The 144,179-nt window shown below is 35.9% G+C and overlaps 3 protein-coding genes, 2 long non-coding RNA genes and 4 pseudogenes across 7 annotated transcripts; 3 read left to right on the top strand and 6 right to left on the bottom strand.

Moving 5' to 3' along the window:
- Positions 1-26,400: 26,400 nt before the first annotated feature.
- On the bottom strand, positions 26,401-34,505 carry LOC146922483 (oxysterol-binding protein-related protein 1C-like). The gene is made up of 10 exons (XM_085715388.1): positions 33,894-34,505; positions 32,760-33,116; positions 31,637-31,736; positions 31,039-31,469; positions 30,781-30,936; positions 30,019-30,186; positions 29,787-29,927; positions 29,432-29,662; positions 28,237-28,350; positions 26,401-26,775 (listed from the first exon to the last, which is right to left on the bottom strand). Exons 1-10 carry the CDS (start codon positions 34,347-34,349, stop codon positions 26,590-26,592), a joined length of 2,340 nt encoding a protein of 779 aa, XP_085571514.1. The 5' UTR covers positions 34,350-34,505; the 3' UTR covers positions 26,401-26,589.
- A 3,327-nt stretch (positions 34,506-37,832) lies between these two features.
- On the bottom strand, positions 37,833-43,386 carry LOC146922482 (serine/threonine-protein kinase MPS1-like; annotated as a pseudogene). Its single transcript, XR_015012481.1, has 6 exons — positions 43,236-43,386; positions 43,003-43,152; positions 40,886-41,903; positions 40,267-40,467; positions 39,427-39,587; positions 37,833-38,663 (listed from the first exon to the last, which is right to left on the bottom strand). The product of XR_015012481.1 is annotated as a serine/threonine-protein kinase MPS1-like (transcript).
- Positions 43,387-48,216: 4,830 nt separating this feature from the next.
- On the bottom strand, positions 48,217-57,035 carry LOC146922481 (O-fucosyltransferase 10-like; annotated as a pseudogene). The gene is made up of 10 exons (XR_015012480.1): positions 56,249-57,035; positions 55,612-55,696; positions 55,092-55,159; positions 54,906-54,994; positions 53,726-53,923; positions 53,370-53,574; positions 53,084-53,251; positions 52,601-52,768; positions 51,831-52,020; positions 48,217-49,179 (listed from the first exon to the last, which is right to left on the bottom strand). The product of XR_015012480.1 is annotated as an O-fucosyltransferase 10-like (transcript).
- Positions 57,036-67,873: 10,838 nt separating this feature from the next.
- On the top strand, positions 67,874-68,440 carry LOC146922480 (uncharacterized; annotated as a pseudogene).
- Positions 68,441-83,309: 14,869 nt separating this feature from the next.
- Positions 83,310-84,003, bottom strand: LOC146922479 (acidic endochitinase-like; annotated as a pseudogene).
- A 1,212-nt stretch (positions 84,004-85,215) lies between these two features.
- On the bottom strand, positions 85,216-88,282 carry CCP2 (ubiquitin-fold modifier). Its single transcript, XM_085715387.1, has 4 exons — positions 88,190-88,282; positions 87,989-88,086; positions 85,930-85,962; positions 85,216-85,532 (listed from the first exon to the last, which is right to left on the bottom strand). The coding sequence occupies exons 1-4, from the start codon at positions 88,258-88,260 to the stop codon at positions 85,447-85,449; spliced, it is 288 nt and encodes a 95-aa protein (XP_085571513.1). The 5' UTR covers positions 88,261-88,282; the 3' UTR covers positions 85,216-85,446.
- A 3,370-nt stretch (positions 88,283-91,652) lies between these two features.
- On the bottom strand, positions 91,653-93,029 carry LOC146922477 (Pathogenesis-related thaumatin superfamily protein). The gene is given in 4 exon segments (XM_085715386.1): positions 91,653-91,991; positions 92,129-92,541; positions 92,543-92,793; positions 92,886-93,029. Coding segments are annotated over 4 exon segments (915 nt in total). The 5' UTR covers positions 93,013-93,029; the 3' UTR covers positions 91,653-91,867.
- Positions 93,030-120,355: 27,326 nt separating this feature from the next.
- LOC146922476 (uncharacterized) lies at positions 120,356-121,056 on the top strand. The gene is made up of 2 exons (XR_015010854.1): positions 120,356-120,655; positions 120,762-121,056. It is a non-coding gene; the product is annotated as an uncharacterized LOC146922476 (long non-coding RNA).
- Positions 121,057-141,497: 20,441 nt separating this feature from the next.
- On the top strand, positions 141,498-142,138 carry LOC146922475 (uncharacterized). The gene is made up of 2 exons (XR_015012479.1): positions 141,498-141,762; positions 141,870-142,138. It is a non-coding gene; the product is annotated as an uncharacterized LOC146922475 (long non-coding RNA).
- Positions 142,139-144,179: the final 2,041 nt, after the last annotated feature.

Below are 144,179 nucleotides of genomic sequence, written 5' to 3'. Positions count from 1 at the left end.
ACGGCCTCTGTTCGGCGGCAACGACGGCGGCAACGGGGTCCCCGACCCAAACCTTCCTTTCCACCAATACCAATGCGGTATGGTGAGCCTGCTCCCAACTCTACCGGCCAAGGGACACCGTGTCACTAGACCGGCGCAGCCTCCGCCTAATCCATTGCCTCCCGGGTTCCGACAGATCCTAACATGTGAATTCCATCGGGGTGCTCGGGGCCATGATGTTGAGGGTTGCCTTGCTCTGAAATATATTGTGAAAGACCTAATAGAAAAGGGACGGTTGACTTTTGAGAATAGTGCTCCTCATGTTCTTGACAATCCACTCCCAAACCATGCCGTCGTTAATATGATTGAGGCTTTTGAGAGGGTCCCCGTTCCTCAAGAGGATCCCATGTTGGATGTCCACAATGTTGTTACTCCCTTGGTGCCATTACATGTCAAACTTTGCCGAGCTTCTCTGTTCAAACATGATCATACTTCTTGTTCGGAATGTCTTCGGAATCCTATGGGCTGTTGTGTTGTGCGGGATGATATCCAGAGTCCGATGGATGACAAACGCTTGACCGTCGGTGATGTATGTGTGATTGTGCCGGTGCTTCGGGATTCTCCGGTGTCAAGAAGGGCAAGCCGCCACCTTGGGGCAAAGTAATTCGAGATCTTGGAAAACAAGCGTAAAGAGGGTCTTGGATTCTCCCCAACCTCTCGGTGTTTCAAAGGGAACTTTCTACGATCTTTGGGTTCATCAATGCCATTACCGAAGGTGCTCTTGGGAGTAGTCACGTGCCCACTTTTGTTGTACCAGAGGCACCGTGAGAAATTGGGAGGCCATTGATGTTCCTTTAGTCATGCATGCTTCCATGTAATGTGTCTTGTTGCTCATGTCTTTTGTTTTCAAAATAACAATCCTTTCACTCTGCCCAACGTGAAAGTGATATCATTGTAAGGGCATGTTTGTTTCGGCATTGCCGTTATCAATAAAAATTGTCGTCTTTCTCACGACTCTTTGTTTTTTACTTTTTAGTGCCTTTTTTCTTGGAAATAATGGTAATGCCGTAGAAAAAACCAAAACATCCGTATTTTCTTATTAATTTCAAAAATCCGCATAGAAAACATTTTTCTAAAATCATCCCAATCATATTATGCAGATTGAACCATAATAAACCCGTTGAACACGGTGACCCTATGTTTCCTCCAAATTTTGAATTCCCTGTATATGAAGTCAAGATGAGGATGATGATAATGAAGAGATACCGTATGAGATCACTCGACTGCTTGAGCAAGAAAGAAAAGCCATTCAGCCTCACCAGGAAGAAATTGAACTTATCAACACTGGTGTACCGAAGAGAACAAGCGAGAGATCAAGATTGGTGCCGCACTTGAGCCGAAGTGAAAAAGAAGATCACTCGGCTTCTTCATGATTATCCAGATGTCTTTGCCTGGTCCTATGAAGATATGCCGGGTCTAGATCCCAAGATTGTGGAACATCGGATACCGACAAGACCTGAATGTCCTCTGTCAAACGAAATTGAGAAGGTCTCGTCCAGACATGGCTCTTAAGATCAAGGCTGAAGTACGTAAGCAAATTGATGCGGGTTTCCTCATGACAACTGAATATCCCGAGTGGATTGCCAACATTGTGCCGGTACCAAAGAAAGATGGGAAAGTTCGAATGTGTGTTGATTACGAGAGATCCGAACAAAGCCGATCCAAAAGATAACTTCCCATTGCCTCATATTGATGTGCTTGTTGACGCATCGCTCAATCCAAAGTGTTCTCCTTCATGGATGGTTTCTCTAGTTATAATCGGATACGAATGTCTCTGAAGATAGAGAAAAGACGTCCTTCATCACTCCGTGGGGAACGTTCTGTTACAAAGTGATGCCGTTCGGCTTGATAAACGCCGGTGCTACCTATCAAAGGGGTATGACCACTCGTTTCATGACATGATTCACAAAGAGAATGAAGTATATGTTGATGATATGATTGTGAAGTCAAGTGATGAAGAGCAGCATGTTGTGTATTTGAAAAAGATGTTTGAAAGACTCGAGAAAGTACAAGCTGCGGTTGAATCCTAACAAGTGCACATTCGGTGTACGATCCGGAAAGTTGCTAGGCTTCATTGTCGACGAGAGAGGCATCGAAGTTGATCCCGATAAAGTCCGAGCCATCGAGAGAGATGCCGGCCCCTCAAACCGAGAAGCAAGTCGAGAGGTTTCCTCGGACGTCTGAATTATATTTCAAGATTCATATCTCACATGACTACTACTTGTGGTCCCATTTTCAAATTGCTCGAAAGAATCGGCCGTCGTATGGAATGATGAATGTCGGGAAGCTTTTGATAGCATTAAAGAATACCTGTTGGAACCACCTATCCTTGTCCCACCAGTGGAAGGAAGGCCTTTGATTATGTATCCTGTCGGTGTTAGATGATTCGGTGGGTTGTGTTCTCGGTCAACAAGACGAGACCGGTAAGAAAGAGCATGCCATCTACTATCCGAGCAAGAAGTTCACCGACCGTGAGACTCGGTATACAATGCTTGAAAAGACTTGTTGTGCTTTAGCTTGGGCTGCCAAACGCCCTGCGTCATTATATGGTGAATCATACAACTTGGTTAATATCCCGAATGGATCCAATCAAGTACATCTTTGAAAAGCACAACATTCTTGGGAAGATTGCACGTTGGCAAATGTTATTGTCCTGAATATGATATTGTGTACAAAGCTCGAGAAAGCAATCAAAGGAAGTGTCCTTGCCGAGCATCTTGCTTGTCAACCTCTTGATGATTACCGGCCAATTAAATTTGATTTCCCCGATGAAGAGATTATGTATTTGAAAGCGAAAGACCGTGAAGAGCCACCGATCAATGAAGGGCCGGACCCCAATAGCAAGTGGGGATTGGTGTTTGATGGTGCCGTTAATGCTTATGGTAAAGGGATTGGAGCCATCATTGTAACTCCGCAGGGGCATCACATCCCTTTCACCGCTCGAATAACTTTTGAATGCACAAACAACATAGCTGAATATGAAGCATGCATCTTGGGCATCGAAGAAGCCCTTGACACGAGAATCAAGCACCTTGACATCTATGGAGATTACGCACTTGTTATTAATCGGATAAAAGGTGAATGGGAGACTCATCATGAGAAGCCGATCCCATACCGTGACTATGCAAGACGTCCGTTGACATACTTTACCAAGGCCGGGAAGCCGCACCATATCCCTCGGGATGAGAATCGAATGGCGAAGCTCTCGCTACTTTGTCTTCCATGTTTCGTGTCAATCACCGGAATGACGTGCACTCGTAATCCAAGTACAGCCGTCTTGATAGACCCGCTCATGTGTTTACTATTGAAAATATGCCAAATCAGTGATGAGGTTGTGAATGATAAAAAGCCTTGGTATTACAACATCAAGCAATTCTTGCGAGAATCGTGAATATCCATCCGGTGCTTCCAACGGGGATAAAAAGACCTTGAGACGATGGGCTAGCAGATTCCTTCCGGACGGAGAAATCCTATACAAGAGGAACTATGACATGGTCTTGTTGAGATGTGTTGACAAACAAGAAGCCGAGAAATTGATGCATGACGTACATGATGGTACTTTCGAGACCCACGCTTCGGGTCACACCATGTCAAGAAAACTGTTCTAGAGCCGGCTATTACCGGATAACTATGGAGCGTATTTGCCACAAACATGCTAAGAGATGTCACAAATGTCAAATTTATGCCGACAAGATTCATGTGCCTCCACACGCTCTCAATGTTATATCTTCCCCATGGCCTTTCTCTATGTGGGGCATTGACATGATCGGAAGAATTGAACCAAAAGCTTCCAATGGACATCGTTTCATTCTAGTGGCAATTGACTATTTCACCAAGTGGGTCGAAGCCGCTTCCTATGCAAATGTGACCAAGCAAGTGGTTGTCAAGTTTATCAAGAATAACATCATCCGTCGATATGGTGTTCCCAACAAGATCATCAACCGACAATGGTTCCAATCCGAACAATAGCATGATGCAAGCTTTATGTGAAGAATTCAAGATTGAACATCACAACTCTTCTCCTTATAGACCTCGGATGAATGGTGCGGTTGAGGCCGCTAACAAGAACATCAAGAAGATTGTTCGAAGATGGTCACTACTTACAAAGACCGGCACGAAATGTTACCATTTGCCTTGCATGGTTACCGTACTACGGTACGCAGTTCAACCGGGCAACTCCTTTCTCTTTGGTATATGGCATGGAAGCGAGTTCTCCCTCTGGAAGTGGAGATTCCATCTCTTCGAGTGATCATGGAAGCAAAGTTAACCGAGGCCGAATGGTGTCAAAGCTCGGTACGATCAATTGAACTTGATTGAAGAGAAGCGTATGGATGCTATGGCTCATGGACAAATTGTATCAAGTGCGAATGAAGAATGCTTTTGACAAGAAAGTCCGACCTCGAGAATTCAAGGAAGGCGAACTTGTATTGAAAAGAAGGATAAGTCGACAACCCGACCCAAGGGGCAAGTGGACACCTAACTATGAAGGTCCTTATGTTGTCAAGAAGGCTTTCTCTGGTGGTGCTTTGATCCTTACACACATGGATGGTGTTGAGCTCCCAAATCCCGTTAATGCCGATATAGTCAAGAAATACTTTGTCTAGAAAGAAAAGAACAAAGCCGTGGTAGGTCGAAAACCCGAAAGGGCGGCCTAGGCAAAAATGCGCTTCCCGGTGGATCGAAAACCCGAAAGGGCGATCCAGCAAAAGTTAGGGACAAAAAAATGAATATGAAAAAGCTCGCCGAGATTGTTCGCAACTCGCAAGAATGAGCGCCTCGATGAGCCGAAAACCCGAAAGGGCGGTTCATGCAAAAAATGAGGTTGACAATAAAAGACAAGTAACTATATCCGGCAAATCACCATCACTCTTGGGGCATCTACAATCGTCAATGATCATCTTCATCGAAGCCGCCGCACTTCGTGAATTCAAAATTTCTATGAAATGTAGCGGTCATCGTGTTCAATGTATCACCAACCAATAAAATTACCATTTTCCAAGCTTTGTAAATCCGTGAAGTCATGCCTTTGGTGACTCTCACTCTTCTACATCAATTTGAGCCTGTGCTATTGTTTGAAACTCTATTTTTCTTCCTACTTTCAATGCTATATGCAAAATATTTTCTTTCTATTTGATAATGTCAATGTCTGAAACAAACATCTTTGAAAATTGAAAAATCTTTTCTGTCTATTTTGAAAGCAAACCTCGAGCAACGGGGTACATTTCAATGAAACATGCATGAATAAATGAATATCAATGTCTATTTCAATACATGTTACAAGCAGTTACTCCCCAGGATGATATGTGGTCAATGGCAAGAATGAAAAAAACGAATGAAAAATGAAAAAATTGAAAAAAATGAAAATGAAAAAGCTCGCTAAGTTGAAAACCCGAAAGGGCGGCTTAGGCAAAAATGAGCACCCCGCCGATCGACAACCTATGAAGGCAAATCGTGCAAAAATGGGGCAATGAAAAGAATATTTATTCCCCGTGAATCGAAAACCCGAAAGGGCGGTTCGAGCAAAAGTGGGATTGAAAAATGAAAAATGAAAAGAATATTTAAAAGCATTGACCACGGATGCGAACATCCAATGTTTACCCGACTGACACGCCTAGCAACGGCGACCTGTATCCAAGAACCTTCCAAGGGTCCCTTCTTTACAAGTTTTACCGCCCTCACCATGGTTTTGATACGTCTCTCAAACGACGGTCTCTCCAAAGAGGTTTTCCCCGTGAATATGCCGCACGAGCCACTACGTGCCCAACCTTCCAATGTCTTGTCTCGCCTTTGTGAAATTTCTCGCCAAATTGCCAACCAATCATGCATTTCAAGCATTCATACATGCATAATCATGCATTTTATGTGCTCATACATCCAATAATCTTGCTATACCATGCATACATGTTGCATATCCAAATGTCAAATGTCAATGTCAATATCAAATGTCAATGCCAAAGTCAATGTCAATGTCAATGTTAATGTCAAATGCCAAAGTCAATGTCAATGTCAATATCCAATGTCAATGTCAATGTCAATGTCAATGTCAATGTTAATGTCAAATGCCAATGTCAATGTCAATGTCAATATCCAATGTCAATGTCAATGTCAAATGTCAATATCCAATGCCAATGTCAATGTCAATGTCAATATCAATGCCAATGCCAATGTCAATGTCAATGTCAATGTCAATATCCAATGTCAATGTCAATGTCAATGTCAATGTCGATGTCAATGTCAACTTTCAATTCAATTCGAATCAATGTCAATTTACTTTTGGGCCAACAAAAATGGTCATGTCTATTTTCAAATCAAGTCAATGACAATTTACCCTCAATTGGTATCTTGTTAAACCAGACTTTCAATTTGTATCTTGTTACCGGTCAAGTGCAAGGTTCAATCCAAAAAGAACCACTTGTACCTCGCTTATATGTCTATGTTTCCGGTCAAACGGCAAGTTCGATCCAAAGAACGGCTTGTATCTACCCTTTGTTTGTATCTCCGATCAAGTGGCAAGTTCGATCCAAAGAACAAATTTTTGTATTCATTTCCCGTTTGTATTTCCTTGGTCAAGTGGCAAGTTCGATCCAAAGAACAGCTTGTACCTATCTTTCGTTTGTATTCTCTCGGTCAAGTGGCAAGTTCGATCCAAAGAACAGCTTGTACCCGTCTCTTGTTTGTATCTCTCGGTCAAGTGGCAAGTTCGATCCAAAGAACGACTTGTACCTGTCTATTTGTTGCCCGTTCTTTCTACCTTGATGTCTATAAATCCCTTGGTGGTGTGACACAGCCCGTAGATTCCGGTTCGATTGTCTTGCATTCATAAATGAAATGTTGCATGGCATTCATGTTTTTGAAAATGCGAAAACGTATTTTTATGTCCAAAAGTAGTGCAAATGTTAATATTTAAGTATCTTCGTCCCGTCAACTCAAAGACTCCGTCTCTTGACTTCCCGGACAAAGAAACTTAAATAGGGGCAGCTGTTATACCCTAATTTTGGACCTAAAAATACTTGTTCAATTCTTCTTTTCTTGCATTATAAGTCATTTGATATGTCTCGATCAATTGCATCCTTCTCTCGCATTTTATTTCAATGTTATTTGCAAAATTCACATAAAAGGGTATTTTAGTCATTTCCTGCATTCGACTCATTTTAATCTTTGAAAATTGTTTGAGTCTTTCCTTGTTTCGATCTCATGTCAAAATTCATTTCAAAAATCGCATTTGAAGTCATTTTGAGTCGGTTTTGCCCCTAGGGGCATTTTAGTCTTTTCATGTGTCAAAACCCTGTTTAAATTCTAAAAATTGTCTCTGAGTCTTTTAATTTGTTTGAATAAGCTCTTGCTTCAATTCCCTGTTAAAAATCATTTTTAAATTTCATCCGAGTCATTTTTAGTCGTTTTAAGCCCACTAGGGGCATTTTGGTCATTTCACATAATATTTCTGTTTCATTTTAATCTGCTTTGTTGTTTTTAATCGTCTCGCTTTACGTTAATTTTCAATTTTACTTTTTCATTTCAATTTTAGTTTTAATTTTCATTTTAGTCCTCGTACTTTTGTTATTTGCATTTTAATCCCTTTTAAGTTTGTTAGAGTCCAAGTGCCATGTGTCCAAATGTTATTGGTTCTTAAGAGTTTGTTAGAGTCCAAGTCTATGTGGCATTTCCTCATTGGTCCAAGCATCCATTTCATCACCTATATAAGTCAAAGTCTTGGTCAATTTTTCACATAATCATTTTCACCAAAAATTCCACAAAAAGTCACAAAAATTTTCTTTCTTTTCCCTCTTCTCTTCTCTCTCACGTAACTAACTTTTTTCTCTCACTTTCCACCACCATAACCACTTTCTCTCTCCACCATAACCACTTTCTCTAACCACCCCTAACCACCCTAACCAACTCTCTCCACCCTCCAAACCACCACAACAACCTCCTTCTTTCACACTCCACCACCACCTCCATCAAAAACCACCGCAAAAACCACCATCTTAACTACCTTTTTCCACCATCAAAAATTCATCAATTCCACACCATATTCAACCACAAACCGTAACCGATTCCAATCCACCGCGTTCAAAGGCGAATTTTCAATCGTACACGCGCAATCACAATCTCCGGAATTCACAACAAGCTCCACAACCGATTCATCTCCTCCAATTCTTTTTCCGCATCGACGAAATCAAATCCATCACGGATTCCACCTCCAAATTCAATCGCAAATCTGGTTGTACAATAACGAATTCGTCCTTCCACAGTTTCACCAAATCGTAAATCGTCGACACCAATTCCGAATCACGTAGCAACGCATCGAACGAGAAGCACAATCGAGCACCACGGCGTCGAGTTCGGATCAAGGTTGAAGTGCGAAAGGGAATCAGCACCGTTCTGAACAAATCCAGAGGAACATTGTACAAGTCACATCAAGTCGAATCCGAAGCTCGGACCGTAACGGAACCAAAACCGAATCAAAGGATTGTTTCGAAATCAATCACGTGAGGAAGAAAGGAGGGAACAAGTAAATCGAACCGTAGCAGAGGGAGAGCGAAGCACACCTCCGTTCGATCAGTTGCGAAGTTTGTCCGATGCGGAACCGAGTCCGATATCAAGAAGGAGCTGAGAACCGAGTCGAACCAAGAAGAAGAAAACGGAATCGGGCGAAAATTGCGAAGCAAAAGGAGCAGAGAGAAGAGGAGCTCGCGAATCGTTCCAGAGTGAAAAAGAGGTAGAATTTCTTCTTGCGTTTTTGATGCCCGTTTGGTAGATCTTTGGAGTTTGAAGCTTTAATTTTAAAACCATAATTTGAGCATGAATCGGTTGAGAGAGAAGAAGAGGCTAGGTAGATACGTTTTTGTTAAATGAAGAAGAAAAGACCCAAATCTAATTCAATTTCACTCATAAACCATGACCCCGACCCGTTTAAGCAAATCCGACCCGTTCTTCCATCTTGGATTGGGCTTGGACACTGGTTTGTTTACAATTTTCGTCTTGGTTGAACTTTCTTGCTATTTCCACGCGGTTTAATACTTTTTACACCTCTCGCTCATGTTCAAAGCCTTTTGAAAATTCCACAAAAAATTCTAGTAGTTTCTCTTGATGCTTTTTGATAATTTTTGATGTATTTTACATGCTAAGTCTTGATCACACCATATAATTTTTATCTTGATTCTTGATTAATACTTTGTATTCATTTTTACTCGAATCTCGATAAAAATTTCTAAGTGCTTTGTGAATGTTGAGGTGATCAATTTTTAGCACTTGATACTTGTTCCTTGGAATGTAATTACGTGTTAAAACCTACTTCGAAAATAATGGGTGTTTGTTTTGTCATTTTTTGCCACTTCTATTCAAAACTTTTGTGAATTTTGTGATGTGATTTTATCCTTGAATTTTGGTGCATAATTGTGGGCATGGGTATGTGTTTTTTAAGTGAGTTTCCCTTTGATTTTGATATATGCTTGCTGTTTTGGTATGGTCTTTTGTGAATTCTTATGTTAGTAAATAATGTGAAAATCTTTTGTGAAATAAAAGTGCATAAAGAGCTTGAAAATCTTATAACTTTTGGCATGTTAATTTTCCTTGGTTCTCATATTTGTTCCCTTGAAATGAATCACTTGAAATGTCTTAATGTTGTGAGAATCTAGGTCTTGAGCTTGCTTTAGGATTATATTGAATTTCAAGTCCTTTTGTCACTTTTTTGCTAAGATTGCTAGTTTACTTTTCTTGCAAATTACAAATAGCCTTACTACGCTTTTTAATACTAGTTTCTATATCATTTGTGCTACTAACTCTTTCATTTCATGTTTCATTCATCCATGAGCATTTCATCTCCCTCTTATATTCTTAGTCCTTACTTTCTTGCAATTTAATTTGTACAAAGATTTAGAATGTAAAACTTAGGAATTTTGTGATATTTTTCTTATGCTTTTTAATTTCTTGGCAAAGAGGCCATAGAATGTATCTAGGGTATGATGTAAAGGACAATGAACTCTAATGATGTACACCGACACAAGCACCTACACATGCACACACATCACTATATAGTTAGAATATGCATGTTTAGATGTATGATTAGGATTGTATGTTTAGATGTATGTTTAGGCTTTAGACTTAGAAAAAATCATTTTCCAAAAAATATAAACAATATCACTCAAGCTTTTTTCTTAATAAACCTTGGGGTCCAAAACCCCATTGAATTTTCCTTTTATTTTCTTAATCAAAAATCCAATGAAAATAATCATATTTGACTTCTTTTGCAAATGACTAATCCAACCCCACTTTTTATAAATCTCATGCCCTTGAGGCCTCTCTCTATTCTTCAAAACTCCATTTTCAAACTTAAAATCAACCAACAAAAACAAAAACATTTTTTGGAAGAGAACTACGGTGGATTTGATCCCTTAAACGGGTACGTAGGCAAGGAACAAAATTCCTTCAATTCAACTAAAATAAAAATCCAAAAAGCATTCTTCTCCCTCCAATTCTTCACTTAGAAAATTCTTAGGTTTAATATCATCTTTCAAAATAGCATTTAAAAATGAGCGCGCGCGTAGAAATTAAAGACGGTTCCTATAGGATACTATAGTCGTTATGGGTGCCTAACACCTTCCCGTAGCGAAAACAACTCCCGGACCTCGATTCTCAAGGGTTTTGCTTACTTTTTCCCTTCCCAAGAAAAAATAAGATATCACCGGTTTAAAAGGTTCAAACGTAATCAATGTTTGACACCCGAAAACCAAGATAAAACACCCGCACGTCACTCAGAGTGCCGTTGGTTATTCCTTAGATAGGTTCCATCGGTTAGATAGGGATTGCGCTCGGGGTTACTCCACTCGGGGCTTTCCGTAAAATGAACTCGGATTATAATTGTTTGTTAAACGCTAACTTAATGAACTTGACTATGCATATTTATTAGACATGTTTATGTTAAGTCATAGAGCCTTGGCGTAGATCGTCAAGAATTAGTATGATAGCAAGTTAGAATACGTTGTTAGATATAACGTAAGTATGCAATAGAGCAATAGAGAAAGTTATGCCGATGACGATCTTAGGTTTCCCTAATCGTCCGGTTTAGAATCGTGTCATGATTATAGTATACTTAGGCCTCGATACGTAGTGCGTATACTTGGCAAAGCGATTTTAGTTTCCCCTTAACCGCCATGACACGTGTAAGATGAGAAGCCTATAACAAGTAAGATAAGCCTATGACAGGTCTAGCATGCACTACCGTCTAGGGAAGCAAGACTCCACACACGTATAATCAACCGTCGGGTTGTATTGTAGACACGTGGCGATGATAGGTTTTCCCCCGAGGTTGCCTATAGCCTAGGGTTAGGTGGAACTCACCGAGACATTATGTCTCATCCCAATACTTATTTGTTTCAGTATATCAGTGATGGTTTGCAAGCTAGTAGCCGAATGGATGCTTTGCGACAAGTGTTGGTTCGTACCCGATGCCGGTTGATGTGGATCTTCAAGGATGTATACATTATGTATTAGGAAAGTTTAAGATGTAATCTCTTGTACGAACGCATGTTGTTGTATAAACATTCATTTAAAGTTTTATTGTTGTAAATTTTAATGTATCCAAGACTAAAGATAACGCACGTCCTAGAATTTCTAGATACGTCTAGTATGGGTGTTACATTTGGTATCGGAAGCAGTCGATTCAGATCGTGCCTTGGGTCATTAAGTTACAACAAAGGTAGTGGGACCATTGGGTTCCGGGTAAATGTTCTAGTTGTTGTTGTTAGTTGAGCTTGATCAACTCAATCTAGCATTCGACGATTAGAACGGATGCCCGAGAGCTGAATAGGACCCTGGAGGGACGAAGTATGTGATGAAGATGCACTGAAAAGTGTAAAATCAGAAGTAAGAACTCGAATGAGTGCTAGTAAGAGGTTTATCGTGTCGAAGGTGGCCGGTGAACTAAGTAGTAGATGTATGGATCCTCCGGGAATGTAGGATAGTGAAGAGAAGGAACGTTACGGTGGCGTTGGTAGAAAGGAATTGTATTCTCGAGATGTAAGCGCAAGGCTTTAAGATAAGGAGAAGTCGACGTATGTTGACAGAGTTAGTAAGCTCTCAAGAAGTGGTTAAGTGATGGAAATTAAGGACTTGTATGCTCAGAGTGGACAAGGTTCTAGTGCTTGGAAGATTGTATTGAGCAACATGCAGAGAGGGAAGCCGCTTGTAGCAGAATAAGTTAAGAATTTAAGCTAGAGTTTTATGTCATCGGTGACTAAGGCATTGATTTCCAATGTGCCGAAAACTGTATCGGAGTAGGTTGATGCTTGCCATGCATAGATGATAGAATATTTTTTTATGATGTTAGGGGTGACTGATGTGCATTGGATTACTTGAGAAATGATAATTGTATGTAAAGTATACCTTTCGGATAATTGAACTAAAGAAACTCGCCAATAGCAAACCCGGAATGAGATTTCATTTTTTCTCCGAAAACCGTTATTTCATCTCCAGGGTTTCTTTGACTATTGGAGGGTTGTTTTCATAATCCTTTTGTGCTACGAAAATCTTTTATGACGTCAAGTAATAAACGCATATCACACTCTAAGGTTTCCAAAAAAAAAAAAGGCATGGGCAACCATTAATGAAATTGATTCGGCTTGAGGTAACCTTGGAAGTTAATGTGTCGGGAGTCAAGAATGAGTTTAGACCAAGAATATAGAGGTTCCGGTAATATGATTGGACGTCACGGATGTGTAGACATGAAGTAAGAAGTTAAGTGGTGAAGGGTTACATGAACGTGCAAGGTTCTCATTTTGTGGAACTAAGAGTATCCCCCGAATCTATGTTTTGTTTAATTGACTTGCTAAGGCTCGTTACGATGTTAAAGCGTAAAGTTTATATGATTTTAGAAAGACATATGCATATGGGTGATAGAAGTTGACATTTTCGAAGTTCAAACGAAAATTTTGTAGGTACCGCATTGTTACGACTCACGAAAAGTGGGCTAAACTCACTAGAACTAAGATTTGATGGCACATATGTGTTATCGACTCGTTCTATGATTTTAGAGTGACGACCGGGACCTAGATTCGCATAAATATTATTTAGCGGAAAATCGTCAACGTCAATGACCCGTGTGCTAGTTTATGAAGTTTTCTTTAAAAGAAAAACCAACGAGCAAGCATATGAACGATTAAGCGAGAATATAGTATGCGAGAATACTAAGATACAAGGTTAAATGTTCGAGGAAGATATGCCGAGAGCAAGAGGAGTCTACCATGGGAAGTCGTGAAGACGACTCATGAGAATAGCAAGTATGTAGTAGCAAGGAGGTACACCAAGAATCAAGATAAGCTCTTTAAGTCGAGGTTGCTCGTAAATAAGTTTCGAATAATGAGTATATCGAAGGTAAAAACAACCGGTAAGAACATAAGGTCTATTCCCAAGAAAAGTATAAGAGTATACGATAAGTTTATCGTGAGTTGGTCTTACCAAAACCAAGTGGTAAAGATTAGGGAAAGGTTACATCATGGAAGATTATGAAATAGCTCAAGAAGATAGAAAGCATGAGGTAAACAGGATTGTGGTGTTTCACTAGTCACAACGGAATAAAATATTGGTTTAAGCTAATCGGTGGGAATCGAGTAGCGCAACGGAAATCAATTGGTAGTCATGGAATGCGGATTTGATAAGAAGAATCTTTGTGAAGAATGTTTGAGATAGTAATGCAAATTCAGTGAGAAGTATCTAGAAATGAGCAAGGAGTTTTCAATATGATAAGGAAGAGTAGAGATATCACTAGTGAAGTAATCGGTTTGTCCACTTAGTAAAGTTGAATGTGTTCAGGAAAAGTATGTACTATGTTAAGAGAAATATGTTTCGCTAAGGAATCAGTTCCGTGTACTCGGAGTAAAGAAATGAGTTATAGTCAAGGATCTTATGTGATTTATGTATTTAGAGAATGTACCCTCTCATACCATACTTGTTAAGTGATAACAATACTTGCTAGAAAAATTTTAAGTCATGATTTCATAGCTTTAAAAGCCGAAATGGGTATTAAGGAACTTGGGAACAATGTTTATTCAAAAATTAAAATATTTCGCATTGTTGAGACCGAGGAGATACGTCGTAAGTGAACAAGCTCACTTAAGACATACGGACTTCAGACCGACTTGTTATAGTCAAGTATGGGGCGAGATGAAAAACTTTTTCCAAATATAAACTCGTCCCGTGGTCTCTGCGGTACTAGTACGTACTCGGTTTCAAAATGAGATTTTATTTCAATCAAGTAATTGTTCGTTCCAAGAACCTATGTACCAAAGTTTAGAATTCTAGAAGCAAAATACTAGAACAAGTATCGTTATTAATTAACAAGGAGCGGTATTAAAAAGGCGTGCAGATGCTATGAAGATGAGATTTTATGAAGGGACGACAACGTTCGTGTGAGGCCATTAGTATTTGGGATGCACGTAACTTTCGCCAAGAGTGTTCAAGTACCCGTGCAAATGGACTTGGCAAGAATTTAAGAGCAAGTGAACCACCAGACCGGTTAGTAGTTTGTCCGATGAATCGGTGTAATTGTTTACATTTCTCCAAGACAAGTTATTGAGTTACCCATGAGTTCGGGTGCAATGAGATTGCAAGTTTTCTTTAAGACTCGAGAAAAGACAAGAGATTTGTAGCATCTTTAAGGTAAGTAACGTAAGTAAGAGGCTTGAGACTCGAAGTACGGTGAGAAAGGTTATGTATGCATGGTAAGATGTGTACATGATAAGATGTTTTGATGCAAAGGAGCACTGCAGGTAGATCCCGAGAGTTTTAGTTAATGAAGGTTATTCAAATTAATGGTATATGCCAAGTAACTAAGTTGTGGATACAAGATGACCAAGTTGCATGCGGTAAAGATGTGGTTCAAACGCGATGTTTTGAGATACCTCGTTGAATTAAGAAAAATAATAAGATTGAGAGATTTTATTCGTTTTAATGCGGATATAGAAAGAAGTTAAGTTACGTGTTCTAACGAAGAAAGTATACTTCGAGATCTTTAGAGTGGGCTTGGTCGAATCGTTATGAGAATTAGTAGGTGGTCTCTAAATTTCGAGGACAAAATTTCTTTAAGGGGGTAGAATGTAATATCCCGCCCGTCGTTGTTTGAACCGTATCGCCGATCGTCCCAGAGAACTTATTTTGAAAGAAAGTTTAATGGAGAATATTTATTACGTAGTATCGGCTTATTACGGAGTAAGTATCGTAGATGGATATAACACGTTTAAGGCAAGGGCAATTTGGTAATTGCACGGGAGGAAGGATATTTATTTGGTGTTTGGCCAAAATATCTTATTCTTCTTATCTCTTTCTCTTTCTAAGTTAGAGAAAGAGTTTTGGCTCTCTCTTCTCCTCCCTCCTCTCCATCGATCTCTTTCTTCCCAACACCAATCCTTTCCAAACTTCTTCCTTCCATGGTAACTTCTAGATTCTTGCTTCTCTTGGTCTCTTCAGTTTATGGAAGCTTGGTTTTGCTTTGGTTTCTCTATTTCCTTACCTAAGAAGAGATTAAGGTTAGGGTTTTGGTCAAGTTGGAATTGAAGCATGATCTTGTGCAAGTCATGGGTTCTTCATGGTTAAGAAATAAAGAGAAAGATGATTGAAGATTGATTGGTGAGCTAAGGCCTTGGATGTTGGTCAATCAAGAATTAGGGTTGTTAAAAGAAGCTTTGGGTTGGATTTGAGATGAGCTAGCAAGGATGAAGAAGCTTAGGATAGCAAGAAAACAACTAGAATGGAATGGTATGATCAAAGAAAGCAATAAGGACCAAAGCTAGGGTTTTGAGGCATGAAGTAAAGTTGATGCTTGGAAGCTTTTGGGAATCAAGTGTAATCTTTTAGGTGAGTTCCTTAGATAGCTTACCACCCTTGGTTTATGTGTTTCATTCATGTAAGGAAACTATATGAATTCTAGGGTTTAAAGTATAAGTTAGTTGCCCCTTTTCTTACCATGCTTGCTATACATGTGCATACTTGTTCCATGACTGTTTTTACAGGTTTCTAATGATCGTAAGGGTCACATAGCACTTGGAGATGCTTGGTTTGAGGTTTTTAAGTCAACAATATCAATTTTGAGGTTGCAGATCGTCACGGCTCGCCACAACGAGCAAATGGCTCGCGAGGCGAGCTAGAGGCCGAACAGGGGGTCCCGCTCGCCCCCAACTCGCCATGGCGAGTAGGAGCTCGCCTCCCGGTAATTCTATTCGCCTAGGCGAGCAACACAGTGGGGAAACCCATTGTTTTGTTCGCCCCAGTCGTTTCGGCGTTTCGCGAGCGGTTTTTCTTGTGCAGTCTTTTTAAGAGAAATAAACCCCTCAAACCAAGATCCTAATTGTTAAAGTTTTAAAAGGAGAATTTCTTATAAATGAAACAAGTATTTGGCAAGTATGGTAAAGCATGGTAAACGAGAGATAGTACAAAAGAATCGGGTAGCAAGATAAGCATTCGGGAAGGGAATGAAAATAGAGCCTTGACATAGCTTGTCAAGAACTAGAATAGTTAGCAAAGAATAGAATGCTAGGAATGAGTAGTATGCTTGATTAGATGCGAAGTGATTTAGAGCATTCTCTTCGTATAGAAACTAGCGTGCCATACGAGTATGACAAGACGTGAATTGATTAGATGTCTCTTCACATAGAAAGTTAAGCAGCATATAGTTTACCTCTAGTGGGATCGTTTGAGGATCCGAGGTAAAAGAAATAATATATATATATATATAGATTTAATATTCATGCTTTCATAGACTAAAGACTTTAATAAAGCCGTGAAGCGATTAGATATCTATTCACATAGAAAGCTTTAGCAAGATGTAGTGGTCGTGTCCCTTGTGGCTCACACTAGGTTGGCTCAGGGGTTTCCACCGGGGTAAATGGGGTTAGCCGTAAGGATCCCGCACGTCACTGCAGGAGTGTCGTTGGTTATTCCTTAGATAGGTTCCATCTGGTTAGATAGGGATTGCGCTCGGGGTTACTCCACTCGGGGCTTTCCATAAAATGAACTCGGTATTATAATTGTTTGTTAAACGCTAACTTAATGAACTTGACTATGCATATTTATTAGACATGTTTATGTTAAGTCATAGAGCCTTGGCGTAGATCGTCAAGAATTAGTATGATAGCAAGTTAGAATACGTTGTTAGACATAACGTAAGTATGCAATAGAGCAATAGAGAAAGTTATGCCGATGACGATCTTAGGTTTCCCTAATCGTCCGGTTTAGAATCGTGTCATGATTATAGTATACTTAGGCCTCGATACGTAGTGCGTATACTTGGCAAAGCGATTTTAGTTTCCCCTTAACCGCCATGACACGTGTAAGATGAGAAGCCTATAACAAGTAAGATAAGCCTATGACGGGTCTAGCATGCACTACCGTCTAGGGAAGCAAGACTCCACACACGTATAATCAACCGTCAAAGTTGTATTGTAGACACGTGGCGACGATAGGTTTTCCCCCGAGGTTGCCTATAGCCTAGGGTTAGGTGGAACTCACCGAGACATTATGTCTCATCCCAATACTTATTTGTTTCGTATATCGGGATGGTTTGCAAGCTAGTAGCCGAATGGATGCCGCGACAAGTGTTGGTTCGTACCCGATGCCGGTTGATGTGGATCTTCAAGGATGTATACATTATGTATTAGGAAAGTTTAAGATGTAATCTCTTGTACGAACGCATGTTGTTGTATAAACATTCATTTAAAGTTTTATTGTTGTAAATTTTAATGTATCCAAGACTAAAGATAACGCATGTGCTAGACTTTCTAGATACGTCTAGTATGGGTGTTACAAATTTAAAATGGAAAGAGGCCTTCGTCAAGGACCGTCTTTCTCCTTTTTTGTTTTTTGTTAGCGGCGAAGGCTTAAATGTGTTGATGCAATCTTAGGTGAAGACAAATTTATTTTCTCTCGGTTATGGTGTAGGGGCGCATAATACAATATCCATATCCCATTTAAAGTTTTCAAACGATACTTTGTTGGTGAAGGATAAAAGTTGGGCTAATGTTAGAGCTTTGAAACATGTTTTAATGTTATTGAAGCGATCTATGGATTAAAAGTGAATTTCCAAAAGAGTATGTTGTTTGATGTTAATGTCTCGATTCATGGTTGCAAGAGGCAACATTGGTTATGAATTATAAACATGGGTGTCTTCGAAGGTGAGAAAAACATAAGAAGGGGTAATTGTGTTGGTTTTTTCAAACTTTTTCTAAGTGTTCACTTATCATAGTCTAAGTCGATGGAGTTCGTTCGAGTTTGAGGTCGGCTTTGGTTAAGCAGCGGATTAAACACACGAGAGAGAGAGAGAGAGAGAGAGAGAGAGAGAGAGAGAGAGAGAAGGCAGACACAAAGCAATTATATTGGTTCCTCCCATAAACCGAAGTAGTTCAGTCTCCTTACATTTTCAAGAGATTTTCACTATAATCACTAAAGATTACAAATGTTCAAGCACACAAGCAAGGGACTTCCAATGCTCAAGCACAAAAGCAATAGACTATCAAATGCTCAATCACAACCGAAATAGACTTCTACAATCTATCTTAATCAAATATAATATTGTTTGGTATTTACACTTGATATACAATTAGAGGTGTAAACAATTACAATATAGAGTAAGACTTTTAAGACTTAGAACTTCTAAGATATAAACTTAGAAATAAATTTTTAAGTGTTTATGCACTTTTGAATTTGACACGAGTAAGGGCACATTCAAAATCCAATGTTGCAAATAGAATTATTTGTTTCATTCCTTTTGTCCTTGAATTTGACTTAACACATGATTCGAAGAAGACAAGTTGTACTATCCGAAAGAGACATTTATAGAAGAACACAAACTCGACATGTCCTTTAGAGTCTTCTATTCTTCGAGTCACAGTGACCTTCGCATGCTAAAACTTCATAGTATGATCTTCATTAGCCTCTCGTATGCAATTCTTCTTCGATCCAAAAGTTGACTTCGGTTGAGCTTTCTTCATATCTTCTATCAAGTCTTTTAGTTTTTCTTGTGCTTTTGATGCTCTCATATATGTTCATACCTTGATAAATTTTAATATATGGTCCCGCACACTTAAACATATATTAGCATATCCAATTGTTCTTTAATACTTGTTATCATCAAAACTTCAGAGGCATTGTACAAATCCAATTTTGTTCAAACATATTTCTTTGTTGTATTTGGGGTTGTCTATTGGTGGTGATCCTCAAAAAATAATTCTTGGACCCCTTTGTTTGATCGTATTAAGAGTAGGTTGTCTCGGTGGAAGTGTAGGAATCTCTCTGAGTTAAAGAATCTCTCTTTTGAAACATATTTTGTATTTTTAATCTCTTTATTTTATTTTTTTAAATGCAAAATTGAAAGTACTAGTATCGAATTAGCTGACAGGACAAACAAAGAGCGTTTGGAGGTTCTTCAAAAACTAACACTCAAAATAAGGATGTTGCTATAGTCTAAAATAACTATTCAAAATGCTTCTTCGAAGACAATCAATGGAGAATTAATGATATTTTGACATCCATTTGATGACAACTTTGTTGACAACTTTGTTTTTCTCACTTCTTATTGGTCAAAAACAATGGAGAGAGAAAAAAGAAGAGAGAGAATAACAACATCATGTGAGTATGAGAGAGAAAGTTGTCCAAAAGTTGTCAAAAAGTGGTTGTCAAAATATTATTTCTCTTCGAAAAAGCATATTTTTGATAGTCCTCGAAGATCTCAAATCATTCAAAATTTGAAGTGACTACCGGATTAGAGGCAAGCAAGAGAAGTTTTTAAAGTGGGTTAATTAAAAGGAATGCAATTAATTATGTTTGTAAAACATCAAAGACTAGGAGACACTTCAAGAAGAAGTTTTTAGGTAGTTAGAAGACACGTGCCATACATGCACGTATAAGTTACTCCTCCGTTCCATATTATTTCGACCTAACGACTCTCGTCACGTATGCCAATGCACAATTTTAAACTTAAATTTCTTTAATAATCTAGTAGAAAAAATTACGAAAATTTGATATTTTGAAAATATTAATCGAAACGAATCTAACAACATCTTATATGCTATATTTTGTTTTTATATATTAGTAGAAAAATAGAGTCAAAGCATGTTACATGAATAGTGTAAATATTCTAAATAGGTCAAGTAATATGGGACGGATGGAGTAATTTCTTCTCTTTTTCAAAAATAGGAGACTCATTTCTCTATACCTAAGTGTTCATTTTCGTTCTATAAATTAGCCTATTAGATAACATATATGCCCAGATAGAATAACACATCTTTCTTTCTTTTTTACTATTTTTCTCACTTTTCTGCACTTTTATGTATGAGTTAAATGCAATTTCGGCCAAAAAAAAAACAAAAAAATAAATAAATGCAATTTCGGCCTCCATATTTTAACAAAACCGCATTTTCTGTCCCCTTGTTTCTAATTGTGCAACTTTGATCCCTTATTATGGCAAAACCTTAATTTTGATTCTTTTATTTTAATTACCCAATTTTGATCCCTTTATTTTGGCAAAACTGCAACGTTGGTCCCCTACATAAAATTTGACAAACCCATAATTTTCACCATCTAATAGGATGATGTGACAATAAATTAGGTGACATGATATTAAAAAATGGACAAGTTAAAGTCACGTCATATTTATATGTTTTTAAAATTTAAAAATAAAACTTTTAATCATATCAATATTTATAACTAAACTTTTTTTACTAACTACTATACATATTTTTGTAACAAAAAAAAACTATACATATTGTTTTGAATGAAGATGTGAGATGATGATTTGAGATTACTGTTCAAAACATTGTTTTGAATTAGGGGTGGAAATAGGCTAGGCCGGGTCGGGCTTTGTAAGGCCTAAGTCCGACCTACTTCAAAAATTATAGGCACAGTCCGCCTATTACCCGTCATAGGCTCATTTTCGGGGCCTGGCTTGGCCTATTTAAAGGCCCGATGAAGCCCGAAAGCCTATTTTACACCAAAGTCAAGCAACACATGTAAGCCTACTACTAAATAGGCCAAAATTTACGAAGGCCTAAAGCACATGAATATATCCGCAACTAAATAATGAAATTTTATGAAGGTATAATCACAACAATATATGTGCTACTAAATAACTAATCTTATGAAGGCTTGAGTTTATGAGAAAAAAACTTCAACGATATCAATAATGGAAGATATATTATACATAAAAAGCTTAATAGGCCGGTCCGACGGGCTTAATAGGCTTTTTGTAAATTTCTACTCGGCCTATTTAATTAAATATGCTTTATAAAAAGCTTGAGCCTCGACCTTGTTAATAAACGAGTGGTGAGCTAGGCTTTAAATAGGCTAGGCCATAGGCCCCCGTCGGACGGCCCGGCCCGTTCCCACCCCTATTTTGAATGAAGATGAAGATTAATTATAGAAAATAAATAAATAACAAATTAAATTAAAACATTTAAATTTTACTTAAATGATTTATAGTAATTGTTTATATTAATTAAAAGTATTTAAAGCTATAAAAGATTGAAATGAATAAAAGTTTTTTATTAAAAATATATAAATATGATATTGCTTTCACTTGTCTAATTTTTAATGCCATGTCACCTGATTTATTGACATATCACCAGATTAGATAGGCAAATTATGGAGTTGTCTAAATTTATGAAATAGGGGACCAAGATTAAGGCTTTATCTAAATGGAGGATCAAAATTGTGCAAATTAAAAATATGGGAATCAAAATTGCACAATTAGAGATAGAGAGACCGAAACTGCACTTTTATCAAAATATGAGAATCAAAACCGTATTTAAACATTTATGTTTATCTGTTCTTTCTTTTTATATCTTTCACAACCTTTTTTCACCATTACATGTTTCTTGCTGTACAACCAAAGATTCTTGACATCCCCTAAAAAAAAAAAACCAAAGACTCTTGACATGTTAAACATATAATAGCCCTTACATATTTAACTTAAGTTCTAGATTGATCATCGTGTTCATTTGTTGAAAGAATATATTTTTCGATCAACATTAATCATAAACAGAAAGTAGGCTTAAGAATAAATTTTACTTAATCCTTATAAATACAAATTAACATTTTTTCCTTCAAAAAAAAAAAACATTTTTAAGGTTAAATGCTCCACGAGAAATTTAATCTCAAGAAATCTTATCGTAGAATCTGGAAACAAATTTTCATAACTATTTTAGTGGTTTTTTTCCTAGTTCCTAGCTTCTAAAAATTCACTAGACATACATTCCCTTCGAAATGGGTAATCCTCCTTAATCCTGTCAAATACAAACGAAAGAAACAAGTCTAGGTCCTTGTCACTAGTATAGATTGCTCGACATAATGTTCTATATCCAGAAACATCATGTTTCAAAAATATATATCATGATATATAGATATTGAGTAAAAATAACGACCAAAGATATATGCAGCATTCATTAATGAAAATGGACAGCAACAGAAGAAGTCGTCGTACAATAAAATTAAGGATGACCACGACAGCATAAACATAACCCACTGAAGCTGCTTGAAACAAACCTTTAGGATAGATACACGCCAAAAAGATAGGATTTTGGAAATTGAAAGCTAGGTCCCATATTGCCTGAGAAAACCCCGACTATATCTTGTGCTAAAAGTTCATCACAACATGAACATTGTGTGGCTAAATAAGTAGTGAATGATATTTAGTATTTTCTACCTTAGCGACCCGATGTTCTGTCACTAATTCTGTTGCTATTTCGACGCTAACAATATTAGCAACCGATTTTCATAACTTAACGACTGAAAATTTGGCCGCTAAAGAAAAAAAACTATTTTTTTTTGCAAATTTTGGTGTGTCTATAGCCACATCGTGCCATGAGCTATCCGCCACCGTTCGTGAGTGATAGAAGCTATCTAAGGTAAAAGTGAGCGTGTATTGATCAATGCCCAAACAGATGTCCTTGAAGGACCATCATTGGATTTATCCTAAATGGTTCAAATCTTCCTCGGGGACCTTGATCCAATGATATTTAGATCGAGTACATGTTATGGTTTGTCTACTTACGTGCTATGAATGGTACCCGTATTCCGCCTAAGAATTAGGTCTTGGCCCAGCCCAAAACAACTATTCTCTAAACTCGTTTTTAATCCAACAATATATTTTTTGAGCATATACATTCTCTCATATTTTTAAAGGAACTGTGAGATCGTTAGACTAAGAGGAGAATTCAGTGATCATCCCCATTAAGTCAAAAGTAACCACACAAATGGTAGAGATATCATACCTTCATCCAATATCTTAAGTCGTTGACTTAATGGATGTCTCGTTCATATATTACTTAACACTCATTTTTTATCCAATGTTAAACTTTTAACTCACACTTGCCACAACATAAACTAACTATAATTTATAACTCATGAACCAAATTAAAGATAGAATAGCAGTTTAGAGACCAAATATATAATTTGTTATTTTTAGAAAGAAAAAACTATGCACGGCCACCACCATAGACAGTAACAGTGGAATAAAGAAAATGACAATATATAGATGCAAATTATATGTCGTGAGACTGTCGGGAGTCACAAGAATTTATCTTGTTACCTTCTCCTACCTTTGCCGACTAGTAAATTATTTATCGAAGGTTACTAGATTCTTGGATTGGACTTATTCATTGCAAGAAGTGTATCTTTTGTAAATTAAATTGTTTTCGGATGATATCTCTTATTAAATTAGAAAAATCCTAATAAACATTATCAGACCTAGTTTTATTTTTGGAAGGTAATGGTGTGTAAGTAACTTGATAGGTTGTCCAAGAGAAATGTTAACAACACACATTATTCCTCTTTAATTGATTCAAATTCACATGAGATCCACCAAATTTATATGAGACTCACATGATTTGGTGGGACCCTTGTGAATTTAACCAATTAAAGAAATTATGTTGAAAAATGTGTGTTACTAACATTTCTCGGTTGTCCTATGCAATTGAAAGGCCATTTTGAGGGTCAACCGGTCGAATTTAGAGAACAGGCTTCAAAAGTTTGTTTTGACCACCTCATTTTGTGAAGACAATTGTCTAATGTCCTTTTGACGTAGGTTCATTCCCTTGGAGGAAATTTTTTTTTACCGCCCCTATGACCAAAAAAATTGATATATCTCGCCCCTAGTTGAAAATTATTGTTGTAAATGCCCTTGTTCTTCTTTTCATTTGGCGAACATGTCATTTTTTTCAACCATCTTCTCGCAAGCTTGCAGTTTTGCAAAGCATTGTCTAAGTGAGCTCTACATTTAATTTGGCGAGCAACATTTTTTTAAGTTTTTTTCCATGTTTGTAAATTCAATTGGCGAGCAAGCTAATTTTTTATCCCTTGCTCCATATATAAAATGGTGAGCATGCCATTTTAGTTCAATTTTTTTGGTCATAGGGGCAGTAAAAAAAAATTTCCCTTGGACTCAACAAAATATTTTTATTTTTTATTTGCATTTTTTTACTTTTGCAAATTTTATAATAAAATTTGCATTAAACCTATATCATGTTGAGCCAGCCCTATGCATTAACTTGTAGGATGGGAGATATCCTTTGTATCGGGAAAAATAGAAAAAGAAAAGAAATATGCCTTTGCTTGATATTACAATGAAATTTCAAGAACCCGTCATCGGATCCATATTTTTTTTATCACATTGTGATAAGCTGGAGCATGACATTTGCAAGAAGCAGCATATTAAGCCACCTTCTGTTTGAATCTTTAATGGATGATGCCTCGAGTTACATAATGTGGGAGAGGTACATAAATAAAGAAGGGGTTTATTTGAACAACTATTTATGAAACGACTTTTGGAACAAGCATAAATTTACAAGGAAAAGTATATATTGGTACGAAAACCAAAATAATAGAGAGATAAAATAAAAACATAATATGAGTATGAAAGATAAAATTGTCATAAAATAATTGCACAAATATCATTTCTCATAAATAAATGAGTTTTTATATTGGACACACCTTATCACAAAATGTTGTATATCATGTGTATGGATGTCTAAAGATTATTTCTCTATAAATCATCCAGTTGGATTTGGGTTGGGTCATATCCATACTAAAATGAAACTTGCTCGATTGACACTTCAATTTCACTTTTGATCGAAACGTAACTTTCGACAAACTTTGAGGTGTGTCCCAAATATATATAAGAACTTAAAAATGAATATAATTTATAATTTTATGTTTAATTTTATACACAAATCAGTATTTATAAACTTTACAAAGATTGAAAACATATTTCACTTTAATCTCTTTAATTTGTTTCCCATTATTTTTAATAGTGGATGCCAGGATGAAATTAGATTTTTCCTAAAAAAAAGGATGAAATTAGATTTGGGGCTTATTATCTATCATCCCTGCTTATTCTTCCTATTATGGAATTGACAAGACTCTGATAGGACAAAAAGAAACACAAGAATCTCATTCCTTTTCAAATTTGTACAATCCCAGTTCCTTTGTGAATCATGCATCCCTAGGAGGAGAATTGGGAACCAAAGCCATAATGGTTGTTGCTTTGATGGGATTGGAATTCAGGTCAGAGGGTTATGTATTGAGATGTCCATATGGCAGAGATTTCATTTGGATTTTGGGAAAAAGTAGATGTCAATTTGAAACATCAAGTCAGGAAGTAGGAAGGAGATACATCATTTCATTTTCTCTTCTTCAGCAACCTGATGATGTGATTCTTACGCACATCATGTACTAGTTTTCGGAAAAACTTCCACCAGACAAAACTCACCAAAATGTAACTGAAAGAGAAAAGGAACCAAAATCTCCTAGATAACTGAAGCTCTACTTTGGTATGTGTTTGCCGTTTATATTTTAGAGAAAGGGAGCTTTCAACTTCTTACCTGCATGCTGTCACCATTATTTAATACTTTCACTATCAGTAGTATATAGGTAAAATACAACGCAGTTAAACAATCACCGTGAGGCTTACACTAGTACCTAACCATATGGCCAGTGGCCACAATTATTATTAGGGTTGTTCAAAACGGTCGATAAAATTGTATATTGAATTCTTCCCTTAAAAAAATGGAATAAAATAAAATAAAAATTGTATATTGAATTGAATCCTAAGATTTGAAAACAACTCAAGTTCCTCTTTTCCTTTTTTCTTTCTTTCTAAGTTCCTCTCTTCCTAATAGCTCTACATTGAAAATACAGAAACGTGATCGGACGCTAAGTAAAACTATTTTACATTGTCTATATGCAAAAATTGAAATAAAATATTAAGCATATAGGTATAGAGATTAACTGTAAAAATTAAAATTAGAAAAACAAATATTTGAAACTAAACTGAGGTAATTTCTAGTTTTGGTGACTAATAACAAAAACGGTATACAGTGAGACTTGAAATGGAAACAAAATCATATTATTACCTGCTCATATTATTTTCAAATTATATACTATCATGAATCTCATTGGGGTAACTTTCAAATTATATACTGATACTATTATGAATCTCATTCGGGTACCTTGACTGCAATCACAGTCGTGACACCCATCAGTAAAAAAATTGGAGGGAAAAAAATTGAAAAACTACAATGTAGTTGAACCTTCGTCTAAAAGATGCTCAGAAGGAATTTGACCAAAAATATTAGGACAAGAATTCCAACTTCCTTGCTGTCGGGCTTCCCAATATCCTCCTACGTAGCGGTAGGTACCGCTAGTTTTATCCCTGGCAAACCATCGTGGTTCCCAACCACTCTCTTGCATCTTCCGAGCCTAAATCCCAATAAAACAAGTGTTTAATCAGTAAGGACCAGAAACATGTGTTAAATATGGTGTAAAAACGTTTTACATAGATATCAAACATCTCATTGTCAAAAAAGAACAAAATCATTTAGATTAATTTTAGATATTTTAGAAGGTAGCATTAGAACAAGACATGGTAGTCAAATATAATTGGGACCTTTGTCTAAAATATACAGTTTGAGTACATAATTATTAAAATTAAATAGGAATATAACATGAAATCCACTAGCATGTTTATCGCTCCAATTTCCCACCTCACAAAGGTACCTTTTGTTTTGTATATTTTCTGATATTATCTACTAGGTAAACAAAGAGCAGATCCTCAACAACGTCGCATCTAGAGATATCAAATGTGCTCAAGGCTAGAGATCAAGGCATTACAGTTAAAACAAAGATATGGTAAAGTGTTCCTCTGTTAAGTTTTGCTCTTAATATTTTCTTCACAAGAGTACTCAGTGTTGATTACTGAACTAAGAAAGTTTTTGTTGTGTTTGCAGTAAATTAAAAAGACCTAATGATGTTTTTAGTAATTCAAAATAGGGTGACTATTGTTATCACCATGCAAAAAATTGTTACTTTGGTTCCTCATTGGGAAAATTATCACAATTTGTCCCTCTCACTCAAAAAAGAGGGACTAAAAGCTGACTAAATTTTTGAGAGACTAGGCAATAATGAACTTATTTTAGTGGACCAAAAAATATTCACATCAGTTAAAAATAAAATGAGATTTCCAGCAGAACAGACAAAGGACATACAATGTTGATTTCTGAATAACATCTTTCATTTCTCATTTCACGTGGATGGTGGAAATACTAGAATTTGAATAAACAATCAAAATAAGAACATTGAGAATCAGGAGAACGTATAAAAAGTTTCAAAAGTTTAAAACTTCTCTAGCCATGTAATAAGCAGCATTTATGGATATTTCCTATTTACTACTTCATAATTTTATGTAGACTTGTATTGCTTGGTCTACAAGGAATTACATGTGAAGTTCATATGTTCTAATGAGTAGATGAGACACCACATTGTGGGCAACTTCATCAAAAATATTTCTGTTAGAAGGTAAGACAATAAGGTCTTGCTTATGGAAAGGGCTCAGTGCTAAATATGTTTCCTAGTCTTTAATTGTATGGCAGTACGATTTAAGGAAATCTAAAATGATATGAATTTTCTAAGTAACTTACCCGCTCAGCTCCCCTCTCTCACATGGAGCTTGGTTCGTGAGCAGAACAGAATCAGATAGAATGAGACTAAAAGGTTTGGTATATTCTTCATTTCTTATCCATATTTATGGAACCAAAGTTATTAAATCTCACGCCTTTTTCATTTGTTTTTTGGCCTTCTAGCATGTTGACCAAACGCACACTTAAGGCTACCCTACAAGTGAAACAAACAAATGAAATGCATAACATAAAATGAAATATCTACCTGCCGTTGTCGCTGCTCTAGCCGTAATTTTTCTGAATTTCCCATCTCATACTCCCCATTTTCCAAATACCTCTGATCTGGTCTTAACCTGGAATCTGTAGGTGGCAGCTTTTCCTATATGCTCAAATAAAATTGATAATCAATGTCCAATTCCAGGTGCACAGGGACGGCCCCACGTCTAGCACATTGAGTGTCAAGGCCCTCACTACTTTTTCAATTTTTTTTAATAACAATACCTATATATACTACACCATTGATGAACAAAGAGATGAATGGCAAAAGGCCTATATTTAATAAACTAAGTCGTCTCTTAACTTAATTTTAGGTAACTTTTTCGTCCATTATCATTTTTGTCTTGATTTAATCCTTTATGTTATAAATTGTTAACATAGTTATCCTTCTTTATGAAAAAAATAATCAAAAACTCCAAAAAAAATCATCAAACTCAAACAAATCCAAATCTTCAATACAAACCTAGAAAATCAGATTTCATTGAAAAAAATCTTATAAATGATAAGGTATTGTCATTTTATAACATAAAGGACTAAATCGGGACCAAAAAAAATGAAGGACGAAAGTGTTACCTCGAAATTAAGGTAAGGGACGAATTATGTAATTTTGCCATAAAGAAAAAACCATATATATCTCAATTCCTAAATTGCAAACTATCCCATTCCACCAGAAAACATGGCAACTTCAACTAATGAAATAGTTTTCTTTGTTATGAGTATTTACAACTGGATGCAAAATTGCATGGAAGATGAATGGTTAAATATTTGTTTGCTTATATTGCAAGAGATATTTTTATTGACATTGAAAATGAGAAAATCATTCCATGTTTGAGGATGAAAAGTCATAAAGAACAATTATGATGTATATTTATGAGTTTAAAAATAAAATTATATATATATATATATATTGCTTCAACAAATTTATATTTCTGAGGCCCACACTACTTAAAATTTATGGGTCCGTCACTGCAGGTACATGCACAATATCTTATACTTTAAAGCTCTGCCATGTTATAGAGATAGTCAAAAGGTTCCTGTCCTAATGCAAGTAACAATTTTCTCATGTGGTAAAAGATGACAGAGAGAAACATAGCAAATTTTTCATTTAAAAAATAAATATAAAAAGTAAAAACTAAACATGCAGATTGGAAACACAAAATAAAGGATCGGTTAAAAGTACAGACCTTTAATCCCGGGGTAAGTTCATTTAATGTGATGGCAAAACGAGTTAAGTTATATCTAGTAGGAAACTTGGGAGGCTTGCTCCGCTTCCATAGCATTTGCGCTTCTGGCAGATATTCATAACCTTTCCCCTTTCCACCATAGTCTCCATTAACATAATACATGCTGTCATTCCACTTTCCCATTAATGTAGCCAATGTTTTCCCATTTCTATCCTGAACAGTACCTTGAACCTGCAAAGACAGACAAACTGCAATTAGAAACTATCATATACAATAAAGGATCACATGTCAAGTACTATATTACACAAAAGTTAAATTGTTGCAAAGACATTATCTGTAAAACATATAAAAGCACCTGGTGAGGATTGCGATCAATCATAGATTGTTCCTTGAATTTCAGTTTACATGAGTATTCTTGGTTTCCCTGAATGCGCATTGTACCATAATGATCCAAATACAGCTTTCCCAAAATGATATTGTATATTGATGTAGTAACCTGAAAGAACAGTTTCAATTTAGAACCAAATCAGGGTATAGCATTTTCTTCGTGGCATTCAGCGCATAATAGTGCAAGAAGTTAAATATACCTTGCTCCACTGGAATATTTCACCATCATCAAATTCTAATGTCAAAATACCAACAGGATCAAGTTGAATTGATCGGCCCCAAAATTTGCTCTTTAAGTTGCTATCTGCCCAAAATTTCCAACCTGTACCCTCACAGTGACATGCAACTATCATAGGGTGGTGACTGACCTGAGAGGAAGCAGAAATAAGTATTTTAAATTCATAATGCAAATAGTGTTTGTAGAAACAATCATATCACTTGTTAAATACAAATCAGGATCTATCGTATTTTATAGAGTTCAATGGAACTCAAGCACACAACCACATAAATTTCTATTCATCAAATTAAGTTGGGTATCTACGATTCTACTTCAGTTCTTTCTCAAAACTGTTTCCGTTTCATCCTGGAGCAAAAAGTTCTAAGGAACTCAAATAAACATAACTACTTATGCATGGGAATTTCAACAAATAAAAACTTAAATACATACATCATATAACAACCACGAATAACACAGTCACATGCTCACACCTTTTCAATTCTGTCTGGTAGTCCATCAATGACAGGTTATTATAAAGTATAATGCTAAAGACATAGTAAGGCTTGTGGCATTACCTATCCCTGAAACATGGCGACCTCCCCTCCCCAAAACAACAATAAGAAACTTTCACTTCTAATGAAATTGTTCTAAGGTGTCAAATAGTACATCGTTAACACATACAATCAACATAATCACAACGAAAGATTGTGTATTAATAATATCATTGTGTAGACTAAGATTAGACCTTCTCTGAGATGAAACGAAAACCTTTATCTGGATATTCAGCCTCATATGTCTCGCCCAGTAATGGATTAAACGGTTTACAATTTCTCCCATCAGTTGAAGCATAGGCAGATACAGCAAAAGCAGCAACATTGAGAATCCTCATAAGGGTATTGCCCTGAACAACATCATCAATGGTTTTAAAAAATTGAAACATTGTTTTCAGCAATACACTGAAGCAATAAACATTGTGAAACTTGGGTACTAAATCCAGACTTACTCTTTTTCCCCATTCATAAGCTCGGTCAAGGAGATATGAGTACTCCATTTCTTCACAGCATCTTTGAAGAGAGGAGAGAGGTTCATTAAAATAAACAGGGAGACATACTTTAGTTAGATCCTTCCCAATATTATCCTTAATCAATGACCAAAGACTGACACCTTTCTCTTTTTCAACAGGTTCAGGCAATTTTTTCCGCCGCTTGACGTGGGGGTAGTTGGTCCCAACAGATCTAATAGAAGGATCTATATCCCCCTCGGATCCAACTACAGATATCCCTTCATCATCTGAAGAAAAGGATGAAGCCCTAACAGAACTGGATGATGATATAAAATCACGGGTGTCAAAAAAGGTGGTATCATCATCATCTGTTTCTTCCTCTACTGCATCATTTCTCTCATTATCATCCTCAGACCCACTTGCACTAACCTCTGGATTAAGAATTGAAAATGGGAACAGTACATAGAAAATCAGAGTATTAAATATAATAGCTGGCATGGAAGTACTTCAAGTTCTTTAAGAAAATGCATAAGCAAAACAAAAAATGAGCAATTAAAAGTTCTTAAATTTATGAATGGCTGAATATTCAACCACTTACCACTAAACTTTTCCTGCCTCATCATGGAAGAAGCCTGTTGGCCATTCCATTGTCTTTGGCTCTCATCAACAACAGTGTTTTCCAGGTCAACCTTCTCTGTCTACAATGATTAAGTACAAATAAATTTTAGTACTACATCAGGAAAACAAAATATTAGCCTTAATCAATATGTCAATAAATATATAGAAGCAACAAAAAAAACTGGATCAAACAAAAACCCACTCCTAGAATTTTAATGACGGAAAACCATTTTTTGCTTAAAAAGAAATATTAAGACAGTAATTGGAAGTGGTCAGCAAGGTAAGGAATTGCATTTGCAAAATACATTAATTCATAATGGGCTATCAACCTAACTATTTATGAAAGCGCAAGAAAATTTTGGATAAAAATAATATATGATAATTCAAATTTAGGTATAGTATTTCAATATTTTGTCAATTGCTGAAAGACTTCTCCGTTAAGATAAACAAACGAAACCCATAAATATATCTCGTCAGTGTCTCTTTTCAGCCTTGTACAAATTTTTAAAAACACAATTAACATTAGTTGTTCATAATAAATTGATGGAATAATTTCCAAATAGTATCTGGCTGCAGTTATGTTAAAAAATTATCATAAGGATTAAACGAAAAAATAAAAAGATACTTTAGACTTTGTATAAACACACTAACTAGAGCTTCATTTTTCTGATTTAAATAAAATTTATATCTTAGAGACACCACAACACCGAAAACCCTATTTGAAGGATCTAATTAGTAAAGAAGTGATTCTGAATACAGGCTATAGGACTAATTGTTTGCTAAAACCAATGGGAAAGTAAAAGGGGAGGAATTGACCAAAGAATACTGAATATTATTAATTAAAGCCATTAGTTTTTGGCTTTTAATTGCGAACATACAAATGTACAGCTCAAAAAATGGGGAAAAACTATAGTTAACAGATGTACAGGCTAATATACTATTCTCTACTTTTAAATGAAAAAAAAAAAAGGCACCCCCCCCCCCCTCCCCTCTCTTGTTGATAATTATATACGGTATTTAAGACCAACATTCCGCGGAGCAGAAATCAAACAAAATTAGCCAGTTTGATTGGCATGAAGTGTTCTACTTTTCATTAAATGTACCTCCAAATGGCGTAAATTGTCGATTAGTGCCAACTGCTTCTGCTTAAGTAGCAAAAGCTGGTTTTGTAGAGCAGCATACTCATTCCTCATAATTTGCTCACTATCCCGAATAGCTTCTTCACTAACACCTTCTTCCATAAGCCGATGCCTTAGCTTTTCAGTTGAAACGGCCGTATTGTCCACTGGAGCCATCAGCTCACTGATGGACATCCGAGGAAACATATCTTTGACCGCATACAAAGCTTCCACCCATGCCACTCGATCATCACGAGTCTCAGCTCTCAAGTGCAGTGTCTTTGTCCCGGTGAAAATGGAAAACCGTTTATCATCGGATCTGCTCTCGCGAATAGTTGAAACCTACAATCAAACCTTTCTTCCCGTAAAATACTACACATAAATATTGATATTATCTTATGAAAATAAAATTTGGATTCCCTAATTTCAGAGCCAGATCAATTATATATCATGCCATATATTAATATCACATCCTCGTATGATTCATTAATAGTTAACTGCATCTTGAAATCAGAACACAGAAGAAGAAAAAAATCAACAACCTAAGATCTATGAAGCACTAACATAGACACGGACACCGGATATGACACAACACCGACACCAGATATGACACAAGACACATTGTAAAAAGTTGAAAGAAAAAAATGAATTAGGTTTGGATTGCCTTATTTGAGCTTTATCAACCAGCATAAGTTTTGCGAGACTGTCTAGGAGAACTTCTGAAAACAGCTTATGACAATTTTTATAAGCTTCTTTCAACTTATTTTCATAAGTTCTCCAACATAACTTATAAAAACAGCTTATAGCATTTACAAAAACAATTTAACTTTATTTAATCTTTTACTATAAACATAGCTTATGTAAGCCTATACATAGGCGCCTGTGCTACAAGCTGCAAATAAGCTGTTTTATCCAAACAGACCCTTAATTGAATGTAATCACATGTATCAGACACCGGACACGCCTTCCATCAAAATTAAAATAACTCATTTATTCAGGTTCAGATACAATTGAAGCTTGATTAATTAATTAATTCAACATTCAAACTCAAATTCCTCTTGCAAACAACAACAGAATTAAAACTAAAAACGAATTAAGAACAACGGTTAATGCATGAACCTTGAGGTGAATTTCTCCGAAAGGCTTACGCCAATTTTGAGAGTGATGAGAATTTCTATTCCGATTGATAATACGCATGGATTCATCACCAATAACCTTGAATCCTTTCTCAGTTTCAGGATTGATTACAATCTTATCAGGTCCATGAATCTTGTAATAAGAAAGAACGCCATCTTGCAACACGAACCATCGATGCCTCCATCCTTTACCATAATTCACCCATTTCTGAAGTATTCCAGATATTCCATTCCCAACGAGGTCGTTGATCCTGACGTCAACCGCCGTATGAGCCACCGCGAGCTGACTTCCGCGGCTGCAATCACATCCTCCGTTAGCGGAGATTGGTACGGAGGAAGATTCGGAGCGAGATGAGGTGGAGGAAGGAAGAGGAGGCATGGAGAGATGAGCGGGAGATTGATGATCGGAGACTGCGGAGATGCAGCAGAAAGGATGCATATAATTGGTTAATGTGGTGAAGGAGTTGCGGTGGTGTTGTGGTGGTGGAATGTGGTGGCGCAACCGTGGATGACGGTGATGATTGAAATGAGGTTCATGTTAAAGAAAGAGAGTATTTAATTGGTGGCGATGGAAATGAGAAGAATTGAATGGAATGGAAAGGAAGTGTCAAGAGAGAAAAGTGTTAATTTGCGTGATGGATCAAAAACGGTTACGTGCTGAAATATTTGACCAAGTAAATAAATAAATAAATTTCATCAAAAATAAAAGTAAAAAATAGAATAAAATATTGAATAAATGGAATTTTTATTTAGGGGAAATGGAATTTTTATTAATTATTTCTTATATATGGATTATATAAAACATTTTCACACATGCTTTAGTCAAATTATGTGACATAAATATTCTATAAACATGACACTCTAAAATGATATGATTAGATGTGTAAAAAAGTTTTATCCAATTAATTGATGGATACATGTTAAATGTTTTTTTTAGAGGAATCTTTATTTTTTTAAGATTCCCCTATTATGCAACAAACTTTTTTTTTTTTAAAATTCATTGCGGTTCTACTCGCTTGAATAATTAGTCTCTCACTACTTTTTTTAAGGATAGTCTCTCACTACTTGTTTGTAGAAGATATTTCATTCACTTCAATGCAGATGGACAATGTTGACTTTGTGATGGATTTTAAAACAATCAATGACATATTTCACTCCAACAAGCCCGATATTTTAGAATTTGTTCATATTTTAGAATTTCTCAAAAGGTGGAGTTCAATACACGACAAACAATGCGTATCTCATGTTTTAGTTGGAGAAGTCGTGTTATAAGTTAGTTCCACTCGTTTATTTTCATTTCTCTCATTGTATTACTAATTTTTTTTTAAAAAAAAAGGCTAAAATGATATATATTCACACAAATCACGACGTCTCTTTAGCACAAGACGTGCCAAAGAAGCGCTTAGGAAACAAACAATCATCAAAGTATAGGCCAAAGAACAAAAGCGTACATTAGTCGATACCCAAACAAAGCAACGGGTTCGACCGCCACCGCCGACAACCATACACAAATGCAAGATTATTAGCACGCAACCACCAATAAGAGTGGAACTTAACCTTTTCCACTAGCTCCTCCAAGGGAGTGATAACATTATTAAAAATTCTATTATTACGTTCTTTCCAGATTAGCCAAACACAGAGAAGCCAAATGAGCCGGAGAAAAGAACGCTAGTCTTCATTCCACCTAAATAATTCGTGAAATGAAAATGAGCTCCAAGATTTTGATGATCAACTCCCCGAAAACCAAGCCATAACCGCACTTGATACCAAATAACACCAAAAAAATTACAATGTAAAACCGATGATCGACCGATTCATCATGACCGCACCCCGACACACAAGAGGTGTCCGCGTCCGTAATAATGCCTCTCGTTGAGAAGATTGATTTTGGTCGGCAACCCGTCCCGAAGCAAACGCCAAGCTAAAATAGACACCTTCAACGGCACCCGAGGATGCCAAATAAGATTATGAGCGGCATCCAAGACATGGTGATCCCTAGTCGTAAGGATCTCGTAACCTCGATCGCACCGAATAGCCCCCTACAAGGTCGAAGCAACCGCCAAGTATCCGTAACATTAGGCCGCAAAAAGACATTAGATATAAAAAGCCCACACTCCGCTAACATCTCATCCTCCACCGCCAAGTATTACTAATATTATTATAATAAAATACTACAAGTATATTTTCTTTAAAAAATTATATTTCGTTCCCAAAAAAAATATAATAATTTAATAATCAGTTAGAAAAGTTAATAAAAAAGGAGTATTTCAAGCAAAAAGTGAAGCCAATTGTATTTGATAGATAGGATTAGCTATCTTGCTCAGACTGGTTATGACTTGTGTTCTAAACTGGAATTTTGTAATTGAGAAATTGTAAGTAAATTCTATTGCAAATTATCAATGAGGTCGGTGGCTAGCATTGACTTTGCATGATGGGTGCTTTGTTAGATATAAATTTCTTATTATGAAAAAAATATGGAGATTAAATGAGAGTGTGTGGGTTTGAAGAAATAATAGATGTTTTTTTTTCAAGTTTATAATTACATTGTCGAGAATATATTTGTAAGGAATGAGTGCATATGTTTGTCATAAGGTTTTTTTGTAAGGAATGAGTGCACATGTTTGTCATAAGGTTTTTTTGAGACGCCATGTTTGAAATAAGGTTGAAAAAGAATTATTTTGGATATAATTGTCAAAAAAATGAAATAATTTATGTAACTTTCAATATTTTCATTAAATTACTCGAAATTAAAAGATGAAAAAGTGGATTTCTGTGATATTTATTTGGTATAAGGTTCGTGTGAAATTTTATTAGATAACAAGTTATTCTTGAGTTTTATTAGATAAACAAGTTATTCTTGAGAATAGTTTTTGAGTAATTGTAACAAACTCCTCCCAATGAAAAGAGAAAAACTTTTGCATTATGATTGAAATTGGAAGTTTACCACCCCATGGGAAAATTTTCGTATAGATATATAATATTTCTAATGAGTTTAAATTTTGGAGAAATTGTTAAATATGTATTTTTAAGAAGGTTAAATATGTTTTGTCAAGAAAAAAAAAAGTTAAATATGTTGTGGATAGTCCTCTAAGGTCCACTTTATAGTTGCAAAGACATTAATATACATGGATTTAGATTTAAATTCGAGATTATCCTTTTCTCCACACTTAATGTGTGTAATTCTAACAACTAGACTACTTAAAAAAAAATGGTGTTGATACTTGTGGAATTACTAATTTTTGTTTTGATCGCTCTAATTTTTCGCTTGGTTTTATTACTTTAATATTTGAAAGTATGTTAACTTTTGTCTCATCACTTAACAATTAATATTGCTTATATGTACGGGAATTGACATCTCGTGTAGGGATTACGAGGGCATCTTTACGTTGACCAAAGCCGTAAGTTTTCCTTGTGTTTACTCGGTTGATGTAGATGAAGCCTTAGGGTTACATAATGCTTTGCATTGGTTGAGTGATATACAGTTTGACGATATTGATTTTAAAATTGACTCCAAGATCGCTCGTGAGGCTTTTCATTCTACCCGTGACAACATTTCGAAATTCGAAGCAAATGTGTCTCAAGCTCATGCGCCCGCAGGGGAGGCCACATTTCTTGCTATTCCCGCGGTTTATTTTAACATACCCAATTGTATTGAGACTATTATTATAAATAAAATGTTTTTTTAAGGAATTATAAATGAAATGATATAAGCATCTTTCTCAACAAAAAAATATTGCTTATGTGTACTCCAAGGAAATTATATTAGGACCAATTACTTTTAACTTATTTTTTAGTGCAAGCAAAAACAAACTTGTACCAATAAGAAAGGTTTTAGTGAGATGAAGAATAAAGGGAAAAAAATATGGATGGATCATGGATGAAACCTCATCCTATGTTGGAAGTAATATTTTTTTGGCATAAATTTTGACAAGATTCCAAATTGATATATACGGAACCTTCAAATTTCAATTAATGATGATTTAATGGCTACACACATTTCAACTCCTCTACATAGCTGGGAATAGACATGAGACGTCATAACCTGAAGTCCTACGAAAAGTAGCCTGATCGAAAACTTCCTTTGCTACTAGTATAATGAAGAAAACAAATTGGATAAAAATTAGAGGAATTTGGAAGAACCACCAATACAAAACCACTACCTTCCTCCATCACCTACTTATTTATTATCTGAATTTGTTAATCGTTCATGCAGCTGAACACAGACTTCTGATATGCGGGACAGCAACTTACACTGTCCGTCTCGCGAACTTGAAGTGTCAGGAGTTATCAAAGAAAAGGGGTCACCAAGCACCTGTTGGAGCTGTCTACAAAGCTGCACTGCTTCTTGGTCACATTTACAGGTTTCGGTAATATATTGCAGCCATTTAAAGGAATGATCTTGGGACAACGAAGGATGAGATGAAACCGGAGGAGCAAGAAAAGGATGTTGGAGTAACTGAGGAATTCTCCACCTTTCATTGCGATCCCATGCAAGACATCTCTTCATAAGATCCACAAGACATGGATTTGAAACTGGTTCATACGTAATTTGATGATTTGGATCAGTTATGACTTTGACTTTCGCCCAAAATGTGTTGTAATCTGAAAAAGGCGTTCTCCCGTATACCATTTGATAAAGGATGCATCCTAAGGACCAGATATCTGATGGCCGACCACACTTTATGATGTTCCCATTCGCATCACTCTCATTGCACATAAAAGCCTCTGGTGACATATAATTTAGAGTACCAACCTACAGCAGTTGAAAGAAAGTTAAGTGAAAATTTACATATTAGGATGCAATTGATCAGCTAATGGTTTTAAGCTTGGGAAAATGACAGTCACCTCACCTGGTAAGATGATTTTAAAAATATTTTTATCTCCAATACAGTCTATGAATTAATTAATTAATTGATTGATAGAAGCAACTGGTTTTGTAATGAATGCGGAAGAATTCCTTTGATTACAGAATAATGGCCTAAATCCAATCCCTATTCTTCAGAACAAGGTTTCGCCGGATTCCTCCCTAAAATCCAAATCCTTGTCTGAAGGATCTTCCCACCTCCAAATGCCAAAAGGGCCTAAATCCCTTAAATAACACAGTGCCCACTCTCCATTCCTTTTTCCCTATTTATAGGCGACATGCCTTTTTTATTTCATTGAACTAACCCAACCTAATTAAATAACTGATCTCTTAACTAACATAACAGACAACAACAAACTGACCGACCACTTAACTAACCGTAATAGACCTATCAATAACAGTTAATAAAATTGTTCTTTTTGTTTTTGGTGTTGCTTAATGATACTGTGTACATCTCTAACATGCACAGCAATAACAATTAACAATGCAAGAGAAACTCTGGTCGAACTTTCCAGATTATTGATAGTTAAATTTAGTGAGTAACGTGGTAAATGGCAGTGAAAGCCCTAACCGGAGTATGAAATGTATTTCAACAATAACATTATAACCAATTGAACAAATAGAGAAAATAAGACATGGAAATAAGCAATACCTGTGAATCCCGCTGGATGTTTGTTGTATCACTCATTATTGCTTTGGCTATACCAAAATCAATCAATTTTAGGGAACCTTGACAAGGAGGAAATTAGCTGGCTTCAAGTCAGAATGCACAATACGTTCCTCATGAATTGTGTTGACAGCTTGAAGAATTTGCTGTGGGTATCAACAAAACAGTCTTAGCTAATTTACTTAGGCAGAGTTGTGGTACTATTTTAATCTATCCAATAAAGAAAAAAAAATGGAGGGGGGAACTCATAATTGATCACTAGTAAATTAATTGAAAGGGATAGTGGATAAAGTTGACAAATTGTTAGAGAAAATTATTTAAAAGATGATTATCAATTAGACTGAATGAATGCGCCTTTTATTTGATGCCATGTAAAAGAGGTTGTTTCCATAGCATGTATGGTTATTTTAAAGTCACGAACTCTATGTACTACTACTTCTGTTTTCTATAAAAAAAAAAAAAAAAAGACCAGACCACCCAAAACATATACATGTACACAACTTCTATAAATAAAAAATCGTACATCCCAGAATGCACGATTTCCTCTAGATTAATAAATTCTTTTCAGGTTACACTAGATAGATTGGTAATTTTGACCCCAAAACTACACTAGACTGGTAAAGGAAAAATAAAACATGAGGAACAGACCAGACCACCCAAAACACATACATGTCCAACTGGAAAGACAAGGATGCTCACATTCTTTTGCATAATTTAAAAAGAAAATCTTCTAACGATTGAACAGACAAGGCAAAATGTAATTCTACAACATGCAGGTCCGAGAAATGATAAAATAACTTTAAGGTTAAATTGTGGACTTGAAACCTGCCAATAAAACCGAAGCCAGTTTTCATCTATGGTTTGGTTGCACCCATCCAGTTCCTTCCACTTCTGAGACAACATATGAGCCAAATCAATTTCCCCATATTCAAGTACCATGTATATAAATCCATCATCCTTGACTCTACCATCCTTATTGTTGAAGGAGCCACTCATGACTCCCTCAAGCAAAGCCTTATCAGTCACCTAATTAATTACAAGAGTGGATAGAATGAATTATACTAGAACAAAAATAAGATAACCTTTACAGACTTGTATCAAATCCATAACAAATACAAAATTGAGAAAACTGTTGTAAATAATGTCTGTTTGTAATTTGTAAATATTAGTAATAATTGTATTCGGCCCATTATATCTTTATTAAGTAGGACTAAGTAGGACATATTATCTTTCATTGATTTTAAATGCAACTAAACACTTTATGCACCCGAGTCTATAAAATGTAACATGTCTTTGTACAAGATGGAACTGAAATTATAATCAGTTCATTCCTTCTTTTCTCTTTTCAGATAGATATTAATAAGAGGGATATATAGCAGCAATATCTAACAAAAATTTATATTGGTTATATTCATAACAGAAATAAGAAGTCGGGAGAGAGTACCTCGTAATCTATAAGCTGTATGATATTACTTTTCCCTTTCAGCCTGTTTAGATATTCAATCTCTTGACAAAATCCATATGCAGTGGCATAGTCACGACCCTTAAGCTTTATCTTTTTAAGTGCATAGATTGTACAGTCAGATGAAATCACTTTGTGTACCTCACTACTTCCACCACTTCCTATTCTGCCAAGCCTTTGATATAGCTTGCCATTAACTTTAAAAATAATCAGGGTCATAGGCCCTTTTCGAGAACCTGATGGTCCTTTGGAACTGGCAGCTTTATCTGGTTTACCTAACTTTGAAGACTCCAACTTTACATCTGAAGATACAGTTGGAGCCTCAGGCTGTGTGATGGTAGCAATTGCAGACTCTTTTCCTTTACTTAACGCATCATCATAATAGGAAGCATTATTTGAAATGATAGTTTCCTTTAATGCGCATCCTTGCTGCTCCTTGCACGAGTTGCTCTCCTTAAACGTCAATTCAGCATCAGTAAGTGAACTACAAGCTTGGACCGCAGTAGTTGCTTGATCAGTTGATAATATATTGGTTTCTTTTACTGAATTATTAGCTGAATTAACAACCCCGTTATTTTTTTGATGAGGATTAAGGTTCCCGCAACGGTTTGCAACCAAATTTGAGGCACTGTTTGGATGGGAATGAGAAGAACCAGTTAAAGAATTCAGCATTGGAGCTGAACTTGAATGGACTGATGTAGTTGTCGCACAAGAGGGACCAACTATAGAAGATTGTGTAGCTGGTCGACTTAAAAAGTTTTTGAATTTGTCTGAATGATCTTGAGAAATTAATGTTCTCCTAGGCAACATAGAAATTTTTCCTCCCTTGGATATCAAGCTTTTTCAGACTCTGCCTGTTGACTAGTTTTGTACTTCGTGTCTTGATTGATTCTAGTTGATGCTTCAGATATGCCGCTTGCCAAATCCATTTCTGTCAATGCAAGTGAACTCAAGTGAGATGATATGTTCTCCAACTCACAGACCTTAACATCACTGAACCCTGCATGTTGAAAGAGAAGAACAGAAATACATGGGAGGGCATAATAACTGTTTTACGAACTGTATTTCGTGAAAAGCCCATTTTATCCTCTTTTTAAAAATAAAAAAATCAATGTGCCTGTCGTGTGTTTCGTTTCGTACATAATAGCAGTACTCGTATATTTTTGTTCATAATAAACAATAGGAACTCAAAAATGTATTGGAGGAGGGTTTTAGAGGGCTTAAAAAAAATTCTTCAAATCATTTCCATCTTCTATAACATTCTCACAGTTAAGCATAAACATTCCATCATCATTCTCTACAAAAGCACGATATATAAGGTGGAAGGTTTCTCCCTCTGTCTTTCCTCCCCTCCCCCAAATTCCCTCCCGTGAACTTTTCTCAAGTTTTCATCCACACCCTTAAATGCCTCTCTCTCCTAGTGTTATTATTAAATCTTGTAATTTAAAAGACCGTGATTCCACCGAACCTCTCCCTCCATTCACCGGAGAGGATCCGGTCCCCACAAAGCCTTAGACCAAGTTTGGGAGTTGGGTTTTGGATGAAAAGGGATATGAAGACTTAATTTCCATTAAAAACATCATAAAATGTTTCTAAAGTCGATTAAAATTGTGGTACGTGACTGACATCATATATTAAGATATAGACTTAGCCATCCAAAACCTTCGACCTCAAAACCCTCTAAAACCCAACTCCCAAACACACCCTTATAGTAGCATTCATGGATTGGATCAATTTTGAGGGAAAAAGAAGTAGATTTCTCATTTTATATTCCAATAAGTTTGGTTCCAAATTTCAATTTAAAACTCAATCCATATTTTCGGCTAAATCATTAAATGCAACACATTGGACTGGCAGTGAATTTGGTAGAATCACAGTACAGTACGCCACTTCGATTTTCAAAAAAGCTGCATTTTAAATCTTCAACAAAATCACAGAACCATTACAATTTCGCCAAACTCAACTTCAATCCAAACATGCACAAAAACACTTGTCCAATGTGAGTGTTTTAAAAACACAACACATACATTTTTAAATTAAATGGTAAAATAGAATAAATAGCTATCAAAGAAATGGTGACAAAAAATGACAAAAATTACCCTCTCCAGCAACAACAACAGCACTCCCCTTTAGCGAATGATTCCCAGATTGATCCAAACTCGTTTGAGAGTCTTCAGATTTGCTCATAGCCTTTGCTTCAGCAACAGCAGAACGTTTCGGTCGAATAATATTCGATTGCAACGCACCACCTGATAAAGAATTCACAAAAATCAACAACAGAAACTGAATGAGGAAGTAGAAACATAAAAGAGTAAGAGAAGAGGAACGATACCGGGATTTCCACGACGTTTAAGAGCTACTTGAAATTGGCGAAGAAGTTCGGAAGAGGAAGGGTTAGGAAGATAAGAAGGGTTAGACTTAGGGTTCCCATCCATGGAAAATTTGGGACATTTTTTAATCCCAAAATGGGAGCATTTTCATTTGTTTTTGAAATTAAACTTAAGTGGTGGTGTTAATAATGTCATCACGGTGTGTGTATAGTATAGTATCGATGTTATGTTTCACATTTCAATGGTGGTGAATGAAGTGGGTGAGAGTGAGAAGAAAACTACTCCTCTGCCTCAAATATAAGAAAAGATTCATTTTTGCGCTCATCAATTAAGCTAACGATTCCGCCTATATCAGAAGAAATACATTAATTATTCAATCTAACCTAAAAAGCGAATTTTTTCTTATATTTGAGACCGAGGGAGTAAGTAGCAGTAACATTTTGAAAAATGAAAATGGCTCCAATTAAGTTCTGCGATTTGACGATTATAAACTGAGTTAGTAATTATTGTCAGCAGTTTTGTGTCAAATTCAATTGGGTGGGATGGATGTGACTTTAAAATGCCCGTTAGGAGTTTTTTCTTTTTTGCTTCTCTATGGATTTGTTTTCGTTAATTTTTTTTTTTTTGCATTTTTGCCAAATTTGAGTGGAACAACAATAATAATTAAGGGCGTTCCTTAAAAAAAAAAAATTAAGGGCGTGTTTGATTGGTTAAAGTACCGGATAGAACAACACGACACAACACAAAGCTGAATAAAACAAGACAAAAGGTTATATTGGTCTTTTAGTGAAGGTCAAAAAGTTTTTGTCTCGGCTCTTGTTTTCGAGGTTGTCATGTTCTTGAAACAGCTTTTACAGATTAAACATCGTACAACTTAATTGTCATGACATGTCATTCATTTTTTAGCAAATCATGAAACAATTTTACAAATGAAACATTGTACACCCGAAGTTGTTATATCATATCCTTCATATTTTAGCAGATCAAATATAATCTAAATATGTTTTTTTAATGAACCCTAAATATGTTTTGTTTCTTACAAAATTTTAACTTTTCGCTTTTACTCCTCGTAATTTTTTATTTTTAGTCCTTCAAAAAACTCACCATCATTTTGTATGTCTGTTTTGAAGTTATTTATGTGTATTATTCGAAATTTTAAAAATTATTTTGCAGACATACTTAATACATTATAGAATTCTCTCTTACAAAAGGTTAAACCTACTTCACAAATGATGAATCAAATATGAATTTTATATTTTTTTATGCTTAGAAATTCATATTCAATCCATGTTTTGTTAAAAGAAATGGATAGATTATTATAATACTTTAAACATTTTTACAAAAATTCATTGAAAAATCTAATAGATAAACATAACCTGATTTAAAAAGCAAAGATCAAAATTGTGGTCGAAAACTTTTTGATGATTAAAAGTTGAAGAATTTTTTTAAAGGAACTAAAATAATAAATTTAAATATTTATAGAGAAAAAATATTTTAATTTTAAAAAAATAAAACAGATTATTTTTTAATACTTTTTAACACTCACACTTTTATTTGACAAAATCAATGTGAATCGTACTCTACAAAATTATGTCTCACATAAAATGATAAGATTTATATAGATTTCATTCAATAAATGAGTGCTCATTCATTGCACTCCTAAGATGCCATCACACCAACATGACATGAAAGCTACAATCTAGGTAGCCAATAATTTCGCTATTTTATTGAGTTTCTTTGGTAATTTTTACATTTCATATGTTAAGAGAGAAAAAATTATCGTAAAAAAGCAGATAAAAAGTTAGTAGTTGAGTAAAAAATAATATGGCAAGATATTTTTTTTACATGAATATGCCAAGATAATTATTGTATATAACAATTACTCCATAAATTATTAAATTGTATAAATGTATTTAATACTAACTTTTTTAAAACAAACTAGTAGAAATATATTTTTAAAAATGATAAAAAAAATGACAAATGGATCTAATAATTTGAAAGAATAGTAATTGTAATATTTAGAGATAATTTTTGTTCCTCAAATAATTGTTATTAATATTTATAAGGATAGCTAGATTACATATTAGATTGATATATCGATATACATTTGAGTAAAAACGAAAATCACTTGACCAAAAAAAAAACGAAAATCACTACATGGTAAACAAAAATCACCTTATTGGATGATGAAAAAACACACAGTTTGGAGATCTAGTTCAGACCTTCTAGCTATACATGAATCATCTCTCAATACATTGAAAATCCAAAGTCACCGTGGAATTCTTTTCACATTTTCTGTTTGGATTGATATATTTTTTATCTTATGCAAAAATGAGTTTTTATGAATTATTCATAAACTTGTCAATATAGTTTATGAAAAAACAACTTATAAATATATAATTTTTGTCGGTGAAAACTTATGAATTAACATAGAATTTTATTTATTTGCATAAACTATTTTTCATAAGCTCAAAAATAAGTCAATCCAAACAGACCATGACAAGCCATTTTCTTTCGTAGCGAGAGAACCATTTATGGCTTTCAAGCTATGAAGCATGAACTTTGACAGAAACACCTAACACGATATTGATACGTACACACTAACACAAAATAATGTAAAAAAATATAGGACACCGACACGACTATATATATTAACTTATTTATAAAACATCCGAACGGAGAATCAAAATACATACACTTAGATCTAACTTGGCAATTTATTTCATTAAAAAGAGTTCTAAAACATGATAGGATAGTATTAAACCTTGAAAATGTTTAAAACTTTGAAATCAACTTTAATGTCTATAAAATCCATTTAGGTTGGTCTGGTGGTATTGGTTTGGGACCCGGGAGTGTGCTCCTCCTCGAGGTCTCGGGTTTGATTCTTCCCAATGCCAATTTAGGTGGACTAGTTTAGCTTATTCAAAAATAATTTTAATGTCTATAATCCATCATTGATCAATATTTCTCAACACATCTTTAATTCTGAGATTTGTTTAAGGAGTGTCTACGGTGAGCTGGAAGCAAAAAAAATGTCTTAATGGTGTCGAACACAAGTTCAAGGAGTGTCGACCTAAAGGAAAAAAACAATTTTATTCGACACTTTTCGAGTTGTCACACGTGTCGTACGAATGTCATATGAGTATCAAACACCGACACATATCCGACATCATGACACGTCTAGTCCAAAAGATATATGTGCTTCATAGTTTCCAATAAGTTATTGTTATGGCAATGGGAGGTATCACGACTCACAATATAATCACCTAAATGGATGGGGATAATGATGTGTGTACTAATACTAAGGCTATACATTTAAGAAAAATTGGGGTAGAGCACCAAGCAAGTTTGGACGAATGAAACCATGTGTGCAAAACTCGGGCCCATTTCCGATCGATTTTGACTTCGATTTTTGCAGTAATGGGTTGCACGGGTCACGGGTTTCTCGGATGGGTATGTTCGGGTATCAACTAGAGAGAGAGAGAGAGAGAGAGAGAGAGAGAGAGAGAGAGAGAGAGAGAGAGAGAGAGAGAGAGAGTGAAGAGACGCATCATATTCAACTTTTAGAAGAAGGAACAAATTCAACCTTTAATCAACAGGAAAAAGATGCAGATGTCCCTTACACACCTTACCTTGCTAAATGCAAGGGGAACTTTTCTAGCCCCTCCAAACGGTCTCATAGGCGTGAACTTTTCTTTCCATGTACTTCAGATCTTCAACTCCCCTTGGTTTGCTAATTTGGGGTGTGGGGGTGGGGAGGTGGGGAGGGGTTCGGTAGGCCAATTCTTGGTTTTTTTAATTGGACAATCACTACCGTCTAGGAAGTCCAAAAAGCAACAAAACGTTTCCTACTCCTCACCGAAGCGGGTATCCGGCCCTAGCCTCGGCTACCGTAAAACTCCAATGGATCTCTTTTCCTCCTACATAATTTGTTACAACGTCCATCTAGGTTGCATGTCGTATATTGTAACAAATGAGTGTGTTACACATTACCGCATATCTTCCATGAACGCACAAAACATCTGGACATAGTTTGTCACTTAGTTCATGAAAAGCTTCAAGTAGGTCTCATGAGATTGATACCAGTTTCCTCTCAGGCTCAAGTTGTTGATGTTTTCACTAAGGCTTCAAACCTTTGTATCTTTCATGATTTTCTTTTCAAGCTTGGAATGATGGACATTTACCACCCTCCAGCTTGCAAAGGGGTATCTAACTTAGATTAACACTAGTTAATTAGCTTACTTGTTCTAAGATAGTTAGTTAGTTATTAGTTACGCTGATTTACCACTTTCTGAGCTGGCATAGTTAGTTCAAAGCTAACTACCTCTTGTTTATAAAGGAGACCCTTGTACGCTTGCTTTCTGATTGATTCATTCAATAAAAGATTTTTATTTTCTTCCTCATGAACTCTGAATCCTTTGAATTTTCAAATAAACCATACGTGACACTTCTCTACTCTAATCATTCTTGCCATCATAACCATCAACACTCCAACTTACATATACTAACTCTTCACACCCGCAGACAATGAATGAGCTCAGTCAACATTGACCCAGCTATCTACTGCATGCAACATACAACTACACGAGTTACGCAGCCCCCCTACATTATATTATGTCTACCTTATGGGGACCAACTCTTGTCATTCCACTGCTCTCCATTGTACCTTCAACCATTCATTAAATTTTAACACCAACTTTAAGCTAGGCCACAAACAGATTCCATGTAATTTCTAGGTCCCATGGCATCTATTACCTAAAGTGACAAATAAGAAACTTCTATCAACGTTGGGGGTCCATTTTCTTTGCATAAACCCAAACTCAAATAATAGTAGCTAGTTTTGTTTCTTTTAAAACTACATTACTAATAAAGAATTTCTGTAATTGTCCACGGATTAAGATTCATTTCATACCATTTCATAACCTGTTTTCCCTTGGATAATTAAGAGTTCAGAAAGTACTTATGATAGAATAGAAGAGAGTATAAAGAAGACATGATATTACCTTTTAAAATGGTGGAAACTGGAAAGGGAGCAAATACAAAGCCATTAGTCAGCTGAACCAAAACTGGGTAAAACAAAGAATACTCGCGACTCTATAGACTAGTTATCTTATTTCTAGCCAAAGAATTTTACACAAGAACTAAAAATGTAAAAAAAATTATGTTAGCACCGCACTCTTTAACACTCTTTTCAACATACACTATTTTATTGATTGAAATTCACATAGATCTCACTAAGTTTATCTACATAATTTAGTGAAATCCATTTGAATTTCAACCAATACGATAATGTGTTTGGAAGTGTGCTAGAAAGTGTGTTACTATCATCTTCAAATGTAAGCGAAGAGTAATAATAGTAGAAAAGACATTGATCAGAAGGATAATAAATTTTATTCCTCTCTTTTGTAAGTCCTGCTCCTGATATATCCTTTCCTGGAAACTACATTGATGTAGTGTTCCCACTCAAACCTTCACACTGGAGGCTAGAAAACTGTCCCGCTAAATGAATTAAGTAATATGCACACAAAATCTTCAAGCAGTTGAAGCTTCCAATTACACAAAAGTCGAAATCTCTACTTGCGTTACAGAACTGGGAAGCCGTCATCTTGACAAGAGAAAACAACTTCAGAAAGCCATGCTACTGGAAGTTGAAACACCAAAGCCATGGAGTTGAAAATAATATAAATCTGATGCAGATATGTTGGAACATATGAATCGTGTCATCTGTTTAAGCTTTTGTTCTGCTGTAGACTGTAGTTATCAGGAATGTCTACATTATGGTCAATTGTTTTATTGACAAGACTCTCCTGTAGGCATCTACATTCTGGTAAAGGGTAAGTGTAGACAGAAGTTTTTCTGTTAATTTTTTTAACTCTAGGGACCATGATTCCTTTGCGGTCACTTTCACTAAGCATGTCATCCATCTGGTCCTTGAGAGCACTCCAACTGCAAAATTTATACACAAATATTGTGTCATCTTGTGTGTTTCAAAGATTGCATAGCCTAAGCTTTCCTATTGAATCCAACCACATGGCAACTATGCTTAAATATAAGATGCAGACAAGGATGGGAAACAAATCCAGTATAAAACTCATTGGCAATTTTAATTCACAGACATAAACAAACAATTAGAGAAAGCACTTGGGACTTGGACTTTGGACACAGATCAGAACAGCTTGTTCTGTCCGGTTCTGATAGGAGAGATGCTGAGGATACATCAAGATTAACAACTTATGGACTTTTATCAAACAATGTTGACCCGTAAATATCTCATTGACATATAAAATGATTTTATATTTACGTAAGAATTTACATAAATGATATAAACAATAATAACTTATCCAACGGTGAGTTTTGTAATACAAGTATCTGAAAGGAAAAAGAAAAAAAAACTATTAAACAGTGCAACAATATCCAAGTATGACACTGGTGTAATTTGATCCCTCCAAATATACATGTATAAATATTAAAGTCTTGTATATTAGAATGAGGCATACAAATTAAGATTGGGTTTACTTAATCACATATTTCTATTTGTAGATTTGCTTATAATATTAAATATTTATTAAATACTAAATTGATTAGCTTCAAAAGTAATTTAAGAAAATTTATTCTAAATGCAAAACAGTAAGTTATAAAATAGCAAAACAAGTCAAGCCCACTTTGCTTATTTATTTAAAAAAAAAAAAGTCAAGGCCACTTTTTTAACAAGTCAAACTCATGTTTCTAGTTAGACTCGTTTAAATAAATAAGTCAAACTTGAGCAACTCTTTTTTTCACAAGCCAAATTCAAATCTTAGATGCTCAGTTCGAATTGCTTACATCTGCTGCAGGCATCACTCGGCCTAGTGTAAGTTGTTATTCGAGTCCCATGATATTAGTGCAGAAAAAAGTGGCGGCTGAGAATCTTTTATGAATTACAGAGCCTCTAGTCTAAACAAAGTTACAATACCCAACAAATCCCCCTTTCTAGTTATAGAGGAATTACTGGACGAGTTAAGGATTCCAAGGTGTTCTTAGTTGGATTTGAAATTCAGCTACCACTGAAGATTGGCATTAGGAGGAGTGGAATTGAATTACTTAAACATGGTTAAAACAAGACGAAAATTGGAGATTTTGGGCTAAAATGAAGATATGAAGAAATCTACACTTTGGAATGCAAAGGAGTTGCTTTGGAGACCTGCACGGAAGTGAAACATTCAGCATAGAAATGCAGATTTATGCGTAAGGTGGTATGTGCCAAGGCATTCCCTTTATGTTCAACGGACATTCAACTATATGGAAGCTCAATTTCAAAGGCTATTTCTCCTTATAATACTCTAGTTCTTGAAAACCCAAAAAACCTAATGACACAAACAAGCTAACATGCTGATAACACGATAACAACGCAGAGAAGTAACAACTGATAGATGACGTGATGGTGACAAGTGACAACTTCAATTGCAATTTCATAATGATTTCGACGAGCAACCTTTGATATTTCTTGATTGATTTCTAAGTCTTTCAAGGTGATTGTAAGGGAACTATTTCTCGGGTTCCAATAGGCTTTGTTCGTGAACCCTTTTCTTTTATATTTTATTTTGATATTTGAGGATATGACATTCTTGCTATTGTTTTTAAGGATATTATTAAGCATTGTTAAGCCCTTTGGATAGGACAACAATGAATCCTAATTTATGAATCATGATTGAATCCTAATATTTGATATGTGTTCTCTTGGTTGTTTAAATTTGTGTTATTTGTTGAGCTTAATATTATTTTAGTTATTGTTTGGCAAAAACCATGTTACAAACAATTGCAAAACTACAAGAAACCAACTGGGGCTACGTCTACAAAGGTATGTCTGGTCTAGCTTTTGGTTTCTAATCGTTAATCATGGTGAGCACCGCCAAGTTAGCAACTCAGGGTACATGATCCTTTCATTTTAGTAACCTTTTCTGGAAGCCATGCTTCAAGTCTATACGAAAACTTGTTTGAGACAGACATACAAAAGCTATGCTTAAATTCGGTCTTCTTAGATCGATTAGTCTTGCAAATTAAAGTAGAGAGGGAACCAAAAGTAGGACCGTCAAGAGGATTACCATTAATAATGATTTAGATCTTTGCTCCTTCACTTTTACTTAATTGGTCACAACTTTCTCAAAACAATTTTGATTTTTCAAGATAAGTAGATAATAAATAGAGTATAACTAGTACTTGTAAATGATCTCGTGAGTTTGGCTGCATCCTATTTTAGTTAAAAGAAGGTATAATAGAAAAAAATTATCTGTTTCTCAATTTTACCTAGTGCATAGCAAAAGGTTCTCATTCATGTCTAGGGGATATTTCAATCAGTTAGCACTCATGTCATAAAACAGGCTGGAAATTATAATATGAATCCTAGATACATATCACCTAAAGTTTTATTATATTTCTAAAAAGACAACGAAAATGATATATGGTATTCCACTAAATCTTATATATATATATATATATATATATATATATATATATATATATAGTGAGAGAGAGGGAGGGAGGAGAGAGAGAGAGAGAGAGAGAGAGAGAGAGAGAGAGAGAGAGAGAGAGAGAGAGAGAGAGAGAGAGAGAGAGAGTACCTGATAGTCGTGTTCTCAAAAAGAACAACAAGTTTGCGTTTATCAGGAATAATGGTTTTGGCATGCCCACCATAGAGAAATCTTCTATGGCCCATTAGAAAATGAGGGAAGTTACCACCTTGGGTTGTAACAAAACCTCACTATACAAGCACACTGTGTAGTCCAATGCTGCCAATTGGGAGGAATAACCCTATAGAAGGATGAAACTAAGCATAAGAGCATATTCGAAAAATCACACAAAATATTAAGGCATACACTTAAAGAAAGAATAACTAAACCTGCCCGTGATTTTATTTTATTTTTTTTTTACATTATACCTCACAGTCACACAGAGAGCAGTAAAGATGTTAACAACTAAACATCATGCCAAATATACTAAGTATTAGAATGAGGGATGAAGAGAGAACCACAATAAAAAGCCAAATACATCATTTATATTTTGGAATTGAAAGTTAACTACATCCTTGATTATTATAAATATTACAATATTCAGGTTTCCTTCCAGTAATGCAATCTTGGTGTTGGAGCATCAGCTATAATTCCAAAAAAATGAACCAATCGAAGTTCAAACTGGTGATCCTCTTTTAAAATGGATGAACTTCGGTTCCTAGGTCCAACTCCAACCCAAATTTAAGAGTTTTAATGAAGGGTTGTTATAAGTTACAACTCCATGCCACTAAGTCCAATTCATTAGTTATAAATTTTATCACAGCAAGGTCATGGAATGGAAGAATGAAATATATATTTTCTTCACCAGTAAAGATTTTTACCATAAAAGGAGCAAGCTCATCTGGTGTTGCAAGAGACTCCTTGGTATAAAGATTGGGAAACATCTTTATTAAAGGAGCCAAATACTTTTCTGCATGATATATTTTCCCAGAAGCTAAATATATTGATGTATTGTTACTGAATCCCATGCCACGTAGCATCATCCCAACCTACATAATTATGGAAATCAACAGGAAATAAACATCAGTCTCTTCCATAATATAATCTCAGTTTTATCACAATTTAAACTTCCATAGACTTGTTTGATTTTCATCTCAATATGTTGCTCTTCTACAAAAATTAATTTAAAACAGTGCACAAAGATGAGGCCATAATCAATTGGAATCAAGAATAAATTAAGGGAAAAAAGAAAAGCAATATCTCATTAAGAAATCAATAACTTCAGGACATGAGACTGGCGAGATTTTTAAATTAAGGGAAAAAATAATTCAAGGTATGAGAAGAATCAGCAAGCGAATAAATACCTCTAGGGGAGTTAGTGGGCATTTTCCATTGACTCGATAGAGGTCAGGTACAACGATACGACCTTTTCTTTTGAACTTTCCTTTCCACCCCTTTTCACGAGCTGAATCCATTTCCAACTTCTCTGCTTTTCCTCCATCATATACACAACAGGAGAATGCTATCATGTCCTGTATGTTAGGATAGTTAGGCAATTATTACATAATACTTCAATTCTGTATACTTTTGACACCTAGAGATGCATATAGCAAAACCTAATTTTCAATATGATAGAATGAGCATCAGTACCTCCTCAAAGCGAAGATGCACAGCAATATATTTTCCATCTGTCCTCGAGCTCTTCTCACTCATTCGATAAACCAGATTCTCAGCTAGTGCAGATATTGAAGAAGAAAACCTCAATGCTTGATAATTAGTAAGACATCTTAGAAATTGTATATGTGGAGGGACACTCATTGCCAAACGATTAGCAAATGGAGCTATTCGAATAACCCTGCATAAGTTTCCCAAAATAAAGTTCCTTTCATCAAATTGTTTGCTTAAAATTGAGTTGTGTCGACTGCCTAATATGGATTCACAGTACAAGCTCACTCCAAAACCAAGACAGAGAATAAGAAATGAGGGCAAAGTGGTCTAATACCTACCCTTCCTTTTGCAAGATAGGATGAACAACTCCAAGGTAATAGCTGACAGGAGCCCAAGCTTCGACTCTAATGCTAGTTATATTAGTCATATTGTAATTATGTCTCTCCATTATTGCCTCAGGAAGTTCTTTAACCACCTTCACATAACCATCAAGTGTGGATATAAAATGATCTTCATCATATATATCCCCAAATTCACTGTACACAAAATAACATTATTTAAAATAGATAGTGAATGCAGAAATGAAATCAGGCATAAAAGTTTAATTAGCCTCGTATTGTTGACTACGGGTATATTTAATAATTAATTATATGTATGGATGGTTCTACGAGAAAATACACACATCAAATGAGGTATGATTTCAGTATCTACTAGTTGAAGACAAACGTTAAACAAGTAATGCTTGATCAACCGCATCATAAACATACCATAAAGTTAGAAGTGCTAACTAATGTAATTCAAAAAAGTATATCGTAGGAGAATCAGCCTCTAGCGTAGGTTTTGTATAGGAAGTAAAATTAATGCACTACTTATAACATAAAAAGCAATGTGATATGGAACTGTTCATGGGAAAAATGATTAAATAAACAACCTATTGAAACATATTTACATCAAATATTTTATGAGTTACATGGTAGGAAAGTTTCTTAAAAACCATTGAATGAAATTCTATTTTCTTCTTTTCTTTTTGGCATGTGATATGAGTTCTCTTAGGAAAGGATTCAAATCCATTATTCCCATTTCATTCCTTATCCCTCCAATTGAATGATAACAACCTAGCAAAAACATTTCCTCTCTTAAATTGAAAATCTTTCTCCATTCGCTATCAATTTTTTCCTGAAGAGTTGTCATTATACAATTCTGATAGATAGAAAAATCGGCCTAACAAAGGCAGCAGTGAGTACCTTGTTTTAGATTTAAAAATATTGTAAATAGCCATTTGATGGAAGACAATTTCAGTTCATAAACAATTGCATCAAAGCACATTATTAGTTTGCATAAACAAGAGTATAAAGCTAACACACACCTACTGTATTAAGCAACGGATAAACTCATTCTCTCCCCAACCACATGTGGTAATATTTTGACAAAAACAGGCCAAACAATGAAACTTAACTAGCAATGTTTGTGTTGAAAATAATTCTCAAGCCAAAGATAATAAATAGGTAAATTGGTCACCTTGGATCTTTCCACACATTGTGAAATTCAAAATGAGGTATAACTAGAATTGCATTCAGGAGTCCAGCAACAGCCACAGCATTACAAATCTACAGAGCCACAATTAAAATCACAACGGTTAAAAATAGTTCATCCGTCGAATAAAAAAATTGCCAAAAGGCAGACAAAGGAAAAACTATGTCATACCGCAGAGCGTTGCTGGTTAAGACCACCATTGGCCTCGACAATCAAAAAACCATTCAGGCCAGGGGACACTGAAATTATAGAAAACATAATATTAGAGAGCATTTTCCATAAATAACTAACTAGCAGCTTATCATATAAGGTTACGATCAAAGTGGAAATGGAGCAAATTCTGCATGAATTCTATATAAACTATTTCTACAACAGAGCTTATGAAAATCAGCTTAAAACAACTTATGATTCATCAGCTATTTTGATAAGAACTTTTAAATAAAGTTGACTATATTACAAAGCAAAATCACACATTAGCAGCAATATTAAACTATGTAGCACCGACATCTTTGATCGAAAGCAAGTCTGACACAACACAATACCAACACATATGATTACATTGAATAATATCGTTTTCTCAAATTATTATCGCTGTCGTTGTCAATATCATATCCAATGTCTGAGTCAAACAGGTAGACATGTGAAACGAAAGCTAAGAGAGAATAGATCATAGAGCTTTAGTATTATATACCAAAATGTTCATGATGCAAATCAGTCAAATTCGAACAAGGCTTCTTCTCTCTCAATTTCCTTTTGTATTTCCACACTGAAGACAACTGCAAAATAAATAAATAAATAAATAAATAAACAATTAAAAATCAACCCTGTTTATTTATCGACAAAAATAATTTCATTATTAATCACGCATCTATAATAAGTAGTTAATAATAAACAACAAAATCAACAAAACAACCAATTTTCAAATAACACCAAAAACAAAATTATTCACCAAACAAGATTTAGTAACGCCAAAATTATTCAACAAACAAGATTCAGTAACACGAATTCAGCAACATAATAATCCAAAATTATTCACCAAACAAGATTTAGTAACGCCAAAATTATTCAACAAACAAGATTCAGTAACACGAATTCAGCAACATAATAATCCAAAATTATTCACCAAACAAGATTTAGTAACGCCAAAATTATTCACCAAACAAGATTCAGTAACAGGAATTCAGCTCCATAATAATCCAAAATTATTCACCAAACAAGATTCAGTGACACGAATTCAGCTCCATCATAAAACTTCATATAGCACCAAATCCATAAACAAAATTATTCACCAAACGCGATTATTGTACATTACGCTTAATCTCACTAACCTCAATGAAAGAGGAATTATCAGAATCAATTTCAGGCCAAAGATGATCGAAAACCTCGTGACTCCGGTAACGAGAACCAGGAAGAGGAGCATGACCAATGAAGAACGTGAACGGAAACGGTCCCACACACATCAACAAACCGGAGAGATAAACCACCGGCAGTAAGAAAAAGTAGCGGAGACTCCACCGTGTCATTATCCCCGCCGACAGTGACTTCGTCCGCCGTAACCGTTTCCGTAAATGTAAAACGCCGGAATGTCGTGGTGGAGATCGCGGTGGACTCGGTGAGCTACTACTTCCACCTCCACCACCGCCTCCGCCACCGCCATTCTCGGCCGCGTAACCGTTTCCGTTATGTGTCTTCGATTTCATAACAAAAAGTAATGAAGTTGTGCAGAGAGAATCAGAGAATGTTGATCTGTGAAGTTAGTGAATTTTTTGAAAATGATGTGAGAGTGTGAATAGTGAGGGTTTTGTAGTGTGGTGTGTTTGTTTGTTTGGATTTTTTTATGAATGAGATATTTTTTTTGTTTGGTATAGTGGAAAATTGAGAGAGAGATTTGGATTGTTGTGATGTGTTGTGATGGTGGAGAAGAGAAGAGAAGAAGGTGGGAGGGACCAGATGTGGAAATGGAAGATAATGAACGGCACTCACTGTGACTGTGAGTGTTGTTACTATCTATGCTTCACTTTGGACATTGTCGGAGAAAGAGAATCTAAGTTTGTTTTTGTGAAATTGGTAAGAACAGAGTAGAAGATGAAAGTTGATCTTGTTGTTCTTTCTGTCAAAAAATAATAAATTTGGTTGTTGTTTTGTTTTGTTGAAGAGTTTTTTTTTTTCTTTTTTCTTCCTCTTGTTGACTTGTTACAGTTGGATTTTAGGGTACCCTTTAAATTTGGTTGTTATAATAGTGATTTTCATTTTTGAATATATAACACGATTGGTTGTTATAATAGTGATTTTCATTTTTGAATATATAACGAATAATCACATTAGTCTATCGATTTTAATATAATTTTTGATTGTGTAATTTATTACCAAAAATAGTTGTTGATATTAAAATGTTTCGTTAATATTGTCGCATAGATCTTCAACATACTTATTTATTGTCATATCAATTTTTTTCTTCGATATACTCATTAGATCTTCGATATACTTATCTTCAATTGTTACTTAACGTCGATTTATCCATATATCAAAAAAGTTGTTGTGGGTATTTATTTTTTTTAGATAAGTTGATGTGGGTATTGATTAGTTATTTTGACATTATGCACTAAATATTTTACTAACCTAGTGTATAATCAATAAATATTTTCTTTCTTCAAAAAAACAATTTTAAAATTTTGATATATTAATTTTGACTATTAAAGAGTTAGAAGTTCTTACATCAATGAAAAAAGTTATCAGTAACTTTTTAGATAGAGATGAGTCAACTTTGTATCAACTAAACTAATTTTATAGATGAATTTTGCTGGTGTTGTTGTTCCTTTATTTTGTTGCCACAAAAAATATAATAGTGATTAAGAAAATTACGGAAATTGCGGACACACTCATGTGCAAGTTATTTCAAGGTGCATTTATACTCTATTCCTGACACACTGCGTGGTAGAAGATGCGATCAATGACAATGCTTGTGTTGTGCTTGCTAAAACTATTCTTTGCTGTCAAAAACTAATTACCCCTCCAACACGTTTCGTAGCCAAACAAACACACTATGATATTACTCTCAATGAATCTTAGTGACCAAACAAACACTCCACTATGATATTATTCTCAATGTTTAAAAATTACTAGATTAAATCGGTACCCACCAATTGTTTCAATGTAAAATGAGTAGGATTCAATTAGAGTTGATCAAACGATCAAGTGTGGTTGAACTAATTAGAGAAATTATATTAGGACAATTAATTTTAAGATAATTTTTGGATATCTCTATCATATTTTTATTGTATTCTTTGCCATCTCTTTTTACTTTATTTTTCCATTACTTTCAACAAATAAAAAATAGAGAAAAAATATTATCACAAAATGATCGCATAAATATCTTTACTCAAACAATTAAATCATGATTGGGTGGTCTAACTACTGGTTCAATCCTTAATTTGAGCTGTCAAAAATTAATTACTTGATTTAAACTGATCCGCTTAGTTCCTTAAAAATTACGGGCTATACCTATGAACTACGGGTAACTAGTAGCCCGCATAAACTTAAAAGTTAAAACTAAAAGTTGGTAGGGAAGTGTCTGTTGAAATAATTGTCAAAATGGTTAGAAGTATATAATACATATATTTTTAAAATCAACAATACAAATTATTGTCTTCGTGAACTTTCAGTTGGTTGGACAACGCATAAAAATATACAAGTTGCTCAAACCCCGCAAAAAAAAAACAATACAAATTATTTAGAAGAAAGAGAATATGAATCAAGAGCATGTTAAATGGAGACCACCAAATGGAGACCACCACATGAGGCAGTCAAATATTTGATTAGGAACTAATTTGATTAGGAACTAGATTTTTTCATGCTACAAAAAGCGAACACAAAACAGGAGGCAGTCTAAATCGACTTTGTTTTATTAAATTTATTGAATAGTTTTCTAAGATTTATATCATTTAGTAGAGATTTGTTTTTATTTTAGACCACTAAACTTAGATTTTCCTATTTAAATCTGAAATCATAGAGGTCCAAAGTCGGAATATGAAACAGAAACTTCGCTAAGATGTAAATGTAACACAAGGTGTTCCTTGTCTTATTGAAAACATTTTTACAGAATTGGACAAAACGAGAATCAAGTCACATAACATAACATAAACTTGATATACTGTCTCTTAACCAATATAATGACAACTTTTTGTTTAATGTGGAAACTTTTTGGAGACTAATTATTCACTTTTTTTATGGACTAAATTATTCACTTTAATATCGGATTTGACACTATTTACATCTATTAAAAAATTTGATTGTATATTATTTTTATTGTGTATGATTATCAATTTTTTTAAGGGGTGTATGATTATTACTAAAACTGTCTTTAGTGTATAATGTATTTAATTTTTTTTATCTCCTAGGATAAATTTTAGTATTAATAAGATATATTTAAAATAAATAAAAATCATAATAATAATAATAAAATCTTTAAAAATTTGTAAAAAGAGTTATATGTAGAGACAAAAAAAATTTAGAAAAGAATTTATAAGAGGAATCAGCTCCACTTAATTAACAGCTTATTATATTTAAAGATTTATTAATCCAACCATTGATTATTGTTATACCATTGTTGTGGTTGATTTTTAATATTTGAATAAGAAATTATCAACAATATCAACCAATAGAATCTTTAATTGATATTTTCAACGAGATTAAAAATAGGGTCTTGGCTAACAAGTGCATTGGTCATAAGGGCAAGACTTGTTAAGGATACAAAAATTGAAATAATTGACAAATTTTAAGTAGAAAATGTTACTTTTTAAAATTTCAAGCGTTGAATGATCATTTCCAAGACAAAATTTCTTATTTAGACTTCTTAACAAGGGTCTGTGTTAGCATTTCCCTTAAAAATAAGCTTCAACAATGCATTTAATATATGTGGAGACTAGTTTAAGGATGGAGGGTAGATTTGTTCAATGTTCAAACAATTCATATCAATTTTATAATGTCGATGCACTTTATCTTTCACTTTGATTCAAGGAAACGTTCCACACACATAAAAAGATCGAAGACATAAACCACCATCATAAGCAGGAAGTGGTACCGGAATATCGAGCTGACAATGCCTTAGTCTGTCGTAATCTCCTCCATAGACTCAAAACTCCGAAATATCGAGGCAGATGCTGCATAACCATTTAAATTGTGTGTCTTATTCATTACAAAGAGTGTGATTTGATGCTAGTTGAATTTTGAAAATGATGTGTTAGTGTTGTAGTGTGCGAAGAGAAATGTGAATAGTGAGGGTTTTGTAGCGTGCTTAGTTTATTTGGCTTCTTTAGTGATGGTGGAGAAGAGAAGAAGGTGGGAGGGACCAGATTGGGAAATGGAAGAAAATGAAGGACACACTCACTATGTCACTATCACTTGTAGTGTGATATTTCTAATATTGCAATTGCAATGGTTGTTGCTATCTATATATGTCGATCAGAGAAATAGAACCTTCTAATAATATTATGTTGTGAAAATTGGTAAGAGCATAGTGGAAGATGAAAATTGCCCTTGTTGGTCTTTCTGTCAAAAACTTAAATCGGTCTGTTTGATAAACCCAAAAAAAAAAGCATTTAGCTCTTAGCTTATAAACTCATTTGACAAAAACTCGTTTGGTAACACTTTTGAATTACGTAGCTTATAAATTATTTCACGAGCTTATAAGCTCATTTTTCGAAGCTTATTCCAAGAATTGCTTGGCTTATAGCTTCTCACCTTTTCTTCCAATTATACCTTTATTATTTCATTTAAATTCCGTTTTTATCCCTTACAATTTTTATAATAAGCTACGTAATAAAGACTATTATCCCTTTGTTCCAATTTTTGTATATATATCAGCTGACTTTTTTTTTGTTTTGAAAAAATATATACCTTCGTTTTTTTTACGAAACAAAATACTATTACTCTATTAGTGTTACTTTTATTTTTTTTATTTTTTTTTGAGGTAGGTGTTATTTTCTTTATTCTCTATTAGTGTTACTTTATTAGTATTACTCTATTAGTGTTACCTTTTTTTTGTTTTTGAGGTAAATGTTATTTTCCTTATAAAGTGGAAACACTTAAATGATAATAAATATAAGATAAAATTTTAGTGAATAAAATTTAATTTAATTTATAATACATAGGATATATTAAATTAATAAATTTAAAGTATTTTTTTAAAGAAAAATTAGTTTACAAAATTACAAATACTTAAATATTAATTGAAATAATTTTTATTATGAATTAAGAATACCCTTTATGTCATTTTACATTTATCGTACTAGTTGAACCGCTATTTTTACCAAACACTTCAATTAGCTTATCACTAAAAGCTATCACTAGCTTATCAACTAAAAGCTATCATTAGCTTATTAGCTATCCACTATTTTTACCAAACAGAGCCATATTTATTTATGTTTTTTAACAGATTCTAACTTTTTTTGGAAAGCCTTTTTTAAGAAGATAAATAAATTTGTACAACATTTACGGTACACTCTTTAATATTGACTTCTAAATAAAATAAATTTTGTTGTTTGTTTTTTTATATTAAATTGTTGCTGTTCTTTCTTTAGTTTGTAGCGACAAAAAATAATTTACACTGTGTTTGGTTGGAGTGAAATAGGGGAGAGAGAAGTTGCTGAGAGATAAATTGCTGAGAGATATCAAATTTCTCCTCTTTGGTAAGCCAAGAAATAAGGAAGAGAGAAAGGGTTATGGTGGGACCCATCACTTTTTACTTTCTTCGCTCAAGTGTGAAGAGATATGGGGGAAGGCTCCTTTTATTTTCACTTTCCACTATATACCCCTGTCCCACCCTTTCCTCACTCTTGTTTATTTCCATCCGTCCTAAATATAAGAAATTTCACTTTTAGGTTCATTCAATTAATGATGTATGCGTTCATATTATGGACCACATACATCATTAATTGAATTGAACGTAAAAAGTCAAATTTGCTTATATTTAGGACCGGAGGGAGTATTTTGCAATTTTTTTTACAACATTTGCAAAATAGCTGTTTCTTCTTACCATGCTTTTGTTCCACGTGCAATGACATTCCTTTTTCACACAGAGATATTTTTTTACGGCAAATATGGTTATTTTAGTAACACACATAAATTCTTTAAAAAAAAAAAAAAAAAGAGTACCACACATAGTTTTTTTTTAAAAGGATTGTAACACAAATTTTATTTCGAATGAAGGAGGGTAACACATGTATATTTAATGAAAGTAAAATAAAAATGTGAGATTTATAGGTTTTTTAATGAAAGGGTATTTTAGTATTTTTAAACATAATTAACACTTCTCTCTCTTCTATTTCTCTTCTCTCTCTTTAAACCAAACAACACCTCAAATCTACTCTATTTCTCACCTATTTATCTCTTATTATATTCTCTCTCACCTATTTCTCTCTTCTCAATTTCTTCTCGTAACCAAACACACCCTTAGTGATAAAAAAAATAAGGGAAACTACAGACACGCACTCATGTGCAAATTATTTCATGGTGCTTTTATCTCTATTGCTGACACAACGTGGTGGAAGATTCGAACAGTGAAAAATGCGAAAGCTTCAATTTCTAAAAATTCTTTATTTGCTGTCAAAAACTAATTACTCAACACATGTCTTTTTCAGCCAAACAAAGCACTAAGATTTTTAATTCTTTAATAAAAGGGGCTATGTACAAGCAAGATGGAATTAATAATTGTAAAGGGGAAAATACTCAGTTCAATGCATGGTTGTTATTTTATGCTGTTGTCACATTACGAATACTAATTGAGAACTTAACCGAAAAACGTTTGATAAAGACAAAAATTATTTTGAGAGTTACGTTTATCTTAAATTCCTATTGATACATAGAAAATGTACAACATCATGCTTGTTCTTAGTCGGATCACATGTCGTTGCCTTTTTATGATATTTTATGGAAGGAAGATTAGGAATTTAAGAGCAAACGTAGCTCTCAAAATAATTTTTGTATTTATCAAACGTTCTCGCTAAATCTTTTGTTAAACTTTTCCTATGCTCAAAGTATGTTTAACTAGAAATCTTCTTTTACTAAAAAATAAGATTTAAATTTTGAGTATAAAAACACGGCTTTAAATCCCTCAAGTTTTAACCCCCGCAATACTAATTAATCCCTCAAAGTCTTCCCCTATCATCTATTTCTTCCACTTACTTCTTTCTTTTTCCAAACATCTCCCGTTCTTCCCCCAAACTCGCAAACAAAGCCTTAGGATAAATTTTAAATTTAAGCAATCCTTAATACAGATAAAAGCATAACCGTAAAGATACGGTTTAATGGCACATTGATATAATATATTGACCGGATCGACCATGGGTTCGGGCCCGCCTCCGCCCGACCGGCCGATCCAAACTCGGGCATTAAAACAATAAGTTATAGATTAAAATATGTTTAACCATTCTTTTGTCACAAACTAGTGTAATGCCTCGTGTCAAGCACGTGTTAGCTCGTAAATTTTAAAGGCTATCATTAAATGCGATCAAAGGAGAGTTGACCTTATCATCGAAGAAACAAAGAACTCGTTCTCAAAGTTTTATCGAAGTTGGACTTGCCGGGAGCACGTGCTTCGGTTCGACAGCGAAATCTATCGAAGGACGATTATTTCGGTATAAGGGCGAGCAACAGATATCTCCAAAAAGACGCGTTCGAAATTCAAATTAGATGGATAAGTTAGTTTTTCTATGGTTATAGGTTTGAATTCGAATGTAGGTAGTTATTTCTACTTGTATAAATAGTAGTTTTTCATAGGAAAAAAGGGTCGCAATTCAATCATACAAAACTTACACTCAAATTATCCGCATGGAAGCGAGAAACGAGTTACAAGTTGCAATGTATGAATACGTGTACCAATTTACTTTCAATCAATGCAATTTAAGTTTTTTTTCTTGAATGTCTTTGCATTTTACTTGTTCGCTTTGAACAATTTCTTTGTTTTTACTTAACAAACTTCGATTGAATTCAATCGGATTGATTGCGATTGCTTTTATTTTCTTCGTTTTATTTAACTTTTAAGAACATTACGATTTTCTAGAAATAACAAAAGCACAAATATGCTCCTAAGATTTACCGGTTGATCTTGCAAGTAACTATGTTTAAACCAACGGTTGTTTACCAAAAATTAGTGTAAACAAATTGGCACGCCTAGTGGGACCTTTTTGTGCCTTTGTAAATAGTTTAACAACGAAATTTGTCCGATTTATATTGTTGGTTTATGTTGTGTATGCTCTTAAGGAGTAGAAAACAACTTTCCCGAAATGGTACGTCCTCCTCCCAATCCGGACACGGCGGCATCGAACGCCGCTAGTTCATCAAAGAACAACAACAACCAACCCGCCCGCATCACCTAATGGTACGCAAGCAATCCCAACAAGTACCATGGTGCCCGTATTAGAGCCGGTCGAATCGACGATGGCCGAGCAAACGAGTCGCCATTCCAAATGCGGTCACATCGGCCGCAAGAACTACTCGGGGTGTTCCAAAGATTTACTTTGGCCGCTCGTACGTCGCAGCCAACCCTAGTACGTCGAACCAAGGGTTCCTTAATACCGGCACAAGTCGTCGATTTATGCAAGACGGCATGCCAAGTTCTTTGATGCAAGGTCTACACACGAATCCATCCTTGTATTCCAAAAATTTGAGTGTACCGATGCCCCAGCCGTTCACTCCCGGGGGTGAGCGTTCCGTTCACAATGCCCCAAAGAATCTTTAACCAATGCATCCATGATGGCTTAAGACGACGGATGGATGAAGTCAATCATGAAATGGCTAATCTGGTGACACGATAGATGGGTGCGGTGATCAATCCTTTGATTCGAGACACGAATAATAGTCACCGGGCATTGTACGCCCGGATGGAGCGAATATCCGATTTCTTTGGCGCTCCCGTTGCACACAGTTCGTAAATCGAAATCCGAATGTTGGATCGGTAGAGAATCCCGCAGCTAATCAAAATAATCAAGTGCCCGAAACTCAAACCCAACCACCAAGGTTACAACAACCGGTTCAGAAGAACCGGAAAGAGTACCAATAGTGGTCAATACGCGGACCAAGTAGTCATGCAAGCCTCGTCGAAACAATTATGAAGGCCATAATAACATAGCGAATGTTGTCGAAACTTTGTTAGCCCAAAATGGCTTTAATATGGGTTTACATAGGCCAAATTTTGTGTCAACTTTATCCGAATATGTTTTAGAGATCGACTTACCAAGGAATTGGAAGGTCCCCAAATTTACTAAGTTTGCCGGGGAAACCAATGAGTCAACAATCGAACATATTGCTCGATATCCGATGGAGGCGGGTGAAATGGCAAACAATGAAAACTTGAAATTAAAATATTTCCCAAGTTCTTTGACGAAAAATGCTTTTACTTGGTTCACTACGTTGCCTCCCCATTCCATTTATAGTTGGAATCAATTAGAAAAGGCCTTTCATGAACAATTTTACATGGGCCGGTCTAAAATCGGTTGAAGGAATTGGCCAAGCATCCGTCTGGGAACGCATGAATCAATCGATGATTATTTGAATAGATTCCGTCTTCTCAAGGCCGTATGTTTTACTTTGGTACCCGAACATGAATTGGTCGAAATGGCCGTTGGTGGTCTCGATTACTCGTTCGAAAGAAATTGGACACCCAATATTTTAGAGACATGGCGCAATTAGCGGATAGAGTTCGACAGTCGAAAGGCTTAAGGCCGAAAAAGCCCGACGAACAGATTCCCTAAAAGGAAAAAGTTGCCTATGTAGATGCGGGAGATAGTGATCCCGAATTCGATTGGGGATCGATATCGTCGAAGAAAACGAGATTAACTCCGGCGTAACTAAAAGATGGGCCACCTTATACATGTAAATTGTTAAGGCCATCAAATGGAAAGAATCCGAGAAGAACCTAAAAATGACAAATACCCGCCTAAAACATATACTTTTGATGTTTCTAGATGTGAAGAGATTTTTGATCTCTTAGTTGCGTATGGTATAATTTTAGTGCCAAAAAATATGAAACTTCCTCCTTTAGAACAAAGGAAGAAGCGGGGTTTTTGTAAATTTCATGGTTTTCTAGGCCATAACTTATTTCGTTGTACTCGTTTCGTGACTCGGTGCAAAAAGCTCTCGACGAGGGAAGGCCGAAATTTGGAGATAAAACCAAACATCCAATGCAAATAGATGCGTATCCTATGAAGAAAGCGGACTCAATGTACGCCGATGTGGTCGCCATAAACATGATGGATATCTCGTAGGAGTTTGGCACCGAATCCTTTTCCTTGAACCCGGTTTCGAATGAAAGTTCAAAAACCGGAAAGGAGATGGTTGCCGAAGACCATCGATCGGAAGATGCAATGGTTACCGAAGACCGGTTGCCGAAAAAATGAAAGTGGCATATCCTAAGGCCGAGGAAGATTTGATTGATTTCCTCAACAGTGCAAAATTTCCAACGCACACGCCATGCTTTGCCCAAGATGCATGGCAGCTTTTCGATAAAGAAGCCGCAAAATCCGTTGAAGGATTTCGACCCCAAATTAAACGTAAAGGGGGTTGGGTTGACAACCGGCAAAAATTTGGTTTCAACAAACGAGGGTCCCCTATAAAATGAACCCTTTAGAGAAAAATCCAAGCAAAAGTCACGGTATGACTTTCACTCCTTCGCAAAGGCTCCTACAGATACTTGGGTCTTTTATGGAGGCAAAAATCCGGTTACTCGCTCCACCAACAAAATGGGTGAAAAGAGTGGCCACAACGTCTCATCAACAAGAGACATCGAATTCCAACAAGTATGCCTACAACAATAATTATAAAGGTAAGAACCCCATGACAAAAACACAATGGCGAAGGTATCAACGCCGTAAAAGGCAAGTGCTTCGAAAGGCGTTACTAATGTTGAGAAAAGAGAATAGAAACAGAAACTCGTTTTCGAGATGGTCAAAAGACCAACATCGAAAGAATATTTCCCCTTTGTCAACTTTGAAAGAAGACCTTCCAAAGGAGGATGAGGAAATGACTTCAAATTTCTCTCGAAACCGACCCAAGTCTCGATATAGTATGTAATGTCGTGTCAAGGTGCTACCGAATATGATGTACCTTCGAGGTAAATGAAGTGGAAAATGATTTCACCGAAGAAATGGCTATTCACAAACCATTGTGCTATTATGTTATGAACAATGGTTGTGTTGAGGATCAACATGCAAGGTTCGAAAGGCCTCGATATCTCGATGATGCATCACCTTAAACCTTTATTTATCCAAGCCAAAGTAAATGGTGTGGGAGTGAATTAAGTATTGGTGGATGGAGGTGCTACAATGAACTTGATACCCCAATCCTTTTTAAGGAAAATTGGTCTTGTTGATTCGATTTAAAACCACATAACATAGTTCTCACTAACTATGAAGGAACAACCGGCAATTCCCTGGCCGTCGAAGTTGATTTGATAGTTGGAAGTGTGAAAAGAACAACTACATTTATGGTAGTCCCGTCTAAGGCTAACTTCAATGTGTTGTTAGGAAGGGAATGGATCCATGGTGTGGGGGCGTACCTTCTACCGTACATCAAAGGATTTCTATCTGGAGGGAAGATGGTTTGGTAGAAAATGTCGAAGCCGATCAAAGTTATTTTTTGGCTGAAGTGAATACTATCATCAAGAAGAATTTCGACAAACAAATCTTGCCAATATTTCTCCAAATCCTTTCTTTGGGTCCCAAATATTTGGTGTCGAAGATGAAATATACACCATGAAACCGCACCCCGATGGTTTTGTATGGGAAAGAGAACTCATTGATCATGATTACATAATGGTGGATCATAAGGAAGTTCCCCTAGGGGAAGAAAACTTGCTCGTAACAAGAGCCTCAAAGCATACAAGAAGGTCACCGATGACCTCACTCCAGGTCGACGAGTATGCTATCTCACCAACCGGGTGGGACATTGAAAAATAATTTATGGTTAAGCCCAATTTTTGGGATAAAATTACGGCCTATGTGGCCGAAACTCGATTAAATACGGCTAAAGAAGCCGAAATCTTGCAGAAAAAGTGATCGAAACCCCAATGGAAGATGCTACCGATGATCTTCTTGATGATCAAAAACCGGATTGTATTTATGACGATGAACCTTTGGGTTTCGAAGAAGATCCTATGGATTAATTCTACCATTAAAATGAAGGCGCAAGATCCTCTCGAAGAAGTAGATTTGGGAGATGGCTCCGTCAAAAGACCAACTTATGTGAGCACCAAGATTCCCAAAGAGTTCAAGGATCGAATAGTGGAACTTCTAAAAGAATACAAAGATTGTTTTGCTTGGGATTACAATGAAATGCCCGGTTTAGATCGAAAAGTGGTAGAGCTAAAGGTTCCAATTCGACTAGATAAAAAACCGGTAAAGCAAATTACTAGGAGGTTCGCGCCACAAATCTTACCAAAGATTAAAGAAGAGATCGAAAGACTCTTGAAATGCGGTTTCATCGTACCAGCGGTATGTAGATTGGCTAGCAAATGTAGTGCCTGTTAAAAAGAAAATGGGACGATAAGAGTCCGCATTGACTTTAGAGATTTAAATCTCTCTACTCCGAAAGATGAATATCTCATGCCCGTAGCGTAAATGCTAGTAGATTCAAGCAGCGGGATTCGAATATCTAAGTATGCTTGATGGTTATTCAGCTACAATCAAATTTTTATTGCGAAGAGGATATTTCTAAAACGGCGTTTCGATGCCCGGGGGCATTAGGTTGTTATGAATGGATAGTAATGCCATTCGGCCTCGAAAAAAGCCGGTGCTACATATCAAAGAGCAATGAATTCGATGTTTCATGACTTCATAGAAGACTTTATGCAAGTCTACATCGATGATATAGTAGTCAAATCCTCATCAGAGGATAGACATTTAGAACACCTGCGCCAGTCATTTGAAAGGATGCGGCAATATGGATTAAAAATGAATCCGTTAAAATGTGCATTTGGTGTTTGTGCAGTGATTTTTTAGGTTTTGTTGTCCACAAAAAGGGGATTGAAATCAATCAAAACAAAACCAAGGCAATAATGGAGACTAAAACCACTTCGACCAAGAAAGAGTTACAATCTTTGTTGGGAAAAATCAACTTTCTTAGAAGGTTCATATCAAACCTAAGTGGTAGAACACAAGCATTTACATCATCGCTTTGCTGAAGAAGGAAGATGTGTTCAAATGGGAATCAGAGCACTAGAAGGTTTCTTTTGATGAGATCAAATCTTATTTGATGAACCCTCCCGTTTTGTCGCCTCTTTTAAAAGATAAAAAGATGAAATTGTATATAGCAACTTCTGAAGATACTATGGGTAGTATGTTATCACAAGAGGATGAAAATGGCGTAGAAAGAGCCATTTATTATCTTAGTAGGGTTTTGAATGATGCCGAAACAAGATATCACCCAAGTGAAAAATTATGTCTTTGTTTGTATTTCTCATGTACAAAACTTAAGCATTATATAAAGCCTTTTGATGTTTGTGTTTATTCTCATTTCGATATAATTAAATACATGTTGACAAAACCTATTTTGCATAGAAAACCAAGGCTTGGAAGTTGTATTTCGATGGTTCTAGTAATAAAAATGGTATCGGAATTGGGACGATGATTGTTTCGTCGTACAATACTATAACTAAGTATAAATTTCGTATTAATCAATTTTGTTCCAATAATGAGGCTGAATATGAGGCCTTAATTATCGGTTTAGAGATCTTACTCGAACCGGGGGCAAAAAATATTGAAATAAATGGAGATTCGTAACTAGTGTTGAGACAATTGACCAAAGAATATAAATATGTCAAGGAAGGCTTAATTCTATACCTCACCATAGCAAATGCGTTGCTCAAACGTTTTGTTCATGTTAAAATAAAACACATTCCGCGAATGGAGAATCAAGAGGCGAATGACCTTGCTTAAACGACTTCCGGATATAAAGTTTCAAAAGATCAAGAGCTGGAACCAATCGAGATTAGGAATAAGCATAGTTCGACGTAATCTCTCCCCAATAAATTGTCAACACCAAAACTTGGGGGCATGGAAGCATCTCATAGACAAATACGAGGTACAAACTTGATTGAAATTTTGGTTGTTAACAATTTATCTGATGATGATTGGCGAAAGCCCATTGTTAATTATCTGGAAAATCCCGATGGTACAACTTGTCGAAAAATAAAATATAAAGCCTTGAGTTATGTGATTGTGGGGAACGATTTGTTCAAAAAGACTCCGAAGGAGTTTTACTTAAATGTCTTGGAGAAACGAAGGCATATATGGCCGTTTCCAATACTCATAGTGGAGCATGTGGTACGCATCAAGCAGCCACAAGATGAAGTGGCTTTTATTTCGACAAGGATTATATTGGCCAACCATGTTAAAAGATTGCATAGAATTTGCCAAAGGTTGCCAAGGGTGCCAAGAACACGCCGGAATCCAACGTGTGCCGGCAAGTGAACTACACTCGATAGTTAAACCTTGGCCATTCGTAGGTTGGGCTTTGGATGTAATTGGGGAAATAAAACCTAAATCATCGAAAGGCCACAAATATATTTTAGTAGGGATAGATTACTTTACCAAGTGGATAGAGGCAATCCCACTAAAAGATGTTACACAGATGAAGTGATAAGTTTCATTCAAAAACACATCATATACAGGTTTGACATTCCCGAAACTATCACTACGGATCAAGGATCCGTGTTTACCGGTCGAAAGATGGTGACATTTGCTAAAACAACAAGTTTCAAACTATTAACTTCGACACCATATTATGCCCAGGCAAATGGTCAAGTTGAAGCAGCAAATAAAAATATTATTTCTATAGTTAAAAGGAAAGCCAAGCGTAAACCCCAAAATTGGCATGAATTTCTCGGTGAAGCTTTATGGGCATGTCGAACTTCTCCCAAAGAATCGACAAATACCACACCCTATAGGATTACGTTCGGCCATGAAGTCGTTTTACCGGTCGAAATTTTGCTTCAATCAACTAGAGTCCAAAGACAATTTGAGATTCCAACGAATCATTATTGGAACATGATTACGGACGAATTAGTGGATCTAGATGAAGAAAGATTAATGGCACTAGAAGTTCTCACAAAGGAAAAGGAAGAAATAGCTAAGGCTTATAATAAAAAAGTTAAGTCGAAACTTTTTGCTCAAGGAGATTTGGTTTGGAAAGTTATTCTACCAATAGACAAGAAAAGTTGAATGTTGGGGAAATGGTCTCCTAGTTGGGAAGGACCATGGGAAATTCGAAGAGTTTTTTCGAATAATGCGTATGAAATCAAAGAATTAAATGATGATCAAAGAGTTATGCGCATAAACGGAAACTATTTGAAAAAATATAAGCCGATGTTGCAAGAAATTAAATTTGCACGAGAGTAGTTCGAAATAAAACGAGACATGGCATTAAAAGATAGTGCCAACTAACGGGCAATTTACATCATAAGTCCCAAAATGGATAAACCGACCATTACAAAATGTGCAAATAAAGTAAAGCTAAGTTGAAATAACTAAAGCTATAAATACTCTAAGCATAACGATCAAAGCCAAAGGCGTCCATCATCCACTTGATTTCTCGTATCGAGGCGGCGGCGGATGCAATAGCCCCGATAAGAATAACCTTCATCACTATCGGTAGAAATCCTCGATAACCTCCCATCCATCCGTCTCCAAGGCGGTTGTGCCGATTATAGCAAAAAGCGGCCATACCATTCCAAGAGGAAGTCGCCGGTGATACTCGTCACAACGAAATCGATAAGGGGTGCCAAAACCCGAATATCATGACGGTATTGAAATATCTTTCTAGTCATTAGGAGATTCTCAAAATCCTTGTACACTTGTTGGTAGTCGGGGAAAAGGATCGCTTGTGGCTCTAATTAATACGTCGAAGTATTTGACGCCGTTGGAACCAAGAACCAAGGCATTTTCAAGCAATTTCTTTACCACATTTAGCTTTGGATATGGATGAATCGGTAGTTGGGTACATCGGACAATGCGTAAAGTAGGATGGCTAGCATTCCACAAACGCCGTAACCTTAAAGTATCACAAGTAAGGTCAAGTTCAATAAGCAACTTGACACGGCGAACGTGGAGAACTCTTAGAACTTCATGGGTTCGGCAGAGAGAGCAATGTCGTTTGCTAGTTCTCATGAAGTAGCAAAAAGAAGGTGCATCATCAACAACAACCCTCTTAGCAATGTTGATGAGAAGATCATCGCTCAAAAAATCCATTTTTTGAAAGAGAGAAAACTTGAAAGAAAGTTTGAAAAGAAATGGGAAGAAGATGATAGAACTTTCAAGAGAAGGTTAATATTTATAATGAAGATAGAAGTTAGAGGGAGTTACTTTTTACGGTTTTTAAAACCGGTTCGTGTGCATACACATGGCTTTAGCAAATGCAGATTGCCTTGGAAAAAGAGGGAAGTTGTAAAGTTTAATTATTTACTTTTATTTATTTTCCTTTAGAAACATAATTGACAAGAAAGTCGTTACATTTTTCGAGGCTAGTTTAACTTGTTTGGTTAAACAAAAGAAACTTTTAGTTTCTCATGATTACTTTTTCTTGAAACTTGTTCCCAAATAGTATTTTGGTAATATTTTAAAGATGATTAAATTTGGCAAAGTAAAATTTCTAAGAAATAAAGATTGCTAATGACATCAAAACGGTAAAGATACCGTCATGAAATACAAAGTAAAAATAAGAAGGAACAAAGTGTTTCAAAAGGAAAATTATTACAAAATATTTGTACTAAATGTCAAATTCGTACAAAAGTTTGTCTAGTTGGCTCTTAAATTCGAAAGCTTTCCATCGAGAGCATTACAATTTTCAAGTAAGTGGTTTGAATTTGCCGTCGAGATCGTTGTGATTCCCTCGGCCTTTTGAAGAGCGGCTTGAGCCTCTTGTTTCATAAGTGTTTCTTTGTCCAAGAGGTTGGTCTTTTGGGTTTCCAATGCTTGGATTTCAGCCTTATATTTTGCAATGGTAGCATCGATTTCTTCCACCTCCTATTGAATGGTTGGAGTCTCTTGTCGAAATGCTTCAAACTTGACATTAAAGGCGGAGACATCTCGCTAAAAGCCGATCGCAGCCGTTGCGTTTGCTCTTTAAGTTGGGCTTGATAAGTCTTCTTTTCTTGAAAACTTCGATTGATGTTATCAAGTAGAGGCCCTAGCGCTTGAGAAAGGTTCTCGAAATTTAGAGCCGAAGAAAGCTCACAAAATTTGTGAAGCAATCCTTTTACTTCACCAATGATGCTCTCATCTTGCTCGATAGCTTCCAATAGATTGACTTTCAAGACTTTGTCTCGGAATTCCGCTAAGAGATTTTCTTTTGATGTCTCTGACGGAGCATCGCTGGAAACGTTCGAAGATTTACCACTACTCTTCGAGAAGAGTGTATCTTTCTTCATCAAGAAAGCAAAGGCGTCCAAAGGATTATCTTGTTCAAGACGATCAAATTCCTCTTGGTGTATGGTGACATCCGCCAAGTTTAAATTTGCCGTAGACACAACTTTCTTCGATGAAGGCTCGATATGATCGTAGGCGTTTTTCTCAAGAACTAGCCTTTCCTCCTCAATCAACTTGTCAAGATCTAAACCCTCATCATGTGTTTTCGATGGTTGGTTGGGAGAAGTAACAACAACATCAGAGAACTAGTTTCAACGCCTTCCTCTTCTTCAACAATAGAAGTTGGAATTTCCTTATCGCCTGAGAAAAGTTGACCTCGTTGAGAGGTATCAACAATACCATGTTCGATACCCCGAAAGCCAAAATAAATATCGTAAGGTGTTTATCCACATAAACATGAAATAGAACATGTTAAGTATGGCATTAGATCGATAAATTACCTACGAAACATTGTCACCTACACAAGATTGAGCGCCGTTAGGATTTGAGTTCTTGTGTCCGTGCTTCCTCCTTTTTAGGCTCGATTCGACCGGAGATCCCCGCATGCGTGGTCTCAACAAGAATCTCTTGGGCTTTATGCTTCCTTTTCTTTCGCCTTTCTTTGGTTTTTGGCATTTCGAAGTTGTAGTGACTTCGATAGCCCCGAAGTGGAATCGAAATTTGCCGAAAAAGACATTAACAAATAAGAGATTGTCATGTAAAGTAATACTTGAAGGTAAATCAAGATAAATGAGACTTACATGACCTTCAGACCAAGATCTTCGGCCTCCTTGGGAGATGGTTCAGAGAGGATACAATTTGTTTCTTCTCTCGATTTCGATGATTTTTCTTCTTTGATGACTTTCCCGATTTAGACCTCGAAGGTTTTGGAACATCTTCATCATCACTTCCATCTCTGGAATCCAAGGAAACAAATCGCAAGACAGATACAAGATAAGTGACAATAGCTTTTCTTTTTAAAATTTGCTTGTTTTTTGCCTAAAAATTGATTGGTAATTTCATTACCTATTCCTATTGGAGAAGTGATTCGAATATGAGCAAGGTCTAAACCAAGATGACCTCTAAAAGTGTATAGGTTCAATTTCGATGCAATCACTTGATCCTCATCTTTCTTTATTAATTGTTGTTTCATTCCCGGTGAAGAAATACAAGGTAACCATTTTGGATATGGTGGCCTAAAAGCTAATGCCGCCATCGGTTGGCAATGGTGGGAATATCGTTTTAAGGTGCAGTGCAAAAAGGTATTTATTGGAGGTAAAAGGCGGAAACTTCATCGAAGAAAGTTTATCATAAATTTTATCTCTTAAAGTTTGGGCGGCATAATTGATCGTCCTTTTTAAGTGTAAAGGATCATATACAGTTTGAAAGTATTTTTGAAAAGCCCGAATTAATCGAATATGCGTACCTTTGGTCTTCTTAGTCTTGCTCGCACAATGTTAAAAGCAAGGATTAGTTGAGGAAGTATTTGATCAGGATTCACTCGATTGGTCCGGTGTTCATAATAATCCCGCCACCATCGAAAGAATGCTTCAAAGTGCATGATGTAGATAAAACAAATGGAATAGGCTTGAAAACAAGTTTTTGTTTTTCACTTTACGTAAATTTGACCTCCAAAGGTGTTCTATCATTGGCTGCCTCGTGTCATCTACACTTTAGTACAAAGAAGTGGGCTTAGGCTGAACTAACCCAAATTGTCTAGCAACATGATTTGGTTGGTAACCATATAACCCATAAGGACCACCGGTGGTGAGCCTCGCTAGAAAAAGTGTGGGAGTCAAATAAGCTTCCCAAATGGCATTGATTTCTCGCCTCATCTTCGACGAAGTGGCCGGAAGTCCGACAATAATGCACTCTAAAGTGAAATGGAGCCATAGCAGAGTAAAAGTATCACACTCTAAAAGAGTATTAAAAGCAATAGAGAATAGGTCTTGAGAAGTCCTATTGCCATATTGTAGCATGGCCAAACCAATACCTTCGATAGAGATATCTTCATAAGCTTTCTTAAGACGAGTAGGAAGTATGACAACCGAGCTTGTCCTAAAAGTGGCCAAGAGCCACAATTGAAATAACCGGATAGGACCAGAATGATCAAACTTCCTCGAGATGAATAGTCTTTAATATTGACCACTCGCTTGGTTTAGATTTTCATACAAGGATCCTAAAATAAGTTTGCTTAGGCAAATGTCTCGCCTTCATGCAATTGTATGGCTAAAGTTGTTAATTTTTTAGGGATCCGGATTGACCTTGAGCAAAAAATAAACCTAGATAACCAACAAGTTAAAAAGGCAATGTGTTATGTGTCGAGACTTCGGTAGTCGAAGTGTCATGATAGTCCATGGCAAAATAACCATAAGCGAGGCCTAGTAAAGTCAAAAGAAAATTCGACCGATGGTTTTCGGGATCGAAAGTTTGGCCGGCAGGTTTCGAGGCCGCTATACCGCGACATCGCGAGTAGGCGTAAGCATGCCACATTTTAAATGAAGACTGTTTGTTGAAGGGTTCCAAAAGTGTAGGGCAGCAATTATCACTCATTGTGGTACTTAGGTCCTTGCCTAGACAGTTGGATAAGGTCAAAGATTCCTATATCTTTCCAAAATTGACCTTTTTTCTTTCTCGGGTTCCGTTCGAACTTAGATTTCAAAAAACTTAAGTCATATGGGCCCTTAGTGAAGACTAAAGGTGGTTGTTCTTCTGAACAAGGAAAAACAAGACTAAGACCTTTTGGGGTTTCTTTTTCTATGGGAAGCGGCCCTAAGAATGCATATTGTGATTTAGGGCAAGAGATAATTACTCGGGATTTCCGTATTTTCTCTTCGGCTTCCTTGATATCAGTTCCTCTATGAACACAGGAGCGCCAATAGAAAACTCCTTAGAGAAATTAATGGGTTCATCGCGTTTTGTAGTTCCGTAGGAAGAACCTTGTGCATTCGTCATAGTATGATTGTTTGATGATTGGGAATAACGAATGGAATGGTGTAATTTTTTTTGGAAAAGATGAAGTTTTGAAAAAGGGTTTTTCGGTCTTTGTTTTGAAGAAGAAGAATGAACAGTAGAAAAGGAAAGTTTGGAAAGTGAGAAGGTAAAGGTAAAACCTTTATGTTTTATAGCCTTTTGATCTAGACATGTGTCAACATCTTGTGTTGACAGCTTTTTACAAAGTGGTAGTTCCCAATGGAACGTGGCCCACTAACTATAGCGGGGACACCAAAATCTTTCTTTTTGAATTGTTTCTCTAGATGAATGACGTCATTTGAGTCCAAACATCGATCAAGCCGAAGTATAAGCATCGGGGTCGAAACATCATTCTCTCCCTATCAATGAGATGAGTCGACAATGACGTTTCGGGGGCAATTTATTAGCCTCGTAAATTTTAAAGGCTATCATTAAATGCAACAAAGGAGAGTTGACCTTATCATCGAAGAAACAAAGAATCGTTCTCAAAGTTTTATCGAAGTTGGACTTGCCGGGAGCACGTGCTTCGGTTCGACAGCGAAATCTATCGAAGGACGATTATTTCGTATAAGGGCGAGCAACGATATCTCCAAAAAGGCGCGTTCGAAATTCAAATTAGATGGATAAGTTAGTTTTTCTATGGTTATATGTTTGAATTCGAATGTAGGTAGTTATTTCTACTTGTATAAATAGTAGTTTTTCATAGGAAAAAAGGGTCGCAATTCAATCATACAAAACTTACACTCAAATTATCCGTATGGAAGCGAGAAACGAGTTACAAGTTGCAATGTATGAATTCGTGTACCAATTTACTTTCAATCAATGCAATTTAAGTTTTTTTTTTCTTGAATGTCTTTGCATTTTACTTGTTCGCTTTGAACAATTTTTTTGTTTTTACTTAACAAACTTCGATTGAATTCAACCGGGTTGATTTCGATTGCTTTTATTTTTTTCGTTTTATTTAACTTTTAAGAACATTACGATTTCCTAGAAATAACAAAAGCACAAATATGCTCCTAAGATTTACTTGGTTGATCTTGCAAGTAACTATGTTTAAACCGGCGGTTGTTTACCAAAAATCGTGTAAACAAGACGGGATACATTTTATTTAATTTTTTTTAACATAGTATTCGTTTTGTGACAACACCAAAAAATACAGGCTAACTAAAAAATGTTTGATAAAGACAGCAACCAATTTAAAATATTAATAAAATTGAGAATAATTTAAGAGTAGTTTATAATAAAAAAGAAGTACTAAGAAAATTACTAGAAAAGAGACGTGGATTCGGGTTAGAGAGAAGAGAGTGAAAAGATGATACTTCAAAGAAAGCAAATGGAAGGTGCGAGAAGAAAGTTAATTGCGCTTTCAGTCACTTTATTGGCTTTTCTTTTGTAATAATAATTAACAGGTTTGTTAAAGCAAATGGAAGGTGCGAGAAGAAAATTAACAGGTTTGTTTAATGAATAATTTCGTTGGTGTTGGTAAAAGCTTTTTTATTTTAGCCTTGTAATCTAGTGGTTAGAGTTTAAACATCTTAAATATGTGGAGAAGTGGGGCGTTTGGAGTTCGAACCCCGACTCGCATATATTATGTAATGTGTCTATCGACCGAACTAAGTTCACGGGGACGGTGTGGGTAAAAGTTTTACTAAAAATATTTTAAAAGTATATTTTATAAGAGTTTTTCTATCATGTGCAAATTTGCACATATTAAGAAATTTAAAATAGAAATTTTGTATTGAAGTTTGTACATTTAATATTAAATATAAATTTTTTGAATAAATAATTGTTGTTTTCCAATAAAAAGATACAACTATTAGTTGTTTTAACATATGAATGATGCACATGTTAGACATATCCATTTTATAGTACCGGTGTGTATTTGTAATTTAGAGGTTTGTATATGAAAAATGTGTTATAAAGTTGGACATAAATATGATCAATTCTTTAGATTCAATATAATTTGATATAGAAACAAATTCTTACATAGATCTAGGTTATATGATCGAGTTTTTTGGTTCAATTTGGTTTTATCATAAATTTTGTCAATTAAAAAACTTGCAGATGAAGCATTAAAAAATTGAGGGATAAGATTGCAACATTCCTTGGAAAAGAATAGGACCACTTACAATGGTTCTGGTACGTAAGGAATAAAAGAATCGAATTAACTTCACCTTGATCTTCAATTCCAGATGAAAATAGAAAGAAGAATTGGTCCATTTTATTGAACCATAGTGGGATATATGAATTTGAAACTTGTAATAGCTTTGATAATGACTATGACTAATCATATTATATGCTTCGAATGCTTGTCTCCAACGGCATAGAAAGCTATAAGAAGAGTATAAAGTTGATAGGAATATGATTCTTTTTTTTAGAGAAGGAATATGATTCTATGAAGATTCCATATATATCCAAACATTGACGTGTTTTTGATGTAATCCTGCAAGGTCAACCAAGTGCACTGCACTACATACAATATCCGTCACTATTACAAGAAAATATATGATCTTTATTTTAGACAACATACATTATTTATTGAATAAAAAACTAAAATTTAAATTTTTGTTTATATTAATAATCGGAGGGTGTAATACATCGCAGGTGGATAATTAAATTGGTCGAGTTAAGAGTTTAAAAAAGATAAGTAAAAGTTTGGGGTTTGAATACATGTTACTAACCTAACAATTTACCACATTCGTCCCATATTAGATGACCTAGTTGACTCAAACACACATACCAATGCATATTTTTGATCTTTAATATATTTAATTATCTATTTGAAAAAATTATGAAAATTTAATATTTTGAAATTTTGAAAATATTAATCGAGACGAATCCAACAACATTTTATATGATATTATTTATCTTTGTATATTAGTAGAAAAATATAGTCAAAGTATGTCATATCAAAAGTCTAAATTGTCAAACAAGTCATCTAACAAGGACGAAGAGAGTAAGTCTTAACCAAAATCTTGACGCTTTTCAACAAAAAGTCGTCATAACCACGATAATAACTTGACTATTTCCAACAAAAAAAATTAGAGTAAAAAACTTTTGTATTTGAGTCATAACCGCGATAATAACCTGAAGCATTCCAACAAAAAGTTAGAGTTAAAAACTTTCCTAGAACAGAGTTCCTTATGTTCGAAATTGATCAAACACAAGAAACAAATCGTCAAATTTACGAGCATGATCAACAATTACATTAGCCATGACACTCTGAAATCCTAGACAACCCAATAAATAAAGAATGTCAATCTTGCTAAAGAAATTAATTTAAAAGAAAATAAAGATTGCTTTTTGTGGAAGTAAATTATTTTTTGGGTGAATGGTAGTAGTGTTTAAAGGTAAAAGAAAAGGGAGCCAAATCGGTCGGTTATACTTTCTCTTAAAAGATGTAGTCAAAGGCAAATGGAAAGCACCATAAGGGGACAAGAACTAGGTCATGTTGGTTGAGATGAATTCTGCAGTTAGGTCCACATCCTTGATCTCTCTTACCTGCAGCTTCCAAAAAAAAGTTTTACACAATTAATACATTAATATTAAATCTTTAATATTACAATTTTTTTATTCAAAAAAAAAACTTGTACTGTAAATTTTAATTGTTGATTGCTGATAAAATAGTTCAAAAGGACAACCATAAAAAAATTCATAATAACCTTGGACCCCTCTACATGAACTCCACCATGTTTACATTTTAAAGATCATAAATTCCTTAGGAAACGACAAACGTTTTATTGTCCCCAAGGCATATTGGTAGGGTTCCTTAGGATTCAATATAATACTACCACACTACCTCCACTTATACGAGTAATTATCTATATTAATTCAAGTTATATAATATCGGTCCTATTTTTTTTGGTCGGAGTTTGAATTGATCTTACATATATTATAGATTGTTTCTTACCAACCGAGTTAAACTCACGAACTATATATCGGTCTTATTTTTTTATTTTTGGAGGGAATATCGGTCTTATTTATTTATTTATAAAACAAAATAAATCATAATTTCTTTTGGCTTCAAATATAATAAATAAAAGTAACTAAATTTAGCTCTATTTAACCAAAACTTCTTTTGGCTTCAAATATAATAAATAAAAGTAACTAAATTTAGCTCTATTTAACCAAAACAATAGCAAGATTCAGTATAGAAGAATCGAGATAAGGGAGGAATGAAGAAGTAGAGCCGTTTAAATACTTTGAAGGTCTTGTTCTAATCTTAAAAGTTGGTATATACGGAAATTTGAGGTCTCTAAACATGATTAATTTAGGGGGTGTATTAGATTAGGATTTTAAAGATTTTGTAGGATTTTAATGACTTTTATGATTTTAAAAGACTATCGGGATTTTCAATTTAGATTTCAATAGATTTACATCATAAGATTTTAAAGGATTTTATGGATTTATAAGATTTCAAAAGATTTTATGAATTTTAAAGACTCATTGAAAAGAAATGATTATAACACACTCTCTATCATAATATTTTCAATACATAATTTTTTATTTTTATGAGAGATAGAGAGGGGGGAAGAGAGGAGAGAGAGAAGGGAGAAAAGAGAGGAGAGAGAGAGGGAGAAGAGAGAGACGAAGAGAGAAGGGAGAAAGGGGGAGAGAGGGGAGAAAAGAGAGGGGAGAGAGAGACGAAGAGAGAAAGGAGAGAGAGAGGAGGGAGAGAAGAGAGGAGAGAGGAGGGATAAGAAAGAGATAGTAGACTTTCAAAGAAAAACAATCTCAAGAAATCTTATGTCTTCATGAAAAACTTTTCTTGTTAAAATTTCACTAGAAAACCCCACAAAATCCATCAAAATCTAATTTATTAAACAATCCTTTGAAATTTGAATGATTGAATGATTTTGAATACCATGAGACTTTTTTTAAATGATGAAAAGTCTTGATTGAATACCTCAAGACTTTTAAAATGATAAAGAATCTTTATTGAATACCACAAGATTTTTTTTTAAATTGCAAAGAGTCTTGATTGAATACCACAATACTTTTTCATAATTAAAAAGTCTTTTAAAATTCCTTAGAATCCTAATCCAATACATCCCTTTAGTCAAGATTGGACGATGACAAAATGCAATTTTAAGATTTTTGAAAGAATTTACATCTTCAAAATATTGAGACCTTCTTGTGTCGTGATGCTTCTTGCACAAGTTAGGGACCGACCTTATAGAGAAAGAGAAGAAAAGAGTATTGCATTATACACCTCAAAATCCCATCCACAAATCACAATGATACATGAATCCTATTTATTGGACACAATTAAGTTACAAGCATACCAAGAGTCAATCACATTTTATCACTAGCTTAAGCATAATAAGGGCACTACTTGGGTGAAGGAAGTTTCCACTTGTTGATGTTATAAGTGACTAATAGCAAATATGAAAAGGGGATTATTAGGAATTGGATATCCACCAGAATATTCTTTAACAGTTGGTTTTTTTTTTCTTTCTATTTTCTAAGATGAATATGAAGTCCCAATACAAATATAATGTAATGATTATTGTGATAAATAATATTTTAGTAAAATCAAAACTATTCAAACAATTTCTTAATATGTGTAAAGTTAAGTAATATTTGTTGGCAAAATTACACTCTCTGTTATGAATATTATAAGTGGATGTCATATAGCAATTATGTTATTAGATCATACTATTAGTTTATTGGGCCATATTGTGCTTGCTCCCTAAGTCATTGATGCTTGTTCCCCAAGTCATTGTATTTATCTATAAATAGAGCTCATATGTAACCTAATTGTACATCACAAGAGGAATAACAGAATCATCTCTCTTCACTTTCTTTCTCTTTCTCTACTTCTCTCTACTTTTCTCTTTCTCTACTTCTCTCTACTTTATTCTTGTTCCTATTTCTTTAGTTTCATAACACTCGGTCTTTTAAATTTGACTCAATTCTCATGTTGATGTTTTATGTTTTTCCTTAAATTGATTCTTTAAGGGTTTGTTTGTGAGTTTGGAGGGGAGGAGAAGGGAAGACTTTTGAGGGTTGGAAATATAGAGGAAAATGGTAAAATCTTTTATATTTTTTGAAAGAATAATTTTTTAGAGAATGATAAACTATAATGTTTATGATTAACATGTTTTTAATTTTAAGAATATTATAGCTACATATATTAAATTTGAAGAATTTATAAAAACCTTTTAAAATTCTCCAAAACCCTCTTCCGATACAATTTTTGAATTCCCCAAATGATGAGGATTTTTTATTTTGAAGAAAAATGAACCTCCAAAGTCTTCCCTCTCGATGTCATCTATTTCTTCCACTTGCTCCTTCCTCTTTTTTCAAACCTCTCCCTTGCCCTCCATTCCCCTCCAAACCAAGAAACAAAGCCTAAGTCTCCAAAAATGCACTTCATATTTTTTTTAGTGAATTACACTTTCTTTCTTTAAGAGAAGTTTGAAATACACTCTCCTCCTCTCTTATATTATAATGTACTATCAACTCCATTGAAAATAAAAATTTAAAATAAATTATACTTCCTTCTCTCGAAGAGATGCTTAAATTACAACCACATCCTCTATGAATTATTGATGTATTACATTTTAATCCATTTTTACATAAATAAATTTTCTTTATGATATTACAAATTTTAATAATGAGATTGTATCCTATACTCTCTTCATTCTGCAAACTTTCATCAAAGATTTTGATAATAACTTTTAGAAAAACAGCAACAATTGATGATCCAATACTCATAGAATCTGAATCTTAATGCATATCGATTTTAATTAAACATGAAATTGAAGCAGCTTTCAAGTTATAGCAGACGTGGACCTGAATCCTCTCGTGACATTTCCAAGGGAGGGACTCCAGTGGAAATCCCCACTCAATATGAAATTGTAAGTTTCGTCAATTATCCCCCGACATTAACCAAACTTCAATTACCTTCCCGAAATTGCACAACGTTAATCAATTTACCCTCTCCGTCAAATTCTTCGTTAGTCAACATGACGTTTTGCAAATACCCCCCGAAGTTTTGCACTTATGTGCAAAATGCCCCTCAAACTTGAAAATTTATATTTTTTTGGTATCCATGACTCAAAACACCACTTGGAATAAAACCACCACTTGGAGTAGAAGCAACATTTGCAGGAACACATAAAAAAACTTGTTTAGCTTGACTTTGAAGTCCATTGATTCCAAGCATTAACAAGATTGTTAGTGTTTCAATTTGAGTATTGACATTGAGGATTATTATAAAACTGAACCCAAACATAATCAAATAAACCAGTATTAATAGCTGAATCCAAATAAGCATCAGGGTAAGGACATTGTGGTGTTGCAGACAAATAAACTTTCTTTTGTGAACTAAACCCATCAAGTGCTTTTGCAAGTTCATCCCAATATTGACCTTCACCAGCTTCAATATCAAAAACAAGTTGATGCCTTTGCTTTGACAAGTTTGGATATCTTTACTAAAGTTTGTGGAGCCATTTGTGGATGGATCATGGATTACAATGGCCTGCAAGGTTTAGTTGTGGATTTTGGCCATTGCCAAAGTGGATAGAAAAACTATGTTTACAAATTGGTAGTTGTTTGTGTTACAGGCATCTGCTAAGGAGCCTTCATTTCCATTTTGAAGGATGCTGCCTTCTTTTGAGTAAGTATAAGAAGAAGAAAAAATATAAATTTTTAAGTTTGGGAGGCATTTTGCACATAAGTGCAAAACTTCGAGTGTATTTGCAAAACGTCATGTTGACTAACGAAGAATTTAACGGAGGGTAAATTGATTAACGTTATGCAATTTCGGGGGGTAATTGAAGTTTTGCTAATTTCGGGGGTAATTGATGAAACTTACAATTTCGGGGGTAATTGCATATTTACTCAATTTTCTTTTGATGACTTTTTTGGTAGTGCTATTACTCTTTTTTTGGTAGTGTTCTTTTGATGACTTTAACCGCATGTGGATAAAAACTATACAATTATAAATGAAGTTGTTTGAATAAAAGGTAAAGAAAATACCACAAAAGTTGGTAGTACTCCATATCCAGAAAGTTATGTGCATGCATGATTTTTTATTTTTTTACAAAGTTCATGTATGATTTTAAGAAGCATACAATTCTACTGACCCCGCCCGCATTTCTGAAAAAATTACGTAATTTTGAACGGAAAAACAATAAATATGTCTTGTCTGAAAAACTGTGCTGTTTGAAAATACATGTCCTGACGACACAAACTGTGTTCTCAACTCCAAATTAACTAAAACGTCTCCCTTTTATTTGCATCATGTCGTATTTTTCACGAGTAAGAAATGAAACTCACTACCCCAAAACTTGTAACACTCACGTGTGTATTCACTTGTGTGTGTATGGTGGGGGTTCAAATAGTTGAGTTAAGGAATTAAAGAGATGAATGTCTTGAGTTTAAACACAAACGAAGGAGAAAAATAACTAATCTAATTACTAATTACTAATGTTTGTCATTGATAAAAAACATTAATCACTTGTGTTAGACCAATATAACTACCTCGGCGTAATTCAACTACAAACAGTCGGGCTGTGTTACCCAGTCAAAGAAAGAGTACACACTACCAAAAGGTTGAGTACAATTCCCTTGAGATTTTCGATAAGATCATCGAATAAAATGTATTTGTTTTATTCACTTCATTATGATCATCAAATAAAAATATGAAATAATATACATAAAAAGGTTATGTCATGATATGACATGTCTCTCCACTTTGCTTAGACTGGATCTGAAAAGGAAGCTCCTACTACGAAGTATATGATCTGGATTTCTTATCCCATCATGCCTCTTCGGGCAAGGAAAATGGTCCAGAAGTTTAAAACTTCAACAATGAAAACATTTACTATTTCACTAGTGATTAGAAGTTGCTTCCAATTTTATGAGATTTGCACATCTCCAATTTTTTGAAAATTTTGATGTTGCAGATCAGACGATAATCATTTCAATAGCAAGAAGAAGATATATTTCCCCCTATTTCCATTACAAACTCACATGATGAACAATTTTTACACAATCCTCCATTACAAACATAGTCACTATGGGAGGAGGTGGAGGCTATTCATTATTGGATTAAACTTTTTCTGTCAAAAGGACACTGTTAATATAAACTACATGATATAAATAAAACACCGGTGTATATTGAACTGCAACATCCAAGATAAGTGTTCAGCTCAGACATCCCGTAACATGTCAGATGCACCAACTCTATCACGCGGAATCAGACGTAGTTCTGAACCATGCTTAAGGAAGACATTTCCTGAATAAGTGTCACAACATAGCATGTCAGATCAAAGTAAACATTAAGCATTTGAGTGTATAACTATTTTACAGATAGTAACAAAACCAATGTCAGAATGTTGGAACAGAATATCAGATTATCCCATCCCAGATATTTAATCAAATCACAAAGAAAAAGGAAAAGCCATGAATGCATCATTCTGTTTGTTTTTGGTTGGTGGAATAATTATCTAAAATAAGATTTTATTTTTTTTAAGAATATTTGTAATAAAACATCTTCGATCAGGAAATTATGATGAATTTTTCAACAGACTTTGATAAAGGTATGCAGTGCACTGAAAAAGAAAAGGTATGCAAATATGTGACGTAGAACAAAAATTCAAAAGCAGACAGTGATGTAAACCAAGCAAGGATACCTGCACTCTGCTGAGGATTTATCCCAACACCATCTGCAAGCATAGCAAGTAACAACAGTTATAGCAAATCTGCATTTAACAATACTAAAACAGAAATTTGAAAGAATAGAATAAATCATCTCCCTCTCTTGTAATTTGTGTTCAACAGACAGATATACCATCATTTATTAAATCACCCACAAAACTCCCGTTTTTATGAAATGCTCAAGTCTTAACTGCCAACATACTGTAAGTCCAATAGATTCATTAACCGTATTGAACCCTCTTTTTGGTTGTGGAATCTAAGGGGGAAAGAGTTTCCTCACGTCAAAGGTCGAGACGTGCCAAAAAGCACAGTCCCAGCAGGGGCTTATAAGGGTCCTTATATCTACCAATGGACGACTACCTGCAAGAATTGTATCTGTCACACTGTTCCTACCAGTTAAGTCGACCCTCATTGTTACCAAACCAAATAATTCATTAACACCACCTTGATGTTTTAGTAGCTACGGGCGTCCTTGGTTTCAAAAACATTTCATTTTAACTTTTAATTAAAAAATGTCTTTTTGGTTTCACTTTATTTTCTATAGTCAAGCTATTGATATATGAATCTTTTTTGATAGTTTCATGAGTAGTTTTTCTTGGCCTTCTCGTAGTTCTAGTGAATGGGCTTCCTAATCCTGTCTCGTCTAGTATTTTCCCTCATCCAACACAGCATTCTCATATTTGCTACACTAAATTTATATGGCTTTCATTTGAGTAGAAGTAAGAAAGAGTATATGAAATATAAGTTTGCCAAAAGGTAAAGCACCCCCTAGTTTAGAGATGAAAGTTGGAGACCATATCATACCACCACAAGGCACACAGTTGAAATGTCTAGGGCCCATTGTACTAAGCGATGGAGAAATAGAAGGAAATATGAGCCATTAGATACACACAAAGTGGTTGAAACTTGAAATAGAGGAGGGCCTTGGATGTTTTATGTGATAAAAAGTACTGCTCAAGCCATTATTTTATTTTTTATCGTAAAGCTAATAGATCGGTGAAGTTGCATTGGACGGAATTTTTAGCAGTAAAAAGCCAAAAAACTTGGATTGTTATTTTTCCACTATTGTCACTAGAATATCTATGGCCAATACCGGAATAGCGGCTACTATTCCCACAAAGTGAAACTGGGAAAGCATCACGGTTTTTGTAGCAAACTCTTTAAAATCTGCTACGCTATAACATGAAGATTGAGGAATGTACCTAGGGAAGGATCAAATATTGTTCAAAAACATAGTAACTGGATAAAAAAACTACACGGATAACCTCAAAAATGCATCAAGGCTACCCAATCTCTCTTTCTCTAAAATAGAGCTTATAGCAGCCATGAGAAGAATACCATACAGAACAGAGCAAAGTCACATCCCCTAACAAATTTAGGGAAAGATATGCTGTTAAAGATCCCAGCATACCGATCCAGTTAGGCTAACCAAAGGATTGCATTAAAGGTACACCACCATAAGTATATGTAGCTAAACCTTTATAACCCATCAACAAAAAATTATCCCAAACTCGATGACCACATTCAGTGCTTACATGAAACACATGTATACAGAAAATGACATGCCAATCTGGAGAGTGAAGAATGTAACAGATCAATATCTAGGAAAATTCAGAATGATTCGGAGGTTTAACTTAGAGTTTCGATAAACCTATGAACCACAATGTGCTTTCCATCCTCACAACAAAATTTACCTTCTTCCTTTTTATTTAATTAGGGTTCAGGGGAACAAAGAGAAAGAAATTCTCTAAAACAACGATCAACGTGGCGGAATTTGTACAAATTGATATAATTCCGCAACACGCTAATTAGTACAAAGTGCTATCAAATAGCAGCTTAACGTAAAAATCAGCTATTTTCTGTGAGCCGTGATTGACAACACAAAAAAAATCCCCAAAATCGTACAAAATCAATACTCCTAGGGCATAATCCGTTCAAGAATAATTAAATAAAAAGAACTTAATCTATCCAAAATAACAGTAATAATTATTTTTCGAAATTGGAAATAGGTGATGATGATGATTCAGAAATTACCATTGGTGATAATAGCGCTGGTCTGTGGAGGAACTTTGAATTCTTCAGCTGCAAATTTGAGAACGGCGGTAAAAGGTGCAGCTTCAGGAACACTGAAACTGAAATCGTGAAAGAAGAAAAAAACGGAAAATTAGAATTAGAATATTCACGATCGATGAATAAAAAGAGATGATGATGATGATGATGATGATGATAACATACACTTTGAAGGGTAGTTTTGGATCGGAAGTGAGAGTGACTTTGAAAGAAACCTTTCCACCACCGTTCGCCATATTCACCAACAACAATAACTCCAACGCTACCCTTTCTCAAAAGCCTACAAAAAGGTTCAACTTCAACACTTTTTTTTTGTTGCTAGAATAACAGTTCAATAATTAAATAATTTTTTTTTTGGTCAAAAATAAAATAAAATAATAATTTTTTTGGGAATAAAATCATTATTTTGTGACTCAACAAATTTAGGCTTAAATTACTTCAAAAAATAAAATAAAATTTAGGCTTAAATAGTTAAAGGAAAATGTTAACCATGCCCGGGGGCATTGGTTAAACGAGATAAAAAGGTAAGATTTTATTAAAAAATGGTGCGATGATTAGTTAGTCGAAAGTAACGGTTTATATTTTCAAGACAATTTTTCTACTTTTAGATTCTTTAACCATAGGCCCCTGGGCACCTAAGCACAAGACCCATAGTTAAATTGTCCTCGTAGGTTCGCGGTGTTTTGGAGAGTTCGAGTGTATTGGGGTTGTGGGATGATTGATGGGTTCTAACGATTTTCACATATTGTTATTCTTTTGTTGTCTTTGATTTTGTGGGTATAAAAATTCTTAGTATGTTTTGTGCTTGCAACATTATCTGATATTCCACGTAAAAAAAAAGAGAGTTTTTATACTTTTTTTGAGCAAAGAGAGTTTTTATACTATTAAAGTATTTTCTGGAAAAGATTATAGCTTGCGGCAATGTCAAACTTTTTAATTGCACTGAAACTTGCTTTAGAGAAATTAGATGGAAGAATCAATTTTACCTTGTAGAAAATACAAGTTAAAGACGTGTTCATACAATTAGGATTATACAAAACGTTGAACGGAAACATTTTCAACATGGACAACAAAAAATGGGAGGAACTAGATATGACTAGGGGTGGGCAAAAAAACCAAAAATCCGAACTGAACTGCTGAATTGAACTGAACCAAAAAAAAACTGAACCATTACTAACAAGCCAAATCGAATCGAAACAGCTCAATCTCGTAACAGCTTCAATTCAACTCGGTAATTAAAATTCGATTTTGTTTGTTTTTTTATTATATTTTTTTCTTCAAAGGTATCAATAATAATAGTTTGGTTCGGTTCGGAACGGTTCGGTTCGGTTTAAAACGGTCAGTTCGATTCGAAATGCAAAATAGTTCGGTTCGGTTATTTTAAATTTAAGAAACAGTTCGGTTTGGTTCGGTTCAATTTTCATCCCGAACTGAACCATGTCCACCCTTAGATATGACAACTTCAAGTGCAATCTGCATGTCTTTGATTAAATATATCCTTGCGATTTTTCTTGGTACGTCATCATCCAAAAAGCTTTGGGAAAAACTTGAGGGTCTATGTCAAGCAAAGGGAATCTCAAATCGGTTTTTGAACGAGCAATTTCATAGCTTACGCATGGATGAAGATACGAAAGTGTCTGGTTATTTAAGTACTCTAAATGGCATTGTCTTTGAATTAGAAAATATTTGAGTGAATATTGAAAAACGAAGACAAAGCATAAAGAATCATATAGTCTTGTTCTATTGTTTCCTTTATAATCCTAAGCAAGTAGGACTTCTTCAACATGTACATTTTCAACCAACATCAAAAAAAAATGGCTTATCAATGAGATAAAATATCAAAATTTATTGAATCAAAGATTTGAACCCAGATTTGAGAGAACATAAGGCCTTCATCTTAATTAATTGAACTACATGAATATGTTATCTAATTAATTTGTCATATTATATACTAACACATTAACACCTATATACCAGGGAACTAGATTCTCTGCAGTGACTACAACAATGAAATCTCAACCCTTAAAAAAAATGCATGAGAATTTAAATATGTTGAAATTAGGAGAGGTATGAGGCTTAATGGTGTAGATTGTAGATCCTCAAACTGGAGAGAATATTATGGCAAAAACTGGACAATGCCATTTTGGTCAACATCTTAAAGTAACACCTAAAGCATATTAGCATACCCCATGCACACGGTCCATCAGGATATCAAATATATTCGTTTGCATTTCTTTTTCTTTGATTATAAAGAGGGCCAAAACCCATAAAAAATAGAAACTAGATCGAAATGAATCGAGAGATCATAGTCTCAATTACATCGGTCGTCAACAAGTGACTAAATTAAATAGGGATAAGACTCGTACAAATTATTTCTCCATTCATGAAGTAGCCAAGATTAACTAAAGCAACTGGACACTCATTTGCTTAAGGATAAAAGTGCTTAACCACAACCTCCAAATCTAAAGTAATCAATCTTTAAATCTTTATAATCAAATACCTATCATTCTTGCTACCATTATTATTCATCTATATACGCAAAACATTACCAATACTTTTAGCAAAACCCGTTACCATTCACCATCACAATCTTTTAACAAAACCACCATACCCCGCAATCCCTTTTTATTCACACAAGAACCATTTGTATTCAATTAACCCAACCTTTCAACAGAGACTTCCAACCAATCAAAACCACTTCACTAACACCTTATTAGCTTCCATAGCATAATGATATAGTCACAAACACTCTTCACAATAAACTGAACCAGATAAATTGACATGTGAAAATCAACTTCATAAGCCATTCCTCCAATACCACATACAATGACACATCATTGCCTAAAAATCTCTCCATTCAACCTCAAGTTGCCACCCTACTTCATTACTCATGTTATCCCATTGCTTTAAGAACCCCCACAAAATATTATCTGCCCCGTCCCACTTTTGACTGATTTATTATGGGTTGGGCTGATCCGTCCAGTCACTCCTAGGTACAGAAACTACACTAAGATTGTCACGGTGAAGGATCTTAGTATTTTAGTGTTATTTATTATAATATTACCAATGATTATAAAATAAAATAAAAATGAAAAATACACTAATTTGCTAAACCGATTAACCAGTAAAGGGATGAAAAAAGTGACAACTAGGTCGAATCTATACGGGCGTGCGAGTGCGAGTGTTGAGAAATATAATGTCTGAATGTTTGTGCTTAACATTTGTCAAGATGGATCAATAAGAATAACCTCTAACGCAGATCACATTGTTCAGTCGAGGGACATGGCGAGGTAGAGTGGGAGTTTCAACTCGACCATTTAAATTGACATGTTTGTTGTGTCTTGTTATCGACCAAATAATCACGGGTCGGGCTGGTCCGTTTAGCCACTCTTGTGTACAGAAGCTACACTGTCATGTTAAAGGGTCTTAGTAGTTTAAGGGTCTTAGTAGTTTAGTATAGTTTGTAAATGCGTGACCAGTAATCATAATCATGAAATAAAAATGAAAAATACACCAACTTCCTAATGTTTGAATGTTTGTGTTTTGCATTTGTCAAGACGGATGGATCATAAGAATAACCTCTGGCACACAACACCATTTTCCTTACACCGAAGGAAAAGAATATGAATGAACTAATCCATTAATTTTTTATTTTATTTATGAAACATTAAGATACTATGATAGCAGCTTTCGTACGCATGAGACATTGACACGTACGTGCCTTTTTATGTAGAACAATATATCCTCAATCAAAAAAGGAAAAAAAGTTCAGAGAAAATAAAACGGTTCCATTTATACAAACTCATAAAATTAACTCAATTTCAACTTGAACTAGAATCCAATTCACAAACAAAGAGCTGAAAACACCATCATCATTGCTATCCACCAGCTTCCAATCAACGACCTCAAGCCTTGTGATCCACTACAATGAAGTTTGTGATCATGGTAAGTGCACATCTGTTTCTTCCTGAAGTCCAAATCAAAACATAAAAGAAGTTAGTTCCAATCAATAAAATATTCCATTAACATTTTGACTTTCACAAAAAAAAAACACTACTCCATCCGTTTTAAAACGAGTGTCGTTTAAGTTTTTTACACACAAACCTGTCAGCACAGAAAGCAACAACGTAATCCGTTCCGGTGCATGTGAAAATACTTGTTGGATCATCGTAAGCATAACTATAAGAAGTTGGACAAGCCTCCTTAAACTTCTTTGAATAAAATGTTGGTTTACAAGTAGAAGGGTTCCCAAAATTTCCTCTACAACAATACTCATCAGTGTTAAACACATCACAAGCGCTTCGACACCCGACGGTCTTTCCGTTAGACTTAACGGAAAGTTCTTTGGGACAAGTTAATCTTAGGTCAGAATCACATCCAGCAGTTGAGCAATTTCCTTTTCCGTTTATCGGCTTAACAGAAATGGGCACATTGAAGCCATCGACGAGGCTAACATCGTAGAAATCGGGTTGAGCGAGTGTGAATTCAGCGAGCGATGCCGGAGTTTTTCCTGCCCCCTCCACATTTTAATGTGGTGCCGCATGCACCGGTTTGGCATTGTCCGTCTCCATTTTGGTCAAAGTTGCACCCAGTTCTAGCCCAAATTCGGCCACTCCAACTTACTGGAGCGGTGAACACGGAGGATTGTCCTTGTTTAAGGACGAATCCTCCGCCGTTGAAATGTTCCCCTGGAAACACAGCTGGCCAAAGAGTCTCCTTGCAGTAGTTTACTATGGTGAATACTCTAGCTGACTCACATGTTCTTTGCCCTGTCCTCATCAACAATTTTTTTAGCAATTATAGTAAAGAAATAAAAAATTAATACAAAAGAATTTGAGTTTGGTAATAGAATTATTATTACCTGATAAAATTATTGCAAGAACCAATGTGATTGGTAAAATCATTTGAAGATGCAAAGCCATAACTGTGATTGTTATAATTGATAAGGATTGAATTGAGATACACAAGCAAGAATGTGAAAGCAACATGTGAATATAAAAGAAGCTAGGTGAAGAAATAAAAGAATACGTGCATAAAGAAAGTAAGTGAATCAAAGCAACACAAGTTATCCATCATCTTATGAAAAGAATTGGATTATTCTTTTCCTAATACTTAGTTACAAGTTTTATCCATGTTCTATATCTTTCGTACACTTCCATTAACAGAGCTACAGATTGCAAACTTATAATGTGACACGTAGCAATAACACTCAAATTTGAGTTTTATAACTTCAATTATATATGCCAAGTATAACCAAGAAGCATATGGTGTCCAACAGGTTATTAAATTAAAGATAAATTGTATTTTTGGTCCCTTAACTATTTAGCTAGTATTGCTTTGGTCCCTTAATCAAAATTCGATTTATTTTGGTCCCTTAACTTCTCTCCATCACACATTTTGGTCCTTTTCGCTAGTTTTAATTCAAAAACATAAGGTTTTCTTCATCTTCTTCTCCTCTTTTTCATCTTCATATCATCTCCATCAACCTTCGGCAACAAGAATCCCGAAAAATTCAAGAAGAAAATGAAGAAAACCTAACGTTTTTTAATTAAAACTAACGGAAAGGACCAATATGTGTAACGAGAGAAGTTATGAGACCAAAATAAATCGAATTTTAATTAAGGGACCAAAGCGATACTACCTAAATAGTTAAGGGACCAAAAATGCAATTTAGCCTTAAATTAAATACATAAAAATCAAACTTTACACCACAACCCACATTGGCACAATCCCTGCGTCAATTACCTTTCAACTCCCATGAATTTGCCAGCAACTCAATGAATAAAAAAAATACAAATACAATGCCTAATAGCTAATAAATGGAAACTTTAAATTTAGATAGGATATTATTATTAATGAATATGATTTGAAGTTAAGTTTGGGCTTGCTCTTTGGAATTAGAAACATTTTAAGTTTGGGGGTGGGGTAACAATAGAACTTATTTATCGAAAATTGAAAAAAATGTAGATTGCCATGTGTCTACAATAAAGATAATTTATCACCCATCTTAAAAAAATTGAAAAAAATCAAGAGTCGAATAAATAAAAAAATTTGGTCTCTTAAAAAAAGTGTTTATTTCGTCAAAAATAGAGATAAATAGTTCTATTGTTTTACCCATCTTGTCCGATTCAAGGAAGGAAGGTTGACAAGATTAGTAGGAATCCACATATTAGTAAACTAACTCCAAGTTCTTTTCTTAGCCTAATTTCCCAAATATATCCATCCTTAACCTAAGCCAAGTTATAACCCTTAAAGTCATCAAAGTGTGTATATAATTTAATTTTGAGTGTATGTTTAGAATTGACTCAAATTTACAAAGCAAAAGGAACATTCATGTGACGACCGAAGTGGGTCAATGCCGTGACCATCCCTACTTGCTTTAGGTGATACATACGTGTATCATAGAAAAGAGTATGACTAAGAAATAAGTCGGACCCGCTTGATTGTAATGTGGTAAGTTTAGCCTAAGTTGTAGATGTGATGAATGATATTCGAGCACAACTTCCGAAATGTATGTTTTTCCCGAAAAAAATGCAAAGAATAACTTATCTTTTTTATATCGTTACTTGAGGACAAGCAACAGTTAAGTTGGGGGTTGTGATGACATGTCATCTTACGTTATTCTTAACATGTTTTTCGATCAATTTTAGTAGGTTTTACCAAAGAAAGCAGAGGAGTATTAGATCGATTGTCTATTGTTTCGGGACATTTATAATGTTTTCTATATTTAAGTATGTAATTCTATTCTCCCCGAAACATAGCAATTTTAGGGTGTTATTGAAGTAATTCACAAAGAAATCAAGCAAATAAGGCAAAACAAGACATTCGAAAATTTATGTGGACCTTGGGAATATGAAGAATGAAGATTCAAGAGGCCTTATACGACTTTACAAAGGGAGAAATTCGTTTCCAAGTTCCAAGACATCTTACATTGTAGAAAACACCTCAACAGAGAAAAAAAACAAGGAAAACAGATTCGAAAACGCACCGAAGCGCCCGGGCGCACCATAGGGGGTGCTAGGCGCCACATAGCTCTTGCAATAAAGTGCATGGCGCAAGACGGGGGTGCTAGGCGCCTCGGCCTAGCAAGCACATCCGCCGACGCATGCCTCTAAGGGTACTAAAAATGACTAAATTACTAATTCACTCTCACTCTTTAAATGACCAAAATACCCTTAGTTATTTTTAGTACTAAGGGTATTTTGATCATTTGAGGAGCGAGGGTGAATTAATAATTTTAGAATGGAGACTATTATAGTGTTGTTGGTGAGATTAGTCATTTTTACTAAGTTAGTAGTAACTTTAGGTAATTATTTTGAGATGGTAATTAATGAGATGTTTTAGTGAGTTAAATGTGTAGTAACTTTTTAGAATTAAGTGGTAAGAGTTTTGTGGCCCATTATGAATTTTGATAACCTAGCATAATAGATTTGAGTATATAAGGATAACACTAGTGCAAAACTATAGTTAGAATTCATTTCACACATTCTCACAAAGTGGCTAGAGAGAATAGAGATAGTTGAGAAAGAAGTGAAGATAGAGAGAAAGAGAAGAACCCAAGTGAAGGGAAGGAAGAGGAGAGCTAGGAATCACAAAGGGAGTGAAGATTTTGGTGGATTAGATAAACTTAAGAGAAAACAAGGTAAGGGGGATATGTTTGTTCTACCTAATAAGCAATAATCTTGTTTTTCACTTATGGGTCATAATTGTTTTGAATCAATTATGAAATTGATGATTTTGGATGTTAATTTTCGGGCTCATGATTAAGTGGTGATTTTGGGTATATGAAATTTGTTGAAAACTTGTTGTTGATGCTTAAATTTCATTGTTGATATGTGTTGAAGTGATTACTTAGAGATTTTAGCTTAAATTGGTGAAAATGATGATGTTGTTGTTGATTAATGATGAATTCATGATTTATGTGCTATGAATGTTATTGGGTATATATTAGTGATGAGAATTCATGAATTTGATGATGATAAATGTAAGGTTTGGTTAAGTTGTTGTGTTTTGGTGATTTTTGTGAAAAATGGGTCAAAAGATGATAAGTTTGATTTTGATGAATTTGAATGGATTAATGAAGTTGTTGTGTTGAGTTGGAGTGATTGGAATTTCTGTTTTGAATCAAAAGTTTTGGGTGTGAAATCGTTGGGGTCATCGGGTTTTGAGTAAAAAGACGTTTTAAGCACTTTTGCGAAATAAATCATTTTGGAGTGAGTTGATTTAAGTTGTTTTGGGTTAGAAAACTATGTTTTTGAGTGAGTATAAATGGTCTAAGTGTTTGGGACGAATTTGGCAAAAACGGGATTGAAAACAGCTTTGAAAACATAATTTTACGCGTGAAGGAAAAATCAAGTTTTCTCACCCGTCAAGGTGGCAAGACCGTGCGCCCGTGGCACGGTGTTTACACCGATTTTTGGTAATGTACACTCCATTATCCACCAATGGTATCCATCAATGGTTTTAGGACATAAATGTCGATCGATGGTGACAAATGTATTTTTAAAGGGGGATCGTTCAAGCCTCGCAAATTTAAGACAATCAACACTTCATACATTCTTTAAGAACATTAATGTCATAAATGCATCCAACATCTTTTAATAACAAGTTGTCTCATGGCAACATAATAGAAAAATGCTCAAGTGAGCATGTTAAAATGAAGACGAAAGAGAAGAAAGATGAAAAGGAAAAGAAAAAGGAAAAGAAAACAAGAGCATTGATATTAAATTGCAGGAATGTACAGGGTGGTTGGAATTTGTCCATCTATCCACTCATGAACCCATATGCTCTGTGGCGGTGAGGGTGTTGGAGTTTCAAAAATCAAGAAACCAACCCATTGTTATTATTACAAACCTGATATATATAGACCTTGTAGAGAAAACTACCACTAAATCCTACGGTCTATATTAAAAGTAGAAATAACTTCCTATAACTTCCTAAGACACTAGGAAATAACTTCCATGCACTAAGACACTAGGAAATAATCTTCAATGCACTTCAACCTTGTTTGTCACCGCATGTTCGACTTTGCCTTATTATTGTCACTAGCACCATGTCCACGTTGAAGTATTCCAAATCTTACACATTGGATCTTGCATAATCATGCTACATCACGTTAGTACCGTGCCAATAATTTCTTTATTTCTCCAAGGCTCTTCCCACAAAAATCAATGACTTGATAAACTAATGGTTCTTCAAGGCTTCATTAGCCACATGCATGAAATATATTAAATCACTTTGTCGAAAATGAAGCATGCCGTAGTCCGTATGCTCTTGGTCGAAATCTCTTTGCACTTTGCGGTATGTCGAAATAACCCATCTGCCTTGTCGAAAATAGAATCATGAGTTTGACCAAATACTTCATTTTTGGTGTTAACAGAGGCCCCCCAAAATGTTGTTTCTCGAAAGACATGAGAGGAATAACATTTTGAATCATGTCACCAATTTAGAGAAAAAAACTTGATGACCTCTTTTGAAAACATAGCCCAATTTTTAGAGAAGATGGTTTCGGCTTCATCATCTTTGGTCAAAAATGCAGTTTACATCTTGATAAAATGCTTGGTCAAAAACAACATCATTCTTAAAATGAGGTAAACATATGAAAATTCGACCATCTCTTGAACCATGTTTGACCAATATTTCGATTGTCATTATGTACTTGATAAGATCAACAAGATTCTGATCACTTTACCAAATTTGGAAACAACTTCAATCCTAACATCATGCATGGAAAAGTGTTTCAACACAATTTGATTTGAATCTTGTAGATATTGGCATAATGTAACTAGCCAATTTTGATTCACGAAATCAAGTACATATACATTAATTACATTAGTCTTAGCATCATCGGCACTATTAGAAAACAATTTTGATCGTTGTTTTCTTGCTTTTTGTCTTACTAAAAACTTCTCCATTTTCAAAAATACAATGGAAATTTCTTTCCAAGGTTTTGAAAAAGTTTTTTTTTTGAAATATGGCTTAAAAAAAACCATTTTTTATGCATATAAAGTGTTGGGTCGCGCAAAACTTGAAATTGTCCCACCGGGTGTGCCAATTTGTTTACACCGATTTTTGGTAATGTAAACTCCATTATCCATGAATGGTTTTAGGACATAAATGTCGATCGATGGTATGTATTTTTAAAGGGGGATCGTTCAAGCCTTGCGCTTAAGACAATCAACACTTCATACATTCTTTAAGAACATTAATGTCGAAATGCATTCAATATCTTTTAATAACAAGTTGTCTCATGACAACATAATAGAAAAATGCTCAAGTGAGCATGTTAAAATGAAGAAGAATGAGAAGAAAGATGAAAAGGAAAAGAAAAAGGAAAACAAAACAAGAACATTGATATTAAATTGCAGGAATATAAAGGGTGGTTGGAATATGTCCATCTATCCACTCATGAACCCATATGCTCGTGGCGGTGGGGGTGTTGGAGTTTCAAAAATCAAAGAAACCAACCTATTGTTATTATTACAAACTGATATATATAGACCTTGTAGAGAAAACTACCACTAAATCCTACGCCTATATTAAAAGTAGAAATAACTTCCTATAACTTCCTACGACACTAGGAAATAACTTCCATGCACTAAGACACTAGGAAATAATCTTCAATGCACTTCAGCCTTGTTTGTCACCGCATGTTCGACTTTGCCTTATTATTGTCACTAGCACCATGTCCATGTTGAAGTATTCCAAATCTTAGACATTGGATCTTACATAATCATGCTACATCACGTTAGTACTGTGCCAATAATTTCTTTATTTCTCCAAGGCTCTTCCCTCAAAATCAATCACTTGATAAACTATTGGTTCTTCAAGGCTTCATTAGCCACATGCATGAAATATATTAAATCACTTTGTGGAAAATGCAACATGTCGAAGTCTGTATGCTCTTGGTCGAAATCTCTTTGCACTTTGCGGTATGTCGAAGCTTAATGAACGGGACGAGACCGTATGGTGTCTTTCGACATAAAAAGGTTTGAAAACGCAGATAATGCAAGATAAAGGTGTTGAAAGTTAAAATTGCAGAAACGTAAAGGCAAGATAAATTGCTTTGCATTAAAAATAAATGTGGTTTGACAAATCCTTTACATACATTTTGTATGACTCTTTTCTCTCGCACCGGTACTTTGAGGGTTTTAGAATTTTGTATAGGTGATTTGTGTTGAAAACTACTATTTATACATAGCAAAATAACTGGAAAAAGCATAATCCCACGATCGGCACTTTATCCATGTAGACAACCGCTTGTCTCCCAAGTTTCCATTGAGGAAACCGCTTCTCTTTGAAATTTGAAATCTTCCCGCCTCAAGGGAAATGCTTGGCTTCGACGGTATTGATCCCTGACCCATATCTTGTTGAACTCTAAGGCTTTTAGCCCTTTTCACGCCAAGTCCACACCTCTTCGACTTCTTCAAGTTGAAGGAAAAGACTTCGATTCCTGCGAAGATAAAAATCAACTAATGTTGACCGCATTAAATTAGTCTTGTAAAATTAATCGCTAATAGGGTGTTACAACACCAATTTAAGTTTATGTTTCAATTACCTTTGAATTAGCATGACCCCGCACGTAAGGATCACCGTGCGATCAGCAGGTGCGATTAGCCATCGGAGGGATATACCTAGATCAACCGAGATAGTATAGACCCCGCACGTAAGGATCACTTTGCGATCAACGAGTGTGCAGCTTGACAATCGACTAGGTTAGAACGTCCCAACGACCTCATCACTTGTATAGTCTACTTAAGATAACTAAACGCGACATGAATGGTATTTAATATCCAACAAAATAAATAGGAGGGATTCAAAAAATTCTTACCGCTGCTTTCTTTTCGCAACCAAACCAGGTAATTTGATCCGTTACAAACGGATAAAAATTGCAAACTCTAACCCTTACCTCTTTTATTTTTATTGTTGATTTTTCACCGAAAATGGTTATCTCCACTATCGTCATCGTCGGCACCTCCAAAACCGCCCGACTATAACTCTATTTGTGTAATCTCGACCTCGAGGGCAAGGTAGGAGAGGAGTAGTGATAACATTAACCAAGAGGAAGTAAGCCGAGATAACATATAACAAATTATGCTAAAGTGAAAGCATTACGTCACTGTCCAGTAATAATAAGATTATCAAAATTGTTATTATAATAATAGGAAAGTAATTTTAAATTTGTTTGTTATGCTAAGATTAATAATAGGGAAATTAGCTTCATATCCTTTGTCATACCCCAATTTTTGATCTAAGGTCCCACATTCATGCGCCGTTTGACCCGATTAGTCTCGACTTTTTAGTGAAAATTCGGCAGAGAGGTATTTTTTTTTTTGGTGACATGAGAAAAGGAAAAAAGAAAAAAGAACGTCCTTACAAAGGACACCTCACGAGCATCGCCTAGCAAAGCTAACGATAAACTAGAAGGAGGTTCTTGAAGCTGAATTAGAGGATCTACGATAGTAGCTCTCAACTTTGCTAGCACATCGGCACAAGCATTCCCTTCGCGAAAGGTGTGATGAAGAGATATTGCCCAATCTTTCTTCATGAAATCTCTAATAATCTCTAGTTCATTAGCATAATGATGAAACCGAGATGTTCCCTCTTTGACAAAGCAGAGGTATTTTAAAATACCTCATGTTTGGTTTCAAGTCGGCCCTCTTCTCTCCTTTCTTTTTTTAGTAAAATTTCCATCTTTTATTAATTTTCTTGTAATTTTAATTTTATTTTTTAGTTATTTTTATTCTTTTATTTTAGTCATTTTTTTTATCCTTTTTGTCCAAAAAGAATGTCCAAAAAACATAGTTCAAATTTACACGCCACTTTCAAAGGCACAATCTCGCAGTCGAAACTTTCTTTCCTATTATTTTCCATTTTACCTTTTTTATTTTTAGTTTAATTACTTCTATTAGTTTTTTTATTTTTTATTATATAACTTTTTTTAATGAGTCCAAAAATCCAAAGTGTCCGGGGTCCAATTTTTCTTTCTTTTCTTTCTCATGCCACAATCATAGGCAATCACCAAAGTCATCCTATTTTCTTTCCATTTCAAGCCAAAACGCGTTCCATTCCATAAATTACCATCAAAAACCATTAAACCACTTTTCCATTCTCATCAACCTCCTCACCTATAAATAGAGTCATCATTCCACACTTCAAAAGACACCAAAAGTTCTCTTAAGTTGTCAAAGAACTTTGCTCTCTTCTCCCTCATTTAGCTTGTGTTGACGAGCTATTTTTTTCTTCTCCCTCTTTTTTCTGTCCCTTCGGAATAAGTCCCTTCGGAATTTTGTCCCTTCGGTAATTTTTGTCCCTTCGGTTGTCCCTTTCTTTTATTTTCTTGCATTTTATTTCTTTTTAGCATTTTATTTTATTTCTATTTAGCATTTTAATTATTGTCATTTATTTTCCAGCAATTAGAATGTATTTAGGTAGAATGTAAATATAAATGAGAAAAATGTGTGTGTGTGTGTGTCTTTTATTTCTTTACCGCTTTATATATATATATATATATATATATATATATATATCAAAAAAATACAAAAAAATTAGATTAGGGATTTTGTGGTGACCCAACGTCACTACAAAAATCCACGCGCTTTTATTGCTCCGTTAGTTTAATTTTCATTTATTATTCCAAAACAACAAAAACATTCAAATAACAAAAATCACAAAAATATTTTCATAATAAACCCTGATTTTCAATCAAGTGATCTTTCTTTTTATTTTCTTTCTTAATAAAATTTCAAATCAATTTTAATTACACTTTGAGTCATTTTTCAATATAAAAAAATACAAACCAATTCTCATTTGTCACTTGGCTTTTTACTTTAAAACCTTTTCAAAACTAATAAAAAACACAAAACAAATCAAACGTCAATTTCTACCATGAACTACGTGATTTTGATCCTTCACGGGTACGTAGGCAAAGGACACTCGTCCTCTCAAATCAATAAAATGTAGATAAATAGGTCTTCCTTCTTTAATCATTTACAATTCCATTTTTTCAAAACAAGCAAGTTTATAGCACACTTTGATTAAATAAAACCAAGAGGTTCCCGTAGAGTACTACGGACATAAAGGGTGCTAATACCTTCCCTTTATGTAACTAACCCCTGAACTCTAAATCTTTTCAAAATGGGGTAGTTTGAACTTTTTCCCCTTTTCTTAAAAAACTTAAATGTTCAGTCGTGGAATAAAAAGTGAGTCAAACGCTAATTAAATAGCCTTGATCTCCGAAAAATGACGCGACGAAATGACGACTTCACTGGGATAACACCTAAGAGGGTTGAGCCTAACTTTGCTTTGTTTAACTTTTGTGCTACAACTTGCTTAAAAATAGAAACAAAAAAAAAATAAAAGATGGAAATACGTGTGTATATGTTCTTCCTTCTTCTTTCTTCTTTCTTAAACGTGAGTGGTGAGGTAAGTCCTACACCCAAAGCTTAAGTGAAATGTAAGATAGGACGAGGTACAATCATAGTGCCATACCAAGAGCGGTCCTGCGCTATGTGTGCATGTGATATAACCCCACTCAATGTAGGTCTCTCGAAAGTAATACTATGTCACCATGAGCGATCATGATTGGCATTATTATTTTTGAAGTCCGTCAAACGTTGAGGACCTTTAGATCACCCTTAACCCATCTTAGCCTTTCTAGGACGTAGTGCGGTGACTAAACCAAGAGCAGTCTTGACTTTAGTCGTCACGCGATACTACACTCAAACTAGACTTCCTTACGAATATTATTGGTCTAGGAGCAGTCCTACGCACCGATATGTTCATAAGGGTAGTTGTAATTTGGGAATTTGGTAGAACCTTTGTTACAAGTGTAATTGGAAACCATAGTCCTTACCAAATGGCGTTATCCCTAAGCTCCAACATTGTATGCCTTAAACATCACCATGTTTTCACCGTTCTTGTTGCATAATCATGCATACATGCATTCATTCATAAATATTTTTTTATCCAATATTAAGTGTAACGCCCTATTTCTATTAAAGCGATAAAACACGCGAATATAACGGATATTCAAGAAATAGACGCTACGTCTAGCACAAAATCCAAAAATCCAATCATACATGCATATATATATATATCTTAACAGTCACAGCGGAATATAATTCATAAATCTCCAACATATACATGCCATGGTCAAAATACATCATCATATAAAAATCCTCCAAGTCCGACAAGTGGACAATATCAACAACATAGCAACGGAATCCGAAAACAACAAACAGACACTAAAGCCTAATCGAGCCTAGACCTACGACTCCGACACGACAACGGAGAAAGCTCCCGTCATCCAAACATCCAGCAAGTAACTCACCAAGCAACTAATCTGCACAACGTCTACCCATCCATACGGACGGAGTAGGCGGTCGAAACCTTGGGGTAAGCATTACATTAATCATAATCAATAAATAATAAATTGACATATGAATCCAAATTAATTCTCGATAGTTGCATGAACAATTTAACTTCCAAATATTCAATCACACAACAATTCAATTTTCACAACTAGCATTCATTGAGCACACTTACCACCCACAAACATCGTTCACACATCACAATAAGATAACATTTCAATATGCAATGCGCCTATACCCGACACATATATGCATGTGGTACCATAACAACAACAATAGATGCCAACCGAACATCTAAGTAAGAGTACCCCTCCTCTTACCACAACTATGTAAAAGTACACCTCCTTTTACATTTCAACATACAACTCATATGATATGATGCATGGACATACAACGACCCGATAATGCACAACTTCAACACAACAACTATCAACAACAATGTAAAAGTACACCTCCAATTACATTGACTAACATCAACAACATTGCATTATCAAGAATACATGTCCACACATACAACAATCATAATCCAACTAAGAGCCCTCATCACAATTATCATGCTTCAACAACCACTCACAATATATCACGACATTTCCATATACTTCACATAATTTAAGTCAAATAGAACAACCCAACCTTTCATGATAAACATTATATTCAACCTTCAACAATCATCCACATATCCTCAATTAATCATATAAAACCATTCACAAAAGATTTGCCAAGTAATTGGACTTCAAGATTATTTTCGACAAGTTCGTCTCTAGTTTCACCATTTTAAAATAATTGAAGCAATTAAACCAAAACCAAGTAAACAAGATTCAATGCCTCAACTAAGTATACCTCTAGGCTACATATAAGTACAGTAGAGGATACAATTACGTTTCACCGGCCAAATGCGACGAAATCATGAAAATCACAAAATTCGTCTCACTTTATCACTTTTCAAGAAATTTCCATTTTCATTTCAAAACAAGTTAGATCCATCACACCATCAGTTGAATACTCTAAAACACCTTAATTGAACTTAGAGAACATAAGTTTGAAGTTAAGAAACATTCCATAAAGTTTGGGTTGACTTAGAAATAGTTATGCGGAATTTTTCGTAAAATTTCCCTAAGACCTTCTTGGAGTATTTTCCTCATAACTCACAAACCAAAAATCATTTTCAAGTAAAACCAAAGCCTCTGAAAAGCTAACAAAATTATCTACAACTTTCATGTTTACGTCAGAAGCCAAATCAAAATAGAAATGTGAGAAAAAGACGCAAGAACACAGATCGGGCGTGCTGTCCGAACAACAGCTCCCGAACTGGATCAGCTCTTGAACCGATCAGCTCACCGCACGGATCAGCTCTGAACTGATCAGCTCTGAACTGATATGCTCCCGAACAGATATGCTCCTGAACCGTAGTGCTGTCCAGAAATTAAGCTTTCGGATTTTAACCCATTTTCACCCAAAAATCCCAATTTTGATCATTCCAAACCCCAAAACTTAATCCCAAAGATGTTTATAGGTCATATAACATTCAAAACACTTAAACATACACAAGTTTTGAGATTAAAACATCAACACAACAAAATTCATCAAATCACCAAACTTCCACAACTTTCAACAACAACAACAATCTTCATCACCAATTCATCAATTCATGATACCCATTGCATCAATTCATCAACAACACATGTTAAAACAACAACAACAACATTTGAACATGAATTCATCAACAATTCAACAACCACAACTTCATTCATCATCAATTTCATACAAAAACATATCATGTTCATATCTACCCATTTTGACATACAAATTCAACAACAACAACATAATTAACACTCAATTCATGTACATAATCATGTCAACAAAATTAAGCACGAAATTCTACAACCAAAATCAAATTAAGCACTTAACCACAATTATGCAAAGAATTAGGGTAGAATTAAACTAAAGGATTATGATTAAAGCCTAACCCCCTTACCTTAATTCTTCTCAACACCAACTAAGGCTTCACTTTAGCTTCAATCCTAGCTCCAATCCTTGAAGCTTGACCTCCCTCTAGCATTCTCTTGATCTCCTCTTCAAACCCTTGTCTTCTCTCTATCTATATCTCTATCTCTTCTCAATTGAAAATGAAAATGTTGGCAAAAACCTATTTCCTCTACCAACTAGAGCTTATATAGGTTCACCAAATTGGGCTTAACTCACCACACCTTAATGGGCCTAACCCATTTCTATTCTATCCCACAGATGTTACTACTCACTTAACGGTAAAATGTAACACTAACGGTCAACTACCGAGTAAATAAAATAAATCACTACAACTCCCTAGTACTTAGTAAAATAACAACTCTCACTAAGCACTAAAAATAATTCTCAACGCAATTACTAAATTACCCCTACTCTCAAAATGACCAAAATACCCCTAAGTCTAAAATGACGAAAATACCCTTCTAACACGAACTCTACAATTCCCAACCAAAAATACACACGAGATGCAATTAATCACATAAGGGCACATATTAACACACATACAAGAATGAAATAAATAAAATAAATCTAACGAAAAATCGGGCTGTTTCATTAAGGGCTTAGATAAGCTTTTTGTAAACATTAAAGATATGGACCCTGTAAGAAGGTACACTAAGGAATACAACTTCAAAAATCTTAACTAAGCTTTTGCTTTTGTTAAGAACTTTTTCCTTGGTTTCGTTCTTGCTTCTAAAGAGGGAACCATTTTCAATTTCTTTACAATGTTCAAACAAAACCATGTTCATCTACAATGTTTACAATTAACTTTGATAAGCCCATCACAAAAATATTTTTTCATAAACATATCATGCATCATTTTGCATTCATAGTTTCTAGTACGTGTCTCATACTTTGTTTATGTCTACAAAAGGTCAATCCATCAATCTACTCGCATCTACGACACTCGAGCAAATCGAATGGATCATCTTAAACAAGAGAACCACAAGCTCCGTGAAGAGGTGACAACCCTCCGGGCCGGAAATGAGATTTTGAAGAACTTAGCATCTTTGATGACGGTTGCACAGAGCCAGCCCGGTATCTCTTCCTATTGTCGGTACTCAAGCTCGGACGGTTGCTTCCACTATCCCGATTTCAACGGTGTTTGCTAGTACTCCTCAACATGCTATGCTTTGGAAGGTTATCTCGGGAGCACACCTTTGAATTCGGTGAAGTATTCCGTCCGAGTGTCTCTAAGGTTCAAACTCCTTTTGTGCAACGTACAATGCCTATCCCTCAATCAGGCCCTTTGTTCCCTCAAGCCGCTATGACCTATTCAACTCCTTTGGTTCATGAACTCATCTATCAACCAGAAGTGTGGTTGCATATAACCAGGTAAAAGAACCGAGAGAGAGAAGTTTGATGCACAACGGTTGGGATTGAAAGCTCTCCGTGGGGAAGAACTGTTTTGGGGAAAGTGCTTATGATCTCTGCTTGGTACCAAATGTCGTGATACCACCCAAATTCAAGGTCCTTGATTTTGAGAAGTACAAAGGGAATACTTGCCCTAAGGACCATTTGACAATGTATGCCGAAAAGATGTCCCCTCAAGCCGGCAATGATGAGCTTCTTATCTACCGCTTTCAAGATAGTTTGACCGGTGCAACTTTGAAATGGTACACGGGCCTAAGTCGTGATGATATCAAAACTTTCATTGATTTGGGCGATGCCTTCGTCCGACGATACAACTACAACTTGTACTTGGCCCCAGACAGAGACGATCTGCAAGCCATGACCCAAAATGATAATGAATCTTTTAAGGCATATGCCCGGCGATGGAGAGATTTTGCCGATCAAGTCCGTCCACCTCTGTAACGAAAGAATTGACCAAAATTTTCTTGAGGACTCTAGATCAGTTTTATTATGAGAAAATGGTTGGAAGTGCTCCCAACAACTTCGCAAAGATGATGATTATGGGAATGCGTCTTGAAGAGGGGGTCCGAGAAGGACGTTTGGTCAAAGAAAGTGTTCCTACCGACAGTTCGAAGAGAAAGACCAGGAAAATGCTTATCACCTCAAAAACAAGATTCGGCTTATCACCCCGCTGCCATCGTTATGCCTATCGTAAATGCCGTTCAAAATCCGGGTTATCAACCCCAGCTTCAACAATGTCAACAACAACCTCGACAACAAACTTCAAGGAAACGGATTGACCCTATTCCCATGAAGTATGCGGTTTTGTTTCCAAAATTACTCAAAAGGAATTTGGTCTACACCAAGGCACCTCCTCCAAGGTGCCGGCAAAATTGACATCCCGGTACAGTGCCCGATCTCTTTTGTGCTTTCCATCAAGGGGCACCGGGGCATGATATCGAGCACCGTTTTGCGTTGCGAGAAGATAGTTCAAAAGTTGATCCGAAAAAGCCTCATACCTTTCGAAGAGTTTGAATTTGAATGTGCAAGTTAATCCGCTATCGGATCTTGGTATCTAAGGTTGACACATGAAATGTTTTAGCTGCAATCGGGTCGTTGTTGATGTTTATTTCTATTACTATTACTCATCTGTTCAATTAATATGTTTGTTTGTTGTTTTATGTCTTTCAAAATAAAATAAGTCCTTTCGTCCCACCCGAGACGGAAGTGAACTTGTTTAGGGCTTTTTGCTTTATGTATTTTCCATCATTAATAAAAAGGTCGTTTTGATCCCGACCTTGTTTTTTTTTATTATTTTGTGGTTATTACTGGAAAAATGGTAATACAAAAAACCAAAAAATTCTTTACTCATTCTCAAATATCTGCATAATCATAACTACTTGTCAAAATCAATAATCAAATCATGCGTTGATAAACCCTTTGAACACATTAACCATGCATTCTCTCACAACTTTGATTTCCATTTGTCCGAAGATGAAGAAGAGGAGAATGAAGAGATTACCGACAAAGATCTCTCGCATGCCGGGGCATCGAAGCCGCATACAAAAAATAAGAAGATTGTCCAAGATTGCGGTCATTTCCAAAGTCCGGTATGAGATGTTACCGTTGCCTCGCATGGATATCGTACTTCAGTACACATTTCAACATAGGCAACCCCCTCCTTCCCCGATATACAACATGGAAGTCGTGCTTCCCGTGGAGGTTTGGAGTCCCATCAATAGGAGTTCTACCGAAATCCCGGCTATATTGAACTTTAAATACATGACGACCTTGTATAACTACATCAAAAGAGGTTGAAACAAACTTCCAACAAGAAGGTTCGTCCCCGTGAATTTCAAGAAAGAGACCTTGTGCTAAAAAAGACACTATCTTTCCAACCGGACTCTAGGGGCAAGAGGACGCCTAACTATAAAGGCTTGTGTGCAATGACTTTTTACAACTATGGATGGTGACAAACCCGCACGTCTTGTAAATTTTCCCAACATAAAAATTTCATATAAAATCGAGTATTTAAACCATAAACGGAATGTCACATACTTCTTGGAAATCATAAAATAGATAATAATAACTATCCTTCAAAATTCAACATCATAAAACCTTGAAACTTTGCGGCGGAAAATAGTTCAACATGATAAAAGTCTTGGCACGCATGCCTCATCAAAAATCTCATAAGTTTTAGTTCAATAATTATTCATAAAAGTTCATAAAAGACACGTAAGGAATAGATGTAAAGCAAGCCCCATCCCGTTACGTATCGGTGCACCTAGACACAATGTGAGGAGTCCACTCATGAACGCCTCTAGTCTTTGTTACCTGCAAGTTACCCATACGAAGGGCAACATTTTCAAGCGTAAGGGGTGAGATTTCACGGTCAATAAATTAAACATATAATTCATCAAAATGCATTTAACAACATAAAATATCTTTAACATATCAACCTTTATCACTTAGCATCATATCAATTCATAATCAAATATCATTCATAAATCATAATCAACATCATCTTTTAAATCATCATCGGACATCATATTCAACTCGACGCTTAACTCGACAATGTGACTCAACTTGACAAATGCAACTCTTCACAACTTATAACATCGTAAACTTCTTGATATGCAAATGCATGTGGTACCATTCAGGGCATCAAGCCCCCAACATAATATGAGCGTAAATAGGCTCTTCAACAAGTGAGCATAAAGCCGCCGGCCTCAAGCCCCCAACGTCGTTTGAGCATTAAGCCGCCGGCCTCAAGCCCCCATCTTTAATGAGTATGCAATGGACTCAATCTTCCTACAACTTAAACAACATCATAACATCTCTTGTAATTCCATAAACATGGACAACTTCTTAACTCTTTACAACTTAGACCGACTCATGCAACTTCAAGACATTAAATGGTCAACAACATCGAACAACATCAAATACAACATATATCGGTGCTTAAATGTCTCAACATCATTTGAGGAATAAATTACATCAACATAAATATCATAAAACATCATAACATTACTCACGCAACATTACTAATAATCTCGTCGTATAAACGGACTTCGGAACATCCGGAAACATCCTAAACAACCCTCATTCTTACTTCTAAGATCAACTCATGACTACACGTGCGAAAGGATCGCATGGCAAACAGTTTTGGGCAACTAACGGCTTAACTCGCAATGGCGAGTAATGGGTCTGCTCGCAAAGTGGCTAGGGATTTGCTCGCAATGGCGAGCACTGTCGGGTTGTTCGCAAGTGGCGAGTGATCTTGCTCGCGATTGCAAGCGTTCGGGGGTAGCTCGCGGTGGCGAGCGATCTTGCTCGCATTGCGAGCGATGACGATCGAGCTCGAGGCGAAAACCTAAAAATCTCAACTTTTCATCTATCCTCATGATTCTAACATCAAAACAACATCTAATTATCACCTTATGGAATATCTAAGGTCCGTACACAAGTTTGGCTTCATTCTAATGGAATTTCATGGTACAATTATCAAATCGGTCATAAACCTAATTTCTCAATTCTCACAAAAACTTAACCTAATCATGCTAAATCCATTTTTCAGAATCATACCCTTAAAAATATTGAAAGTTAGTCTCACCCTTATCTGGTTATGATGAAATCGCAGCTCTCCCTCTAGTTCTCCTCTTCTCTCGACTTTTCTCCCTTTTTCTCCAAAAGTGTTTCACGTAAAACGTTTCTAACTTATGTTGTTATATTTATTTCTCCTTATTACCCTACTCACCTCTAAACTTACTCTTTTCACCTCACAGCCCAACTTCTAATATTTTTTTATTTTATTTTTCATATCTTATTTTATTTTATAATAAAATAAGTCATACCAACATTATAACTTCACAAAATCATATACTCCACATGAATCTCGAAAATCGCATAATTTATCTATAAATCATGTAAACCACTTAAATCACATAAAAATCATATGAATCACGTAATCTCATAAATCACATATAAATATATGCTAAAACTCATCAAGATAATTAAATAATTAAGACGTGCGTTACAACTCTCCCCAACTTTAAGAATTTTCGTCCTCGAAAATATACCTCAAGCAAACAACTCTGGATAAGACTCCAGCATCTTACTCTCAAGTTCCCACGACAAGCTTTCACCGGTTGCTCCGTCCCAAACGACTTTCACAAGGGGTATCTCTTTGCCTCTCAACTTCTTCACTTCACGACCTTCAATCCTCACCGGTAAGGTCTCAACTCGTAAGGTTATCTCTAACTTGCACATCATCACTTTGGATCACATGAGATGGATCCGGAACATACTTCCGAAGTTGCGACACATGAAACACATCATGTAAATTCGAAAGGTGCGGTGGTAAACCCACTCGGTAAGCCACCGTCCCAACTCTCTCTCGATATCCGATACGGACCAATAAACCTCGGAGTCAACTTCTTTGACTTCAATGCACGACCAACACCGATCATGGGAGTAACTCTTAGAAATACATGATCTCCTTCTTGAAACTCAAGGTCTTTCCTACGCTTATCATGATAACTCTTTTGTCGACTCGCGACGCTTTCATCTTTTCTCGAATCATCTTTACCTTCTCGGTGGTACGTTGAACAATTTTTGGTCCCAAAACCACATTCTCTCCCGACTCAAACCAACACAACGGAGTTACGCGCCTCCTACCATACAAAGCCTCAAAAGGTGCCATTCCAATACTAGAATGGTAACCGTTATTGTACGTGAATTCTATCAACGGTAGGTGACTATCCCAAGTTCCACCTTGCTCGAAGTACGAAAACTCTCAACAAGTCTTCCAACGACCGAATCGTTCTTTCGACCGACCATCCGTCGCGGATGATACGCCGAACTTAACCTCAACTTAGAGCCTAAAGCCTCTTGCAAACTCTTCCAAAATCTAGAAGTAAATCTTGGATCTCTATCCGATACAATGCTCGAAGGAACACCATGCGGCTTCACTATATCTCGAATATAAATCTCTCGTTAACCGAGCCACAAGAAACTAATATTAATCGAATGAAATGAGCCGACTTCGTCAATCTATCAATAATCACCCAAATAGCGTCATTCCCTTTAGGAGTATTCGGCAAACTCGTCACAAAATCCATGGATATACTATCCCATTTCCACTCTAGCACATCTAAGGGTGTCATTAACCCAAAGCAGTTTCGATGCTCAACTTTCGACTTCGACAAACTAAACAAGAATACACAAACCGTGCCACATCACGTTTCAATCCGGACTACCAAAACAACTTCTTCAAATCATGATACATCTTGGTAGCTCCCGGATGAATACTCAAGCTACTTCTATGACTCTCTTCAAGAATCATCTTCTTCATCTCATCATTGTCATGGATGCAAATCCTACCTCGAAATCTCAACACACCTTGATCATCGACCTTAAAGTCACTATCTTCGCCTAATTACTAGCAACCAACAAGTCCACAAACTTAACATCCACTTTCGCGCTTCTTTAATGCTCTTCAAGAAATCACTATCAATCTTCAACATTCCCGGCTTAACACTCGAGGTGACATTTCACGTACTAAGCTCAAATCTCTAAATTGTTCCAGTAACTCAAACTCTTTAGCCATCATAGCAGACATGTGTAAAGTCTTCCTACTTAAGGCATCCGCAACAACATTAGCTTTGCCCGGATGATAATTTAAACCAAAGTCATAATCTTTCAACAATTCAAGCCACCTTCGCTGTCTCATATTCAATTCCTTGTGATCAAACAAATACTTCAAGCTCTTGTGATCACTAAACACCTCAAATCTCGAACCATACAAGTAATGTCTCCAAATCTTAAGCACAAATACAACCACAGCTAATTCAAGATCATGAGTAGGATAATTTCGTTCATGAATTCTCAACTGTCTTGATGCATAAGCAACCACCTTACCATCTTGCATAAGAACACCACCTAAGCCCAACTTGGACGCATCGCAATACACGACAAAAGGTTCATCGGACTTGGAGTATATCAAAATATCATCGATGAATACTACCACAAAACGATCCAAAAACACATGAAAAATTCGATTCATGTACTCCATAAACACACCAGGCGCATTCATAACACCGAAAGGCATCACTTTATACTCATAATGTCCATAACGGGTTCTAAAAGCCGTCTTCTCGCATATCTTCATCTTTCACTTTAACGGTGATAACCCGAAAGTCAATCTTACTAAACACACGTGCACCCAAGAATCGATCCATCTAGTCATCAATCCTTGGAAGTGGATACCTATTCTTTATAGTTACTTTATTCAAATTGTCGGTAATCAATGCATAGCCTCATACTACCATCTTTCTTCTTGACCAACAACACCGACGCTCCCCAAGGTGAAACACTCGGTCCTATAAACTTCTTATCAAGCAAATCCTACAACTGTTTCTTCAACTCACCGACTCGAAGCCGACATACGGCAAGGTTACATAGACACGGGCTTCATACCCGGAATAAGATCAATCGAAAATTCAACTTCCCTCTCCGGCGGCACATCGGGAAAAACTTCGGAAATTCGCACACAACTTGCAACTTATCAATTATCGCTTGATTCTCAACGAACAAAGACGCCATCAATGAAAACATCAAAATTCCATCGCGTTCTAACCGCTTCAACCGCTTCATAGACAAAAACTCTGCTCCACTTTCTTCTTCAATAGAAGAGAAATACACCGACTTGCTAAAACAATTAATATGAACATGGTTGTACTCCAACCGGTTCATACCAGTGTATCGGTTCTCTACATAACAAACAACAATAAGTACAATTTAAATACGGACAAAACCGTAAAACGACACAACGCGACTCAACTACTTGGTCGGACGGACCGACCCGCTCCGATACCAATTGTAACAACCCATTTTCCCAACATAAAAATTTCATATAAAATCAGAATATTTAAACCATAAACGGAATGTCACATACTTCTTGGAAATCATAAAATAGATAATAATAATTATCCTTCAAAATTTAACATCATAAAACCTTGAAACTTCGCAGCGGAAAATAGTTCAACATGATAAAAGTCTTGGCACGCAGCCTCATCAAAAATCTCATAAGTTTTAGTTCAATAATTATTCATAAAAGTTCATAAAAGACACGTAAGGAATAGAAGTAAAGCAAGCCCCATCCCGTTACGTATCGAGCACCTAGACACAATGTGAGGAGTCCACTCATGAACGCCTCTAGTCTTTGTTACCCGCAAGTTACCCATACGAAGGGCAACATTTTCAAGCGTAAGGGGTGAGATTTCACAAATAATAAATTAAACATATAATTCATCAAAATGCATTTAACAACATAAAATATCTTTAAATATCAACCTTTATCACTTAGCATCATATCAATTCATAATCAAATATCATTCATAAATCATAATCAACATCATCTTTTAAATCATCATCGGTACATCATATTCAACTCGACGCTTAACTCGACAATGCGACTCAACTTGACAAATGCAACTCTTCACAACTTATAACATCGTAAACTTCTTGATATGCAAATGCATGTGGTACCATTCAGGGCATCAAGCCCCCAACATAATATGAGCGTAAATAGGCTCTTCAACAAGTGAGCATAAAGCTGCCGGGCCTCAAGCCCCCAACGTCGTTTGAGCATTAAGCTTCCGGGCCTCAAGCCCCAATCTTTAATGAGTATGCAATGGACTCAATCTTCCTACAACTTAAACAACATCATAACATCTCTTGTAATTCCATAAACATGGACAACTTCTTAACTCTTTACAACTTAGACCGACTCATGCAACTTCAAGACATTAAATGGTCAACAACATCGAACAACAAGAAATACAACATATACCAAAGGTGCTTGAATGTCTCAACATCATTTGAGGAATAAATTACATCAACATAAATATCATAAAACATCATAACATTACTCACGCAACATTACTAATAATCTCGGCCGTATAAACGGACTTCGGAACATCCGGAAACATCCTAAACAACCCTCATTCTTACTTCTAAGATCAACTCATGACTACACGTGCGAAAGGATCGCATGGCAAACAGTTTTGGGCAACTAACAGCCTTAACTCGCAATGGCGAGTAATGGGTCTGCTCGCAGGGCTAGGGGTTTGCTCCCAATGGCGAGTGTCCGGGTTGCTCGCAAAGGGCGAGCGATCTTGCTCGCAGCTATGCGAGCGTCCGGGGTAGCTCGCAAGGGCAGCGATCTTGCTCGCGATTTGCGAGCGATGACGATCGAGCTCGGGCGAAACCTAAAAATCTCAACTTTTCATCTATCCTCATGATTCTAACATCAAAACAACATCTAATTATTACCTTGTGGAATATCTAAGGTCTCGTACACAAGTTTGGCTTCATTCTAATGGAATTTCATGGTTCAATTATCAAATCGGTCATAAACCTAATTTCTCAATTCTCACAAAAACTCAACCAAATCATGCTAAATCCATTTTTCGAATCATACCCTTAAAAATATTGAAAGTTAGTCTCACCCTTACCTCGGTTATGATGAAATCGCAGCTCTCCCTCTAGTTCTCCTCTTCTCCGACTTTTCTCCCTTTTTCTCCAAAAGCGTTTCACGTAAAAACGTTTCTAACTTATGTTGTTATATTTATTTCTCCTTATTACTCTACTCACCTCTAAACTTACTCTTTTCACTTCACTGCCCAACTTCTAATATTTTTTTATTTTATTTTTCATATCTTATTTTATTTAATAATAAAATAAGTCATACCAACATTATAACTTCACAAAATCATATACTCCACATAAATCTCGAAAATCACATAATTTATCTATAAATCATGTAAACCACTTAAATCACATAAAAATCATATGAATCACGTAATCTCATAAATCACATATAAATATATGTAAAACTCATCAAGATAATTAAATAATTAAGACGTGCGTTACATAAATACCGGTGCGGTTAAGAAATACTTTGTCAAAAAATAAAAGCTCGATAAGTCGCAAACCCGAAAAGGCGGCTTAGGGAAAAATGAGCGTCTCGGTGGACCGAAAACCCAAAAGGGCGGTCCAGGCAAAAATTAGAGACATGAACAAAAATGATTATCCCGATAGGTCGAAACCCGAAAGGGCGATCTATACAAAAGTTAAGGATCATGACAAGTAAGTGCATCACCAACACGGTCCACTTGGGGCATCCGGTCGTCAAAAGAACCTCCAATTCGAAGCGTCCACAAATCAAAGACTCGAAATAGGGGAAATCAAAGACTCGAAACAGGGGCATTCAAAGACTCGAAACGAGGGCATTCAAAGTTGTTAGAGAGTATAACGGTTATTGTGTTCAATGTACCTTCCAAATATATTTACCATTTTTCAAATTCTTCAAAGATCCGTGGAGCCGTGTCATTGGCGGTCACCACTCAATTCATCAAAATTTGAGTCCGTGCCCATTTATTTGGAACTCTCATTTATTCTATTTGCAAAATTTCTTCTATTTTTGATGGCAATACTTGAAGCAAAAATTTTCAAAAAAATACAAAAACTTTTTACATCTTTTGAAAAGTGTGAACAACAAGCACACTCTCTTTTGTGAGTAGTTGAAGCGTACATCGGCATGCGCCTTGAGAACGGTTACACTCCGAAAGAGAAACATGTCTAAGCACTACGGAGAGCATCTCTACTTTGAGCAAGATACGGTCATAATCCAAAAATACAAAAAAAGGGGCTCGCTAAGCCGAAAACCTAAAAAGGCGGCTTAGGCAATAGAGAGCGTCCCGGTGGAATGAAAACCCGAAAGGGCGGTCCAGGCAAAAATTAGGGGGACAAAAAAGGAATATACTCCCGGTGGAATGAAAACCCGAAAGGGCGGTCCGAGCAAAAGTTAGGGATTTTCAAAAGAGAAAAACAAAAAACATGACTACTAAGGTATACTAGTGGGAGGGTACTGCGCCGCTTACAAATGGCGACTTCTTCCGTACTTTTGATCGACAATGGGCTTTATCCCGGGAGCATCAACTGCTACCTTGTGCCGGGTTTTTACTCCAATCAACGGTTCAATTTGTTCACAATAAGATCATGTCCAAGGAAGTTTGCCGAGTGTTTGTACCGCGATGTCGGTCCGACTCCCATCTTACCGTCGTTGTGTCTTGTCTCATCAAGTTCACCTATCACATACGGCTTATACGGTCATACAAGTTACAACTCATACACTCATACATTCATACAATCATACATTCATACACTAATACTTTCGCACATCCATACATTCATGCATTATTACATTCACTCATACACGGCATATACACAACATTATTCATACATAACCGCATTGATCACCCATAATCTTGTATGGTTGTACCCTTTCAGTTCGATCTTCACTCATTGTTATGTCAAGCGAATAGCTTGCAAAGATCTTTTGTTACCTCGTGTCAAGCGAATAGCTTGCAAAGATCTTTTGTTACCTCTGTGTCAAGCGAATAGCTTGCAAACAATCTTTTGTTACATTTGTGTCAAGCGAATAGCTTGCAAACCATCTTTTGTTACAAGTGTGCCAAGCGAATAGCTTGCAAACATCTTTTGTTACCTATGCGTCAAGCGAATAGCTTGCAAACCTCTACAGTTATCTTGATGTCAAGCGAATAGCTTGTAAACCTCTTTTGTTATCCTTGGTGTCAAGCGAATAGCTTGCAAACATATTTTGTTACCTATGTGTCAAGCGAATAGATTGCAAACATCTTTTGTTACCTATGTGTCAAGCGAATAGCTTGCAAACATCTTTTGTTACTTGTGTGTCAAGCGAATAACTTGCAAAATTCTTGTCTTATAAAAAAGTGTCATCCCCGGCGTTAGGTGTTCCGGTGATGTCACTAATCAAATCAATGTCAAAAGTGTCATCCCCAACGTTAGCTATTCCGGTGATGTCACTAATCAATTTCAATTTCAATGGTGTCATCCCCGGCTTAGTTGTTCCAAAGTGATGTCACTAATCGAGTCAATTTCAAAAGTGTCATCCCCGCATTAGCTGTTCCGGTGATGTCAATAATCAAGTTAATTTAAAAAGTGTCATCCCCAAATTAGCTGTTCCAAAGTGATGTCAATAATCAAGTTAATTTCAATGTTGTCATCCCCATCATAGCCGTTCAAGTGATGTCGCTAAAATATATTTTTTTGTCTTCGTTAAGCTATCGTCCCAAACCAATATGGTAGTAGACAATCTTTTCCCCGATAAAACTACATTCCTCGGCGGTGTCGGATCCCTTTCTTTAACGAATTGAGTATCTCGTTGTTTGTTTTTCATCTCAGATCAAATCATCTTTGCCGTCCCGCATTCATACTCGCATCATGAGCATTTCACGGCATCTTAGGTCCAAAATTGGTGTACTTTTGTATTTAAGTCTCTTCGGTCCGTCAAATCGAAGATTCCATCTTCAAATCTCCGGACGAAGAAACTTAAATAGGGGCATCCGTCATACCCCAATTTTTGACCTAAGGTCCCACATTCATGCGCCGTTTGACCCCGATTAGTCTCGACTTTTTAGTGAAAATTCGGCGAGAGAGGTATTTTAAAATACCTCATGTTTGGTTTCGAGTCGGGCCGTCTTCTCTCCTTTATTTTTTTTAGTAAAATTTCCATCTTTTATTAATTTTCTTGTAATTTTAATTTTAATTTTTAGTTATTTTTATTCTTTTATTTTAGTCTTTTTTTCCTTTTTGTCCAAAAAAGAATGTCCAAAAAACATAGTTCAAGTCTTGTTTACACGCCACTTTCAAAGGCACAATCTCGCAGTCGAAACTTTCTTTCCTATTATTTTCTATTTTACCTTTTTTATCTTTAGTTTAATTACTTCTATTAGTTTTTTTTTATTTTTTATTATATAACTTTTTTTAATGAGTCCAAAAATCCAAAGTGTCCGGGGTCCAATTTTTCTTTCTTTTCTTTCTCATGCCACAATCATAGGCAATCACCAAAGTCATCCTATTTTCTTTCCATTTCAAGCCAAAACGCGTTCCATTCCATAAATTACCATAAAAAATCATTAAACCACTTTTCCATTCTCATCAACCTCCTCACCTATAAATAGAGTCCTCATTCCACACTTCAAAAGACACCAAAAGTTCTTTTGAGTTGTCAAAGAACTTTGCTCTCTTCTCCCTCATTTAGCTTGTGTTGACGAGCTATTCTTTTCTTCTCCCTTTTTCTCGTCCCTTCGGAATAAGTCCCTTAGGAATTTTGTCCCTTCGGTAGTTTCGTCCATTCGGTTGTCCCTTTCTTTTATTTTCTTGCATTTTATTTCTTTTTAGCATTTTATTTTATTTCTATTTAGCATTTTAATTATTGTCATTTATTTTCCAGCAATTAGAATGTATTTAGGTCCAATGTAAATATAAATGAGAAAAGTGTGTGTGTGTGTGTCTTTTATTTCTTTACCGCTTTATATATATCAAAAATACAAAAAAATTAGATAGCCTTGATCTCTGAAAAATGATGCGACATCCCCGTATATAGATAACTATTTATAGACCCCGAAAGGTATCAAGAAATAATAAGTATTTAGTGAGCAAAATTTGGAGTATGGAATTGACTCGAATAGTGCAATTTATTTTATCGTATCAACCGGTGCTTTCATTGAGAGTGCTTCAAATGACATACCTATATCACCCATCATACAATTCATCTTATTCGACCTTGGATACAGTTTTACCTTCCTCGCCATCAAATAACCCAACCACGAATGAATTGTTACAAACTTCTAAAAATATTAAGTGATTTAACCGAGTTAAACAAAGCTTCCCAACAAGTCTCTCAAAATAGCATGCGCAAAAATCTTCCAAAAGCTTGAAAATTTGAAAAAGGAGAGTCTTGAGGATAAAGAAGTTGAATCACATGAAGAAGAAACTCAGCGCCACCGCTTAGGGCACCACCACACAACACATTGACGTCTCTACCGCAATCAAAGTCACCAAATCCACCATTGAAGCGACCGAATCTGCTCAAAACTCAGCCAACACCATCATCAATCTCTCGCTCTTTCTCTAGTGCCATCCCCATCACCCAAATGACTAGATCCACAATCTCAACTAAAAAAGGTTTATTCTCCAATCCCACCATTCCCGCCACCTCCAAAACCACCTGACCGTGTCTCTATTTATGTAATCTTTGACCTTGAGGACAAGGTCAATTTTGAGGAGCGAAGTAGTGATAGATTTGATCAAGAGGAGGCACTGTTAGATATCGACTCGATATTTTATCATGACAATGTTAAAGTGAAGGGATTATTTTTACTATCCAAGAACAATAAGACTAGCAAATTTGTTACTATCTATTAATAATTGGAAAGTAGTATTAAATTCGTTTGTTATGCTAGGAATAATAATAAGGAAATTTTGTTTCATATCCTTGTATATAAATAAGTATTTAGAGACTTTGAAAGGTATCAAGAAATAATAAGTATTTAGTGAGTAAAATTTGGAGTTTGACACCGACTCGAAGAGTGCAATTTATTTTACCGTATCACTTTGTTAAATGTTTTTATATTACAAAATCCTTAATTTCAATATGTGCATAACTATATTGAGACGCCAATTGTTCGTTATTCATATGAATTTCTATATTATGGTCCAATGACTTTCTGAAAAAACACTTCCCCTTTCTATCATGAAAGGTTGAAAAGTTAATTAAAAATACATTTCCCCTTTCAAACACAAGACATTAACGGACATATAAGTGTGAAAAGGGTCAAATATAACACATTGTATGAGCATTCTAAACTATAAAAATAACAAATCATATTCTATTTTTACATACAAAGAGAGAATAATATGACTAAAATTCTCAAGTTTGTTAATGCTTTGGTTTTGTTTCTTTCCCTATTTATTGTCTCACAGGCGGCTCATGAACGTAAGCGATATTTTTAACCTTTTCAATTTTGCTTCTATAATTTTTAGTTACTGCACAAATTTTTAGTTACATTTGGTAATATGTTTTATTTCCTTTTTCACCGCAGACCCAATGAAATGTAAAATTGATGATGAATGTCCCCAATTTGTTGGTGGTCCTTTATTTTTGAAGTGCATTGACGACGGATGTAGAATGGTAATTAGAATGAAGTCATGAGTATATACCTAAGAGGGTAGACAAACCCGTATATGATATAACAAGTTCTTAAACTAGCGAAAATCTAGACAATAAACCTTATACCGTAATATTAGGTGACTTCCTTTAAGAACGCAATAAGTCTATTTTAATTTATATTTTATTTTGTAATTTCACGGACCTTGAAATTATTGCTTTTACTTTTAGATGTTGTTGAGGAAATGATACGTGGTACTAAAGATTATTTTAATTATAGATTGTCTTATTTCGTCTCACCGTAATGGTTACAACCAGCTCGACTTTATAAGCGTGGCATCACTACCATGCGCTAGTATGATATCAAAATTCACACCTTTACACGCACACACACTCCCACTCTAACTCTCTCTCTCTCTCTCTCTCTCTCTCTATATATATATATATATATATATATATATATATATCTATCTATCTATCTATCTATCTATCTCTATTCTCTCGATACTAATTTTAGCATTAGAGAGGGTGTCTATTTTGTAGGTCATTGATGGCCTGATTAGACAAGTGTACCAAATCGTTTATTAAGTAATAAAGTGATAAGTAGAGTATCGTATTCACAAGGATTGTCGTTTCGCACAAACTCACGTTACTTATTTTAGTTTAACGATATAAAATAAAAGAGTTAAGGGTTAAAGATTGCAATTTTTATCTTTTTGCAACAGAGCAAGTTACCTGTTTGGTTGCACAAAAGTAAGCGACGGTTAGGACTTTTTGAATCCCCCTATCTATTTTGTTGGACTTAAATAACATTCATGTCGCATTTAGTTATATTTTTTTGGTAGTGTTACAAAGTAACGAGGCAAAAAGAAAAAGAAAAAGAAAAAAAAAGGGAGAGGCGAAATTAAGTTCCAAGCTTATCTCTCGGGATGAGAGATTCCATGCCGAGGCGGTGGGCGGTTCTAATGAGCGAGCACCTTGCATGTGATCCTTCCTTAGCCATAAAATATGCACACATATTTTGTTCCCTATGAACATGCACCAATGTTGTATTTCCATTTCCATGTAAACCATCTCTAATATGAAGGATGTTAGTAGCATAAGTGTGCAAGGTATGATCACGACCATCAATAATCGGGTTTATCTTGCTTCCAAACAATCACTCTCACAAATAATGTTGACATAACCTTCTTTACTACAAAAATCAAGACCTATCTCGGATAGCACGTAACTCGGCTAATAATGCATCACCTCCAACTTCATAGTGAGAAAAACCAGCTATCTAATCTCCATCGTGGTTGCGAACAACACCACCAACACCTAAACAACCAAAATCTTCTAGAAAACTACCATCAATATTGAGTTTGAGTGTACCTTCTGGAGGGGGATCCAATGAGCTAAGAGGCGCGATGAGTGTGGGTCCAAACCAAGATTGGGATAGTAAGAAATACATTCATCATGTAACAAAAATGTCTTTCGCACCACATCTTGAATGCGCCAATGTTGATCCTCAAAAATAGTATTGTTTCTCCAACACCAAGCATACCATACTCCTATAACAAATAGAATAGAGGAAGTACCCTTTTTCATCTCATGAAGCCAAACCTTGATATCAAATTCAGAGAAAAAATTATTATAACGCCCCATATTCAAGCGGAGCCAAAGCTCTTTGGAGTGCGGACAATCACGTAACCGGTGAAGAATATCCTCAATGGGTGAAGAGCAACGGGTGCAGCTTGGAGAAGCTACCATGTTGCAATGATGCCGACAGACATTTATAGGGAGAGCATTATGAAAATAAAGCCATAGAAAATGTTGGAGTTTTGCCGGTACTTTAAGGCGCCAAAGGCAATTCATGTTACAATTCACATTCCAATCTCTATTTTGTTGAAGAAGCCAATCATATCCACTCGAACAAGTATATTCACCTTTCTTTGCATGCCTCCAAGTCCACGCATCTTGAAGTCGTACATCCAATTTGTTAGGAGCTGGAAGTTGAAGAATATAATGAACAATATCGCTTGGTATCATAGTGGCAAGACCTTGCAAGTTCCACCTACCATCCTCCCACACATCCTTCAAACACATAACTGAATCACCGATGTTAACAAATGGAACCAATTGACAGAGGGGACCGAGTTGTGTCCAAGCCGTATTCCAAATCGACGAGTCTCTGGAGCCTACACGAAAACTATACCCCGCAGCAAAATTTGTAATGGCATGTTGAATACCGCGCCAAGTGATTGAGGGCTTATTATGTTTCTTGTTCATCCATAAAGACGTGTTGCCCATGTATTTATGAGAAAGAACTTTCACCCACAATTTATCTTTATTATGAAGCATGTTCCACACTAACTTACCAAGCAAAGCTAAATTAGTAAATCTAGCTTCACGAATACCTAGGCCACCAAAGCGTTTAAGGGTTGTAACCATATTCCAATTAACATGATTCCAAGTTCGAGAGAGCCCATCGCCTCCCCAAAGAAAACTCCTTGTCATCTTATCTAACCTGCCGCAAACATAAGTAGGAAGATAATGAAGTTGCATGGTATAAACAGAATTGTTGTTGTGACAGACTTCACTAGGCAGTGCTCGTCCTGCTTTATTCAAGATATTTTCTTTCCAAGTAGCTAGTCTTTTTGAAACTTTGTCAACAACGCCATTATATACATCTCGAGAAACTCGACCCTTGACAAGAGGAAAACCAAGGTAATGTCCTAAATCTCGCCACAAATTTAATAGTTGAAATATCCCGTATCTCACGCTTTCGTTCCCCTTGAACCATCCTAGAACACATAGCTTTGGACTTTAAGGTATTAATCCTTAATCCCAAAGCCGAACAAAACTCCTCCAAGGTATCCATAACCACTTTGACTTGGTCGGCACTAGCTTCACAAAACAACATAACATCATCGGCAAAAAGAATATGAGATAATTTTGGGCCACCCTTAGATACCCGTATAGGTTTCCATATTCCACTTAGAGCTTTCGTTGAATACTATGTTGGAACAAAATGTGTTTAACAATGAACCTTAAAGAGTTTTGATGATAACAAGGTATTAAAAATTGTAAATTGGACTAGCTAATTTTTGTTCAAGTGTACGGGACCATAATTATAAAGTTACATCATCATTGGTTCCGAATGAGCAAATAAAGAGCAAAGGAAACAACAAAAATTTGAAGCTTGGACGCTCCCGAAGGCAACTTGTTGCCGAAGAGAAAAAGCGCTCCCGAAGATAAAAGTCGCTTCGAAGTAAGGATAGTGCTCCCGAAGTTAAGACGCTTCGAAGTAAGAATAGTGCTCCCGAAGACAAGAAGTCCGAAGTCATATCATCGAAGTTGCATCATCGAAGCTGCAAAAGTCATATCATCGAAGCCGCATCATCGAAGCCGCATCATCGAAGCCGCCTCATCGAAGCTATTTCACCGTAAGCCGAATCTCAACCGGATTTGCAAAAGATTCAAGAATTGAAGAATTATCAATGCAAAAAAACTGTCTATTGGATTCGAAAACACAAACAAAGGATTAGTGGAATTTTGCAACGGTCATTTCAAAGGTGTTTGAAGGCTTGTGCTTGCATTTTGGACGAAAGCGTTGACATTGTACTTTGTACGAATTGTACAACCACGTTCTCCACTACTCGTTTTGTGTCCACGCTTCAAGACAAGAAAACGGCTCCGGAATACGGTCTCGCTCGCATATATGTTCCTTTGGATAAGGAATGGATTTCAAATTGGTTCTTCATAGGACAACAACCAAATCGTGCAAAAGATCATTGGTGAAAGATCAAGCTTCAATAACGACTCTTTGGTGTGCCGGCAATTTCACAACGTCTCTTTCACACCTCTATATAAAGGAGTGAAGACCTAGAGTTTTGGTAATGCAAGAACGCTGAACGAAAGACTCACAAGATTTTCACAAGTACCAAACCTCTCGCTGAAATTGTTCTGCATTCACTTAGAATTTCGTGTCTCAAAGTCATATCTTAGAAATTCTTAAGTCCATTGAGTCCGTATCTGATTTGTATTGTGAGCACCTCTCGATTGTATATCAAGTGTTCAACCTTAAACAATTTTCTCGTGTAATTTTGTTTAGTTAGGAAGTCTCTTGCGGTTGTGCTTGAGCAGAAGTCTCTTGATTGTGTTCTTGAGCAAAGGAAGTCTCTTGCTTGTGTGCTTGAGCATTGGAAGTCTCTTGCTTGTGTGCTTGAGCATTTGTAATCGAGATATTACTCATAGTGAAATCTCCTTGGAAGTGCAAGGGGGACCGGACTACTTCCGGATTGTGGAAGGAACCAAGTATAATTGCTTTGTGTCGTTCTTCTTCTCTCTCTCGTTTTATTCCGCCGCATTTAGATTCGATTATCACTTCGAAGCCGTCTCACCTAGCTTCGATCGGTGTGTTCGGTTTTAGGAGAAACGAAGAATTTTTCAAAACACAATTCAACCCCCTTCTTGTGTTTTTCTCACCTTCAATTGGTATCTAGAGCCTTGGTCCGTTATGTAACACTTAACCGTGCAACGGTCAAAGATCCGAGAAAAACATGTCTACTCCTCCTCCTACCGGTCCTAGTGATACTAGCTATAAACATGTCTCACATGATTATAGTGATAGTAAGAAAACCAAGGTTGGAAAAGTTCCAAAGTTCAATGGAGATGCTCAAGAGTTCTCTTGGTGGAAGACCAACTTTTACGGTTACATCATGAGCCCGGATGAAGAATTATGGGATATTACGGAAGATGGTGTTGGTGATTTAGTCCTTGATGAAGAAGGAGCTGCTGTGGATAGAAAGAAACATACTCTAGAACCGAGGAAACTTTACAAGAAGCATCATATTATCGAGGAGCCCTTGTCACACTTTGCCATACCCAAAGCAGAGTATATGAAGATGAGTGACAAATCCACTGCTAAAGCTATGTTTGCTTCTCTCTCGTTCAAATTATGAAGGGAGCAAGAAGGTCAAAGAAGCAAAGGCTCTCCCCGCTTGTACATCGGTATGAGTTATTCAAGATGAAGGATGATGAAACTATTGAGGAGATGTACTCAAGGTTTCAAACCTTAGTTTCGGGGCTACAGATTCTAAAGAAGAGCTATGTTGCTTCGATCATGTAAGCAAGATACTCGAAGCTTACCCGCGATGGAGACCAAAAGTGACCGCCATTGAGGAAGCTAAAGATTTAAACACTTTAAGTGTCGAAGATCTTGTTAGTTCTCTCAAAGTTCATGAGTTAAGTCTTAATGAACATGAGTCTACTAAGAAGAGTAAATCAATAGCTCTTCCATCCAAAGGCAAGTCATCAAAAGCTCTCAAAGTGGTTGAATCTCGAAGAGGAAGAACAATCAAGTTCGTATTCGAACCGTATGCCGCCGAAATGGCCATGCTCTCAAACGTACTTCAATATCCGGCCAAGAAGAACAAAGTTTCTCTCCGAAGGGGTAACTCCGTAAGCTCAAAGAAAGAAGATCGAAGGGATGCTTCAACCGTAAGAAGCCCGGACACTTCATTGCCGAATGCCCCGATCTTCAAAGAGAAAAGTCAAAGGACAAGTCAAAGAGGTCTACATTCAAACCAAGCAAACTCAAGAAGCGTATTAAGCGAGTTTAATGGCAACCTGGGATGATTTGGGTAGTGAATCCGGATCCGATAAAGAGGAAGCTGATGAAGATGCAAAGGTAGCTCATGGGTTGGTAGCAACAAAGCAACTTCGAAGCCGGATCGGATTCGGACTCGAAGATGAAAACGAGGTATATTCCAAAATTCCCGTAAATGAACTTGTTGAGTCACTTAAAGAACTTCTTACACATTTTGAAGTAAGAACCAATGAGTTGAAGGATTTAAAAGAAAAATATGCCGATTTGGTACAACGGCAAAAATCAACTCTATTGGATCCGAAAGCTTCGAACAAGGACTTAGGGGCTTTGACTTCATGTGTAAAACATATGAAGATCAGCTCGAGTTCTTATGTCGAAGCTACAAGAAAAGTGTAATGAAAAACCTTTAAGTAACCATGAAATTGCTCTTGAAGATTTTATTATATCTCGGCATTGACGAAGCGAGTGGCTTCTATGATTTATAGCATTTACAAGAACAACGGCGAGAGGAATTGGTTTTCCAAGTGAAACTTGAGAAAACCAATCTAAAATCTTGTTGTGAATGCATCAAGGAAGGTCTGAAAACATTTTTTGTACCGAAGGGGCCGAGTTGGAAACTGTTGTTCAATCGTAACCTCGAAGCTTCTAGTTCTAAGGCTAAAATTACTTCAAAGCCAAAGAACTCTAAGTCAAAGGCTATGATCAACTACGATTCCAAGACTTCAAAGGTCGGGATCCTGAAAAGATCGTAACCTATTCCTCGCAGTCCGGGTGAAACCAAAATCTAGGGTTACGAAGTCTAAGTTTCGAAGAAGACGATTCTTTGCTTCCGAAGTACCAAAACCTAAGGTGATGGTTAATCGAAGCAACCCAACTCACAAGCACAAGGTACAAGAAGTGAAGAGTAAAGCCTTAAGTACTAACCTTCCAGACCCATAGAACAATGGGTACCTAAAACTAAAAATGTCAATGATGCAGTATGTCTAAGAGCGGGCCAAAGCAAAGATCATGGTACCTAGACGGCGGTTGCTCAAGACACATGACAGGAGACAAGTCCATGTTCCTCACCTAACAATGAAAGAGGGAGGAAATGTGAAATTTGGAGGCAACCAAATAAAGCAAGATCATAGGTACAGGAACTATTGGTAATTCCTCTACCTCAATTAATAATGTATGGTTGGTAGATGGTCTTGAACATAACCTTTTGAGCATTAGTCAATTTTGTGATAATGGTTATGATGTGCTTTTTGAAAAACCCAACCGTACAAGAATCAACAAAGAAGACAAATCCATTGTGTTCAAGGGAAAGAGAGTTGACAATGTCTATAAAATCAATTTTTCCGAACCGGCCGATCGAAGGTGGTTTGCCTACTATCGATTGAATGATAAGAAATGGATGTGGCACGAAGGTTGGGACATGCTAACTGGAGGTTAATCTCTAAGCTTAGTAAGTTACAACTTGTGAAAGGGCTACCGTACATTGACTATCATTCAGTATGCACTCGTGGTGCATGTCGTAGAGGGAAAATTGTGAAATCATCTTTTAAAACCAAAGACATTGTTTCAACCTCAAGACCTTTAGAATTACTCCATATTGATTTATTTGGACCAGTGAGTACCGCATCCCTATATGGAAGTAGATATGGATTAGTCATTGTTGATGATTACGACAGATGGACTTGGGTGAAATTCATAAAGAGTAAAGATGTTGCGTGTGATGTATTCGGTAGCTTTTGCACTCAAATTCAATGCGAAAAAGAATCAAAAATTTTGAAAGTCGAAGTGATCATGGTGGAGAATTTGAAAATGAGCCATTTGAAGCTTTTTGTGAAAAACATGGAATTTTCCATGAGTTCTCTTCTCCTAGAACACCACAACAAAATGGGGTTGTAGAGAGAAAGAATAAAACTTTACAAGAAATGGCCGTAACCATGATTCATGAAAACAATTTACCAAAACATTTTTGGGCGTATAAAGTGAATACGGCATGCTATGTTCAAAACAGATCTATATTAGACCTATTTTGGAGAAAACAGATATGAACTCTTTAAAGGACGAAAACCCAATATCTCTTACTTTCATCAATTTGGATGTACATGTTACATTCTGAACAACAAGCTCTACCTAAAGAAATTTGATGCCAAGGCCCAAAGGGGAATCTTTTTAGGTTACTCCGAAAGGTCAAAGGCATACAGAGTGTATAATTCGAAACACTTTGTGTTGAAGAATCTATGCACGTTAAATTTGATGACAAGGAGCTTGAAGATAAAACTTCAAAGCAAGGTGAAAGTTCTGCAGATACAGTTCCGAAGCTACTCCAACTGATCGTATAGCCGAATACGAAGATAGTCCGAAGCCGAACCCACATCGAAGCACAAGATGAAGCCGCTTCGATGAAGCACAAGATGGCTCACATCAAGCGCATCCTCCCGTAAACACATTCAAACACAAGTCTTCACATCCCGAGGAGCTAATCATTGGAAACAAAGATAGTCCAAGAAGAACAAGATCACATTTCGTACAAGAGGAGTCAATGATTGGACTAATCTCAATGATTGAACCTACAACAGTTGATGAAGCACTTTCGGATGATGGATGGATCCTAGCTATGCAAGAAGAGTTGAATCAATTTCAAAGAAATGATGTGTGGGATACGGTACCCAAAGCTCAAGACAAGAACATTATTGGAACAAAATGGGTATTCGTAAACAAGCCGAATGAGCAAGGTGAAGTAACAAGAAACAAAGCCAGGCTTGTTGCACAAGGGTATAGTTAACAAGAAGGCATTGATTACACCGAAACGTTTGCTCCGGTTGCAAGATTGGAAGCAATCGGGTTACTTCTTTCCTATGCGGTTAATCATGGCATAATATTATATCAAATGGATGTCAAGAGTGCATTTCTAAATGGTGTCATAGAAGAAGAAGTGTATGTCAAGCAACCTCCTGGATTTGAGGATATTAAATATCCCGACCATGTTTTTAAACCGAAGAAATCACTATATGGCTTGAAACAAGCTCCCGAGCTTGGTATGATAGACTAAGTAATTTCTTAATCAAAAATGATTTTAAAAGAGGACGGTTGATACTACACTCTTCGAAGGACCCTTGAGAAAGATATTCTTGTTGTGCAAATATATGTTGATGATATAATATTTGGTTCTACTAATGCATCTCTTTGCAAGGAATTTTCGAGTTAATGCGGGATGAATTTGAAATGAGCATGATGGGAGAGCTGAAGTTCTTCCCGGGCATTCAAATCAATCAATGCAAAGATGGAGTCTATGTTCATCAATCAAAGTACACAAAGGAGCTTCGAAGAAGTTCAAACTTGAAGATTGTAAAGTGATGAACACTCCAATGCACCCTACGTGCACCTTAAGCAAAGAAGATGAAGGAGCTAAAGTAGATCGAAGCCGTATAGAGGTATGATTGGTTCTTTGTTATACCTCACCGCATCTAGGCCAGATATTTTATTCGAGTGTATGCTTGTGTGCAAGATTCCAATCAGTATCCTAGAGAATCTCATATGACTCGCCGTCAAGAGAATCTTCAGTATTTGAAAGGAACAACTAATCTTGGACTCCTTTATAGGAAATCCTTAGATTATAAGCTAATTGGATTCGTGATGCCGATTATCTTGGTGATAGGATTGAAAGAAAGTCAACCAAAGTGACAATTGTCAATTTCGGGTGATAATCTTATATCCTGGGCTAGCAAAAGACAAACAACTATTGCTATGTCTACGGCGAAGCGAATACATTTCTCAAATGCAAGTTGTTGTACACAACTACTCCGGATGAAACATCGCCTGGAAGATTATCGTATAACCGCTAACGATATTCCCATTTATTGTGATAATACTGCCGTTTATTTGTTTGTCTAAAAATCCAATTTTGCATTCAAGAGCTAAGCACATTGAAATCAAACACCATTTTATCGAGATTATGTTCAAAAAGGAATTTTAGATATACAATTCATTGATACCGAAAATCAATGGGCCGATATATTTACTAAGCCTTTAACTCGTTGAAAGATTTGATTTTATAAAGAAAAATTTGAACATGCACTTGTGTATCCGATTAAATGCTTGCTTGCTCCCGAATAGGATTTTAGGTTACGAAGTTAGTTCGAAGCGGTAGTCCATCGAAGCTCTTTATTGAGGTTCTACGAGGAAAACTCGCTTCGATGATGACGTCGCATCCGAAGTCCGTGTTTGGATTTGTTGCTTCGAATAGTTGAATTAGTGGAAACGTTGGAAGTTACCTTTTAAAAAGTAACTTCGGCCCATTTAACTTGGTAGTTACTTCTGTGAACTTCTTACGTGGCCTTTGTATGTGTTGGTGTATAACTAAAAGGGCAATGATGATTTAATAGCTTTGAAAGTACTTTTCACGCGCCCCCAATTTTGTCATTAATGTTATGTTTGTTTGTCTCTTTTGAATTGCAATCGTTTTACTTTTAACACTTTGACAATTCACACACTACTCACTCACAACAAACACATTTGCTCTCAAACCTCTTGCGAAGTAAGCGCATTCTCTCAAACTTAGAACCACTAAAATCTTCATCTTCTTCAAATCTTCGTCAATCATCAAATGGCATCATCAAGCTCAAAAGTTTCGTAATCTACATCAAACAAGCAAAGCGTATCGAATCTGGGTCCATCTACAAAGAGAAGACTATGGATATTCCATGGAAATCCTTAATCGTCCAAGTAGAATCACCAGTGGACTTCACTTCACTCAAGAAGTACGAAGTAGACATGGAAGGCTACGTAGAAACTCGAAACCGTCCGGCTACTTCAACATGCTAAATGGGCCAACATATGTGAACTTGGTCAAAGATTTCCGGTTAAGGGCTGAAATTGTCAATAGAAAGCTCGTGAAGGCAAAGCAGATAAACCACTGGGTCGAAGAAAGGAAAAAAGGAGATTGAGTTAAATCCCACTTCCTTCGGTAGCCTTGAGATAAGGTCTGAAGTGATGGGTATTCCCGTAATCATCACGAGAGGAGGTAGTTGCTAAAGCTTGTAGAATGGATGCAGAAGGAAGGTTTCAAGAAATTGTTAAGAATGATGATGTCCTGCCGCAAAACTACTACAACACTCTTCTCGGGTGGTAACAAAGATGCTAAGCCTTCGAAATGGAGATTCACAATAGAATGTTGGTGAAATTCAAAGCAACGATTGCTTCTTTCAAAGAGCGAGGTGGGTCTCGATCAACCCAACAACCAACGAAGCTAGCAATCTATTTCATGACCAATCTGGAAAAGATAAACTTTCCAAGATATGTATTGGATCATCTCTGTTTGGGCTATTAATGAAAGCACAATCAAAGGAAGGAAACAAGTGCCCTATGGAAGATTGCTCTCTCGAGATCTTTTATCAAGGGAAAGTGTTGGATTTGTTGAGAAGAACAAGGGATGCTTCGATAAATGCTTCGAAGTTTCTACCGCAGAGAAGACTATCGTAGCAAGACTTTGCATTCAATGCACTTTTTCAAGACAGACTCCTAAAGATGAGAAATGGTTGAAGTTGACCACGAAGAATCCGAGATTATCGTGGACTTTCCCTCCATAGTTAAGGAAAGTAATCCCGAACACTTAGCTAGATTAGTAGGCCGAATACGTCTTGGAGGAAGATGCGAGGTCTCGGGAGGAAGCCGCTCTTGCTAAAGGGAAAGGCAAGAAGGCCAAAGCAGCGATTGCCGTGTCGAAGCCGCCGTTTTTGATGCACCTAAAGGGAAAAGGGCCGGAACTAGTTCGAATCCGATGCCGCTCCTACTAAAGGAAAGAGGGCCGTAACTAGTACCGAGTCGAAGTCGCTATAGCTAAACTCGTTTCTATCAAGGATAAAGGAAAGATGCAGAAGGTTGGTGCCGCCTCTATTCCTCGAAAAGAAGAAAAGGTAAGGCAGATTTGGTAATCACCCAAGAGCAGTCGGAGGAAGCTCTTGAAGAAATGGAGAAAGAAGAGGTGATCCCAAGCCGAAGAAGAAGAAGGCTCCCCTTCAACTTGTGAGTCCTATGGTTGAGATGACTCCAATAAGGAAAAGGATGGCAGATGAACGTGCTTCGATCTTATTTCGGACAAAAAGGATCTAAAAGCACAATACACTCATCAAAGAGATGAAAAGCTCAAGGCCTTGGGTATGGAAGATTGTGATAGGTACTTCAAAGAGAAATTGGCTGAAGTAAGAGCCATTGCCGGTAAATCTTACGAAGACAATGAGGATGAAGAAATGATGATATTTATGGAGAATGCTCCGAAGAGGGAACTTCGAAGTAGTTCCTCAAGTCGCTAGTCCACGAAGATCTCTTCGAAGGCCGGTCCCGTAGTTCAGAAATCCAGATTCCGGTCACCTCTATCCCCATTTCACCTTCTTCACCATCGCACTCGAACCAATAGAAGACATTTCGTCTTAGACAATCTTGCTCTCCACTACTCACGTGAGTTACCCATAGACAAATCTACTTCGGAAAAGGCCTCTCTGAAGCAACTCCATGTACTCGCTTCGAAAATGTTGTTTCGTAAAACCCCCATCAACAAACACCTGAACCACATAAACCCACAACACCCCCACAATCACCAACAGCCTACCATTGACCCCCAACTCAACACTCAAACATCAACTTCACCACAACAACCACCAACCGAAATTGAACACTCCCGTAACCAACTCCCATGGATGTTGACAACTCCCTAGTCAATGTTCAAGCCTCAACCTCTACCACACACATTGCTTCGACCGGCCTTCATCTTCAAACACACAAACACACTTTACCATTCCAGTTCCTAACCCCGTTCAAGATTTGGAAATCGGTGATTCTGATCTTGAAATCCTTGAACAACCACCCTCAAACATCCCGGAATCTGGATATATTAATTACGAGCTTCTCACAATCCCGAGTCGGATGCATCATCTTGTGGATCAACGAAGGACAATTGATCTCACAAGTGCATATGAAGACTCCCGGGCATCTCTTCGTAACCGGCAACCGAGCTAATTGAAAGCATAAGGGCTAAGTGCATCGAAGCAAGGAAGCTTCGTCGAAGTTAATGGAGCATCCGAATCGTAGTCTCGCAGTAAGAAGTTCTACACTCGCTCTCGGCAAACCAGCCTTTCTTCTCGTAAACGGCCTACTTGACCAGAGAAGCAAGGTTGTGTAAGCTTCGAAGAAACAGATGGCACGAAGAAGAAGAAGCTAGAGAAAGGGAACAGTGCTCTTCTCCGGAGGCAACAATGCCTTGAAGAACTGTTGCGAGAAGAAGATTGAAGAAATGGAGAAGATGAAGAAACAACAACAAACCAACCCTTAGTTGCACACATTTGTGTTATTTTTGTTGTTGTTTGTTTTAAATTCTTAGTCCTTGTTTCGAAACCATTTTGTTTTATTTCTCTCTCGCTTCGAATGCTTACGCTTCGATCGCTTACCGCTTCGATAATTGGATATTCATGCTCATATTTTTTATCTGATTTATTTAATTAATTTCTTGTATACTCTCTATTTTGTTTGAGTTTTTCTCAAATCTTTTTGTCTTTTATGCTTATTTGTTTATTTCATTTTGTTTGATAATGACAAAAGGGGGAGTATATGTGACAAGTATTTAAAGGTTCTGAGCCCCATTAATGGCATTTGAAATTTTTGAAAAACTTCTATCATTGTGACCTTATTGGTATAAGCTATGAACGAACTAAGAAATATCAAAATTCAAGTAAAATTAATTGAACCATTCTTCTTTTCTATAAGTTAATTCTTTCATTGATTCAATTTTTTTTTAAAAGCTCGATATTTTTTATTATGCGAAAAATGAATTTAATTAACCTGGATAGAACTTAGGGGAGCTTACAAACCTCACCTTAAAGACTATCGAGACTCGGGGAGTTTGAGCTTACAAACCTCGGACTACGAGCTTACAAACCTCGTAACCCCAAAGTCAACTTGTTAATTAGATTAACAACAATTGATCAATTTTAAATACTTTTGTTTGTCATCATCAAAAAGGGGGAGATTGTTGGAACAAAATGTGTTTAACAATGAACCTTAAAGAGTTTTGATGATAACAAGGTATTAAAAATTGTAAATTGGACTAGCTAATTTTTGTTCAAGTGTACGGGACCATAATTATAAAGTTACATCATCATTGGTTCTGAATGAGCAAATAAAGAGCAAAGGAAACAACAAAAATTTGAAGCTTGGACGCTCCTAAAGGCAACTTGTTGCCGAAGAGAAAAAGCGCTCCCGAAGATAAAAGTCGCTTCGAAGTAAGGATAGTGCTCCCGAAGTTAAGACGCTTCGAAGTAAGAATAGTGCTCCCGAAGACAAGAAGTCCGAAGTCATATCATCGTAAGCCGCATCATCGTAAGCTGCAAAAGTCATATCATCGAAGCCGCATCATCGAAGCCGCCTTATCGAAGCTATTTCACCGGAAAGCCGAATCTCAACCGGATTTGCAAAAGATTCAAGAATTGAAGAATTATCAATGCAAAAAACCGTCTATTGGATTCGAAAACACAAACAAAGGATTAGTGGAATTTTGCAACGGTCATTTCAAAGGTGTTTGAAGGCTTGTGCTTGCATTTTGGACGAAAGCGTTGACATTGTACTTTGTACGAATTGTACAACCACGTTCTCCACTACTCGTTTTGTGTCCACGCTTCAAGACAAGAAAACGGCTCCGAATACGGTCTCGCTCGCATATATGTTCCTTTGGATAAGGAATGGATTTCAAATTGGTTCTTCATAGGACAACAACCAAATCGTGCAAAAGATCATTGGTGAAAGATCAAGCTTCAATAACGACTCTTTGGTGTGCCGGCAATTTCACAACGTCTCTTTCACACCTCTATATAAAGGAGTGAAGACCTAGAGTTTTGGTAATGCAAGAACGCTGAACGAAAGACTCACAAGATTTTCACAAGTACCAAACCTCTCGCTGAAATTGTTCTGCATTCACTTAGAATTTCGTGTCTCAAAGTCATATCTTAGAAATTCTTAAGTCCATTGAGTACGTATCGATTTGTATTGTGAGCACCTCTGATTGTATATCAAGTGTTCAACCTTAAACAATTTTCTTCGTGTAATTTTGTTTAGTTAGGAAGTCTCTTGCAACAGGTTGTGCTTGAGCAGAAGTCTCTTGATTGTGTTCTTGAGCAAAGGAAGTCTCTTGCTTGTGTGCTTGAGCATTGGAAGTCTCTTGCTTGTGTGCTTGAGCATTTGTAATCGAGCATATTACTCATAGTTAAATCTCCTTGGAAGTGCAAGGGGAATTTGGACTACTTCCGGATTGTGGAAGGAACCGGTATAATTGCTTTCAGTGTCGTTCTTCTTCTCTCTCTCTGTTTTATTCCGCCGCATTTAGATTCGATTATCACTTCGAAGCTGTCTCACCTAGCTTCGATCGGTGTGTTCAGCTTTTTAGGAGAAACGAAGAATTTTTCAAAACACAATTCAACCCCCTTCTTGTGTTTTTCTCACCTTCATACTAAGAGATAGTTTCTCCATACAAAGAACAAACAAGTAAGGGGATAATGGGTCGCCTTGGCGTAGACCTCTAGATGGAGTAAAATGATCAGCTTTGGCACCATTCCAAAGAACACTCAAATTGCTTGATCGGACACAACTCATACCGAGAGATATAGTTGCCGAAGGGAAACCAAAATCATGGAGAGTGAGTTCCAAGAAGTCCCAATTAAGCATATCATATGCCTTTTCAAGATCAATTTTGAATGCAATAGAGCCCTTTTTTGCACGAGAATGATGTATGAAATGAACAACCTCCTGGGCTAGGATGGCATTATCGTAGTACCTCGACCGGGGATGAAGCTACTTTGAAGAGGGCTTATCGTGTCAAGAAGAAACGGTCGCAAGCGACTAACCAAAACTTTTGTGATTACCTTAAAAATGACATTACAAAGACTGATGGGTCTAAAATTCTTTAACCTTTGGGGATTACTCTCCTTGGGAATTAGGACAATTAATGTCTCGCAATTGAAGCGTTAATAGTACCCATATTGAAAGCCATATGCACAAGATGCCATATGTCATCACCGATTCTTCCCTAAAAATGTTTAAAAAATATGGGTTGGAAGCCATCGGGGCCGGGCGCTTTATACGACTTCATACTAAACACGGCTCTCCTCACCTCTTCCTTAAGGACCGATGTTGTAAGAGAATCTCTGCATTGTTCACTTAAACGAGGAATATCATTAACCAATATAGTATTTGGAGTAGTGGAGTGATCTACCTCAAATAACCGTTTAAAGTAATTTATGGCTTCGCTTGGAGGATAACATCATCGGTACTCCATTGAACATTTTCAAGAGAGAGACCTTGAATCTTATTGCGCTTTCTCCTCACTAGTGTCCGAGTGTGGAAAAAGCTCGTGTTACGGTCTCCTAGTTTCACCCAATTCTCCCTCGACTTTTGGTACCAAAGGATCTCTTCCCGTTTCAAAACATCATTATATTCTTTTTGGAGTGATGCCTCGATCATGTTGAGGTGGGTTGAATCAACCGTTTCTAACTTGTGTTGCACTCGCTTTAATTTCTCCACAAGAGTACCCTTCCTTTTATGAATGTCACCAAACACCTCTTTGTTGAATGTAGTCGCATCTAACCGAACATGCTCAAGACTCGCGGGTACAATATGTTCACCTTTATCCCAAGCTTTATAGACTACCTCTGGAAAATCTTTATGTGTAAGCCAAGCAGCTTGAAAGCGAAAGGGTCGCACACGTTTAGCCGGAACAAAATCGACACCCCTTAAGAGGATAGGGCGATGGTCGGAATAATTATGTGTCAAGTTCTCAACATAAGCTTCCGGAAAAATAGTACGCCACGCACAATCACCAAGGGCCCCGTCCAACCTTTTAGCAACCTTTAGAATCCCTCGTTCCTTACGAGTCCAAGTATAAGTAAAAACCGGTAGCTCCAAGGTCAATAAGATTGCACCGCTCCATCATATTAGAAAATTTCTCGGCTTGTCTAGCCGTAAAGATGCCCCCTTTGTCTCGGAAGGATGAAGGACTTCGTTAAAATCTCCTATCATAACCCAAGGACTCAAAATATCTTCACGAATAGAAATAAGATAACTCCATAATTTTTCACGATTAACTAGTTGAGGGCTACCATAGATAGCGAGCAAAACCACCTACTATCAGCCTTTTTAATGCAAATGGTGACCGCTTGAAAATAGACATCTATCACAGTAATATCATAATCGCAACCTTTACTTTTCGGCACCCAAATACCTCCCGAATGATCGGCCGCTTCAGAGAGAGCACATATCTCATAACCCAAACGATTCCAAAATAGTGATGCTTTTGAGAAAAGACAATGAGTTTCCATGATAAAAATAAAGAGAGGATGATGCTTTCTCACCAATTCCTTAGCATGTCGGCGACCCTTGAGACTAAAAGCACGCCCGATGTTCCGGCTTAAAATAGTAAGATCTTCAAAATTCATCGTAAAACATGTATGGTAGTGTCCTCTCACAAGAGAGAAAAATCAAAACTCTCACAACGAGGAGAGAAAAATCAAAACTCTCACAATAAGGAGAGAAAAATCAAAGCTCTCACAACAAGGAGAGAACAACCGTATCTAATAAAACAATCTAAGAAACATAAGCAAACCACTATTACTCAACAAGCCACCAAGTCAACGATTATAGGCAGCAAGCAAATCAAGCACAAGCATCCAATTTATGGAGAAATTGCAGCAATTAAATTGAAGGAAAAAAAAGGGGTAATCGGTGAAATCGCTCACGGTTATGATCTTGGTTAATTAATAGGCTCACGGTTCTCGTTATGTTTGCATTCAAGACATAACCGATTAGCAACACTTAATGATAATCATGAAAAAAAATTTGCCGTCTTGATACACGGACACCCGCATTTAGTTATATTAAATAGACTATACAAAAGTGATGAGGTCGTTAAGTAGACTCAACTTTGAGTTTTATAACTTCAAATATATGCTAGGTATAACCAAGAAGGATATGGTGTCCAACAGGTTATTAAATTATATACATAAAAATCAAACTTTGCACAACAACCCACAAAGTTCGCAGTTATGATTATGCAAGTTCGGTAGTTATGATTATACATAAAAATCCAACGAGGTTCGTAGTCTTAGACATTGCCTAATCTCTTGCACGTGTCTTTTTTTTATTAAATGGAGGGCGGTAGCCCAAAAGGAAAATTAAATCTTATTTAAATGAGGGAAGAAAACTCCTATTTGATCAAGAACTAAAGGATGATTAACTTAAGTTGGATAAGACTCGTAAAACATCAAACCATATCCCATTGTTACAGCCAATATTTGCTATTGATGTATGATGATTAACTTAAGTATGATGATTTTTCCGCTGCGAGTTTTTATGAAACCGAAGTTATGCATGTTTTGAGAAAACAAAGATGTGACATCTTGAACTCTTTGATTTAATTGAATTAATTGCATGCTTTATTACAAGCGAAATTAAATCGTAAATCCTAGGACATGTTGTGCAATTGTTTTTAAAAAAGAGAGTTCACGTTCATCAAGTTCATAGGTTGCTTAATGAACGGGACGAGATCGTATGTCGTCTTTCGACGTAAAAGGTTTTAAAACGCAGTAAATGCAAGATAAAGGTGTTGAATGTTAAAATTGCAGTAAACTTAAAGGTAAGATAAATTGCTTTGCATTAGAAATAAAGGTGGTTTGACAAATCCTTTACATACATTCTGTATGACTCTTTTCTCTTGCGCCGGTACTTCGAGTGTTTTAGAATCCCGTATAGGTGATTCGTGACCTGTTTTCCATATGGAAAACTACTATTTATACATAGAAAAATAACTGGAAAAAGCATAATCCAACGATCAGCACTTTATCCATGTAGACAACCGCTTGTCTCCCAAGTTTCCATTGAGAAAACCGCTTCTCTTTGAAATTCGAAATCTTCCCACCTCAAGGGAAATGCTTGGCTTCGACGGTATTGATCCCCGACCCATGTCCGGTCAAACTCTAAGGCTTTTATCCCTTTTCACGCCAAGTCCACACCTCGTTGACTTCTACAAGCTGAAGGAAAAGACTTCGATTCCTGCAAAGATAAAAGTCAACTAATGTTGACCGCATTAAATTAGTCTTGTAAAATTACCGGCTAATAGGGTGTTACAACGCCAATTTAAGTTTATGTTTCAATTACCCTTGAATTAGCACGACCCCACACGTAAGGATCACCGTGTGATCAGCGTGTGTATATAGCCATCGAAGGGATATACCTAGATCAATCGAGATAGTATAGACCCCACACGTAAGGATCACTTTGCGATCGGCATGTGCAGCTTGACAACCGACTAGGTTAGAACGTCCGAACGACCTCATCAATTGTATAGTCTACTTAAGATAACTAAACGCGACATGAATGCTATTTAATATCCAACAAAATAAATAGGGGGATTCAAAGAATTCTAACCGTGCTTTCTTTTATGCAACCAAACCAGGTAACTTGTCCGTTGCAAACAAATAAAAATTGAAAACTCTAACCCTTACCTCTTTTTATTTTTATCGTTAATTTTTCACCGAAAATGGTTTTATCTCCACTATCGTCATTGTCGGCACCTCCAAAACCGCCCGATCGTATCTCTGTTTGTGGAATCTCTGACCTTGAGGGCAAGGTATGAGAGGAGTAGTGATAACATTAACCAAAAGGAAGTAACCGGGATAACAAATAACAAATTATGCCGAAGTTAAAGGATTACGTTACCGTCCGGTAATAATAAGATTAGCAAAATTGTTACTATCCATTAATAATAGGAAAGTAGTTTTAAATTCGTTTGTTATGCTAAGAGTAATAATAGGGAAATAAGTTTCATATCCTTGTATATAAATAACTATTTAGAGACCCTGAAAGATATCAAGAAATAATAAGTATTTAATGAGTAAAATTTGGAGTATCGAACTAACTCGAATATTGCAATTTATTTTATCGTATCAAGCGGTGCTTTCATTGAGAGAGCTTCAAATGGCATACCTATATCACCCATTATACAATTCATCTTATTCAACCATGGATACAATTTTACCTTCCTCACCATCAAATAACCCAGCCACGGATGAATTGTTACAAACTTCTAAAAAAATATTAAGAGATTTAACCGAGTCAAACAAAGCTTCCCAACAGTCTCTCAAAATAGCATGCGCAAAAATCTTCCGTAAACTTGAAAAATTGAAAGAAAAATTGAAGAAAGAGAGTCTTCAGGAAAAGAAGTTGAACCACATGAAGAAGAAACTCGGCGTCTAAGAGTAGCACCTCTTAAGAAACCACATGTCAACACTACTTCAGCGCCACCGCCGAGGGCACCACCACACAAAACACCGATGTCTCTACCGCAATCAAAGTCACCAAATCCACCATTGAAGCGACCGAATCTGCTCAAAACTCAGCCAACACCATCATAAATCTCTTCTCTTTCTCCGTGTCGTCCCCGTCACCGAACCGTCTAGATCCACAATCTCATCTAAAAAGGTTTGTTCTCCAATCCCACCATTCCCGCCACCTCCAAAACCACCCGACCGTGTCTCTATTTATGTAATCTTTGAGCTTGATGACAAGGTCAATTTTGAGGAGAGGAGTAGTGATAGCTTTGATCAAGAGGAGGAACTGTAAGATATCGGACCCGATATTTTATCATGACGATGTTAAAGTGAAGGGATTACGTTACTATCTAGTAACAATAAGACTAGTAAATTTGTTACTATCTATTAGACTAGTAAATTTGTTACTATCTATTAATAATGGGAAAGTAGTTTTAAATTCGTTTGTTATGCTAGGAGTAATAATAGGAAATTTTGTTTCATATCCTTGTATATAAATAACTATTTAGAGACTTTGAAAGGTATCAAGAAATAATAAGTATTTATTGAGTAAAATTTGGAGTTTGACAACGACTCGAAGAGTGCAATTTATTTTATCGTATCACTTTGTTAAATGTTTTTATATTAAAAATTCCTTTAATTTCAATAGGTGCATAACTATATTGACACGCCAATTGTTCGTTATTCATATGAATTTCTATATTATGGTCCAATGACTTTACTGAAAAAACACTTCCCCTTTCTATCATGAAAGGTTGAAAAGTTAATTAAAAATACATTTCCCCTTTCAAACGCCACACATTAAGGGACATATACGTGTGAAAAGGGTCAAATATAACACATTGTATGAGCATTCTAAACTATAAAAATAACAAATCATATTCTATTGTTACATAAAAGAGAAAATAATATGACTAAAATTCTCAAGTTTGTTAATGCTTTGGTTTTGTTTCTTTCCCTATTTATTGTCTCACCGGCTGCTCATGAACGTAAGCGATATTTTTAACCTTTTCAATTTTACTTCCATAATTTTTAGTTACTGCACAAATATTTATCTTGGTTTGGTAATATGTTTTATTTCCATTTTTCACCGCAGACCCAATGAAATGTAAAATTGATAGTGAATGTCCCCAATTTGTTGGTGGTCCTTTATTTTTGAAGTGCATTGACGACGAGATGTAGAATGGTAATTAGAATGAAGTCATGAGTATATACCTAAGAGGGTAGACAAACCCGTATATGATATAACGAGTTCTTAAAATAGCAAAAATCTAGACAATAGACCTTATACTATAATATTAGGTGACTTCCTTTAAGAACGCAACAAGTCTATTTAATTTATATTTTATTTTGAAATTTCACGGACCTTGAAACTATTGCTTTTTACTTTTAGATTATGTTGAGAAAATGATATGTGGTACTAAAGATTATTTTAATTATAGATTGTCTTATTTCGTCTCACCAGTAATGGTTACAACTAGCTCGACTATATAAGTGTGGCATCACTGCCATGCGCTAGTATGATATCAAAATTCACACCTTTACACACACATGCACGCACACACACTCACACTCTAACTCTCTCTCTCTCTCTCTCTCTCTCTCTCTCTCTCTCTCTCTCGCTCGTATACCGATTCTCTCTTAGATACCGATTTTAGCATTAGAGAGGGTGTCTATTTTGTAGGTCATTGATGGTCGGATTAGACAAGTGTACCAAATCGTTTACCAAGTAATAAAATGATAGAGTATCGTATTCACAAAGATTGTCATTTTGCACAAACTCGCGTTACTTATTTTAGTTTAACGATATAAAATAAAAGAGTTTTGGGTTAAAGATTGCAATTTTCATCTTTTTGCAACAGAGCAAGTTATCCGTTTGGTTGCACAAAAGTTAGCGTGGTTAGGACTCTTCAAATCCCCCTATCTATTTTGTTGGACTTAAATAACATTCCTGCGCATTTAGTTATCTTAAGTAGACTATAGAAGTGATGGGGTCGTTAAGTAGACACAACTTTGAGTTTTAAAGCTTCAAATATATGCCAAGTATAAACAAGAAGGATATGGTGTCCAACAGTTATTAAATTATATACATGAAAATCAAACTTTGCACAACAACCCACAATGGCACAATCCCTGCGTCAATTACATTTCAACTCCCATGTATTTGCCAATACAATTAGCAACTCAATGAATAAAATAAAAAATACAATGCATAATAGCTAATAAATGGAAACTTTAAATTTTGTTTCCTTTCCAATCAGCTTTAGATCTCTACAACATGATTTGTTACTTTTTTTTTAATGGTCAATATGATTTTGTTATTAAAATATTTATCATTGAAAATCAAGTGATTTCTTTCCAAACAATAACAAACCATATAATCATCAACGTTTTTTTTATCTACATCGGCTTAAATTGTGGTAAAAAAGAAAAAAAAACTTACATTTTTCACGCAACATTTTAAAGCGTAGTAGTCTTAGACATTGCCTAATCTCTTGCACGTGTCTTTTTTTTATTAAATGGAGGGCGGTAGCCCAAAAGGAAAATTAAATCTTATTTAAATGAGGGAAGAAAACTCCTATTTGATCAAGAACTAAAGGATGACTAACTTAAGTTGGATAAGACTCGTAAAACATCAAACCATATCCCATTGTTACAGCCAATATTTGCTAATGCATCAACACAACTATTAGCTTCACAAAACGACTACCGAACCTTCACTTCCCACTCCATTTATAATAGTCGTCTAATCATTTGCACCAAACTCCAACCAATCAGAATTGTCTTCTACCTCCTTATGAGTATATTGGCAACAACCAAAGAATCCACATGTAATTCTACCACATTAAAACCCAAATGCTTATGAAGTTGGAGGCTTTCTAAAACCCCCTCAACTCCTCCATCGAGGTATTACACTTCCCAAAATTTAGAGAACCCTCATAACCACTCGCCCTTTTAACCACTAATAAGGCCACCACATCCTGCCACACAACTATCCTTGTTAGCACCTTCCGTATTGATTTTAACCAATCCTACCCGTAGACACTTCCAACCTACATCTATCACACTTTTTTTGTTGGTAATTTCCAACATATTTCATGATGGTATTTTATGGATTATGGGGTCGTTGAAAATTCTCATCTAGAACTTCTTTGATCCTCCAAATCCAGAATGTATGACAAGCCAAAGCCCAAAAATCTCTCCATTAAATATCATATTTTTACACCATTGTACCATACAAATTGAATTTGAACTAATTCAACAAATCGCCCTCCAAGAAAGTTGTTCTAGCATTATTTCCGAGAAGACCACGGCTCTTGAACGACCTCTCAATACATGAAGCTCCTACTCAATCTCTTCATTGCAACTTATACACATTGGAATTCCCACTCCCATCTTACTCTTT

The sequence above is a fragment of the Medicago sativa genome, chromosome 5 (genome assembly GCF_051527215.1).
Source record: "Medicago sativa cultivar Bolivia chromosome 5, Bolivia_mono, whole genome shotgun sequence".
Classification (NCBI taxonomy): Eukaryota; Viridiplantae; Streptophyta; class Magnoliopsida; order Fabales; family Fabaceae; genus Medicago; species Medicago sativa.
Note: the sequence above shows the minus strand (reverse complement) of the source record. Positions and strands in the feature narration are given on the sequence as shown.

What these genes read in the sequence shown, in the direction of transcription:
- LOC146922483 (XM_085715388.1), bottom strand. Translation starts at nt 34,349, where the DNA reads ATGCATCCTTTCTGCTGCATCTCCGCAGTCTCCGATCATCAATCTCCC. An exon ending in CTTATGAATGGGGAAAAAGA is followed by an intron (nt 30,937 to 31,038) that starts GTAAGTCTGGAT and finishes GATGTTGTTCAG; the next exon opens with GGCAATACCCTTATGAGGAT. An exon ending in AAATATTCCAGTGGAGCAAG is followed by an intron (nt 29,928 to 30,018) that starts GTATATTTAACT and finishes CTGTTCTTTCAG; the next exon opens with GTTACTACATCAATATACAA.
- CCP2 (XM_085715387.1), bottom strand. Translation starts at nt 88,260, where the DNA reads ATGGCGAACGGTGGTGGAAAGGTTTCTTTCAAAGTCACTCTCACTTCC. An exon ending in CCAAAACTACCCTTCAAAGT is followed by an intron (nt 88,087 to 88,189) that starts GTATGTTATCAT and finishes TCACGATTTCAG; the next exon opens with TTTCAGTGTTCCTGAAGCTG. An exon ending in AAATCCTCAGCAGAGTGCAG is followed by an intron (nt 85,533 to 85,929) that starts GTATCCTTGCTT and finishes ACACTTATTCAG; the next exon opens with GAAATGTCTTCCTTAAGCAT.